Source organism: Bos mutus, chromosome 14, assembly GCF_027580195.1.
Source record: "Bos mutus isolate GX-2022 chromosome 14, NWIPB_WYAK_1.1, whole genome shotgun sequence".
NCBI classification, from domain to species: Eukaryota; Metazoa; Chordata; class Mammalia; order Artiodactyla; family Bovidae; genus Bos; species Bos mutus.
Window position 1 is genome coordinate 56,397,797 of NC_091630.1, and position 144,179 is coordinate 56,541,975.

Here is a 144,179-nt window from a genome sequence, read left to right on the forward strand (position 1 = left end):
TCTCCTCCTGCCCCCAATCCCTCCCAGAATCAGGGTCTTTTCCAATGAGTCAACTCTTCGCATGAAGTGGCCAAAGTACTGGAGTCTCAGCTTTAGCATCATCCCTTCCAAAGAAATCCCAGGGCTGATCTCTTTCAGAATGGACTGGTTAGGTCTCCTTGCAGTCCAAGGGACTCTCAAGAGTCTTCTCCAACACCACAGTTCAAAAGCATCAATTCTTCGGCGCTCAGCTTTCTTCACAGTCCAACTCTCACATCCATACATGACCACTGGAAAAACCATAGCCTTGACTAGACGGACCTTTGTTGGCAAAGTAATGTCTCTGCTTTTGAATATGCTATCTAGGTTGGTCATAACTTTTCTTCCAAGGAGTAAGCATCTTTTAATTTCATGGCTGCAGTCACCATCTGCAGTGATTTTGGAGCCCAGAAAAATAAAGTCTGACACTGTTTCCACTGTTTCCCCATCTATTTCCCATGAAGTGATGGGACCAGATGCCATGATCTTCATTTTCTGAATGTTGAGCTTTAAGCCAACTTTTTCACTCTCCTCTTTCACTTTCATCAAGATGCTTTTTAGTTCCTCTTCACTTTCTGCCCTAAGGGTGGTGTCATCTGCATATCTGAGGTTATTGATATTTCTCCCAGCAATCTTGATTCCAGCTTGTGTTTCTTCCAGTCCAGCGTTTCTCGTGATGTACTCTGCATAGAAGTTAAATAAGCAGGGTGACAATATACAGCCTTGACGTACTCCTTTTCCTATTTGGAACCAGTCTGTTGTTCCATGTCCAGTTCTAACTGTTGCTTCCTGACCTGCATATAGGTTTCTCAAGAGGCAGGCTATTTGGTATACTGCAAATTACTGCAATCCAATTATAACAGCATTTTAAATGTCATACTTATCACATCTAATTATTTATTTTTTGGTTACAGTACCTACACAACATGTCAAAATCAAGAAAGAAAAGTTGGGTTTGCGTGTTGTATTTTCAAGAAAGAGTGGAGGGTGAATTCTCTGTTACCCAATTAAGGGGCAAAGCATTGTGTTTGTTAGGCAGTGACACTGTAAGTGTGCTAAACTCATACTATATGCATTGATATTATTAGATTAAGCACTCATTATAATAATCCCACTCACAGAAAAGCAATTTTCAGAAAAATTAGACATCTTAAAATGGAATAGCTCATTGAGACAAAAATTTTTTAAAGAGTTAAAATATTGAAATAAAGCTGAAATTAAAGTAAATGCCTGTGTAGCTCATTTGTTAACCAAGCAAGGAAAACCATTTACCAATGTTGAGTTAATTTAATTGTGTTTGATTGTAGCAGATGAAGAAATGTGTCCAGAGAAAATGAACTCAATTATGACTATTAGCCTTTTAGTGAGAACAATTGCTGGAAGAAGTAAGGATATTGAGAGCAACAGATGGAATAAATATACTTTCCACTGTCCTCCCACTGAGTACATCTAAAATCCCTGGATATTATATATTGAAAGATATAAGAAGGCTCTGAAAAGTGGAGGGAAGAAGACAACCAAACAGGGAGATTAGCACCCAAGGAATGACACAGTTTGAGCTCTCTGACCTTTTCTTTCTGACTCATCTGTCCCACACTGGGTCTGGAGAGGCCAGCTTCTCAATAATGCCAGTGGGAACATTTGAAAAAAAAAAAAAAACCAAGAAAAGTATACTCTCTCTAGCCAAGACACTAAGAGAAGGGCTACGTAGCAAGACAGAAATGTTAGATAATAACTGTCCATCTCCAACCATGCACTCCAGAAGAAGCTGTGGCCAGCCCTCACTCCACCGTCAAAACTGGAGTGGAGAGTCTGGATGTGTCACAAGGTGCCCCAAATCCCCTGTATTTATAAAAAAAAAACAACTTCATTTATTTATTTATGTATTTTTGGCTGTGCTGGGTCTTCATTGCTGCACAGGTTTTTCTCTAGCTGCAGTGAGTAGGGGGCTACTCTCTAGTTGCAGAGCACAGACTCTAGGCTTCATGGGCTTCAGTAGCTGCAGCTCCCAGAATCTAGAGCACAGGCTCAATAGTTGTGGCACACAGGCCTAGTTGCTCTGCAACATATCCTTTCCCAGACCAGGGATCTAACCCAGGTCTCCTGCATTGGCAAGCTGACTCTCTACCACTGAGCCACCAGGGAAGTGTCCCCTGTATCTTGATTGTGTGGTAGTGGTTGCTTCAATTTACCCATGTAATAAGTTGACAAAAAAATTATACATACATATTAAATCCATCTGCCCTTGCTAAAGCTTCTCAGTAATCTCTTGGATAAAGTTCATCCTTCTGTTGAGTTTCTCAGATTAGGCTCATGAATAGAGTATTTCTTGAGATCCTGCAAGTTTATAACTACTTTTTTATAGCCTTAACATTTGAAGAATAGTTTGGCTTCCCTGGTGGCTCAGAGGTTAAAGTGTCTGCCTCCAATGCGGGAGACCTGGGTTCGATCCCTGGGTCCGATCCCTGGGTCAGGAAGACCCCCTGGAGAAGGAAATGGCAACCCACTCCAGTATTCTTGCCTGGAGAATCCCATGGACAGAGGATCCTGGTAGGCTACAGTCCACTGGGTCGCAAAGAGTCGGACACGACCTAGTGACTTCACTCACTTCACTTGGCTGAATATAACACCCTTGGATCCATGTTTGTTCTATTGAGTTTCTGAAAATGTTGTTCTATTCTTCTATGGCTTCACTGGCAGCTGTCAGGAAGTCCATGGTCAATAGACTGACTTTCCTTGGTAAGGAAGTCTTAGCTGGATATAAAGTTCATTGATTCTCACTTTGTTTTGCATAGTTTCTTTAAAGTTGGCTCACCATTTTCTTGCTTGTATTTGGTTGCTGAGAAGCTCATCAGCATTATTTTCTTCCCTTTTCTGAATGACTATCTTTTTTCCTTGGATCCCCTGAATGTTTTTTCTCAATTTTTAATTTTAAGTCTATAATAGATTTATCAGGACACACCAGTTTTCTAAGATATACAATGAGGACTTTCAATATATAGATGTAGGTCTCTTTTATTTCTAGGAAGTTTTTTTAGAATTAGAGTTTAAAATATTCTATTGATTTCTTCTTTTTTCCATGAATAGTTATATGAATGTATTCTACCTTCCTTGCCTACCTTCTATTTCTCTCACATCCTCTGTGATTCTTTCCACTTTTCAAAATATCTTCTTCATTCTTTTTTTTTTTCTTCATGTCTCTTATTAACTTTTCATTTGAATCTCTTCTGCCCTGGGCTTATTGCAATTTAGATTTAACTTCTCTTCATTTTGAATTCCTATAACTACTGCTATTATAACACAACTCAGACACATTTCAAGTATTTTCCACTAAGGATGGTACTTCCCTATTTGGAATGACTTTGTTTTCCATTATTCCTAGGCTTTATACTGCCATTCCCTCTTTTCTACACATTTTCCACTTGACTTTCACCACAACCCTTGTTTCTGAAGCTGTATCTTATAAATTTGGATGTTTATTTTTCTATTTACAGGTAATTTAAATGATATTAGAGTTGTCTCATTAATTTGATGATAGTATTTCCAAATGTGTTCCTCCATGGCTAGGTAACTCCCAAATAGTCTGTTTCAGATCACTGAGGGAGTAGAGCAGTTAAATGTCTTTCATTATTATAACAAGGCAGTAATTTTGACAGTAGCATTGGCACAGGGATAGACATATAAATAAACAGTCGAGACTGGGGATGCCAGAAATATATCACACATATAACTTCCATTGATTTATTACCAAGAATGCCAATGTATTCAATGGATAAAGAATATTACCTTTTAACAAGTGATATTGGGGCAATAAAATAAAGAACATTGACTCTTAGTTCATGACATATTTGAAAATTAACAAAATGTTCTAAATGTAACAGTTAAAATGGTAAAATTTCTAAAATAAAGTGTAGGAAAATTTTTCTCAGCCTTGAGATAGACAAAGACATTTTGACACAAAGGCATTAAAAAATGATAAATTTGACTATCAAAAAACTTGCTCATTGAATTATTAAGAAAACAAAAAGGGAAGCCATGGAATGGGAGAAAATGCATGCAATACATTTTGACCAGAGACTTGTAGCCTTATGTTATAGAATTCAATAGTAAAAAGAGCATAAACCTGACAATATAGAGCAAAATATTTGAATAGTTGTTTCAAAAACAATAAACTACAAATGGCCAGTGAGCACATAAAAAGATGCTCATCATTATTAACCATCAAAGAAATGCAACTCCAACTCCAAAGCAAAATGAGCTCCACTCTTTACAAACTAGAATGGCTAAATTTTTTAAATAAAATTATTAGCAATAAAAAGTGTTGGATTTTGGAACTTTCATCCATTTATGGTGCAACTGTAAAATAACACCCTCACTTTGGGAAACTGGCAGTTTCTTTCATGTTAACCATACATTTTCCATATGATCTAGCCATTCCACTTTGAGATATTTACCAAAGAGAATGAAAATATATATCTATGTAAAAACTTGTGTTTGAATGCTTGTAGTAGTTTTATTCATAATAGTCAAACATTGTAAGCATATCTATGAGCTGGCGAATAGATAAACAAACTGTGACAATATCCATGTCACAAGATATTACTCAGCAATAAAAAGGAACAAGCTATTAATCCATTTAATAATATGGATGGATCTCAAAAATAGCAAAAATGCAATGAAGAAAAGCCAGACACAAGAGTACACACTGAATAATTCTCTTTATATGAAACTCTGGAAATGACAAATCCAGTGGAGAGAGATGGAAAGCATGCCAGTGGTTGATGAAGGCTAGCGGTGAGCTGGATTAGCTGGAAAAGAGCACAGCGGAGTTATTCTGCATCTTATGGTGATAATGCCTATATTTGTCAAACTCATCATACTCTTCACTTAAAATGGATTCATTTTAAGTGAACTGTGCTGCAATGGAGTTGGTGAGTTATAAAAATGTTGCGAATATATCTTCCAATCATCTCTCTTCGGCTTGTAGTTGTCTGCCTTCTTGCTGTGTCCTCACATGGTATTTCCTGTGTGTACACATCCCTGCTATCTTCCTGTGTGTCCAGATTTCCTCTACTTATGACACCAGTTAGGAACTAACAGCCTTGTTTTAGTTTAATTACTACTTTAGAAGTCATATCTCCTAATGTGATCACATTCTGAGATATTAGGGTTTCGGGCTTCAGTGTATGAATTTGAGGTGGGGGATACAATTCAGTCCATAACACATGCTTTCTCATTCCCTTTCATGTGATTCTTTAGGCACATAAGACATCAGTAGACACCCCCTGGTAAAAACTGTGCCTCAACAGGATATTCTGGTAGACCCTCAAACAGTGTTCTGAGTGAAATCATCTTCCTCCTTGAGTTTTGCTTAAATTCAGAATGTGCATTGATGTCAGAGATTATTCACTTTGGCAATTCAGAAACAAGCCTTGTTTGTGCAAAGTTCAACCCACTTTGCTAACTCTGTGAATAATATCTGAGAGGAAATGACTACTATTTCACAAAGACTCATTACAGAGCTTGGACACAATCTTATTTAAGTAGCAATTGTGATATCGTCTGATCAGTCATCACATCTGGAACTTTCAAAGAGAATTCCAACTCTGCTGTAGCTGACTCTGGAATACGTGCCAAGTATTTTTTAAAAAGCATTCACCTTCTGCAATGTACGTTTTTGGAAGCATGTGGTTTACATTTGCATTGAATTTCTCATCCATCTGTCCATAAGAATGGATATGTTTTTATCGAGCATTTCCTGAGTTCACACTGGAAAAGTATTATTATCCCAAAACATTGACAACCAAAAGGCAAGAGTTAGAGTTGCACTTTTGTCAGCCGATGAGTCCTTGTTTTGAAGATGAACGTAGAGTTTCAGCTGCTTCTCATGTACATAGAAATCAAAATTGTGCCTTTTGGGGCTTCCATCTTCCTGCATTGTCAACTATGAGTCACCATCAAAATGAGTAAAGCTGTCTAGAATGTAAGTGACTGAACCCCCACAAGTTGAAGTTGAAAAGGAATTGTCATCATCACTCGAGTTACTACCTTGCTATTTACCAAACAAATTAAACAGGCAGAGGTGTTCTAAGATGGTTTACACAGTATTCCACAGTTGCCGAGGACAGTTGTGTAATTCTGCACCCTTTCTTTTGTAGCGGAAGTGTATCGCCAGCTCCCTGCTTGGAATGTATTGGCTTCTACCTCTTCCTGCTTTTCCCTACCTCTTTCTCTCCCTTTCAGCTTTGTTTCCTGTGGAGCAGTTGTCATGTGTAAAGTAGTGAGCACATTCAGAGGTCCAAACTGGTATCTTATACCTAAACTTAGCCTATAGGTGGGTTTTATTTGTGTCATATAGTCTTAATCTTTCAATTCATCCTCTACAAAATCAGAAGACTTCACAAAAATGTAGAAACTTGGGAGTTTTTTTTCCCACTAAAATTGCTACTGTTGGTGTTATGTCAGGAATCTAAGTCCTGGTTTAAAATATACACACATGTAAATATAACACCTATTCATTTAAAGATCTTTTACAAAGTTTTATGAAATTGGCAGTGATGTTACTATTATAGTAAGATGATGAATTTTGCAATAAGGAATAAAATCATTAAAAATATAAACAAATTGCTATGTTCTACTACATAAAATGGGTAAGAAACATTCGTAATTCACCTACCTTTATCAATGTGCTTCTGAAATCTTTGGTAATTCAAATGTTTAAACAAAAATATAGCATTATGAATTTTTGAAAGCTTTCCAAACTTTTCATTCACTCATTCAATCTTTTTTCTAAGTAGTCAGTAAGAAATAATTCTATATTATGTGAAAAAGACTATCCAAGCTGTGTTTTATGAAATAACTTTGGGAAGCAGTAGGAAAGCTTATAGGTATTATGTTGCCTGAATGTTGCTATGATTAGTAGAGAAAATGCTGCTTTGAAGGAATACAATATGCATGAGACACATCCAATACACATATACATACATGCATGCACATACTGTGTTCAGTCACTCAGTCACATCTGACTCTTTGCAACATCATGGACTGTAGCTCACCAGGCTTCTCTGTCCATGGGATTCCCAGGCAAGAATACTGGAGTCTGTTGTCATTTCCTCCTTCAGGGGATCTTCCTGACCCAGGGATCAAACCTACGTCCCCAGTATCTCCTGCATTGGCAGGTGAATTCTCTACCACTGAGCCACTTGGGAAGCCCACATGCACATACACATACCTCCAAAGAACAAGTATTTCCAGTAGGAATTGCTACCCAACATTACTTTGGGAAGTTTATATTTTCTGAATCCTGAGAAAAATTAGTCCCTAAAATGGGAAAATGGAAAAAAGTACGATAGTTTCCACGTGAGAATCTATAAAGAGATGTTACTGGTTGGAAGGAATCCACAGATGCCAAGCAGAAAGCAGGAGTGGGAGATGCCAACGCTGTGGAGTAGAAGGTCAAAGTTGACACTTCCAGGACCTGGCACAGCAGCAGGCAGAAGGGAGGTGGTCCATTCATCTCCCTACTGGTAGCTGGTGCTATGTCGTAACTACATTTGTGACCCTTGCTGGCTAACAATGAGTCATTGTGGTAAACCAAATACTAATAAGTTATTCACATACTTTATACAAACCCTGTTAGTGTTATCCCAAGAGGTCACAAGTTTTGGAAGCCAAATGCATCCTTCAACTGAAATTTTAGCACATGCCCTTAACAAAAGGTCTGAAAGTTGCATTATACAGATACTACCTAATAATGATTATTAGAGTTTTCTGTTATTTTAATATTTGCTACAGGTGACAGTTCTTTGCAAAAGCCATGCAACTTAACATTTCTTATTTCCAAAGCGATTGTGTAAAGATATCTATAATAATCATGAAAGAGAATGAAGAATGTTGGAAGCATTTTTGACTAACCTAATATTTCAGGAATTCATGATAGTTTTCAGGAATTCTGATTTTTGTTTCCAAATTCTGAAAATTAATATCTGTTGGAAATTTTGAAATATTATCAGCCACTAACTTCAGAGTTTCATGAAGTCAAAATTTCTAATTTTAAAGCCTGTTTTCAGTCACTTATTTGAAGTCACTAATTTGGCACATACGGAAATTTTATGATTATTTTTTCAGGAGCAAAACAGAAAAGTACTTTATGTTCAATCTTTTGAACATGTGTGTGTTTGTGTGTGTGTAGGATATTAAATGGATAAATTTTCACAAAACAGAAACAATGAGAATTGGCTAATAATTTTTAAAAAATAGGGTACACTTCCTATTTCCATATAAAATGAATTAATCTGCCCTTAATACAATGCATTACTTACTCACACTTTATTTAATAGTAAGTAAAGAAATTTTAAGAATTTTGCTTGACTTTTCTCTTCTATTCGGTTTACTTTGCCAAGGAAAGAAATGCTATGAATATTGAGATTTGCATCAAGTATTTCTAAAATCACCCACAAGTGTAGACATAAAGGACTTAAAAAACCTGATTGTTCACACACTTGTAATGATGACTCATGTCTTATAAAGCTGCCTTGAAAACCCACAGATCTTTCTGTACTTAAAAAATGTAAATGACTTTTTTGCCTATGGGGAGATTAATAAATTCACTAAGGTGAAAAAAAATGAATTCTGTCTTCCCCAGTAAGAAAATTGCTCAAAGATTAATTTAGCCTATTTAATTCAGCTCTCAAATGTTTCTCAGAGCTCTAAAATATTTTTCTACCTTCCTTGCACCTGGGGCATCAATTTGATTATTTTTACTCTTGATTTTAATGTGTCTACTTTCTTCTCTATCAAGCTATTTTCATTTTCATTCAGCACATTTTTACCCTTGGTTTCTGTCATTTTTTTGATGATTATTGCTATTCACATTTTGCTGATAATCTTCTCTTGCATTATTTTGGACTCAAAGCTGGAAGAAATTTGTAATAGATATAGCATTTTCCCCTCCTTTTTCCAGTCTCAGTCTTTTCCTCCTCTATATATAAATGCACATCATCAATGTTGATTAACTTGTGGTTTTGCTCAACACTAGAGCCACTGCTTTTTCAAGGAAACTAACATTTCAAGCTGAGGGAGCCTATAACAAATCTTAACAAACCTTTAGTAACAAGTCCAGGTTTCCAAGATCCTTAGGATCAAGATCCTAAGATCCCTATACTTAAAGGGAAAACTGAGTCAAATTTCACATATTTTATGCATGTTATTTTTATCAAAAACACAGTTGATTGTGATTTTTTTTTTTACCATCTGTTTTAAAGAGCATAGTAGTTGCTCTGTGGCTGTTATTACTCTTGAGGTCAATGTTTGGTGATTTATTTCTGATATTGTCATTTTTATACTGTGAAATGCAGTGAGCATTATGAAAATAAAATGATTCTCATATTGTTTATTTCATTTTCTTCTTCTGATATTACTCTGGTTAAATTTCCTTATAAAATATACCAGATTTTATTTTTAGTTTGTACTTGATATCAAAATCCATTTGTTTTCTTTATGTTCTTCCTTTTCATACTTACATTTTATAAATAATGAAAAAATTCATTTCGACTTGAAATAATAGACACTTTTGAAAACAATGAGACCGAGTACCTTTTCTGCTTTAAGGAATCAATTTTGATGGAAATATTTTGATGAGAGTAACACTAGAAAAGCATGGTTTTATTAATAAAACCAGTGTGGTGGTGTCTTGTCATTTTGCTTTCATCATTTTGCTTAAGAAAGTACACCAATATCTCTACAATTTTTAACTTTAAAGAATTTCTTAAAGTTGTGATAAAGTTTTGAAAACTCCACAATCTTGTAGCTAAGGGCGCTGTGTATGCTTCTTCGATGCTTTATTCAAGACACAAGAAAAGTCAAGTGGGACATTTAACCCAGATCCAGGAACTTACAAAACTGCTACGAAACAGGTAAAGGACCGCAATTAAGTTCCAGTTTGTTGCATCATTGCTTCAGGTCGTTTCTACTCTGCATCTTATATGCTTGATTAATTCCTGGGACAGAGGTGAGGGACTGATCATTAATGCCTACCAAAGTCCACACAGGAAGGCAGAGTGTCTGGCATATTCACCTCTCTTTAGTGGCCTCTGGCTGCTGTTCATTACTAGGGGCCAACACAGCACTGATGACACATGCTCAGGCCAGGTGCTTCTGTTTATTGGGCACAAAATCTGATGTTGCCTCCCCTAATGCGAAAAGAATTCAAAGAGCAAGAAGATAGCATTTCAATAAGACTAGGTAAAAGATGCAACCCATAAACTGTCCACGGACGACAGAGTAAGTGAAATGTTATGACAGGGAAAAATATGTGTTGGTAACATAGCTTGACTCATATTTCCAGAGCAAAATTGAAACCATACTTCTGGAGGGTACAGATGGTGACAATGGGAAAGGTGCTCTGAAACACTACTATTTCAGCATGTGACACACAGACCCTCCTCCACCCAATCACTTTCATGTGTAGGATAAATATATCTCAGGAGGTAAAAGCAATTTTGTTCTTAAGTTCTGGGGTGAAGGACTGTGAGGGGGAAGGGGGGAAGAAGGTAGCATATTAAAATAAAAGGAATACGTTCTTTAAAACAACGTGAATGTTGTATTAATAAAACATCACACACACAATAGGGCCAAAATTCAATAGTTCCTTGAAGAAGTGAGTATCATGAAGTTAATGTCTGGTTATTGGCCCGCAGGGTAGACTATATATGACTAAAGTAGTCTTAACTTTTACACCATATGGTACTTTATATACCTTAAGAGGCAGTAGATCATTTTGAATCAAAGGCAAGGTAAGTTTTTATCTTAATATCATGGTTAGACGAATTCCCAGAGAATTAAATATCTAAGCAAAAATGAGGGTCACAAATAATGTCTAATATAGATTTCTCCTTTAGCTTTGATTTTTAAATTTCCTTTTAAATTTTTTGCTTTTTATTACAGCTAAAAGTAATGGCTTAAAAAATCTAACAGTAATTGCTTTTTGGGCAAAAGTGCAATGATAATTTCTATGCACTGTGTGCAATGTTAAATTCTTACGATATTTTTTTGGTTAATGAAACTTGGATAAGCATTTAAATTCTCAGATGAAGAGTGAAGCTTGAGTGGACTCGGGGAGACGGTGCAACTCTGCACCCATGAGTTCAGAGTTTTATATTGAGTGAGTTTTATACAACTTTTAAAATTATTCTCGGAAGTGGGGCTGTGGAGGTTCTTTTTAATTCCACTGAACCAGAGAAACACAGCATCTCTTCTTCACCCTGAACTAGGAGTGCTCCAGGAGGCTCTTGTCCAGCGTGGTCCAAGGACACAGTGAGGGCAAGGACTTTCTGTGCTACACACCCTGCACCCCAGCTGCTGGCATGTGCTGCCTCATGCCCGGTGCACAAGGGCATTGCCAAATGAATGAATGAAACCCTTTCCGCAGTCCTTTTGTAAAACTTTCTTCTCTCACTGACTCCTGGTTTTCCATGTAACCCTGTCTGCTCCTTCTCAGTGCTGTGTGTGTGGGGCATGCACCCATTAACACCTGTTTTCTCTTTGTTCACTTGCCCATTCAATACATTTGTTATTCAGAGTCCAATTTTCTTCTCAGCTAGGTCTCTACTCCCTAAGCAGGGACTGTGTGACCCTTGAATGCATATGTGCAGAACTTTTTCCAGGATTCTAAATCCACATACCTATCTACCAAATGGATGATTTTCTCTTAAAATTTCATAGATGATAAATCATACCATTCATGATTCAGAAAAATATTTTCACTTTCCAAATTTGTTCTTCATTTTATATTCCCTTTCATTCACTCCTTGGAATCAAAATGGTTATCTCAGCATTTGAGATTATTTCTCTGCTCTTTGCCTAATTGGATGCCAAGTCCCTGAAATCTCTTTTCTCAATATTTTCCTATTTATCTGCTCCTTGTCTTTCTTACTGACACTCTACTGGTCCCCATCTTAATGACTTATGACTCATATTGGGATCCAATAGCATCTTTCTTGTCTCATCACCTCCATTCTCACCCTCCTCCCTACATCTTCCCCACTGCTGTTAGAGGCATCTTTTGAAAATCTAGCTTGATCATGTCACTCATCTACTCAAATCTCTGTTTTCCTCTAAGATTTCAAAGTAGGATTTAAACTCTTGAGTTTAGTATAAGGCCTTCCACAAACTGGCCTATCTCTACTTTTCTAGCTTCACCTTCCACACTTGTGCCCTAGGCTTCTGTAATGTATACCTAGCTACTTATAATTAGAGGTTCTATCTCTTTCATGCTTCCATGTTTTCACTCTTTATGCTACCTCTGCCTGAGATATCTGCTTGAATCCCTTCTCTTCCCCCTGCCTACCTCCCTACCATTTATTCCCTTAAAATATGTTCATCCCCTGGAGACTTCTCCTCAATTATACTTTGTGTGTGTGTGTGTGTGTGTGCCCTCAGTCATGTCTAACTTCTGTGACCCCATGGACTGTAGACTACCAGGCTCCTCTGTTCATGGAATTTTCCAGGTGAGACTACTGGAGTGGGTTGTCATTTCCTCCTCCAGGGCATCTTCCCAACCCTGGGACTGAACACACAGCTCTCGCATCCTCTGCATTGGCAGGCAGAATCTTTACCACTGCACCGCCTGGGAAGTCCCAGCTGTACTTTGATCTGCATGATTTACAAGGTCCTCATTTATCCTCCCGTCATTTTAAAAGCATCACTCATCACAACTGTATGATCACTTCTATCACCATTAGCTCTTTGAAGGCAAGTAACTCCTTATTCAACTTTGTATGTTCAGAAGATCTCATGGTGCCTGACACACAGTAGACACCCACTGATGTTTGCTAAGTGGATAAATACACAAGTTCATAGGCAGAAGTCTGGGATTTAATTATGGCTTGGACATAAAGAAAAACATGGTTCTGATAATGGATAATTGGGCTCTGACTTATTGTGAAATTTCATGCATCATTCCAGATATTTGGATTTCAACGATAAGATTAAAAGCGTGCTATTAATATAGCCATGACAGTTAGAGTAGGGTTATGAGCTTGGATTTAATGTATCAAGTTCAGTGATTGTTTTCATTAGTCTTTAGGTTTTATGTTCATGTGAAACTTGGACTAAACTGAGCTGCTTGAGTTTCATTATGAAACTAAAGCTTGTATCTCCTCATATTAAAACCTCAGTTTAATACTCAGCAGTTTCAGGGGATCATTTCATAAAAATGTCAATTCCTGCAGTTTTGGAATTGAGTGACAGCCAAAAGTTTTAGCAAAACATCTGAGCAGAATTATTCACCAGTACTTCACAAATGGTGAATAAAACATAGGAAGACTGAAAAGTAGATATTTTACAGTTACATTATTTTAGCTATAAATTAAATGTGTTTTGAACAAAAATCCTTATCTCAGGAAAATTTATTATAACCTTAAAATATTCACAGGGTCATTTAATATTTTTGAGTCACCTCTCATGTTCTTATTCTTCATTCCCTTCAAATTTTCAGAGAACCTGAAATCTTGACCTTAGGTTTCTGGAATATTCTCATCTATTTGCTATTTCTTTTCTTTCAAATCAACTGATTTGAAATTACTTGGAGCCATCTTACTACACGAAAAATAGGGAAATTACTTAACCTCCTGGTGTCTTATTTCTCCCTCACTGACACCCTGATAGTAGAGTTTATACACTCTTTATGGCGCAATTTTATGTAGGTTATTTCAAGCAGAAGAGTATATTGATTTTTTCAACAAAAGCATGCATGTAAAACGCAACTTCATCATTAGGCTAAATTCTTAATATCCAGCGTATTTCATTTGCCAAATTTCAATGTGAAATTTTTATAAGATCCCTATATTTGATCTCCCACTAAAACGTGTCTACAGCTTTAATGTCATTTACAAGATCTGTGTTACCATTACTTATAATTTACATGAAGAGATTTTAAACTGAATTAATTTTGTCTTCTGACACAGTTTGACTCATTCTAATACTTTCTTTTTGATTTCTCACAACCTTTTTCATATTCCATAGCAAGTATATAATTTAATATAAGGTCAATCTCCTTAACGGGCATGTTTTACAATGTGTCTTTAGTATTACTAGTCTCATTATTAACTTTTGTTGGCATGTGAACAAAAGTAGTGTTGATCAGCATAGCAGCCTAGAAAAGAAGAAATATTAAAGTTTTCAAAGAAGCACAATGTGTGCTATATTACACTTAAAAATCACTGTCTGCATTGTTTGTAATCTTTTATTTATAAATTTATTTGTTTCTATTTACTTCATGTCTTTTTATTTATAAATAAATTTGTTTATCTTTCCCTATAAAGAACACACATGGGCATCTAAAATAGATGTTGTTTAATTTTCATGAAATCACCTGCTTTAGTTGGGATATAGAAACTATACCAATAATTTGAAGTGATAAAATGTAATAAAAAGGAAGATTGATTTTCAACTTAACAGTGTGAGATGCTCTATGGACTTAATTCCCATTAGAACTGATGAAAATTAATTAAAAAAAGAACACAACTAAATCTTTAAAGGGGCTTCCTTGGTGGCTTAAATGCCAAAGAATCTGCCTACAGTGCAGGAGACCCAGGTTTGATCCCTGGATTGGGAAGATTATTTGGAGAAAGGAATGGTTACTCACTCCAGTATTCTTGCCTGGAGAATTCCATAAACAGAGAAGCCTGGTGTGCTACAGTCCATGGGGTCACAGAGTTGGACATGACTGAGCGACTAACATCTTCACACTTTAATTTGACAACCCTTCGAAGTCTCTGAAATGGTCTTCAGCGCATACGAATGAAGAAATATCCAGTCAAGAAAAATCCATTTAAGAAGGAAGATCACTCCCTCCCTCCTGTTTCCCAGTCTCCCATCAGTCAAGAACACAGGAATCCCTCTCTCTTTAGTTCCCAGTGGGAGGAGCTCCCAGTCGGAGAAGCACGGCGTCAACATTTCTCATCCTGCCTGTTCTGAGGCTAAGTTCCGGGCAGGTGCCCTTGACAGGTGAGGAACCAGCGTCTACATATTAAATAAAAACTCTACCTTCGGCAGGGAGCTGCTGAGATTTTTTGGACCAAGATTTTCCTTGCTCTAGCTTGCAAAACAATGGTTCCATACTAGAAAAAGTCAAGCCCAGAGGGCCTCAGGCTGCTGTCTATCACCCGCCACCAAGCACTCAGCTCCCAGAGTGAGAATGTCACTCCAAGAAAAGCTTACCGTTTTCCTGTCACATCTAGCTTCAAATTCTGGCTCAGATATTTTGTGTGGGTTGGGAATCAGGCTGTGAAACAGGGAGCACCTAAATGTTTTTCAAAGGAATTGATGTCATTTGCAGCATAACATAGAGAAGTTCAAGCTTAAGGGTGCCCTCAAAAACACTGGGGTTGTGTTGGGAGACTATTGGGAGAAGAGTCAAGACACAGGTTGAATTGAAAGCCAACCAGCTTGCAGGAGAGAGTTAGGGAAGGGGATGTTTAGAAAGGCCCTTCTGGGGCTGAGAACAAACACCAAACACTGAGCTTAGGAGCTGTCCCCTTCAAGGGAGGCCAGACTTAATCAGCTTAGTTTGTAGAATAATCTATGCCGTAGGGCACGGTTGAAACTGTGAAGCAGTAAACCTGCAATCAGTGTAATTTAGTAGCTAGGAGAGGTCAAGGGAAGAGAGGAAGGATCCTTGCTAAAACCACTGTCATTCCAGAGTAAATGTGGGCATACCCAAAGCTGTGCCTTCTGGGAAACCAACATCACAGGTTTAATACTATGGAAGAAAAATAAACTTCACTAAAAGAAACCACTGAGTCTCTGAACAAATAAAACAACAAATAATAACAATAATAACAAGCCCCAAGGTAAAAGGGAACAAGTACCCAGAGTTGCTACAATGTATTATCCAAAATGTCCAGTTTATAACCAAAAAAAAGACATGCAAATAGATAAGAAATTATAATCCACACACACACACACACACACACACACACCCACCCACAAATATTGTGGCAGCATAAACTGCCTGTGAGAATGACCAGATGTGGGGTTTCAAAGAAAAGGACTTTAAGAAAATATGTTTAAAAAGAAGTAAAGTATGTAAAGTAAAATATGATGACAATACTGCATGAAATAGACAGAATCCATAAAGAGATAGGAATTATAAAAAAGAAGCAAAAGAAAATTTTGGTGTTGAAAAATGCAATAACTGAAATGAAAAATTCACTATATATGCTCAATAGTAAATTTCATTTATCAGAATAAAGAATGATCAAAATTGAAGATAGATTGATCAATGCATCCTGCAAAATAAAGAGGAAAAAGAATGAAAGAAAGAAAAAAATCTTCATAGAAAAGTTGGTTACTACTTAATACATCAAATATGCATAATGAGAGTACCCAAAAGAGAGATGTGAATAAGAAGAGCAAAAATATTAGGACAAATAACTGCAAAGTCCCCACATTGACTAAAAAACTAATTCATGTACACATTCATAAGCTTCAACTTCCAAGTAGGATTAACACAAAGAGATTAAAAAACAGACACATCATAGTAAAAATGCTTTAAGTCAAAGATAAGGAGAAAATCTTGAAAGCAATAAGAAAACAACTGACTCGTCACTTACAAGGGAACTCCAATAGTGTAACAGCTGGCTTGTCAACAGAAAGGTAGTTGGAAGACATATTCAAAGTGCTCAAAGATAAAAAACTGTCAACCAAGATTACTATATTCAGCATAGCTATCTTTCAAAAGTGAAATGAAATAGAGGCCTCTCCAGATAAACAAAAATGGACAGAGTGTGTTACTTGCATACATGCCTTACAAGAGACCGAAGGAAGTGCTTTAGACTAAAAGCAGGTGCCCAAAAATGACAATTTGAATCTACACAAAGAAATAAAAAGCACTGGTAAAGTAATTATGTAATTATAAAAGATAGTAGAAATGCATATTTTTCTCATTTCTCTTCTGATTTTAAAAAATATATAAAATAATAGATATACCACAATAATATATATAATGTATTGCTGAGTTCATAACATATAGAAATGTAATATATTTGTCATATAGTTGCCAATAACAGCACAAAAGAAGTGTGTGGGAGCAAAGCTGTATTGGCCTAAGGAAATGACTACAGATGGTAAATTAATTATAACAAATCCAACACCCTTTCTTGATAAAAACACTAAGTAAAGTAGAAATGAAAGGGAGTTTCCTCAAGTTGGTAAAGAGCAGCTATGAAAAACCCACAGCTAGCATCATACTTAATGATGAAATACTGGATACTTTCCTTCTAAAATCAGGAAAAAGACAAGGATATCTGTTCTCTTTTCAATACTGTGCTGGAGATTCCAGCAAAGCAATAAAATTCATCCCAATTGTAAAGAATGAAGTAAAACTATCTGGAGTCACAGATGACACAGTCTTATATATTTAAAAAAAGCTTACAAAATCTTCTAAAAAACAAGAAGAACTAAAAGAGAGTTTAGTGAAGTTGCAGGACACAAGATCAATATACAAAAATCAATGGTATTTGTCTATACTCACAATGAAAAACTTGAAATAGAATAGACATGTAGATCAATGAAATAGATTAGGAGTCTAGAAATAAAACCAGATGTTTATGTCTAGCTAATTTTTGACAATGATGCCAGGACCATTCAATGGAGAAAGATTAGTCTTTTCAATAAATGGTGATGAAACAACTGAATAGCTACATGCAAAAGAATGAAGTCGGATACTCTATACAAAATTAACTTGAAATAAATTAAAGACCTAATTGTAGAATAAAAACTGTGAAACTCTTAGGAAAAGACAGAAATGACTCTTCATGACTTGGATATGACAAATCATTTTATATATTACACCAAAATCATAAGCAACCAAACAAAAAAATAGATAATTTGGACTTCAATAAAATTAAAAGCTTTTATGTTTCAGAGAACATCATCAAGAAAGTGAAAAGATAACTCACAGAGTTGGATAAGTTACTTGAAAATCAAATATTTTTAAGGGACTTATATCCAGAAACAGGAAGAGTTAATTAAACTTTTCCAGAGCCAGTAAATTAATATCCATGGTCACAAAGTAACTTTAGGCTTTATCATTTTAATGCCCCAATAATTTGAAGGAGCAGTAGTGTTCAGTTCCGTTCAGTTCAGTCGCTCAGTCATGTCTGACTCTTTGCGACCCCATGAATCGCAGCATGCCAGGCCTCCAGGTCCATCACCAACTCACGTCCATCGAGTCGGTCAACATTAATTACCTACTGTCTGGCAGTGTGCATGTTCTGATATAAATGAATAGGTCAGTAGTCTAGTTTATACATTAGCTACTTAGGACTTCATTGCCTGAAAATATAATGCATAGTCACAGAATGGGCCAAATATACATATGTAGTGTACAATCCTGGAATCTGGTGACCCCTAAGGTACTCTGCTGGGCTTTCCTGGTGCTCAGTGGTAAAGAATTCACCTGCAATGTAGGAGCTGCAGGTTTGATGGACTACACTCTGTAGTCGTGTCCGACTCTGTGTGACCCCATAGACCCCACCAGGCTCCCCCATCCCTGGGATTCTCCAGACAAGAACACTGGAGTGGGTTGCCATTTCCTTCTCCAATTCATGAAAGTGGAAAGTGAAAAGTGAAAGTAAAGTCACTCAGTCGTGTCTGACTCTTCCCAACCCCATGGACTGCAGCCCACCAGGCTCCTCCATCCATGGGATTTTCCAGGCAAGAGTACTGGAGTGGGGTGCCATTGCCTTCTCTCACACTCTACAGGGTCACAAAGAGTTGGACACTACTGAAAAAACATATGCAAGGTACTCTGCCAGAGCAAGCATCAACTTCTTTCTTGGCCATCACTGTTTAACTGCAAAAAGGATAAAGAGGCTGAATTTCTTTGATTAAGTAATATCGCATTTTAAAGACATCTTTAATAATGTATACAGATATATAATATTAACAACTCTTTGGTAAGTATTGAATATGTGCCAAGTGCCTACACAAATGAAGTTATTTACCCCATAAGTTCTATAGAAACCTCACAAAGTCTTCTGAAGTAAATGTTAAGATGGACAAAGGCAAAGCTATTATCGTCTCCATTCTAGTGATGAAGTAGAGGCAGATTAATTGCATCAATATCACAGTCTGTAAGTGGGAGGCCAGGTTCTTAACTATTAGAGGATGCAGTGTTTTTCTTTTTCTTTTTTTTTACATGTATGTAACTCTCATTGGTGGAGAAGGCAATGACACCCCACTCCAGTACTCTTGCCTGGAAAATCCCATGGATGGAGGAGCCTGGTAGGCTGCAGTCCATGGGGTTGCACAGAGTTGGACATGACTGAAGCGACTTAGCAGCAGCAGCAACTCTCATTGGAGAAGGAAATGGCAACACACTCTAGTATTCTTGCCTGGGAAAACCACAGACAGAGGAGCTCCCCCGCATGGGGTTGCAAAGAGTTGGACACTATTTAGTGACTAAATAACAACAAACTTTCTCAAACATATACTTAACTCTCACATCAAATCTACTTGCTCAAGACTTCCCTGGTGGTCCAGTGGTTAAGACTTCCCCTTCCAATGCAGAGGGTGTGGTAATCCTTGGTTGGGGAGCTTAGATCCCATATGCCTCATGGTCAAGAAACCAAAACCTAAAACAGAAGCAATATTGTAACAAATTCAATAAAGACTTTTAAAATGGTCCACAACAAAAAAGTAAAGAAAAACCCCAACTCTACATGAAATTAAAAGATGCTTACTCCTTGGAAGGAAAGTTATGACCAACCTAGATAGCATGTTGAAAAGGAGAGACATTACTTTGCCAACAAAGGTCTGTCTAGTCAAGGCTATGGTTTTTCCAGTGGTCATGTATGGATGTGAGAGTTGGAATGTGAAGAAAGCTGAGCGCCAAAGAATTGATGCTTTTGCACTGTGGTGCTGGAGAAGACTCTTGAGAGTCCCTTGGACTGCAGGAGATCCAACCAGTCCATTCTGAAAGAGATCAGCCCTGGGATTTCTTTGGAAGCAATTATGCTAAAGCTGAAACTCCAGTACTTTGGCCACCTCATGCAAAGAGTTGATTCATTGGAAAAGACTCTGATGCTGGGAGGGATTGGGGGCAGGAGAAGGGGACAACAGAGGATGAGATGGCTGGATGGCATCACTGACTCGACGACGTGAGTCTGAGTAAACTCCGGGAGTTGGTGATGGACAGACACGACTAAGTGACTGAACTGACTGAACTGAACTGACTTGCTTATCAACAATAAACAAGTACAAATATACCTATATAAATACAAAAATATAAACAAAATAAAAATTTTAAATATCAGTTTAAATAATTCAGCCAGCCAATATATATAGTGACAGTAGAATGGGATCAGTGGTTGTAGTTTCCTCAGTATGTCTGTATGTGCTTGTGCTTGTTGTGAGATGAACTCTCATCCTGCAATGATTATAGTGATTGATGATATGTATTTATCTTACAAATCACTCTGAAAAGAAGCTGACTCCTTTGACTCACACATATAAAGAACATGTTATTTGAACATGTAAGATTTGTACTTTATGTACTACCTACTTCTCAGACATATGTTGTGATTGTACATACACATATATTTGCAATGTAGAAATATACAAGTTAGATGATGTAAATTATATTACTTTGCATGTAGAGGTAAGTTGGTGGGCTGCGGTCTTGGGGTTGCACAGAGTCGGACACGACTGAGCGACTTCATTTTCAATTTCACTTTCATGCACTGGAGAAGGAAATGGCAACCCACTCCAGTGTTCTTGCCTGGAGAATCCCAGGGACGGGGGAGCCTGGTGGGCCGCCGTCTTGGGGTCGCACAGAGTCGGACACGACTGAAATGACTTAGCAGCAGCAGCAGCAGCAGCAGCAGCAGAGGTAAGTTGTATCTTCTATGGCTAATATATTCTGGAGAAAAAAACAATTAACAAAATCACAAACTTAAATTCTCTTTACTACCGATTATAAAAGGTAATTACCAGCTCAAATAAGACTTTATACCTTGATGGCAGATGATAATAGGTGAATATTGATCTAGTCTGAATCTCTACTCTGGAATGCCAGGAAGTGAAACTTAAACACTATTATGTATTGACAGGCTCTAATGAATATAATGCAGGCAGAAGATCTTAGTTAAAATAAAGCGCCTGTTGACAAAACAAATAATTCCTCTTGGTTGTGAACAGAACTGATGTTTAATCTTTAGCTACTGCCTATTTTACATTAGAAGTTTGCATTTTATTCCTACTGTGATTAAAATGAAAATAAACTATTTATATTAAAATTAATTTTACTTTAATGATAAAGATTTGCATTTTGTTTTTTAACAGCTATAGCAATTCTAGTACCGAACAATGACTTATAGTTGTTCACGCTCTCATCTTTAAATAAACGGTGATCAACATATTTAAAAACAAAACATTTTAGTGATCAGTAGTAGTAAAGAGACCAAAAACCCCTCGTAACAGTGAAATAGTAAACCGTAAAAGGGACAGAACTAATTATTTGTGAATTTTAAATGTATGCTAGAGACAGACACAGTCTTTTTATTCTTGACAACTGTCCTACCTGGGAATTGTTTACCAGATGCAAAACCTGATCCACAGAGAAATTTAGGAAACTGTTCAAGTTCACATAGTTAGTTAGAAGCAGAGTCTCAATTTGAATGCAAGTCTATCTGGACCCCAAATCTGTTTTCTCTTCTATAGTCCACTCCTTTGGAGAAGAACCCTTCATTTAACTCCATAAACAACATCATCATCATTTGGAGTCTTGTTTTCTGAAGCAAGTATTTTAAGAGGGAGGAAAATGTTATTAGGACATTGTGAAATTTAAGAAAAAAACATTTTGAATAAGCCTAATAGTAAAGATGTTTTAAAATTAACACTTGGTTTATATGTAGAAACAATGCTGCTGATGCTGTTAATAATGATGGTGATGATAACAAGTTTAAAATAGATAAAGATAGGAGTAGGGGATTAAGGGTGCAAACTGTAATATATAAAAGAAATAAACTACAAGGATATATTTCACAGTGCAGAAAGTATAGCCAATATTTTATAATAAGTATATGTTTATGTATAACCTTTAGAATTTGTGAATCAGTGTGCTATACACCTATAACTTACATAATATCAACTATGTGTGCATGTGTGCTAAGTCACTTTAATCATGTCTGACTCTTTGCAACCCTATGGACTGTAGCCCACCAGGCTCCTCTGTCCATGGGATTCTGTAGGCAAGAATACTGGAATGGGCTGCCATTCCCTCCTCCAGGGGATCTTCCTGATCCAGAGATCGAACCTGCATCTCTTATGTCTCCTGCAGTGGCAAGGCAGATTCTTTACCACTAGAACCACATGGGAAGACCCACATCAACTATACCTCAATTTAAAAAATAAATTTTAAAATTAAAAAAAATATATAGATAAGGGACTTCCTTGGTGGTCCAGTGGTTAAGAATCTGCCTTTAAATGCAGAGGATGCAGGTTAGGTTCCTGATAGGGGAACTAAGATCTCACATGCTGTGAGACAACTCAGCCACGCCACCACTACTGAGCCTGCTCACCCAGACAAAGATCTCAGTTTTGCAACTAAGACCCAATGCAGCCAAATAAATAAAGTAATTTATACATTAGCTACCTATATATTTTTTTGAAAAATAGGTAAAAGAGATACATTGAAAGCATAGGACATGATGCTATGTAAAAGGGTTGAAAAATACATATGAGGCAAATGGTAGCCAAAAGAAAGCTGATGCAGATATGGCAATGTCATACAAAATAGTCTTTAAGACAAAAGAAAAGGGATAAAGAAAGTAACTGCATACTTACACATAGTGAAATGCACCAAGACAATTGGATAATTCTGAACTTGTATGCATTTAACAAACCAAATTCAAAATACATAAACAATATTAATATCATGAAATTCAAGGGAAGACAAACTGTTCCAGATTAAAAGAAACTAAAGATACATGAAATGAACACAATACATGCTGCTGCTGCTGCTAAGTCGCTTCAGTCGTGTCCGACTCTGTGCGACCCCATAGACGGCAGCCCACCAGGCTCCCCTGTCCCTGGGATTCTCCAGGCAAGAACACTGGAGTGGGTTGCCATTTCCTTCTCCAATGCATGAAGGTGAAAAGTGAAAGTGAAGTCGCTCAGTCGTGTCCGACTCTGAGCGACCCCATGGACTGCAGCCTACCAGGCTGCTCCATCCATGGGATTTTCCAGGCAAGAGTACACAATACATGACCATGGGCTTAATCTTACGTCAAGAGGAAAAACAATATTGTTAAAAAGAGCATCACTGGACAATTGGTGAAATTCAAATATGGACTTTATATTATTTCCTGAATTTGATTAGATTTCTGGGTGCTGTAAAGTTTATTTTTGTTTCCAAGGAATACATGCTGAAATATTTAGAAGTGAAGAGGCATTATGTCCGTAAATAGTTTTTAAATGGGTTACCCATATACTTGGCAGGAAAGAGAGAAGACAGAGCGAGGAAGAGATAAGATTATGTAAATATGATAAAAGCTTCTTTAAAAAAATCATGTATCTAGATAGCAGGTTCTCCAAAATGATATGTATGTCCAAGTTCTCATTTCCAGTTCCTATGATTGTGACCTTATTTGGAAATAAAATCTTTGTAGATGGAGATGTAGTTAAGGACCTTGATATGAGACCATTCTGGCTTTAGGGTGGACCCATGAGAAGAAAAGCCTAGGGCTATGGATTATTAAGGGAGATTATTTCTCATCCACATTTCTGGTCCAGGAAGACACTTCTTCTGTATTGACCATGCTCTATGGATTCTTCAGCCCATCACTGCCTTAATTTAAAAGTTAATGTGAAAGACACACAATCACACACAGAGTTCCACACATAAATACAGCACAGGGTTATGTTTTAAGGAATTTATAACCAATTTGGAAGACAAGACTAATAATCATAAAAAAGTGTTTATAGCTAGATAATATAATCATTTATAGCATAAGTAATTTGTGTGGTGTTCATAGTGATATGACAGAGTGGGAAAACATTTAGTCAATGCAAGGGCTTTTAAATAACACTTTTTAATTTGAATAGCTATCTGTCTTAATCTGCTCAGACTGCTATGACAAAATACCACAAATTGCTTGACTTAAACAACAGATATTTATTTCTCATAGTTCTAGAGCCTGAGAAGCCCAAGATCAAAGTACCAGCATATTTGGTATCTGATGAGATCTGATTCCTGGCTTGTAGACACCTGCCTTCTTGCTGTGCACTTACTTGTGTCTGGTGGGAGAGAGAGGGAGGCCCTTGTCTCTCAACTCCTTACACAGGCACTAATCTCATCATGATGGCATCACCTCACCTAACTTAATTACCTCCCAACCTACCTCCAAACACTATTACCATGGGAATTCAAGCTTCAGCTTGCAAATCTGGTGGGGATGGGGATACACAAACATTCAGTGAATAACATTATCATCAATCGGAAGAGGAATGTCGTTAGAATAAACTGGCACAAGAAAAGAGAATTCCAGAAGAATGTATGTAGAGAGAATAAATGAGACTTCTTTTTCTCAGGGAAAGATAATGAACATGCCTTTTGACCAACTTTGGGAGACACATGACATAACTTCACCTCGAGTTTCTTTTTAACCGCACTCTGTGACATGTGGAATCTTAGTTCCCCTACCCAAGGATTGAATCTGCACCCTCTGCACTGGAAGCATGAAGTCTTAACCACTGGACTACCAGGAAGTCCCCTTAACCAGAATTTTTAAAAGTCAAGCATAGGAATTTAGAGTTAATGTGACAGTTGATGAAAATGATAATATCAGATATTATTGAGCATTCCTTTATCATGTTCTTAGCACTGTTTCAACAATTTTTATTCTAACAGTAATTCTATGAGTAGAAACTGCCGGGGTCCAGCCCGGGCTGGTCCAGGGTATTCGAAGGGGAGATAGCGTCGACGACTATTTATTTATTTATTCATCAAAGATATAAAGAATAATAGAATGAGGATAGCTCAGTAGGAAAATTCAGTGGAGAAAAGAAGCTGAGTAGCTTGGTTTATGCGGAAAATCAATATAACCCGTGACACCAGGTTAGCTCTGACCACGGAGGCCGCAGGCACCCTCTCGAATAGCGGAAGGTGCCCCACCTTAGACACCTTCTCGAGGGGGTCTTAGAAGCCCAGGCAGATAAATGGTCGCAGAGGATATCCATGCTCCAGATGGAGACTCAGCTGGAAATTGAGGAGAAAAATGACATGGGGAGACCAAGCGTTGGTGAGCAAGGCCCGTAGCTTTATTTTCAACAGGGGCTTATATACCCTAAGTTACACATAGAGGATAATAGGGGGTGCAAAGTCAGCAGTCTTTGATCCTTATCAAAAACCAGGGTTTCTTTCCTGCAAATTTATCGTATACAAATGGTTTAGGTGATTTACATCATCTTCTGGCCAGAAGGCTTATTAACATTTTATGACTCTTGACAAAGACTTATCAACAAAGACTTATTTTCTCTAAGAGTAATTATTTTAAGGTTTGGCGCCATCTTCCGAAGATAAAATTGCATTCCTATAGGGCGGATGTGTAATGGGTTTACAACAAAGGAAAGAATTTATTACCTTAAGCGTCTAAAGTTACTAACACCAAAGCCACTACTTATTTTTTCTACATACCAACTATATTAATTAATACACATTCAAGGATACAATTCAGGGGATGTGAAAACTTGGCAACAAGCATTGGTTCATCAATGAAATCTTTTACTAGTTTTATTCTGACAGTTTCTAACTCTCTGAGAGGCTCTAAGTTATTTGAATATCTTAAGCTTCCCGTGCCTCTCAAGCCTGGGAGACTGTAAACAATCATATACATAGATGTAGGAGTCCGGGTAAACTTGTCAGGTGAGTTAGAGAGCTATCTGAGGGGTTTGGATTTAAACACTCCTAATTGCCCAGGAACTTTTATTAATTGGAGCTATAAGTTAACTCTTTGTCAGAGAGAGCGAGATAGTGGTGGGTGACAGCCCCCAGTAAAGTCAGAGGTGAGAGCACAAAGCAATAAAGTAGGCAGACTCTGGTTTTTTGGCGGTAGATGCTCGAGAATATCCGGGAGGACTCCTGAGGCTCGATCCCGCCTTTGTGTATGCCGAGCCTCCTTCCTCATGACCTTTGTCACGAGTGGAATGCCTCACCGGCTCCCGGCAAGAAACTATTACTGTTTTTCAAAAGAGGGAACTGAGACATGGGGAAGTTATTTAACTTTTCCAGGTTGACAAATACAGATAGCAGAAACAAGATTCTTTGCCCACTGAAATGGGAATTAATTAGAATAAAGTGTCAGTTAGCTTCTATTTTAACATTCAAGATATACTGTAAAGTCACTTGTCCTACGTGGAACTAGGAAAAACAAAGCTTAAATGAAATAAAAGAAAAACAATCAATGGAAGATAACATTGAGATAAATCAGATATTGAAAGTATGTAAAAACTTAGAGAAACTTGACAGTACAGTGCTTGACAGTAGAGTGGAGATGAGAGAAGATAGAATCGGTAAACGTGAGGACAGATCAATAGAATTCACAATCTGAACAACAGAGGGAAACTAGACCAAAAAAGTGTGAATAGAGACTCAAGGATATGAGAACAAAAGATCTACTTTTCATAGCATCATAATTCAACTTCTGAAACCAAACACAAAGGAAAAATGTTAAAAGCGACCAGAGAGAAGTGACACATTGATTTCAGGGAGACTTCAATTTGAGTGGCAGTGCATTTCTCATCTAAAAGCATGGAGTAGAGAAGGAAGAGGCACATTTTTCAGGTGTTGAAAGTCAAAGACCATCAAAGCAAATTCTTTATTCAATAAAACTATCTTCCAGAAAAGAGAAACTAAAGATGTTCTCAGAGGTGGAAATTATGAGAATTACTCAAAATGGATAGAAAAGACAAGGAAAGCATAGCAAGTATTTGAGCCTATCAAACCATTTAGAAATATTTCAGCCAATGGTTTTGGCTTTGTTAATGTTAAGATGTCCTATTTAGACACTCTGCAATGGCAACCCACTCCAGTACTCTTGCCTGGAAAATCCCATGGTCAGAGGAGACTGGTAGGCTGCAGTCCATGGGGTCACTAAGAGTCGGGCACAACTGAGCGACTTCACTTTCACTTTTCACCTTCATGCATTGGAGAAGGAAATGGCAATCCACTCCAGTATTCTTGCCTGGAGAATCCCAGGGACAGAGGAGCCTAGTGGGCTACCGTCTATGGGGTCGCACAGAGTTGGACACGACTGAAGTGACTTAGCAGCAGCAGCAGAAAGTGTTAAATTAAATACCTTTTTGTTTCAGCACATTTGAAAAGTAACAGCTGTTATCTTTTATCTCATTGACAATCAATCCATTTGAGAAGATTGGAATCTAGCATATTTACCTCCATTTTAAAGGCAAGGAAATTCAGGTGCCATGTGGTTAAGGGACTTTTCCACAGGCACAAAGCTGGGTGATGAGATGACAGGACAGAGAATATCTAGATTGTGTCCCCTTCCCCTAGGCCACACTGACTTCCCCAAGTATCAACCACTCATTATGCCAAAACTTACATCAAATCTTCCCTAAAGCACATTTCCTTGGTTAGCCACAAAACCCACTCCTTGCTTTCTAGAGGTCAACTTCACAAAAGTAACTAAGGAAGTATGTTCCAACATGATTATGGAGAGTGTTGTGCTCCAGATAAGGAGGTTAGACATAATGTGATTGACAATATCACTGAAGGTAGTTGAATAAAGAATTATTTTAGCAAGATGTATCTGTTCTAAAACATAAAGAAATAAGATTGGCAGAATTTAGTTATGGAACTTCTGCAATAATACAATTGAGAATTGAAAAAATCTAACTAGCTTATGATTTTTCAATGATGGGAAGAAAGGAACACAGGAACAAATATTTATTGGGTAACTAACATAGATATTGGGCAATATAAAGAGATCTAAAACAGTGTTTGGCCATATGGGACAAATTTAATAGTGACTTTTGTTAACTGTAAAAATAAAAACTGGGTTTACCAATAAAACACAGCAGCAAATGTTTTATTGGTACCATAGTGGTTAAGGAATAGAATAACAAGGCTCTGCTTTGACAGAACATCTCCCCATGGAAAGAAGGTACAAAAAGAGTCTGAAAATTTTGTCTTTGAAATCTTCCAGAATTCAAACTAACTGAAGAGTTAATAGACTTATAAATATCCTAGCAGTGGGGCATGGGTGCTGTCATGTCTGACCCTGTAGCCCACCAGGTTCCTCCGTCCATGGGATTCTCCAGGCAAGAATACTAGAGTCGGTTGCCATTTCCTACTCCAGGGGGTCTTCCTGACTCAGGGATCAAACTCACATCTCTTGCATCTCTTGTATTGGCAGGTAGATTCTTTACCACTGTGCCACTTGGGAAGCCTTGATAAACATCCTATCAAGATTAAATGTTCCCTGCATGAATAAGATTTCTTTGCAAAACAATTTTTCACCTCTTCAAGCCCAAACTGGTTTCTGTTGGACACTTACCCATTGCTAAAATGATCAACAGCTCCAAAGAAATCCTGTCTCTGATGAACATTGTATAATAATGTTTATTACAAAGAGAGCAATACAATAAGAAGAACTGAGCCTGTGGAACTATGAAAAATAGAACTTAGGAGATGGGGGAAACTCATTCAAACCAGCTCTGCTATTTAAATGGACTCTGCTTTCCCTTAGCTGAGAATTGTCCACTCCTCAAGAACTGAAAATGAGAACTGTAATTCCCTGAAAGGTGCATACATTTATACTTATAGCTGATTCATGTTGTTGTATAGCAGAAATTAACATAACATTGTGAAGCAATTATTCTCCAAAAAGCCCTTCAAAATAACAAAATAAAATACTGGGATTTATGCTTAAAAATATAAGTACAGGCTGGAATCATAAGCACAAGTTGGATGAAGCTCAAACTGGAATGAAGCTTACTGGGAGAAATATCAATGTCCTCAGAGAAGCAGATGACACTACGCTTATGGTAGAAAGAGAAAAGGAACTAAAGAGCCTCTTGATGAAAGTGAAACAGGAGAGTGAAAAAGTTGGCTTAAAACTCAACATTCAAAACACTAAGATCATGGTATACAGTCCCATGAGTTCAGCTCAGTCAGTCGTGTCCGACTCTTTGCGACCCCGTGAACCACAGCACGCCAGGCCTCCCTGTCCATCACCAACTCCCGGAGTCCCCCCAAAACCATGTCCATTGAGTCTGTGATACCATCCAACCGTCTCATCCTCTGTCGTCCCCTTCTCCTCCTGCCCTCAATCTTTCCCAGCATCAGGGTCTTTTCAAATGAGTCAGCTCTTCGCATCAGGTGACCAAAGTATTGGAGTTTCAGTTTCAACATCAGTCCTTCCAATGAACAGCCAGGACTGATCTCCTTTAGGATGGACTGGTTGGATCTCCTGGCAGTCTAAGGGACTTTCAAGAGTCTTCTCCAGCACCACAGCTCGATTCTTTGGTGCTCAGCTTTCTTCACAGTCCAACTCTCACATCCATACATGACCACTGGAAAAAGCATAGCCTTGACTAGACAGACCTCTGTTGACGAAATGATGTCTCTGCTTTTTAATAATGCTGTCTAGGTTGGTCATAACTTTCCTTCCAAGGAGTAAGCATCTTTTAATTTCATGGCTGCAATCACCATCTGCAGTGATTTTGGAGCCCCCAAAATAAAGTCTGACACTGTTTACACTGTTTTCCCTTCTATTTGCCATGAAGTGATGGGACTGGATGTCATGATCTTAGTTTTCTGAATGTTGAGCTTTAAGCCAACTTTTTCACTCTCCTCTTTCACTTTCATCAAGAGGCTCTTTAGTTTGTCTTCACTTTCTGCCATAATGGTGGTGTCATCTGCACATTTGAGGTTATTGATATTTCTCCCAGCATTCTTGATTCTGGGTTGTGCTTCATCCAGCCCAGCTTTTCTCATGATGTACTCTGCAAAGAAGTTAAATAAGCAGGGTGACAATATTCAGCCTTGACGTACTCCTTTTCTTATTTGGAACCAGTCTGTTGTTCCATGTCCAGTTCTAACTGTCACTTCCCGACCTGCATACAGGTTTCTCAAGAGGCAGGTCAGGTACAAATAGATAGGGAAACAGTTGAAACAGTGACAGACTTTATTTTCTAGGGCTCCAAAATTACTGCAGATGGTGACTGCAGCCATGAAATTAAAGGACACTTGATCCTTGGAAGAAAAGCTATGACCAACCTAGACAGCATATTAAAAAGCAGATTCATTACTTGGCCAACAAAAGTCCATCTAGTCAAAGCTATGGTTTTTCCAGCAGTCATGTACGAATGTGAGAGTTAGACCATAAAGAAAGCTGAACGCTAAAGAATTGATGCTTTTGAGCTGTGGTGTTGGAGAAGACTCTTGAGAGTCCCTTGGACTGCAAGGAGATTAAACCAGGCAATCCTAAAGGAAATCAGTCCTGAATATTCATTGGAGTTACTGATGCTGAAGCTGAAACTTTAATACTTTGGCCACCTGATGTGAAGAACTGACTGATTGGAAAAGACCCAGATGCTGGGAAGGATTGAAGGTGGGAGGAGGGGCTGACAGGATGAGATGGTTGGATGGCATCACTGACTCAATGGACATGAGTTTGAGCAAGCTCCAGGAGTTGGTGAAGGACAGGGAAGCCTGGTGTGCTGCAGTCCATCGGGTCACAAAGAGTCAGACATGACTGAGCAACTGAACTGAACTGATGCTTAAAAATAAAAAAGTGCATATGAAAGAGATGGGAGGTATTATATTAGTCATTCTCATACTTTGTGTGTTTAAGAATCACGAGAGGAATTTGTTAAAATGCAGTTTCTTAACCTGAAAAAACAATCCTAACCTGAAAGATTCTGACTTAAGTCTGGAATGAGATGCAGAATTTTGCATTTTTATATGTATTGTACTCTAATCACTGCCCCCCTCCCCAAACCTGGGTAATTATAACGATTGCAAGGATCATCTGGAAGAACACATTATGAAACACAGGACTGAAATCTTCACATCACAGTCTTGCAGAAGAAGGAACAGAGACGCAGAAGCATTAGGTACCTCGTCCAGCATCATACAGTGAATTTGTCTGGTAGTATGTATACTGATTTGACACACACCTGCACGCTGTTCTGTTTCTGTTAGTTCATAAAACATGACCGTGGCATCCAGTGTGCTAGTATCTCCCTCTTTGTGATTTCTTTGTTGAGTTGTAGGCTCCTTGACATGGGTATGGTGGAAGCTGGGCTCTGATCTCACAAATGCCATGGTTTGGTATGAGGTCAATGTGAGCCCAAAGGAACATTAGGAGACAACTTTAAACCCTTTGCTTTCTTGTAAATATGCTTTGCAAGTCCATGAAATTGCTATCTTTGGGGTTATGTCTCCTGCTCTCTCTAGTTGTTTAAATCTTAGCAAATTGGGTGATGATAGTCTGATAAGAACATATATATCAGGGTCAGGCCCTTTCCTTTCTAGACACCCTTACTTTCCTACCTCTTCTCTTATTAGATTAAAATAACAAAAGCATTTGTTCGTGGCAAAAACACAGATGTCTCATGGCCAAAAAAAGAGAGAGAGAGAGAATATTACATTTTTCAAAAGCCTGTTTCTTATTAAGCCAGACTTGATTGGTTTTAGACCCAAGAGACATAGGCCAGTGCTTATTTCCATGGCCTCCTTAAAGTTATATTCCCCCAGAATCTTTCCTTTTTCTATTTTCTCTAGGAAAAGTCACCAAAGGAACACATTTTCAACCTTGATGCTATCTCCTAAGAGGTTAGAAGAATCAGTTAACTTTTTCCTGTATTTGGACTGTCAGGTCCAATATTCTCCCCGATATTACTTTATTTTTTTAATCACAGTCTCCAAGCAATAGCAAATTTTTATTCATGCACATGATGACTGTGATTTTCTAGATAGAGTTTTGTGCTTTGGAACTTGAATTGCAATGCAATTATCTTTCCTTTTTTACCCTTGCTTTCCAGGGAGATAACCCTACAAAGTTTGATTTTCTAGACATAGTGTGGTCTTCTTTGAATTGCAAATTTTTCTTTCCTTTATATTTTTAGGATGAAATTTTATATTGCAAAATGCATTCTTATGTATTTGTATGTGTGCACGTATATGACCTTATGCATTTGAACATATATGTTTAAAAATGTAAATACAGAGATGGGTAATACCTTTCTGCTCAGCATTATCTTGAAGGCTTGTCTAATTTTAACATTTTACGTACACGGAAACACAAGAAAATATCTCTCTTGGTTCTTTTCAATCTGTGACTTGTTAATTTACCATGTAAATGAGTGGCATTTTCACAATTTAAATGAATGCATTCTATCCTTTAAGATTAACGTAAAATTGGAATATTAGCCAGTATTTAAGAGTAGTTTTAGAAAGTGGTAAGGTAGAGAATAGAGGAATATTAGCTGTGATATTTCATAATATTAAACTAAGAATGTTAAAATAAGAAGGAGGCTTGGGAAACCCAGCTAAACTATTGACACTTTGTAAGAATCTGATGAGAGGTATGGCTTTTCTTTCCCCTCTCCAAAATATATGCATGGTTACACATTCACACACACACACACACAATTTCAATAAAAAGCTCAGTGGGTTTCCTGTGTACCTATAATTCTGGTTTAGAACACTTGAGTAATTATAAGATATATTAAAAATGAAGATAACATTGATTTCATTGTTACTGAATCTATCTCATCAAGTATAATGCTTGGTATATAATAAGCACTGAGTGCATAGATGTTTGATGAATGAATGAATAAATAAATGAGTAATTCCTATTTCCTCATAAAGACAGATAATTCTTTTCTTTCTTCTCTGAACCCCACGGTTATAATTGTTAGAACTAAATTGAAATTTACCTCCCTGTAAATCTGAACTCTCTATAAATTTCTACTTATTGTAAAACAAATAAAGCAAAGCATAAGTATGTTCCTGATTTAATTTAACTATGGAAATTGTTGAATACATTTACCAAGAATGCCTTCAATTTCCCAAACTAAAGATATTCTTGAAATATTCCACATACTAGATGGTTTCCAGAATCCCTCATCACCTTAATTACACACTTATACTCCCTTGCACACTATCTCCTCCTTACAGAGTGAATCAGAAGGGGAACAGCTCCCCGGGTGGTGCTATAGTCAGTGGAGTAGGACAGTGACCACTTTTAATCTAAAGACTTAAATTAAATTTACTTTTCATACACTGCTGTTCATAGAGATCTACAGCACAGTAATTTGAGAAAATCTATTGTCTATGGGACTTTCTTTCCTTTTCTGAAGGTACATGGATACTCAATATAAATCTATACAGAAGCTCTTTAAACTTGAGGAAATCAATGTCTTTTCAGTTCAGTGCTAAACAGATTTTGAGCATCTAATATTGTCTCAAAAATAGAAGTGATTTCTATGGATGAAATATGAGAATTTGGCTCAAAACCCTCAAGTCTTTTAATTCTTAGATAGATGATCCCCATCCTTATAATTATGGGTTAGAAGCATACTTGAGACTATATAAATAGCAAAGAAAGTTCTGGACACATCAAATAACAGCATCCCATTTGATCAACTCATTCCATCATTGTCGTCATTTAATTGCTAAATCATGCCTGACTCTTTGCAACTCCATGGACTGTAGCCCACGACGCTCCTGCATCCATGGAATTCTCTAGGCAAGATACTGGAGTGGGTTGCCATTTCCTTCTCCAAACTCAGTCCATAACAAATTCTTTCCGTGTTTATCTTTTGAGTTAATTAAGTCTCTAGCATGTGTAGATTCCTATCTTCTTATCAAATTTGAGAAGTTTTTGGCTACTAGATTTTGGAATAGATGGCCAATGGTATCTCCTTGTTTTAATTTGTATTTCTCTGTTGGAGAAGACTCTTGAGAGTCCCTTGGACTGCAAGGAGATCCAACCAGTCCATTCTGAAGGAGATCAGCCCTGGGATTTCTTTGGAAGGAATGATGCTAAAGCTGAAACTCCAGTACTTTGGCCACCTCATGCGAACAGTTGACTCATTGGAAAAGACTCTGATGCTGGGAGGGATTGTGGGCAGGAGGAGAAGGGGACGACAGAGGATGAGATGGCTGGATGGCATCACCAACTCGATGGACATGAGTTTGAGTGAAATCCAGGAGCTCATGATGGACAGGGAAGCCTGGTGTGCTGAGATTCATGGGGTCTCAAAGAGTTGGACACGACTGAGTGACTGAACTGAACTGAACTCATGCCATATAATCCCCATGGAAAAGAAATGCAAAAAAGCAAAATGGCTGTTTGAGGAGGCCTTACAAATAGCTGTGAAAAGAAGAGAAGCCAAAAGCAAAGGAGAAAAGGAAAGATATAAGCATCTGAATGCAGAGTTCCAAAGAATAGCAAGAAGAGATAAGAAAGCTTTCCTCAGCGATCAATGCAAAGAAATAGAGGAAAACAACAGAATGGGAAAGACTAGAGATCTCTTCAAGAAAATTAGAGATACCAAGAGAACATTTCATGCAAAGATGGGCTCGATAAAGGACAAAAACGGTATGGACCTAACAGAAGCAGAAGATATTAAGAAGAGGTGGCAAGAATATACAGAAGAACTGTACAAAAAAGATCTTCATGACCAAGATAAACATGATGGTGTGATCACTCACCTAGAGCCAGACATCTGGGAGTGTGAGGTCAAGTGGGCCTTAGAAAGCATCACTATGAACAAAGCTAGTGGAGGTGATGGAATTCCAGTTGAACTATTTCGAATCCAGAAAGATGATGCTGTGAAAGTGCTGCACTCAATATGCCAGCATATTTGGAAAACTCAGCAGCGGCCACAGGACTGGAAAAGATCAGTTTTCATTCCAATCCCAAAGAAAGGCAGTGCCAAAGAATGCTCAAACTACCACACAATTGCACTCATCTCACACGCTAGTAAAGTCATGCTCAAAATTCTCCAAGCCAGGCTTCAGCAGTACATGAACTGTGAACTTCCAGATGTTCAAGCTGGTTTTAAAAAGGCCGAGGAACCAGAGATCAAATTGCCAACATCCGCTGGATCATCGAAAAAGCAAGAGAGTTTCAGAAAAGCATCTCTTTCTGCTTTATTGACTATGCCAAAGCCTTTGACTGTGTGGATCACAGTAAACTGTGGAAAATTCTGAAAGAGATGGGAACACCAGACCACCTGACCTGCCTCTTGAGAAACCTATATGCAGGTCAGGAAGCAACGGTTAGAACTGGACATGGAACAACAGACTGGTTCCAAATAGGAAAAGGAGTATGTCAAGGCTGTATATTGTAACCCTGCTTATTTAACTTGTATGCAGAGTACATCATGAGAAATGCTGGGCTGGAAGAAGCACAAGCTGGAATCAAGATTGCTGGGAGAAATATCAATAACAGATAATAATATAATATGCAGATGACACCACCCTTATGGCAGAAAGTGAAGAGGAACTAAAAAGCCTCTTGATGAAAGTGAAAGAGGAGAGTGAAAAAGTTGGCTTAAAGCTCAACATTCAGAAAATGAAGATCATGGCATCTGGTCTCATCACTTCATGAGAAATAGATGGGGAAACAGTGGAAACAGTGTCAGACTTTATTTTTCTGGGCTCCAAAGCCACTGCAGATGGTGACTGCAGCCATGAAATTAAGACACTTCTCCTTGGAAGGAAAGTTATGACCAACCTAGATAGCATATTCAAAAGCAGAGACATTACTTTGCCAACAAAAGTCTGTCTAGTCAAGGGTGTGGTTTTTCCAGTGGTCATGTATGGATGTGAGAGTTGGACTGCGAAGAAGGCTGAGCACTGAAAAATTGATGCTTTTGAACTGTGGTGTTGGAGAAGACTTGAGAGTCCCTTGGACTGCAAGGAGATCCAACCAGTCCATTCTGAAGGAGATCAGCCCTGGGATTTCTTTGGAAGGAATGATGCTAAAGCTGAAACTCCAGTACTTTGGCCACCTCATGTGAAGAGTTGACTCATTGGAAAAGACTGTGATGCTGGGAGGGATTGGGGCCAGGAGGAGAAGGGGACGACAGAGGATGAGATGGCTGGATGGCATCACTGACTCAATGGTCATGAGTCTGAGTGAACTCCGGGAGTTAGTGATGGACAGGGAGGCCTGGCGTGCTGCGATTCATGGGGTTGCAAAGAGTTGGACACGACTGAGCGACTGAACTGAACTGAACTGATGCCATATAATGCTCAGCATTTGTTTCTAGTTTTCTAAGGTTTTATCATGAATGGGTATTGGATTTTGTCAAATCCTTTCATGTTTTTTTCTTTTTTGCCTGTTGATGTGATAGATGACATTAGTTGATTTTCAAATGTTGAACCAACATGGAATACCTGAGATAAATCTTGTTTGGTCATGGTTTCTAATTCTTTTTATATATTGTTGAAGATTTTTGCACTTGAGAGAGATATTGGCCTAGTTTTCTTAAATATCTCTGTCTGCTTTTAGTGTTAGTGTAATGCTGGACTCATAGAATGAGTTAGTATTCCCTCTACTTCTATCTTCTGAAAGAGAATAGAGAAGTGGTAGAATTTCTTTCTTATTATGAAATGTGGTATAAAATGAAGTCACTTATGTCAATGAGTTTGAAAATGGAGCTGAGAGAGCATTAATGAGTCCTTATCTGGTGGAACTAGGAGCTATTGAAACAAGCAAATCACAAATATTCCAAGAACTCTGCAAGAATACTTGCAATTTGCCTAAGTAATGGACTTCTACCTCCCTCTAGTACTAGTCTTAGCAATCAATCATGTTTAGCCAAGGCTAACCTCCATCTTTAACTCCAATTAAAATTCTTTTTAATGCACATTTCTCTTCTTTGCCGTTAAAAGCCCCCAACTTTTACTTCTATTGGGACACTGGGTTGCTACCCAAATCCGTGTGCCCCAAGTTAATTCTCTGATCCCAAACAGATGCTTTCTGCTTGATTGTTGGCCTGCTAGGTTTATTGAGGCTGACATTCTATATTTGACAGAATTCACCATAAAACCATCTGGGCCTTGTACTTTTTATTTTGGAAAAGTTTTAATTATCGATTCAATTTCTTTCTTCCTGTTTAGTTTGGCACACTGTGTCTTCCAAGGGATTAGCCCATTTCATGAGAGTTGTCAGGTCTGTAGGCCTAGAGATGTTCACAGTTTTTTTTATTATCTTCTTAATTTCTAAGAGCTCTGTAGTGATGTCCTCTTTTTCATTTCTGTTATCACTAATTTGTGTCCTTTCTCTTTTTTATCTTAGTCTAGCTATGGGTTTATTGATTTATTTCATCTTTTCAAGGAACCAGCTTTTTGTTTCATTGACATTCATTTTCTATTTTCAATTTCATTAATTTTTGCTCTCTTTTTCCTTATTACTTTTCTTCATACTTTGGACTTTATTTTCTCTTCTTTTTCTAGCTTCCTAGATGGAAGCTTAGACTGATTCTTGATCTTTCTTCTTATCTAATGTACATATTCAATACTATACATTTCTCTCTGAGCACTGTGTTTACTGGATCCCACAAATTTTGATAAGCTGTGTTTTCATTTTTGTTTAGTTCAGGATTTAAAAGAATTTCTCTTGAGGTTTCTTCTTTGACTTGTTTTGTTTTTGGAAGTATGTTGTATAATCTTCAAGTATTTGGGAATTCCAGCTATGTGTCTGTTCCTGATTTCTAGCTTAGTCTCATTGTGGTGTGAGAGCACACATCATATGATTTCTACTCTTTCAAATTTGTTAGGATATATTTTATGGCTCAGGCTTGCCAATATTTGAGTTTGGTTTTTGTAAACTTTTCAAAGAGATTTGGTTCAGATAACTTTTTAAAAAGATAAATATTTTGTTTTACAATCCATTTAGTTTTACTGAAAATTTATGAATATAACACAAAGAATTCCCATATGCTTTTCACTGGTTTCTCCTATCATTGACCTTTATGTTACTATGTTATACTTATCACATTAAGTGACACAACATCAATGCATTATTAACTAAAGCCCCCACTTTACTTGGATCCCTTCAATTTTTTACTTAACATTTTACTTTTCTAGAATTCCACCTGGGATATCACATTACACTTAGGTGTTTTGTCATGTTAAACTCTTCTTGGCTATGGAGTCTCTTAGACTTATCTTGTTTTTGATAACCTTCAGTTTTGAGGAGTACTGGTCTGGTATTTTGTAGAATATTTACCAGTTGGGATTTGTCCTGTGTTCTCTGGATTTTCGACTGAGTGATGGATTGCCAGAGGAAGATCATAAAGTGTCATTTCATCATATCGTACCAAAGTGACAGTGTTTCATACTGATTTATTATTTGGAATGCTAACCTTGATCACCTAGTTGAGATAATTTTTATTGAGTTTCTCTACTGTAAATATACTCTTTTACATCCTTTCTGTATTGCACATTTTAGGAGTCACTACACTCAGCCTACAGTTAAGGAGTTGAGAGCTATACTCCACTTTCTTGAGGCTGGAGTATGTAGTCAAAATATTTGGATTTATTTGCTCTCTAGTTAGCATTTTTGACTTTGCAAAGTTCTCTGGCTTATCTTTTGGTGTAATGTTAGAAAAAATAGAACTCCTTGCTTTCTGAGACTCCCTGGCTTTGTTTCTTTTCCCTACTTTCATTTAGACTTTTTATTTTATCTCTGTTTTTCTCCATTCTGTTCAATTTTGACTCCACTCCCAGCTATTCTCCTCTGTTTGTGTCTTTGACTGGTAAGGAAACATTACTGGTTTGTTTCCTGAGTTCGTGTGGGGTGGCTTGTATCCCCTACAGATCTCATTGCAGCTTTCTTATACTTACTCAGGGGGCAGAGATCCTTCCAACATCAGTTATTCTCTAATGCCCTTGAATGAGCTTACTGCATGTTGCAGTGAGTGTTTTTGTCTTTTTGGAGTTCTCATAATTCTTTTTTTGGTGTATGTGTATGTATATTTATAGCATGTGTATGTACTGTGTTGTGTGTGTGTGAAAACAGAGATAAAAAATTCTGTGTTCCCATTTTTACTATTGCTTCAGAATTTTACCCACTCCCCTCTCACATTTCTTGATTGGTTACTTTTTAACAACTTTATTGAGGTATAACTAATACACAAAGAAATGCACAAATTTAGTATGTACAACTTGATGTGTTCAGACATATGCATATATATACCTGTGGAGTATCTCTGCAAGCTAGGTAATATCTAAAAACTCTGAAATTTCCTGTTGGTATTGAAAATAGGAAAAAAACGAATACCTGGTAAGACCACACCTGTAAAATCATCAAAAGATATATTTGCTTGTACTCAGTTGTGTTCAACTTTAAGACCCCATGGATTGAAGTCTGCCAGGCTCCTCTGTCCGTGGGATTCTACAGGCAAGAATACTGGAGTGGGTTGCCATGTTCTCCTCCAGAGGATCTTCCCGACCAGGGATGGAACCCATGTCTCCTGCGTTATAGGCAGATTGTTTACCGCTGAGCCACCTGGGAAGCCCACGTTTATCCTTTCATAATTACTTCCCTACTTTGCTGAAGTTACCTATACTCTAAATTTGGATAATATGATCTAACCATATATATTTACATATTTGTACAAGCAGTATGTACAACATTTATACTGTCAAATACATTTTCACATGAATTCCCCCCCCACACACCCATTCAGGCACGATCACTCACATACACAAAATACTTATATATATAGACCTATGCATGCCCACAACATCTACCAATGAAGAACACATACATATAAATCTCATGAAATGTTTCATACATCTATTCGTAGGACCATAAATCAAGTATATATTTTTAATTCAATCCTGTCCTTTACCACCTTCAAAAGTCTACAAAAGAGTAGCTTCAACATACATTTATGGAATGAATGCAAGAATGAATAATTTACATTTTAGAAGAGCTAATGATGTCACCGAAAACTACTTCACATATGAGTTAGCCAAAAACAAATAGAAAATTTTAAATCAGTATCTCTCCCTAAACTACAGGCTGATCCATCATCTTATCTCTCAGATTATTTAGATGATCAATTTCTTCAATTATTTTTCTAACTAAATAAAATCCCATCAGATAAAATGCTATTTCCTATAATTCTGAATTGAATTTTTATGAGACATACAAAAAAATTTAATCAGTGATTATGGTTGGGGATTTAAATCCACTAATGTACCTTAATTTGCATGATAAACAGATACCTTTATGAATTCTCCCTGAAAAGGTAATCACATGCTGTATCTAAAGAGACTTGCATCTTTAGCTTAATCTAACTTAAAAAAGAAACATTTATGTTCTCATTAAATCTGTTCCTACAGTTTTATTTCATTGATTTAAGGTTCTTTTAAAAATGCACATAAACTGCCCACACTAGTAATTATTCTAATTTTAAAAACTGCAGTCACCATTCAATCATTAAGAAGGGAAGCTAAGCTTCAGTCCATTAGCAGTTGTTTATAATAGCACATCTCAATTGATTAAACTCTAGATTTTTTTTGTAGGTCTTGTTTTATAAATTGAGCTAGTCAAGTAAACATAACATTTGGTAATAGTCCTCATAGCAACTGTCAAAATGACTTATTGTTTTTACAGTCCTGCATTCCTTCAGAATTAATAATACCTTTGTGCCCTTTACAACACTTATTATTGATGCCATGAAGTTCTCTATATTTAATGAGTAGATGTTTCATTATAGTACATAGTTCTGTTGACAGATAGAAAATTTTTCTAATTTGTTTCTCTTTTCCTCTTGATTGAAGGATTGTAAATATGCAATTAGCAGTTGAAGTAGAAGTAAAAGAAAAAAATATCAGCTGTCAAGTATTTCTGTTGAAAGAGACAGGATGCTTTAAGCTAAGAACAGCATGACAAAAGATAAAAGCATTCTTGCCAATGAGGCTGAAAGTTGCAAAATGTTTAAACATTTGATTTGTCTTTTTCCTTCTATGAAATAATTGTTAATCCTTGTCTTGTATGAAACAGGAATTAATGAAAAGACACATTCTTTTCCAACAAAGCTGACTAAGGTCAAGCTTTCATTCTTCTCCACCAAATACTCAGCTTTTGATTTCTATACTTAATTGCTTTTTAGTATTTTTCAATAATGATGGGGTCACTAGCTTCTAAGAGAGAGAGAACATGGAAAATACAGCTATAGGAGTTTGCAATTTATAGAAGTGATATTGGCCAAAACAATAGTATATGGTAGCAATTCTTGGTCAATACCAGCTAGAATATTTATTACTCTTTTCAGTTTATCAACTTAATCTCAAAATGGCAGAGACTCATATTTTGGAATCTCAAATTACACTTTTCAATTCTCTATGATTTCTATTTTGATCTCATGATTTTGGAAATACTTCTCCCTTTTATAAGACAAACAGATTTTCAACACATTGCTGGAAACAAAACGATTCTTGTGACCTATAAATAATAAGCACGCTCCATCTTCATGGGGGAATATCTTCAGATATTTTGGAATGTGCAAATATATTAGAAATTTGACAATATGAAGTACAAATGATTTCTAAATATTTTATTATAGTTTATTATTTTATATTTATATATTATGCATTAAGTGTATAGTTAATAAATGATGGAGATATATTTATACTAATATAAATTATTTTATGTTATTTTTAAAAGATTTCAATGGAGTAAATAACTTCTCCCATCTCTGTATGATTTATAAAGAACAGTCCTTAATTTCGATGGACTCAAATTTACTTTTATCCCACTGAAAAGCAATTCCTTTCTTATTTTGAACAGACATGGAAATTCTGCATTTCTTCTGTTAACTTTAGCACCTTTTTGTTAATATCTAACTATGTGATGACTTATTTGTGTATTCTATGAGGTAGAGATACAATTTTACTTTTCTCTACATGGTGAACCATTTTCTCTTGCAATGATTATGAAACAATCTCAGTGATATGTAATGCCAATTCTTTTATTTACCAAGTTTGCATGAATGGATGATTGTTATCTGGCCTCTCTATGCTGCTTTATGACTATTGGTTTATTCATCTTCCTCTACTACATTTATTGCCATGATATTTTTGTAGGTTTTATACTATGGTAGGTGCTTCTTCTCAATTTGCTTTTATTTTTACTTTAAAAAAAATTGCCTTAGATACTCATAGAATTTTTTCATATGAGTTTTTTATACAGTTTTCTTTTTCTTTTTTAGATATTTAGGGCAGATGTATACAAGTGATTACTTTTATTAGATTGATCTTGTATTCAGCAGCCTTGATGAACTCAACTTTTTATTTCAAGCTTCTCCTAAAAATCTTAGTGTGAAGTGACTTGAATTTGAGGGTTAATTTTGTGAGGGTGCAGTAGGAATTGACTTCTTTGCGATCTTGAATTATCCCAATCAAGAATAAGATCTTTTCAAGAGAATTTATTTACATGTTCTTCTATGTCATTAAATGGAGTTTAACTCTTTTCTCAAGATTCCCTGTTTTTTAAAAAAAATATTTAATTTATATTTTACTTCTTAAATTTTATTTATAATTGTTTTTGAAGGAATTGAGAAAAGCAATTGAAAATTTAAGGTGGTCTTTTATCTGGCCAATCTTGCTTAAGTTTTCTGTAGTTTTGAAGGAATCAAACACTATCCAGGATTAGAGAGTGAAAATCAGTTCTCAGTGAAAAAGCAAAAAGCAGCCAGGCCATTAATCAGCATGGTAGGAAAGACACAGATAAAGTCAGCGGCAAAGTTAACAACCTTGTATCTACAAAGGTCATGCCACAGTTGTAAAATGACATCAAGAACCCACTTTGAGTGATCACTGCTTTCTTCCCAATGATGCACCTCATCTGTTTTGCTATTAAGTAGAGGGGATTCCAAATTATTTAGCCACCTTAATTTAAGAAAGCAGAAAATCCCTAGCTCATGCCTGCATCTTTCAAATTCTTCTTAAAAACAAGCCAGTTGAGATTCATCCTTACTTCCCTCAGACTTCCTCAGTGTCCTTCAGAGAGAATCCAAGCCTAGCCCAAGATGAATCCCTTCTACCTCTTATTTAACAGCATTCCATGTTCCTCTAGAATTTTTTTCCCAAATGGAAGCACAGAAACAACAACAATGAATTTTTATCAGATTACAGACTAATTAGGCTTTAAAAGTCTTATTAGCTTATCTGCTCATTCTGATTGGGTTTCTGTAAATATGCTCAAATATTCTTTTCCTTCATGCCTCATCACTTTTCTTTCCCAGTTACGTTGTCCAAGACCTAAACACTACTATGCTGAGCAAAAACAAAGATAGTGATCATCCTCAACTAGTTCCCTGTCTTATCAGTGGTTAGAAACCATATCCAACTACCTATTCTTAAAGATATTGTTTAAATATATCTGGCTCCTTGTCTTAAAGGAGATTATTATTTTTTCTTTCTTGGTTAAACATATTTGGTAAAAATTTTTGCAACTGGACCTTTATTAAGTTAAGAAATTCACTTCTTTTCCTTTTTTATCATTCATCACTTAATTTTTAAAATCATACATTGAAGTTAACAATTCATTTTTCTTTATCTACTGAAGTTTTCCTGTTATTTTTGAACATTTCCTGATGAGAAACCACTCTTGGGACCCTGGAATAATCCAAAATGTATAAAGATGTGGTATTTTTAAATACACTTTTTGTATCTCATTGTACTTTTAATTTGCAATTCCTTAATAACTAATGAATAGTGAGCATTTTAATGTGCTCTTTGGTCACTTATATATCTTCTTTTCAGTGGAGCGAAGAGTTAATTTTTACATTCTGGATAAGAAAGTTTCAAATGTATATCCTTCCAATCTATGACTTGCCTTTTAATTTTCTGATAGTGTTTTGAAGAGCAAAAGGTTTTAATTTTAATGCAGTCTAATTTATTAATAAAGTATTTAAATATTTAAAATATTAATATTTACCTATGGTTTGGTGGTTTTTGTGTCCTATTTGAGAAATCCTAGCCTAAACAGAGGTTTAATGATTTCTCTCCTATTTTAACTTATAGAAAATTTATAGTTTTTGGTTTCATGTTTCAGTCTATGATGCATGTTAAATGAATTTTCATGTGTGATGTGATGTAGAAATTAAAGTTTATTATTTTTCTTTAAAAATATTTAGTTGTTTCATCATCATTTGCTGAAAAGACTATCCTTTCCTCCTTTGAACCATTCTCACAAATTTCTCCAAAACTAAACATTTTATGTGGATCTGCTTCTGGACTCTAGTCTGTTCCATTGATATATACACATATTCTAATGTTAGTCCAACACTATTTTGATTTCTGTAGCCTTATAGTAAGTCTTAGTATAGTAATATGCAAATTTCATATTGTTCTTTAGATATTGTAAATTATATCAATATTCTATTTTAATTTACAATTGTTTGTTGCTACTTCATGCTATATATTCAAGATGGTGAAGTAGAAGGATGTGCACTCATCTTCTCCTACAAGAACTCCAAAAATACAACTCATTGCTGAACAACGATTGACAGGAGAATGTTGGATCCCACTACAAAAGATACCCCACATCCAAGGGCAAAGGAGAAGTCCCAGGAAGATTGTAGGAGGGGCAAAATTGCATTTAGAATCAAACCTCATACCCGCCAGAGACACAGGGAAGGCTCAAACGTAACCTTGTGCACACCAGGAAACCCCACAGAGACTAAGCCAGACCTGCCTCTGAGTGTTTGAGTGTGGAGGAACATATCAGCAGCAGCTTGCCACAAGGGTATGGAATAAGCCCTCTTGGAGGAGGTCGCTATTGACCCCACCCTAGAGCTGCTAGAACTTGCACAGGACTGGGGAAACAGACTCTTGGAGGGCACAAACAAAACCTTGTGAGCACCCAGGGGAAAGGAGAGGTGGCCCCACAAGAGACTGGCCCAGACTTTCCCTTGAGTGTCCAGGAATCTCCAGAGGAGGCATGGGTCGGTAGTGGCCTGCTCCAGGGTCAGGGACACTGAGTGCCGCAGTGCCTGCAGGGGAAGGAGGTTGCCATTATCTTCATTACTCCACCCCCACCCCCCATAGTTTGGCCTCAGGTCAAACAACAGGGAGAGAACACAGACCCGCCCATCAAAAAAAATTGGATTAAAGATTTGCTGAGCTAGGCCCTGCCCATCAGAACAAGACCCAGTTTCCCCCACCAGTCAGTCTCTCCCACCAGGAGGCTTCCATAAGCCTCTTATCTTTATCCATCAGAGGGAAGCATGAAAATCACAATCTCAAAAAACAAAAGAATGATCTCTGTTCATTTCCAAGGCAAACCATTCAATATCACAGTAATCCAAGTCTATGCCTCTACCAGTAATGCTAAAGAAGCTGAACAGTTTTATGAAAACCTACAAGACCTTCTAGAACTAACACCCCAAAAAAGATGTCCTTTTCATTATAGAATGCAAAAGTAGGAAGTCAAGAGATACCTGGAGTAACAGGCAAATTTGGCCTTGGTGTACAGAATGAAGCAGAGCAAAGGCTGACAGAGTTTTGCCAAGAGAATGCACTGGTCATAGCAAACACCCTCTTCCAACAACACAAGAGAAAACTCTACACATGGATATCACCAGATGGTCAATACTGAAATCAGATTGATTATATTCTTTGCAGCCAAATATGGAGAAGCTCAATATAGTCAGCATAAACAAGACCAGAGGCTGACTGTCGCTCAGATCATGATGAACTCCTTGTTGCAAAATTCAGACTTAAGTTGAAGACAGTAGGGAAAACCACTAGACCATTCAGGTATGACCTAAATTAAATCCCTGATGATTATACATTTGAAGTGACAGATTCAAGGGATTAGATCTGATAGACAGAGTGTCTGAAGAACTATGGATGGAAGTTCATTTGATTGTATAAGAGGCAGTGATCAAGACCATAACCAAGAAAATGAAATGCAAAAAGGCAAAATGGTTGTCTTAGGAGGCCTTACAGATAGCTGTGAAAACAAGAGAAGGGGAAGGCAAAGGAGAAAAGGAAAGCTATACCCATTAGAATGCAGAGTTCCAAAGAATAGCAAGGAGAAATAAGAAAGACTTCCTCAGTGATCAGTGCAAAGTAATAGAGGGAAACAATAGAGTGGGAAAGAGTAGAGATCTCTTCAAGAAAATTAGAGATACCAAGGAATCATTTCATGCAAAGATGGGCACAATAAAGGACAGAAATGGTATGGACCTAACAGATGCAAAAGATATTAAGAAAAGGTGGCAAGAACACGCAGAAGAACTATACAAAAAACATCTTCATGACCCAGATAATCACGATGGTGTGATCATTCACCTAGAGCCAGACATCCTGGAATGCGAAGTCAAGTGGGCATTAGGAAGCATCATTATGAACAAAGCTAGTGGAAGTGATGGAATTCCAGTTGAGCTATTTCAAATCTTAAAGATGATGCTATGAAAGTGCTGCACTCAATATGCCAGCAAATTTGGAAAACTCAGCAGTGGCCACAGGACTGGAAAAGGTCAGTTTTCATTCCAATCCCAAAGAAAGGCAATGCCAAAGAATGCTCAAACTACTGCACAATTGCACTCATGTCACACACTAGCAAAATAATGCTCAAAATTCTCCAAGCCAGGCTTCAGTAGTACGTGAACCGTGAACTTCCAGATGTTCAAGCTGGTTTTAGAAAAGGCAGAGGAACCAGAGATCAAATTGACAACATCTGTTGGATCATCAAACAAGCAAGAGAGTTCCAGAAAAACATCTTCTTCTGCTTTATTGACTATGCCAAAGCCTTTGACTGTGTGGATCACAATAAACTGTAGAAAATTCTGAAAGAGATGGGAATGCCAGACCACCTGACCTGCCTCCTGAGAAGTCTGTATGCAGGTCAGGAAGCAACAGTTAGAACTGGACATGGAACAACAGACTGATTCCAAATTGGGAAAGGAGTGTGTCAAGGCTGTATATTGCCACCCTGCTTATTTAACTTATTTGCAGACTACATCATGAGAAATGCTGGACTGGATGAAGCACAAGCTGGAATCAAGATTGCCGGGAAAACTATCAATAACCAATATGCAGGTGACACCACCCTTATGGCAGAAAGCAAAGAACTAAAGAACCTTTTGATGAAAATCAAAGAGGAGAGTGAAAAATCTGGCTTAAAACTCAGCATTCAAAAAACTAAGATCATGGCATCTGGTCTTATCACTTCATGGCAAATAGATGGGGAAACAGTGGTAACAGTGACAGACTTTATTTTGGGGGGCTCCAAAATCACTTCAGATGGTGACTGCTGCCATGAATTTAGAAGGCACTTGCTCCTTGGAAGAAAAGCTATGTTACTTTGCCAACAAAAGGCCATCTAGTCAAAGCTATGGTTTTTCCAGTAGTCATGTATGGATATGAGAGCTGGACTATAAAGAAAGCTGAGCACCAAAGAATTGATGCTTTTGAACTATGGTGTTGGAGAAGATTTTTGAGAGTCCCTTGGATTGCAAGGAGATCCACCAGTCTATCCTAAATGAAATAAGTCCTGAATATTCATTGGAAGGACTGATGCTGAAGCTGAAACTCCAATATTTGGCCACCTGATGCAAAGAACTGACTCTTTGGTAAAGACCCTAATGCTGGAAAAGATTGAAGGCAAGAGAAGAAGGGACAACAGAAGATGAGATGGTTGGATGGCATCACCAACTCGATGGACATGAGTTTGAGCAAGCTCTGGGAGATGGTAATGAATAGGGAAGCCTGGTATGATGCAGTGCATGGGGTCGCAAAGAGTTGGACATGACTGAGTGATTGAACTGAACTGCATGCAAATATAATTGTTGTACATTGAGCTTGCATCTCAGAAACTTCATAAACTAAAACTCTTTTGTAAATTTTTAAAAATGCTTTACTTATACAATAATGTGGTCTAAAAATACATTTTTCCTTATTCCTTTTCAATATTTTGACTTTAATTTTTTATCTCCTTATTGAAGTGGGTAAGACTTCTAGTAGAGATCTGCATACATTTAGTTCTATTCAAAATATTCAATAAGACATTCAATCCAAATATTCGTAAAATTTTGTCCTATCAAAAACATCCATGAGCATATTTATCCAGGCCAAATGGTTCTTGATGTTTGGTAGTAAGATCCATGTTTAGAAAAAGTGCCTGGGTTCAAAAAGCACTTAATGCTTATGCTTTTGGCTTACAGGATTAATACATATAAAATAGTATAAAGTTTCACTGATGCAATAATTGTGTTGTGGCTTTTTTGCTAATAATAACCATTTTTGCTTGGGTGAAGCTAGTGGTAAAGAACTTGCTTGCCAGTGCAGGAGACATAAGAGATGCAGGTTCAGTCCCTGGCTCCAGAAGATCCCCTGGAAGAGAAATGGCAACCCACTCCAGTATCTTTGCCTGGAGAATCCGAAGGACAAAGGAGCTTAGCGGGCTACAGTCCATGGAGTCACAAAGAGTAGGACACGACTGAGGGAATTAGCACTCACACAAAGCTACCTGTTAATGGCAAATAGAGTTAGGTATATGGGTCAATATTGAACTCTTGCAGAAGAATGGTATTTATATTAAATATGTGTACAAAGAAAGAGTCCTATAGTTAAAGAAATGCACAGAAAAGGGGGCTTCCCAGGTGGCGCTGGTGGTAAAGAACTCTCCTGTCAAAGCAGGAGACAAGAGATGCAGGTTCAACCCCTGGTTTGGAAAGATAAAGCTCCAATACTTTGACCACCTGATGCGAAGAACTGACTCATTGGAAAAGACACTGATGCTTGGAAAGACTGAGGGCAGGAGGAGAAGGGGGCAACCAGGGAGTAGGTGGTTGGATAGTATCACTGACTCAATGGACATGAGTTTGAGCGATCTCTGCGACATGATACAGGACAGGGAAGGCTGGCATGCTGCAGTCCATGGGGTCACAAAGAGTTGGGCATGACTGAGTGACTGAACAACAACAACATAAAGAAAAATTAATGCAGTGGAAGGTTGGTATAGCAAATTTCAAGACTTGGTGAAGTGAAAATAGTTATGCTTCATCCTTCAATTTGGAGATTTATTGAAGTATTTTACAAACTGAACAGCAAAGCAATGAACAAATTATCACTCAGGGCCTTGATAGTCACACTCAAACACAGCCAACAACTTCAAGATACTTGTTAAGTTAAATTTGCATAACCAAAATTCTTAATAGGTATAATGAATATAAAGCCAATAATCAGGTCAATATATGTGTGTGTGTGCTCAGTCGTGTCTGTTTCTTTGCAACTCCATGGACTATAACCCACTGGAAGAGGGTGGCTCCTCTGCCCTCCAGGTTCCTCTGTTCATGGAATTTTCAAGGCAAGAATACTGGAGTGGGTTCCCATTTTCTACTCCAAGGGATCTTCCTGATCACTGGCCTTAAGAGTAACCATGCTGAACTTCATGATGAAGAAGAACAAAAATAAATCTGAAACCCAGAATTCATAATGAATTACAATAAAAAGACTATAAATAAACATTAATAAAGTTAAAGGTTTATGTTATTTAGCAAATCATTGACCAAATGTTTCAAAGGACATTTAGAACAAGACCAAATTTAAAAGATCTTTTTGGCATAAACCAAACATCTTAATGGAAGTTTTGGCTAGAACCAAGCATCTCAATGGACGTTTTGGACAGGACCAAATTTCCAGAACTTTTTTGTCATAGACCAAATGTCTCAATGGATATTTTGTTTTTCTTTCTCAAGATTGTTTTGGCTATTCCCCATTGTTTGTGGTTTCATACAGATTTTGGATTATTTGTTTTAGTTCTATGAAATGTGCTATTGGAATTTTAATATGGATTGTATTGAATTGGTAAATTGCTTTGGGTAATATGAACATTTTAACAACATTATTCTTCCAATCCAGGAGCATGAACTATCTTTGTTTATTTGTAACTTCTTCTTCAATTTCCTTTACCAGAATCATAGTTTTCAATGTATTTGTCTTTCACCTCCTTAGTTAAATTAATTCCTAGTTATTTTATTCTTTTTGATATCATGGATTTCTGGTTTTGTTTCCCGCAATGAAATTCATTCATTAGTTCTAATAGTTTTTTTTTTTTTTTTTAGTAGCGTCTTTAGGATTCTTTCTATATAATATCATGTCATCTGCAAATAGTGATAGTTTAAATTTATCCTTTCTAATTTGGCTGCATTTGCAAGCCTAGCCTTGTGTAACTGCAGTGGATAAGCTTTCCAATACTGTGTTGGAAAAAAAAAGGCCAAGAATGGGCATTCTTGTCTTACTCTTGATCTTAGAGGAGAAGTTTCAGTTCTTATCAGAGTATGGTGTCAACTGTGAATTTGTCATATATGGCCTGTATTAGATTGAAGTACCTTTCCTCTCTACCCATGTTAAGAAAAGCTTTATCATAAATGGTTCTTAAATTTTGTCAAATGCTTTTATTTTGCATCTATTGAAGTGATCCTATAATTTTTTATCTTTTTATTTTTTTATTATAGTATGATGTTTCATGTTGATTAATTTGCAGATGTTGAGCCATCCTTGCATCCCTGGAAAAAAGCCCCACTTAATGATACTGTGTGATCTTTACACATATTGTTGGATTTGGTTTACTGGTATTTTGTTGAAGATTTTTGCATCTATTATGCATCAAGAATATTGGTTTGTAGCCCCTGTGTGTGTGTGTGTGTGTGCACGCACTATCCTTGTGTGGTTTTGGAGTCAGGGTAATCCTGGCTTCATAACATGTATTTGGAAGGTATTCTTCCTTTTAATAGTTTTGGAAGAGTTTGAGAATAAGTATTAAACCTTATTTGAATGTTTTGTAGAGTACTTCAGTTAAACCATCTGGTACCTGGGCTTTTGTTTGTTAGGAGATTTTTGATTACTGTTTCATTCTCCTAACTAGTATTCAGTCTATTCAGATTTTTAATTTCTTCATGATACATCTTGGAAGATTTGTTTCTAGGACTTCATCCATTTCTTCTCAGTTATCCTGTTCGTTACCATGTAATTCTTCATCTCTTATGATCATTTATATTTCTGTAGTATCAGAGTAACTTCTCCTCTTTTATCTCAGATATTGAGTCTTTTTTATTCTTGGTTAATCTAGCTAAAGATTTGTCAATTTTGTTTATCTTTCAAAGAACTAGTTCTAACGTTTATTAATTTTTATTTTATTTTTTTTTTTTTTAGTTTATTTTACTTACTTCCACTCTGATTTATTTGTTTCTCCCAATAACTAATTTTGGAATTTGTTCTTCCTTTTCTCATTCCTTTAGGTACAAAGTTAATATGTTTATTTTTTATTTTTCTCATTTCTTGAGGTAGATTTTGGTACATCATATTTATGGTTTTGTTTCAAGGCATTTTAAATTTCTCTTTTGATTTCTTTAGTGATCCACTGATTGCTCAGTATCACATTGTTTTTTCTTGTGATCGATTTCTAGTTTCGTACCATTGTGATCAGAGAAGATGCCTGTTATGATTTTCTTTATTGAGTATTGCTTTGTGACCTAACGTGTGATTTATCCTAGATAATGTTCCATGTGCACTTGAGAAGAATGTGTATTCTGATGCTTTTAGATAGGATGTTCTGTAGATTATCTATGAAGTACACTTGGTCTAGTGATTTCTTAAGTACAGTATTTCCTTACTGATTTTCTGTCTAGATGATCTATCTACTGGTATAAGTAGGGTGTTAAAGTCCCCCACTATTACTGATTTGCTTTCAAATTCTCCTTTTAAGTCCTTTAGTGCTTTATGTATCTTGCCATCCTCTGATGGATGCATATACATTTTTAAAGGTTGTATTTTTGGTTCTCTGTATATAATACTTTGTTCTTTGATTGCTTTTTAAGTCTTTCCCTTTAGTATAATTTGAAATATCATTGGCCTAATTTTATACAAAAAAGATCTTCAAGACCCAGATAATCATGATGGTGTGATCACTCACCTAGAACCAGACATCCTGGAATGTGAGGTCAAGTGGGCCTTAGGAAGCATCATTACGAACAAAGCTAGTGGAAGTGATGGAATTCCAGTTGAGCTATTTCAAATCCTAAAAGATGATGCTGTGAAAGTACTGCACTCAATATGCCAGTGAATTTGGAAAACTCAGCAGCGGCCACAGGACTGGAAAAGGTCAGTTTTCATTCCAATCCCAAAGAAAGGCAATGCCAAAGAATGTTTAAACTACTGCACAATTGCACTCATGTCACACACTAGCAAAGTAATGCTCAAAATTCTCCAAGCCAGGCTTCAATGGTACATGAACTGTGAACTTCCAGATGTTCAAGCTGGATTTAGAAAAGGCAGAGGAACTAGAGATCAAACTGACAACATCTGTTGGATCATCGAAAAAGCAAGAGAGTTCCAAAAAAACATGCTTTATTGACCGTACCAAAGCCTTTGACTGTGTGGATCACAATAAACTGTGGAAAATTCTGAAAGAGATGGGAATGCCAGACCACCTGACCTGCCTCCTGAGAAGTCTGTATGCAGGTCAGGAAGCAACAGTTAGAACTGGACATGGAACAACACACTGGTTCCAAATTGGGGAAGGAGTATGTCAAGGCTGTATATTGTCACCCTGCTTATTTAACTTATATGCAGAGTACATCATGAGAAACACTGGGCTGGAAGAAGCACAAGCTGGAATCAAGATTGCCAGGAGAAATATCAATAACTTCAGATATGCACATGACACCACCCTTAGGACAGAAAACAAAGAAAAACTAAAGAGCCTCTTGATGAAAATGAAAGAGAGAGTGAAAAAGTTGGCTTAAAACTCAACATTCAGAAAACTAAGATCATGGCATCCAGTCCCATCACTTCATGGCAAATAGATGGGGAAACAGTGGAAACAATGACAGACTTTATTCTGGGGGGCTCCAAAATCACCACAGATAGTGACTGCAGCCATGAGATTAAAAGAGGCTTGCTCCTTGGAAGAAAAGTTAAGACCAACTTAGACAGCATATTAAAAAGCATAGACATTACTTTGCCAACAAAAGTCTGTCTAGCCAAAGCTATGGTTTTTCCATTAGCGATGTGGATGTGAGAGTTGGACTGTAAAGAAAGATGAGCACCAAAGAATTGATGCTTTTGAAGTGTGGTATTTGAAGAGACTCTTGAAAGTCCCTGGGACTGCAAGAAGATCCAACCATTCCATCCTAAATGAAATCAGTCCTGAATATTCATTGGAAGGACTGATGCTGAAGCTGAAACTCCAATACTTTGGCCACGTGATGTGAAGAACTGACTCATTGGAAAAGACCCTGATGCTGGGAAGGATTGAAGGTGAGAAAAGAAGGGGACGACAGAGGATAAGATGGTTGGATGGCATCACTGACTTGATGGACATGGATTTGAGTAAACTCCGGGAGTTGGTGATGGACAGGGGGGCCAGGTGTGCTGCAATCCATGAAGTCAAAAAGATTTGGACACGGCTTAGCGACTGAATTGAACTGAAAGGGATGCACTGGGATTTCTGAGCTTCTTGGTTCTGTGGATTGATAGCTTTCTCCAAATTTGAAAAATTTCAGCCACTATTTCTTGATTTTTTTCTCTTATTCCTACTCTCGTTCTAAATTTGGTCATATACTATGTTGACTGCTTGACATTGTTTCATAGGGAAACACTGATTTTAATTTTATTTTTCACTTTGTGCCTCTCTTTTATAGATTTTTATTGCTCTGTCTTTAGTTCACTTATCTTTCCTTTTGTAGTGTCTAATGTACTGCAGTATCTAATTTTAGATATTTTATTTTTCACTTTTAGAAGTTCCATTCCATTTTTGTTTTGTATATCTTCTTTTTCCTCTCTTTATCCTGTTTGTGTATGTTTAACTTCCTTGTTCACAAGGAGCAACTTTATAAATGTCAGTGTTCTTTTCTGCTAACTCCATCATCTCTCTCTTATTTCTGTGTTTTATTAGTTGATATTAATCTCAGTTATGAATCATATTTGGGTTTCTTAGGTGATGCCAGTGGTAAAGAACCCATCTACTATTGCAGGAGATGGAAGAGACATTGGTTTGATCTCTGGCAAGGGAAGATCCCCTGAAATAGAAACTGGCAACCCACTCCAGTATTCTTGCCTGGAAAATTCCATGGACAGAGAACCCTGGCAGGCTGTAGTCCATGTAGGCACATGGAGTCGCAAAGAGTCGGACACGACTGAATACATACACACACACACCCTACACACAAGTCACAGTATTCTGCTTTTTTGAATGCCTAACAATTTTTGTTTGTATTCTAGATGATCTCATTTACACTGGACATATTTCTTTAAAGAATATTCAGCTTGAACTGTTTGAATTTTTCAAGGTTTTCTTTAATATTTTTTTACTGTTAATCCAGGGCAGCCTTTTTTCCTCTAGTGTTCAATTAATTTTACTATTAAGGAAAAAGTTTTAATGCACAAGAACTCTAACACCCCATTCTTATGAGGTCTGTTCACTATGGCTGATGACGGCACAGACTATTCACAACCTTGTGTGAAGCCCTATAAACTGTTCAGCCTACTGGTTTCTGGTGATTCTATTATGAAAGAATGTTTCACATATTAGTGGAAATCGCAAAGGGATTCCTCTGTAGACCTGCAGAACTATTTCTCTGTGCAGATCCCTCCTCTCAAGATGCCCCCTGCCCCAAGTATATATTTCAAGGCTCCTTGGTTTGCTAAACTCCAATTACTATCTACTCAACAAAGGGAGGCTATTGAGCTTTGTTTGCATTTCCATCCTCTATAATGCAGGCTGGGAACTACCTCTAGGAGGTATATTTGGTGAATCATAAAGCTGACTTTATTTTCCCCTTTTCTTGGAGATTATAATCCTGCTCTGTTTTCATGTATTTTGCCTTGTTTTGTAGTTTTGCAGAGAGAGCAATTCCCACGGTATTAATAGTGATCCTTAATGGGCAAAAGTAGAATTTGAAATGTATTTTCAACTTGTGTATTCTTCAATTATAATGTCCTTGTTTTTAAAATAAGTAATTTTGATAGCCTCATTAAATGAGATGTATCGCTTTCCTGTTTTTAAATATTTTTTGTAACAACCTGTATTTATGGTCATTACTAACAACCTATATTTATGGTCATTAATAACTCATTAAAATTAGTTCTCAAATGGTGTCGGCCTTTTTTTTAACCACAATTTTAACTTTTACTTAATAGATATTTGTACATTAAAGTTTTTATTTTTCTAATAATTTGACATATTATATTATCCCCAAGATCTTAACATGTCATCTCATTTTCCAAATTTACTAATGCATAGTTTATAAGAAAAAATCACTATTATATACCTATTTGGTTTTCTTATTTTGAATTTATTTATAGCTTATTTATGTTATATTTATTATATATTGCAAAAGTTTCATTGATTTTAGATGCTTTTTTCCCCCAAAGAAATGCTGTATCTTTTAAGTTTTACTGTGGTCATTTATCTCTATTTCATGAGTCCTGTATTATTTATATATTATTTATTTCCAGCCTTCTTATTTTGGGCCTGCTATGTTTTTTTAGCTCCCCCCCACCATATTTCTTATTTTCTAATAAAAGTATTTCTAAATGCTTAAGAATAAAAAAAGGAAGCAGAAAAATTAAAAACAACTATGGATAGCCAGTTCACACAAAGTTAAAACCACATGATTTTAGAGATCTATGTAGAAATCAGAAATCTAGAAACTTTCTAGAAATCAGAGAAATAATCTGTCATTTAAATCAGAGAAATAGTATGTCATTTTATTTCTATCAGTTTGCCTAACATTAGACATGCATAATTCCCTGTATCAACTAAATTTGGATAAGGGTAACAACAGTATTTATATATTATTCATGTTTTAACTTGGTGAAATTATTTTGGAGTGGATTCTGTCAATGAAATTAAGTAGTGAAATTAGGACTATATGTACTGCAAAATCCAGCAGGCCCTTTCTTGGATATATTCTCTGGAGAAAACCCACTAGAGCATAAGCTTCTTATAGCCCAGGCTCCTAGCTTCTTTTTTTCATTAATGCATCCTACATGATGAGAACAGTGCATGACAATTATTAGTTACTTAATATGTATTTGTTGAATAAATAACTCTCTTACACAAGTGTTACAAATGGTGATGGGTGAGAATGTTCACTGGAGTTAAGATTTCCAGCAGCAAAGAAGCCTTCATTGTATTCATTGCTAAGGGAACAGAGAAGCAAAGTGTAATAACAGCATTCAAAGTAATACTGTTACAGTGAGAAGTACTAAGTACACAATAATGTGACTAGATTGATGTGAATAGTAAGCATCAAACAATATCAAAGCAGTATATCAATTTAAATTTTTAAAAATATACGTAAAATAGAACTTCATATTTTGAAGGAGGCACTTAAAGATGGGAATTAAAAGCAATTACAGTAGGTAGGATAATGGATGTAGAAGTGAAAATAGAAAATTACAATTAAAAAAGAAAATAAATATAGCCACAAGGCACCTGGCATGGACAAATAGTGAGATGCTATAGCTCAATCTGCATTATGCCTTTGAAGTTCAAGAATAAAAAGTGTGTGCATATGCCATTTTAACATGTTTTGTCTTTCTGAACATACAATTCAATTCACTAATGATAGTTTCTCAAGAAGGTTTTACATTACAAAATTACTCCTCCTTAAGTGAATTGATTTTATGCCCCAAACCAGGTATTTCCTTGTGGTTAGTTAACAAAGAACAATCTGACTTGCTAACTTGTGGCAGACAGACCACCTGTTTATTTTGGTTTTACAAATCCAGGACTGTAAACAGTAGCATCATTTTACAAAACAACTGAGGGACTGAGTAGGCCTGAAAATACACAAAGACAATAAAAACTACCAATTTTATGTAACTCATTGTCAGATTGGTATGTAGAGACTGAAAGTTTTTATATGGCAATCACTTTTGTTTTTGACCTATTAGCACATATGTGAAATGACTGTGGGCCAGGCCCGTTTTGTTATAAATATTAGGTGTCTTCTCCACTGCACAACTGGCACCTCTGTGGCTGAGATGGCATGATGAATGTCATGCTCTCACAGCAAGCACAGTTTATCAATGTTAACATCACACCGAATGGCCATTGAAGAACAAACATTTTTTTTTTTTCTTTTACTGAGCAAACTATGTTCTCCATGGTCTTATCAGAAATGGGTAACATGAGTAACAGAAGGGAAAAATGAAGTAGAAAATGTCAGTTGAACACTGCAGCATTCTAGGAAAAGCACAGAGCTGGCTGTAAGGAGAGCAGAGATACACAAAGAGGAACTGAATGGCTCCTCTTGTGCTTGAAATCCTCCACGAGTTGAAGAAAAGAGACCAAAATGTGAAGCACGGGGGGAAAAGGAAGATTACAAAAGAGCCTTTATCTAAAAGTCCCTATTCAAAGATGTAGCTTTCTTTTCAGGCAAGCACAACAGTTACAAGGAGTGGGCTTGTCCCTTTACCTATACACGGCATGCTGTCCATGTGGTCATTTCAGAGAGTGGCATTTTAAAAGGACTCTCATTTTGTTGGCAATAATTAGGGGCAAATGAGTTTGGAAAATAAGTACAATATGCCTGTTGTTTAATGTAAGGAGTTTGGTTCTACCTACAATTGGTACTATCTGATTATATGAATGTATTATTTATATCCACGTGAATCTAAGAAGGATTTGAAGTGATTATGTCTTTGTGGACTATCTGCCAGGTTAATGTGTTAAATTATTAAATATTCTTTCTTATGATATTTGTCTTGCTCTGACTTACTTCACTTATGATGATAATTTCTAGGTTCATCTACATTTGCTGCAAATGGTATTATTTCATTCAAACATCATATGATACCACATATGTGGTATCTAAAAAAAAATGATACAAATGAATTTATTTACAATCAGAAATAGATTCACAGACATGAAAAACAAACTTATGGTTACCAAAGGAGACAGTGGGAAGGAGATAAATTCAGAGTTAGGGTTTAACATATACACACCACTATATATAAAAGAGGTAACCAAAAGGCCCTACTGTGTAGCACAGGGAACTGTATTCAATAGCTCAGAATAACCTATAGTGGAAAAGAATCTGAAAAGAATGTATATATGTCTGTTGCTGTTTAGTCTCTCCGTCATGTCTGACTTTGCAACCCCATGGACGGTAGCCTCCCAAGCTTCTCTGTCCATGAGATTTTCCAGGGAAGATTACTGGAGTGGGCCACCATTTCCTACTCCAGTGGATCTTCCTGACCCAGGGATCAAACCCACGTCCCTGCATTGGCAGGTGGATTCTTTACTGCTGAGCCACTAGGGAAGCTTGCATATATGTATAGCCAGTATATATGGACATATATGTGGCAAAGTGATTCAATTATATATATGTAATTGAAGCACTTTTCTGTACACCTGGAACATTGTCAATCAAGTATACTTCAATTCAAAAAATTAACAAAAAGGCTTTCTAATGACTATTTCTAATACTTCAATAAAACCTGGAACAAAAATCTTACACTCATAAAAATGAGTGAATCTTACAAATCCTTTAGTCTAAGCACGATATTTTCTTGAAGAAGGCTGAGCGCTGAAAAATTGATGCTTTTGAACTGTGGTGTTGGAGAAGACTCTTGAGAGTCCCTTGGACTGCAAGGAGATCCAACCAGCCCATTCTGAAGGAGATCAGCCCTGGGATTTCTTTGGAAGGAATGATGCTAAAGCTGAAACTCCAGTACTTTGGCCACCTCATGTGAAGAGTTGACTCATTGGAAAAGACCCTGATGCTGGGAGGGATTGGGGGCAGGAGGAGAAGGGGACGACAGAGGATGAGATGGCTGGATGGCATCACTGACTCGATGAACGTGAGTCTCAGTGAACTCCGGGAGTTGGTGATGGACAGGGAGGCCTGGTGTGCTGCGATTCACGGGTCTCAAAGAGTCAGACACGACTGAGTGACTGATCTGATCTGATCTGAAAGTAATTTTAATTGTAGAGTATATGAATGTATTTTCCTAGTAAAAATTCAAACACAAAAGGTAAGCCCAATAGATCTTTGTGAGAGAAAACTTTTTATGGCAAATGGCTAAAAAGTTAACCCAGCTGGCACGAACACCAGCATGATGTGTTGATTGCATGATGGAAGCCCTTGTCTTCCCAGGGTTTCAATGATAGCAGGACCCTGACTCTCTCTTTGTCTATATCTTGATTCAATCTCTTCCCGGCAACCAACGAAGATGGCCCTGTTCTCAGACTCTTGCTCTAAGATTGCAGGAGGAGTGCCGTGGCTTCAGTCTTCCTTCTTCTGGTTTCATATTTTATAATAGATTTTTTCAAGTTTCCACAACTAAGTTTCGTTTGTTTTGAATTAGAGTCTTGAGCTGGTCACTGGTTTGTATGGTTCTGAAAAGCACTTATTGTTTTGGGTCTTATTTACGTTTCAGTCCAAGATGAAGAGTGTTCAGTTTCAACCAAGCATATTGGTTGACACGGGAGGTTTATCCAAACACAAAATCAGTGCCTTAAGGAGCAGGACCAGGTACTGGGGGATAAAATAGGACATCTTCATGATCCTCCCCTGTGAAGACCCCTTCCAGGTGTTTTTCCATTACTCCCAGTAGATAATTGCTGTCACCAATTTTTCTGTGGCTATTCATCCACACATTTTTTTTTCTATGAATTTACATAAAATATTTGTATATTTTGTTGTGTGTGGTTTTATTTCTTACCTTTCATCTGCATTTTTACATGAAATGAAGTAGCATTTTCTTCCACTTACTTTTTTTACATTTGATCTTGAAGAGTTAACCATGTCAGTAGGAGTGGATCAGGGTTTCACAGGTGGCGCTAGTGGTAAAGAACCCTCTGCCAGTGCAGGAGATGTAAGAGACACAGGTTTGAACCCTGGGTTGGAAAGATCCCCTAGAGGAGGACATGGCAACCCACCGCAGTCTTGCCTGGAGAATCCCATGGACAGAGGAATCTGGCCTGCTACAATACATAGGGTCACAAAGAGTCAGACATGACTGAAGCGACTTAGCACACATGCACGCAGGAGTGGATAAACCTCTGTAACATAAGTACATAAAGAGCTACCTTAAGAAAGATAGTATCTATACTCCAGTACTCTTGCCTGAAAAATCCCACAGACGGAGGAGCCTGGTGGGCTGCAGTCCATGTGGTCGCTAAGAGTTGGACACGACTGAGCGACTTCACTTTCACTTTTCACTTTCCACTTTCATGAATTGGAGAAGGAAATGGCAACCCACTCCAGTGTTCTTGCCTGGAGAATCCCAGGGATGGGGGAGCCTGGTGGGCTGCCGTCTATGGGGTCGCACAGAGTCAGACATGACTGAAGCGACTTAGCAGCAGCATCATAGGTCTACTCTGACAACCACTGCATATTTTCATATAGTATACATTGTACCATGGTATATTTAACCACAGTGTACTTAGCTACAAGTCAATTAAGATTTTCTCTTTCTTCCTCTCCCTTCCACCTCTGCTTTTAGTATTAACAATGTCATAATGAACATTCTTGTGCAAGTCTATTTGTACATATGATATTATTTATTGAGGGTAAATATTATTCTCAGAAGTGGCATTATTAGGTAATGGCATAGTTCATTCAACTTATCTGTGCCAATTTATACCCAGTGATGATTCCGACTCATTGAAAAAACCCCTAATGCTGGGAAAGATTGAAGACAAGAGGAGAAGGGAGTTACAAAGGAGGAGATGGTTGTATGGCATTACCAACTCAACGGACATAAGCTTGAGCAAACTCAGGGAGAGAGTGAAGGACAAGCAATCTTGGTATGCTGCAGTCCATGGGGTCTCAGAGTCAGACATGACTGTGTGACTGAACAATAACAACAAAGGAACATTCTTATGCAAGTCTATTTGTACATATGATAGACTGTACCAATATATACTCATAGAAATTTACCACTACTTTATAGCTGTGATATGCAACCGCTGACAATCTTAGCTACACTTGCTATAATCAACCTGTAATTTTTGCTAATCTAAAGGATGAAAAATTGGCATCAGAATTTTTGTTTTATTTTTGAATTTCCTTGTTGATTATTGAGGGTATCACCTTTTACAGCTATATTGGTATTTTGCATTTTATTTTCTATAAATTTCCTGGGGGGAGGTGGGAGAGAAGCTCAAGAAGGAGGAGAATATATGTATACTTACTGCTGATTCACTTTGTTGTAAAGCAGAAACCAACACAACATTGTAAAGCAATTATCCTCCATTAAAAACAAATAAAAAATTTTAAAATATGGATTTCCTGAACATATGCTCTGCTAAGTCAGTATTTTTTGTTTAACTATTAGTAGAATTTTCTTATGCATGCTGAATACCAATTCTTTGTCTTATTATCTAAGTGATAAATACTCATACCCTGTTCCCTATTTGTGTTTTAAAATTTATCAATTTATTCATTCACTACTTTTTATTTTTAGTTATTTAAAACTGAAATATAATTGACATATAACATTGTGTTATATGTAACAACTTCTTTGTGGAAGACATTAGTCTTCCAGTGTAATGATTCAATGTATGCATATTTTGGAAATGATCACCACACTGTTTAGTTAACATTTATCACCACACATTATTACAAATTCTCTTTTCTTTTTGTAATGAGAATTCTTAAGATTACTCTCCTAGAGACTTTCAAATATACAACAGAGTGTTGTTAACTATATTCACCAAGTTGTACATTACATCCCAGGACTTACCTGATAATGGGACCTACAACTTTTGGCCACCTTCACCCATTTCATGTCTCCCTCTTCACCATCCACCCCCACCACCTCTGGCAACCACCAATGTGTTCCCTGTATCATTGAGTTATGTTTGTGTGTGTGTGTGTCTATTTTTTTAATTCCACATGGAATTGAGATCATATGGTATTTATCTTTATCTGTCTGACTTATTTCACTTAGTATAATGCCCTCAAGTTCGAAAAGCTTTCATGGATTTTTAAACTTTTGTTATATGATCATAAACATATGTTCATATTTTTCTTTTTATACCTATATAGCTTTACTTCTTACATTCTTACATTTGAGACATTAATTCATTTGGAATTCATATTTGTATGATATGAGTAAGGATCTTTCTTTCATTTTGCTTTAAATTTTCTCAACATGACTAAACTGAAAGTGTGTCTTTTCCTTATTGATGTGAGATGCACACTAAATTTTAATGATTCTGTAGTCAAAATCTAGGGTCTAAAATTTTTTCTCTGCTACTTGATAAAATAAAATTTCTTGTTCCATTTTGTTAAAGTTGTCTTGGCTATTTTGATTCCATAAAAATTAAGAATTCAACTTGGCAATGGCAGTAAGAAACATTTTTTTGTGCAGTGGGTTGTGATAGATTGAATTTACAGACAAATAAAGGGAAACAGACAGTATTACAGTACTCAGAATTCCCAAACATTAACGTGTTACAGCTCTCCATTTATTTCAGTTTTCTTTTATGTTACTAAGTAAAGTTTAATCGATTTTTTCCTCCAAAAAGGTCTGAAAACATTTTTCTAGGAACTTAGTAACTTTTCATTTTTGTTTTAATATAACTGCTCTATAAGAAACTATTAATTAAAAATTTATTGACATAAAGCAGATGTAAAGCAAACACACATACTTCAAATATACAGCTTGATGAATTTTCACAAACTATGCTTACCCATGTAAACAGCACACAGATTAAGGTATTGATTATTGCCACCATTTTAGAAGCCATATTTCCTCTAGTCAATATCACATCCTTTGTGAATAATCACTACTCTCGTTCTTACAGCATAGATTAATTTGCTGTGTTTTTATAATTTATATAAATGGAAGCATATTGAATATACCCTTATATGCCTGACTACTTAAACTAAGGATTACGTATGTGAGCTTTATTCGTTGTATGTGGTTGTAGAAATTTCAATCCAGGCTAGGGTCGGGAGTTAAAGTGAGAGTTCGGCTGTCTTCCAGTGCCTGGCCACGGCGGCGGCCCTGGGAGCAGAGGTGGAGCATCCCCATTGCGTCAAAGATGAAAGGCTGGGGTTGGCTGGCCCTGCTTCTGGAGGCCCACAAAATAAAAAAAAGAAATTTCAGTCCATATGCTTGTTGTATAATATTCAACTTAATTAACATGTAGCAATATATCAATTCTACTGTTGATATTTGGGTAATATATTTTTAGTCAATTATTAATAGTTTCGTGTTGAATATTTTACTCAATGAATTTCAGTGAATAATTGTGTGCGTTTATCTTGGGTATACATCTAGGAGGAGACTTTGCTGGGTCATAGAAAAATGCTTATGTTTGGCTTTCAAAAACATTGCCACAGTTTTCAAGAATGCTTCTGCCAATTTACACTGTCATCAGCAATGTAAGAGGATTCTGTTTATTTTACATCCTAGCTGACAATTGACATTTCCAATCTGATCATTTTGTGGTAGTATTTCTTTGTGGTTTTAATTTACATTCATTTAATTTCTAATAAAGTTGATCTTTTTTCATATTTTTATTTCCATGTTGACAGTATCTTTTGTGAAATATTTGCTCAAGTCTCCTACCATTTAAAAAATTGCTTTGTCTGCTTTTTGATTAGTGATTTAGAATTCCTTGATGTTTTCTTAATATGATACATTGGATCTATTGTGTTAAGGTTCTGTGGTTACTTTTCATTCTCATAATAAAATTTTTGATGAACTGAAGATCTTTATTTTAATAAAGTTACACAGTTTTTTTTATTGTTACTATTTTTAAAGTTCTGTTGAAGGACATTTGCCTATTCCCTCGATTATATCTTCTCCTATATTTTCCTCTGAAAACTTTACTATTTCACTTTTCACATTTAGATCTTCAATCCATTTGGAATAGATTTTTTTTTTTTTCCGTAAAGGGTGAGATACAGGGTCAAGATTCATTTTTTTTACCAAATGAATATCCACTCCATCTGGCATTATTTATGAATAAGACTATACTTTCTCTTATTACACTGTCTCATATTTGTCATAAAGAAACAGTGGTTGAATATATTGGTTCTGTTTCTAGATTATATTATGTTGCAGAGATCTCTTTGTCTATCTTTGGGTTAATACACCATATTGTCTCAGTTAGTATACTTTCAGAATATGTCTGGGTATCAAGTATTGTCAGTCCACCAGTTTTATTCTACTTCCTCAAAAATGCCTTAGCTATTTTAATCTTTTGCATATCAATTTTAAAACCAGCTGGTCAATCAAAAGTATTGCTGAAATATTGACAGAAATTACCAGGTGGCACAGTGATAAAGAATCCTCCTGCCAATGCAAGAGACACAAGAGACTCGGGTTCAATCCCTGGATCATGAAGAGCCCCTGGAGTAGGAAATGGCAACTCGTTCCAATATACTTGCCTGGAAAATTACATGGACGGAGGAGCTTGGTGGACATGGTCCAAGAGGGTCCATGGGGTCGCAGAGTCAGATGCAACTTAGCGACTGAGTGACTGAGCACAGCACAACACCTTGAATCTACAGTTTAATTTGGAGAGAATTGACACCATTATAACATTGAGTCTTTCAAGTCACAAACATAGTATCAGTTCAGATCAGTCGCTCAGTCATGTCTGACTCTTTGAGACCGAATGGACTGGAGCACACCAGGCTTCCCTGCCATCACCAACTCCTGGAGTTTACTCAAACTCACGTCCATTGAGTTGGTGATGCTATCCAACCATCTCATCCTCTGTTGTCCCTTTCTCCTCCCACCTTCAATCTTTCCCTGAATCAGGGTCCTTTGGAGTTTCAGCTTCAGCATCAGTCCTTCCAATGAATATTCAGGACTGATTTTCTTTAGGATGGACTGGTTGGATCTCCTTGCAGTCTAAGGGACTCTCAAGAGTCTTCTCCAACACCACAGTTCAAAAGCATCAATTCTTGGCCTCTCAGCTTTCTTTATAGTCCAACTCTCAGATCCATACATGACTACTGGAAAAACCATAGCTTTGACTAGACAGACTTCTGTTGGCAAAGTAATGTCTCTGCTTTTTAATATGCTGTCTAGGTTGGTCATAACTTTTCTTCCGAGGAGTAAGTGTCTTTTAATTTCATGGCTGCAATCACCATCTGCAGTGATTTTGGAGCCCCAAAAATAAAGTCTGTCACTGTTTCCACTGTTTCCCCATCTATTTGCCATGAACTGATGGGACTAGATACCATGATCTTAGTTTTCTGAATGCTGAGTTTTAGGCCAACTTTTTCACTCTCCTGTTTCACTTTCATCAAGAGGCTTTTTAGTTCTTCTTCACTTTCTGCCATAAAGGTGGTATCATTTGCATATCTGAGGTTATTGACATTTCTTCTGGCAATCTTGACTCCAGCTTGTGCTTCATCCAGCCCAGCATTTCTCATGATGTACTCTGCACATAAGTTAAATAAGCAGGGTGACAATATATAGCCTAGTATATAACTCCATAGTATATCCCTCCATTTGTTTAGGTCTTTTAAGTTTTCTCTTAAAATTGTTTTATAATTTTTAGTAAAAGGATATGCATATCTTTTATCAGATATTTCCAAGGTATTTTATGTCACTGAATACCATCATAAAATGTATGTTTTTCTTTTTCTTTTGGTAGCTGTTATATAGAAATATAATTCTAATTAACATTGAACTGTGTCCTTATAATAACATTATCAATTCTAATTGTTTATCTATGGATTATTTTAAATTTTCTAGGTAAAGAAACATGACTTCTATAAACCAAGGCTTTTTATTTCTTTCTTTACAAACCTTATAACTTTTTTTTTTCTTATTTCACTGGCTAGTACTTCTGGTACAACATTGTATATTGTTATTACAATATTACAATATATTACAATATTGTAAAATCTATAGTTTTTTTAGATATTAATATTAAGAACATTTCCTTTCATTACTGCCTTGCTAAGATATTTTATTGTGAATGGGTGTTAGATTTTATGAAATGCTTTCTATATATCTATTGAAATAATTATGTGTGATTTTTCTCCTATTTTATTTATATTAATGTAGTAAATTACACTGTTTTCTAATCTTGAATCATACTTGCATTCCTAAAATAAACATTCTTTGGCTGAAACATATTGGACTTTGCGTATATCACTGGAATCATTTTTTGTATACCTCTTGTAATAATCAGTTGATAGCCTATATATTATAAGTTCAGAAAGAGCATTTTGTAATTTAACTGAGCTTAAGTCATCATATTATTTGTTGTTTGTATTTATTGTTATGGATATTGCATATTGATGGTATTTCTCAAATATGAATGATACACAATTAGGTATTTGAGGATTTTTGCTTCTGATACACTTCCCATAGATAGCCTATAGAAGGTCTGGCAACCACTTGTAGGGTTATGGTCCACACTGTTTTAGGGGGAGGGTGATGGAATATGCAACAAATCACTGTGCATGTGTGTGTGCTCAGTCGTGTCCGACTCTTTGCAACCCATTGGACTGTAGCCTGCCAGGCTTCTTTGTCCATGGGATTTCCCAGGCAAAAATACTGGAGTGGTTTGCCATTTCCTACTTCAGGGAATCTTCCAAACCCAGGGACTGAACCCACGTCTCTTGTGTCTTCTGCACTGGCAGGCAGATTCTTTACCACTGCACCACTTGGGAAGCCCAACTAGATCACTGCCTTGTCTCTATTCCTCACACTCCCACAATGCATATTCCTGCTCTGAGTAAGATACCCTGTAGCTTACTACTTGGTCCTGGGCTAAGGGAATACTATAGAGAAATCTCTATTTCTGGTTACTCCTAATTTGTTTTTCCAGCTGATCACCCTGCTTATATTTCTGGAAGTCTGCTGTTCATTGATTCTACCATCGTGGTCATGTTCTAATAGGCTTTAATCTTCTGTGTCAGCATTACCCTAGAGCCTAAGGTGGGCTCAGGTGTGCAGATCAGGCTGTGAGGCACACCCAGCTGTTTTGTTTTTCAGTCTTGTACAGATTTCTCTCATGCTCAACCATGATGATAATTCAACTCGGTTTTAAGCAATACTATAGTCATTAGTATAAATGTATAGGATTTGGTGCAGGAGGTGAGACTCTTGATAGTGAATGTGATTGGTCATCTCTCTTAAAACCAAGCGTCTTTAGCACAGACATTTAGAGACTTGATGGTTCAGTTATTCCTTTTTGAAAATCAGACTCTTCTGCTAAATCTTGCATTTTATATTGACCATTATAGTTTGAGATCTTTGTTCCAAAAGCTATTAAGGATTCAATTAAAATTCTCTCATACTGTATGAATATTATATAACACTATACATCACTTGGACTCTCTATAATAACACGGCTATCCTTCCCTTTAGAAATATATAGCTCATCTTTAATTTCTAGATCATATCAGACTGGTGACTGAAATATAATGTCATTTGTGGTTGATTACTCAGTTTTTTAAATTGATAGAACTTCAAATTCTCACCTATTCTTAAATTATCTTTTTTTCTTTTAACTGGACAGCTAATGGGCTCTTAGTTCCCCAACCAGGGATCAAACCCACATCCCCTGGAGTGCAAGCACAGAGTTGTAACCACTGGACCACTAGGAAAGTCCTTTTGGTTAAAAAAAAAATTCAAATTTTACTTATTCTTGAAGAAAATGAATCTTGAGAATGGTTTGGGAGATTGTTCTTATTTATGTCCTACTATCAGCTGTTTTTGGAGAAGGTGATGGCAACCCACTCTAGTACTCTTGCCTGGGAAATCCCACAGATGGAGGAGCCTGGTGGGCTACAGTCCACGGGGTCACGAAGAGTCGGACATGACTGAGTGACTTCATTTTCACTTTTCACTTTCATTCACTGGAGAAGGAAATGGCAACCCACTCCAGTGTTCTTGCCTGGAGAATCCCAGGGACAGGGGAGCCTGGTGGGCCGCTGTCTGTGGGGTCGCACAGAGTTGAACACGACTGACATGACTTAGCAGCAGCAGCATCAGCTGTTTTGGAGAAAAATATAATAATCCTGTTTTCTATTAATAATTTTGGCCTTCATTATAGATATGTCTTCATTAGTGCACTCAACTCTTCCACTTCCTAAACTTGTCTTATTTTCTACAAAAATAAATCAATTCACTTTTCTCAATTTTTTCTTTTTTAAAAGGTACTCTTACAACGGTTCTGTTCTGTTATCTTCCTTCTCAGTCCTTATCTCTAGAGCTTTTAAAAGGTTGGCATTGAAAGACAGTATATGTACAGACTAGAAAAACATGCATCTCATGTCTAACTTTGACCAAAGCATTGACAATTGTGGTAGATGCAGTTGTATTAAATTTAGTCAGGTACAGATATGCATTGAGTTGTAAAAGACCCAGCTGTATTTAATTTAAATATAACCTACAAAAGAGTGAAGAATTTTCTAATGGAATGACTGCTTAAAAGCAGAGGATTAGAAAAAGCACGATTAGAATTGACCATCAGGCAAACAAGACAGAAAAACAAAAGAAAGTGCAGAGAAAGAATGAAATACAGAAAGCAGAAAATTTCTCTTGCAAAATCTGACAGCTTCAGAGCAGTGATGCTCTTAAATTACAAATTAAAGTGATTTTAATCAAAAGTTTAAATTTAGACATACAGACTGTGTCTCTGTATAGCTACATGTAGATAACATGTGGCTTCTCCAGTGGCGCTAGTGGTAAAGAATCCACCTGCTAATTTGGGAGACATAGGAAACATGGCTTCTATCCCTGGGTCAGGAAAATCTCCTGGAGAGGATATGGCAACCCACTCCAGTATTCTTGCATGAGAAATACCATGGGCAGAGAAGCCTGGCAGGCTACAGCCTGTGGGTTCACAAAGAGTCAGATAGGACTTAGCGACTGAGCATGCATGCATATATGTAATTACATCGTGTGCTATGAAATGTGACTAATCACATTATCACTCAGTCATGTCCGACTCTTTGCGATTCCATGGACTGTAGCCTGCCAGGCTCCTATGCCCATGGGGATTCTCCAGGCAGGAATATTGGAGTGGGTTGTCTTGCCTTCCTCCAAAGGTCTTCCTGACCCAGGGATCGAACAGGGGTCTCCTGTATTTCAGGCAGATTCTTTACCAGCTGAGCTACCAGAGAAGCCCTGTAATCATATTATATATACCTAAAAGTCTTTGTAACAACAAAGATATAAAAATACATTTCTTTATATGACCAAAAAACACTGGGTGTTAAAAAAGGAAATGAGAAAAATAGTACAGGTGGAGGTTAGAAATGGGTAGCAAAGTAACTCCTTCTGCACTTTCCCACAAAGACATCTACATCAAAGACTGTCAGCCCCACCCTCACTTCACTGGGACCCTTGTGTCTCTATAATGCTGTTTTGCTCCATCTTTTCAGCTGATATGTAGATAGCAATGTCATGTGTGTGTGTTCGTGTGTGTGCTCACATAGATGCAAATAGAAAATACAGATACACAATTTTTTTTTTCTCTTTAGTGTAGTCTCATCTCTTTCTGGCCCTATGCTAAAGCAGTGTGTTGAGGTCTCCTTCAAAAAGGGTTAGGGAAGGTTAAAATTCTTTGAGCTTCTGTTAATTCCAGGCAGCTATCTTTAAGAAGACACCGGAATCACAGAAGGTTGTTAAATAAGCAAATGTCATGGACATTTGTCAGGTCCCGGACTTCCACAGCAGAGCTACCAAGTTGCATTTGCCTTAGTTTCGTTGTTTTGTTTTCATTTTTTCTCATTTCCCAGTGATATAAAGCAAAGAAAGTGAAAAAAGGAAAGATGCATATTTTTCTCTGCCCATCATATTCTTTCCCTACACATGAAAAGGTACAATTCTGCCAGCAATTTAGCCTCCAAACTAGGATGTATCTACATTACACATCATTGAAACGGTATGGTTAATGAATTCTAATTTAACAACATGAAATGAGGATTAGCTGATGCTTTGTTTGGGACAACCCAGCATTAGCCCAACTGGGAAAATGCCAGGCTTCCCCCAGTGTTCTGACTTTTAATTATTTTAACTTACTGTGTCCCATTGACAGCACTTCCATCTTTCCTGCAGCAGTTTCTTGGCCAGGCCTAGTCTCAATGGCCTTTCTATTCAAGCACCTGCTCACTTTCCTTTGAAGAGACTAGGAAACAATTAGGATTTCCAAAACCATGTAAACTTTAGATCTCCAGTCCCTAAGGCATATATTCTGAATAATTTTATTTCTATGGGATTTTTAATATTTTTGTGCTTTTAAGATAGCATATTCAAAAGCAGAGACATTACACTGCCAACAAAGGTCTGTCTAGTCAAAGCTATGGTTTTTCCAGTAGTCATGTATGGCTATGAGAGTTGGACTGTGAAGAAAGCTGAGTGCCGAAGAATTGATGCTTTTGAACTGTGGTGTTGGAGAAGACTCTTGAGAGTCCCTTGGACTTCAAGGAGATCCAACCAGTCCATTTAAAGGAAATCAATCCTGGGATTTCTTTGGAAGGACTGATGCTAAAGCTGAAACTCCAGTACTTTGGCCACCTCATGCGAAGAGTTGACTCATTGGAAAAGACTCTGATGCTGGGAGGGATTGTGGGCAGGAGGAGAAGGGGACGACAGAGGATGAGATGGCTGGATGGTATCACTGACTCGATGGACGTGAGTTTGAGAGAACTCCAGGAGTTGGTGATGGACAGGGAGGCCTGGTGTGCTACAATTCATGGGGTCGCAGAGTTGGACACGACTGAGCGACTGAACTGAACTGAACTGAACTGTGCTTTTATCTTAATGATACTCTTAAACAGTTATCCATATATTCTGAACTATTTGAAGGTGACTTTAAAATTTTGTTTTTATTGGAGTATAGTTGCCTTACAATGTTGTGTTTGTTTCTACTGGACAGCAGCTTGTAGAGACGCAGATGGAGCTAGAAGATGACTTGATAACAGAATAGTGATATATGACTTCATTGTTTCCATTTGTGTTACTGTCACGCCCTTGCTTGTGCTGAAGGAAGGCCATACAATGTCATGGTGTCATAAAAAAGTTAAATTTTTTCAATGACTTGAGCAGAGAGAATAGTGGGAGGATTCAACCAGCACAGGATGCTGAACAGAAAACAGCGTGCTTTGTAGTAAAGACTGTGTTCACATTTAAGTAGATGAGAATAGTGGCAAATATACAATGACTTGTACGTGCATGTTAAGTTGCTTCAGTCATGTTCCACTCTTTGCGACCCTATAGACTGTAGCCCCTCAGGCTCCTCAGTCAAGAATACTGGAGTGGGTTGCCATGCTCTCCTCCAGGGAATTTTTTCCCGACCCAGGGATCCAACCCGCAACTCTTATGTCTCTGGCATTGGTAGGTGGGTTCTTTACCACTCGTACCATTGGTTACCAATTGTTTAAAACATTTTCACTATAGTATTTCAGAGTCAGTATGAAATTTATTAGCCTATAAAGTAGCTGAACAATGGTTAAAAACTGCCTTCCTGTTAAAACAACAATAATTGAAATGGTTTATGGAGTTGTCCACTGGGCTAAAAGGCAAAAGAATCAAGATGATAAAAAATAAAGCATCAGCTGTGTAAACCTTAACTCTCTGTTATTAAACCTAAGATAGGTGATGGATTTTCATTGGTAAAACATCATCCACTTTTTACTTTGGAACATACTGACTTTGCAGTTTTGTTTGTGTTGATTCATTTTGATATTTGGCAAAACTAATACAATTATGTAAAGTTTAAAAATAAAATAAAATTTAAAAAATTGAAAAAAGAAAAAATAAAATAAAATATGTAACATATATAAGCACTAAATTTTTATAAATTTGTATATAAGTGAGAGCTGCACTTGAAAACAAATATTTTAAGCATACACTGAGGATATGTCATAATTAATTTTAGATGAAGGGGAGCTACATATCATACCAGCCATGTAACTGTTCTATAAAGTAGCTGAAATAAATAAAAAGTAAGACTTTATTTTTTTCTTACCCAAATAAAGAGTAAGACTTCTCTTGAGAGAGGGTAACGGGGCAAATACATGGTTAATAGACCATGAATGAAGAAGAGTGGGAAATTGGAGAAAGAAACTTTATTTCCTGTTTTCTAAAATCTGTACTTATGATGAAATTGGACTTCCCCTGTGGCTCAGGTGGTAAAGAACCCACCTGCAATGTAGGAGACTTGGATTTGATCCCTGAGTTGGGAGGGTCTCCTGGAGAAAGAAATGGCAACCTGCTCCGGTATTCTAGCCTGGAGATTTCCATGGACAGAGGAGCTTGGCGGACTATAGTCTATGGGGTTGCAAAGTATCCGACAGGGCTGAGTTACTAACACGATGATGAAATCTGTTTAGTACCCACAGATATAAATTGACATCGTGTGGAATCTTATGTGATTCTAACAAAAGAGTTTCAGAAAACTACACATACAGCAAAAATTAACCAAAAACTTTCTTTGGTAGTAAATCAGATGAAATTTTACAGTCTTATGTAATAAACACTTCAGGTCAAAGACAACATCTATTTTTCTCATTTCTGATATACTTTCACATTTTAGTTACATGTGGAAACCAGGTGGCATAATAATGGAGCTAAGATGACTTTGTGATACTTCATTTGGGGGGAAATGTTAACTTACAAACACAAGCCAGCACATCCCATGAAGCCTTTATATTTAAGTGAGAAAATTGATGAGACTTTTAATTTTTTTAAAAAACAAGAACTTGATTTAGTTTTTCCTCTTTGGTGAGTGAAATACCCCTTTTTAGAAAATGCTTGGGGAGAGTTTTCAAAATTATGTGAAAAAGTAGTCTAGATAAATTTCCAAAATAAATGAATAATAAAGTATACCCAGTTTGTGTTACAGGTTATGTTTTTAATGGGTCATAAGTAAGTCAAAATTATATTATAGAATGCAGTACCATTTCAGTAAAGACAGTTTCTAATCCTGTTTTAGTCATTGGGAGGTAATTTGATGTACTGAAATTTCCTTTCTGAAATCAAATTTCAGCTATAATCCAAACTTAGTGTCAGTTGTTTAGAAAAAAATCTGCTGAGTTTTTTGTTCACTTGATGAAAGCTGACTTGACTTCAGCTAAACATTGCTTGAGCTCAGGCCTTTTGAATTTATTATTTGGAAAAATTATTGGATATAGGTGATGATAAGGTTTCAGGAAAAATTATCATTAATTTCTTTTGAAACAGTCCTTTATTACCAAATAATAGACACATTAAATTACATGAAAGACAAATTATTTTTAAAAGAAATGAACTTTAATTCACATTCCTGCAAAGTAAGAAAATATTTCCTTTGAAACGAGACAAGTCTCTGAGGAATGTAGTTCTATAGAAAGTAGTTCAAGGTGTAAATGTAATCTAATAGCTGGCAGATCTGGATCATTTAAAATTAAAATATTTAACATATATATTGGGCGAAAATAACTGATGCCTCAGAACTCAGTGACAGTTACTGGAAAGAGAAGCATTTCAGATTAGCAAAGAAAAGAAGTAAGGTCAAATTGGTGATGTGAAAAAAGAAGCAAGAGAAAAATACTTCATAATGAGCCTGTGATCTTTGGTTTCATAGTAACTGGACTTGCTCAGAGTTGGAACTAAACATTGTAGCCAGCTGTGGATTAAAAGGAGCTTCCCCAGTGGCTCAACAAAAAATAATCCAATGCAGGAGTGATAGGAGACATGGGTTCCATCTCTGGGTCAGGAAGATCCCCTGGAGGAGGGTATAGCAAACCACTTCAGTATTCTTGCCTGGAAAATCCATGGACAAGGAGCCTGGTGGGCTACAGTCCATAGGTGGCAAACAGTCAGACACAACCGAAGCAAGTTAGCACTGCATGGATTAAGAACTGATCAAATTTCCCTAGATTCAAGAAAAAAAAAGTGTTTCTTCAGGAAGATCTAATCAGTCAGTGTGACGCTCACATCAACAGTCACAATCACAGAGGACTTGGGCACTATAAACAAACCTATTTCTTCAATTAACATGGTGAGAGAGAGAAAATGGTGCACCAGCCTCTGCCCACCACAGATGTGCCTTGAGTTTCATTCCTTGGCTGCTCAACATAAATGACATTTCACTCAATGTAATCTTTTCAGAGACTTGGAGTTTAACAAAACCTTTCAGTACAGTGAATTATTTTATTTGGGACATCAAGAGCAATGCATACAAAAGTACTGATTTTATTCTCATTTCTATAGAAAAGAAGAAAAATCAATTTCCTCACCAGTATCATAGTTAACACACCCACCTGGATTCTTGCTCCCATCTGTTTTCAAAGAGGCTGAAGAAAATCACACTGTAATAGTTGAAACACAAACTGAAATTGCATTGGTAGACTTGGAAAATCGCATTCCCTCCATTTTTTGAATATCTTTATGAATTACAGATACAAGTTTTTCTTTTCTTCAAGACAGAAGTAGTCTGCTGCACTCTGGATAAATAAATCTTATTACATTCTTTAGACATGAAGTGTTAAAAATCCTTCCTAAACTTTCATGTTAAATCAAATATGCTTTTGAAGCACTTAACAGAATCTGTTATAAAGTAGATTCAATAAATGTATATTATAATAATTTGAGTCTAAATTTATTTTTCTTTTAAGTTTTACACACTTTATGTGAATATACAGTTTTGATGATTATCTCCATATCTCTGAATAACATGCTGACATTGCTTATATAAAAATTTTTATTTTTCAATATTTAACATTGTGTAAGCAGTGTCTGTTCCATTATAGGAAAATGTAAATTTTGCCTTCTTTCATTCTTTTGACTCTATTAAATACACAAACTCTTCCCTTTACCTATTCTGTCTCTCTCTCTTTCTCATATATATATACACACATAATATAGTATGTCATTATACATAATATAATAAATAAATATAATGTGTACTTAATGGCATATAAATACTTAAACATTAATATATATACAGAGTTGGTTAAGTTATTATTTCATTTTTATTTTATGAGACCCATGGGGCTTCCCTGGTGGCTCAGATGGCAAAGAAGTTGCTCAGTTGTGTCCGACTCTCTGCGACTCCATGGACTATAGCCTACCAGGTTCCTCCATCCATGGGATTTTCCAGGCAAGAACTCTGGAGTGGGTTGCCATTTCCTTCTCCAGGAGATCTTCCCAACCCAGGGATTGCACCCGGGTATCCCGCATTGTAGGTAGACGCTTTACCATCTGAGCCACCAGGGAAGATGGCAAAGTATCTGCCAGCAATGCAGGAGACATGATCTCTGGGTCGGATAGATCTAGAGAAGGGAATTCCAGCTCACGCCAGTATTCTTGCCTAGAGAATCCCATGAACAGAGTAGCCTAGCAGGCTACATACAGTCCATGGAGTTGCAAAGAGTCAGATGCGACTGAGTGACTAAGCACAGCACATTGCAGAAGATAGTCTCAGGGGCAAGACATAGTACATATATAAGAAATATAATGATTAACTAATGATTTACTAGTGAACGAATGAAATGAGAGTTTGCTTTGCTATAATATTGCCAGCAAGTCATAGTGTTTACATGTTAAAATAGCATTGTAGGGAAAGAAACAACTTTTTTCCTCTAGGTTATTTAATGAATAAAAAGTTGACTGTTTAGAGCTAGTTAATCAATAACATACTGAAACATGGGGTTTAAAAATGTCCTTGGTAAAGTTGAGAAAAATTGAAAGCTTAAATTCTTAATCCGTAAGCTTATTGCTCATTTGTATGAATGATAAATATTGCACAATAAATAATTTCATAATAAGACTAATTTTAAATCATCTTATTGAAAATTAGATTTTATACCATATCCAGGACCATGAATATGCACTTGTTTATAATATCATCATAATACATATCATCTTATTACATAAATCCTTTCCCTCTCTAACACTTAAAATATTTGGAGAGAAAAACACATGTAAGGGTGAATAAAATATTATAACTATAAATACTCACTTTCTGCATATATGGCTTAAGCTAAATGCTGTCTTTCTGGAATTGTTCTAACAAGTTGTTTTTCATGTTAGAATCTGCGTGTAAACTTGGCATATAGAAATAAAATCTTATCAGTTCAGCTCAGTTCAGTCGCTCAGTCATGTCCGACTCTTTGTGACCCCATGAATCGCAGCACGCCAGGCCTCCCTGTCCATCACCAACTCCTGGAGTTCACCCAAATTCATGTTCATCGAGTTGGTGATGCTATCCAGCCATCACATCTTCTGTCATCCCCTTCTGCTCCTGTCCCCAATCCCTCCCAGCATCCCAATGAGTCAACTCTTTGCATGAGGTGGCCAAAGTATTGGAGTTTCAGCCTCAGCATCAGTCCTTCCATTGAAGACTCAGGACTGGTCTCCTTTAGAATGGACTGGTTGGATCTCCTTGCAGTCCAAGAGACCCTCAAGAGTCTTCTCCAAAACCACAGTTCAAAACCATCAATTCTTCGGTGCTCAGCTTTCTTCACAGTCCAACTCTCACATCCATACATGACCACAGGAAAAACCATAGCCTTGGCTAGATGGACCTTTGTTGGCAAAGTAATATCTCTGCTTTTTAATATGCTATCTAGGTTGGTCATAACTTTCCTTCCAAGGAGTAAGCGTCGTTTAATTTAGTGGCTGCAATCACCATCTGCAGTGATTTTGGAGCCCAGAAAAATAAAGTCTGACACTGTTTCCACTGTTTCCCTATCTATTTCCCATGAAGTGATAGGACCAGATGCCATGATCTTCATTTTCTGAATGTTGAGCTTTAAGCCAACTTTTTCACTCTCCACTTTCACTTTCATCAAGAGGCTTTTTAGTTCCTCTTCACTTTCTGCCATAAGAGTGGTGTCATCTGCATATCTGAGGTTATTGATGTTTCTCCCGGCAATCTTGATTCCAGCTTGTGCTTCTTCCAGCCCAGCGTTTCTCATGATGTACTCTGCATATAAGTTAAATAAGCAGGGTGACAATATACAGCCTTGACGTAACTCCTTTTCCTATTTGGAACCAGTCTGTTGTTCCATGTCCAGTTCTAACTGTTGCTTTCTCACCTGCATATAGGTTTCTCAAGAGGCAGGTCAGGTGGTCTGGTATTCCCATTTCTTTCAGAATTTTCCACAGTTTTTTGTGATCCACACAGTCAAAGGCTTTGGCATAGTCAATAAAGCAGAAATAGATGTTTTTCTGGAACTCTCTTGCTTTTTCCATGATCCAGCGGATGTTGGCAATTTGATCTCTGGTTCCTCTGCCTTTTCTAAAACCAGCTTGAACATCAGGAAGTTCACAGTTCACATATTGCTGAAGCCTGGCTTAGAGAATTTTGAGCATGACTTTACTAGCGTGTGAGATGAGTGCAATTGTGCGGTAGTTTGAGCATTGTTTGGCATTGCCTTTCTTTGGGATTGGAATGAAAACTGACCTTTTCCAGTCCTGGGGCCACTGCTGAGTTTTCCAAATTTGCTGGCATATTGAGTGCAGCACTTTCACAGCATCATCTTTCAGGATTTGGAACAGCTCAACTGGAATTCTATCACCTCCACTAGCTTTGTTCATAGTGATGCTTTATAAGGCCCACTTGACTTCACATTCCAAGATGTCTGGCTCTAGGTCAGTGGTCACACCATCGTGATTATCTGGGTCATGAAGATCTTTTTTGTACAGTTCTTCTGTGTATTCTTATAGCTGTGATTATTTTTCTCAACACTCTATGTTACAAATTTCTAAAATGGAAACCATAGGACTTACATAAAAAAAATGACTTGGTAGAAATATGACCACAGGTAAATGTTAGTAGCTTCAGTTTATGCAGTTTTCCCTAGAGGTAACACTTATTTCATAATGAAAAAGCATTAAAATATCTGTAATGTCCTAAGAGGTAGGTAAACCAACATCTTTACATTGCTGGAGAGAGCTAATTTATTTTCAACATAAAGCATTTCAAATATATTCTCTCAGTCAACATCTACTTTAGACATCAATTTAAGAAAAAAATTCAAAATAAAAATCAATGAAGTTTAAGCACTATTTGAGATACTTTAAAAAGCCAAATTGTAACTAATGTATTAAATTATACTATTCATTGTTCTTTATCCATAGTAGATGTTTACATCTCTCTATAAAAAATATTGGGCTCTCTTCTTCTCTTTTCTCTTACTCTTATTTCACTTATCAGTTACTGAACACATAAACAAATTTCATATTAATAAACCAAAAAAAACTCTAATGTTTCTTTTACACAGCAGACTCTTAAGAAATGTTTTAAGTTACTGAATGACTGTACTAAGTTGCTTCAGTTGTGTCTGACTCTGTGCAACCCTATGGACTATTGCATGCTAGGCTTTTCTGTTCATGGAATTCTCCAGGCAAGAATACTGGAGTAGAGTGCCATTTCCTCCCTCTGGGATCTTCCTGACCCAGGGATCAAATCTGCATCTCTTATGTCTCCTGCATTGATAGATGGGTTCTTTACCATTAGCTCCAACTGGGAAGCTTGATTGAATGAATAATTAACATTAATGATATATCTCATATGTGGTTTGTTATGTTACAAGTGCTGCTGCTGATTTTTTTGTACAAATAATCAAGAGATTATAGACTCATAGTCAAGTTACAGTATAGCATGTAACCCTCAGGTTACTCTCCCTAACCTGAAGAGTGTAGAACATAAATATTGAAATTTAAAGGGATGAGTTAACTGTAATATTAAATGGCATATTGCAAAATCAGCCAAGAGTTTATTAAAGGACTAAAGTGACCAATGTACAAGATTTCTACAGTGTAACAAGGAGGCTAATTGGTTAATCTATGCTCTGCTGTGAATTCTCAGTTCCTAAATTCCTCATTCAACTGTGTGTGCCTTTAATCTTTGTTTCCTTTTCACCTGCATAAATTTTTCACCTGTATAAATTTTTTAGTAGAACAAGTTACATACTTCTCTGGCCTTGCTTTTACCTATTCTATTTGAATTCTAACATGACTTCCTATATTCAAATTGTCTCCTCTTCCAACCTTACTCTGAAAAGGCCTTCTGCCACTGCTGAGGGACAAAGACACTTCTATATTGCTAAGACCTACCAGGGACACCCCTATGGCACCTACTCTGGGTTCCCAGGTGGCACGGTGGTAAAGAATCTGCCTGCCAAAGCAGGAGATGCAAGAGACGTGGGTTCGATCCCTGGACCGGGAAGATCTCTTAGAGTAGGAAATGGCACCCCACTCCAGTATTCCTGCCTGGAGAATCCCAAGGACAGAGGAGCCTGGTGGGCTACATACAGTCCAAAGAATCACAAAGAGTCGGAACAACTGAGCACATGGTACCTCCTGGGGCCCATCACCATTTTTCTCAAGACCAGGAGCTGGATGATAAGAATTCTTATGTCTGTGCCTAACAAGGATGTTAATACACTGAATTGATGTGGATATTCCTGCTGTTACAGATTTACAAAGTCCCTGTCGTTTTCAGTAAAAGTAACACTTCTGATCACTACAATATGATGACTTCTCTCATTTTTTCTTGTGCATTTTAGTGAAAGCAATTGATTTTCAGGTTCTCCTTGTCTGTTCATTAAATTCCCTTACACTCAGACATAAATCCTAAAAATTCGATCAGAGAGTGGTATGGAACAAACTACTATGCCGTATTTCAGAATTGCTGACTTCTTCTTCTTGGACCAAGGTTGATCACTCTGACTATATTTTTCTAGAATGTGTTCCTATTCAGGCAACACTTCATACCCCTGTACAGATAGAGTGCTAGCTGACCCACAAGATAGATTCTTGAGACAACCCAGTGGGTCTTCAGTCTTTAGAGGGAACGGATGTGGCGCTTAATCCAAGTATCTAAAATGTTTTCCAAAACCCAAATCAAATTAAGAAATCTTTCATTGCCATTATTCCCTTTCATTATTGGAAATGGACTGAAAACATAGTTATAATTTTAAGCAATGGCTAAGTGGTAATGTAGTTTAACTTTGCAATTTTGCTCACTTTTATTCATAATTGATCTTTTATAGCTTTCTTCTCCCACCCACCAAGCTGTTAACGGCTAAAAACAAACACGGGCTAATATCTGTAGCAGGAAAGACTAATTAAAAATACTTAATTAGGCTTTGGTGAGCATTTATTTTATCAAGGTGGATCTTTTGAACTGAAACTTTTCTGTCTCTATTTAGCCCTTCATCTCATAGTGTTTGAAAACCTAGCTGTTAAATTCACATGTGAACTTCATTTTGACATAGATAATGGATTCAGATAATATTTCCATTTCCATTCATGCTGGATACATATTAGTACTATTTACTGCTTCAGAGTAACTGTTTCCTCTTCTCACCACTGTTTGAGTGCAGGCTGACTACATGATTATATAAAAGAGTATATGGCTTTATATTATGGCTTATCTAAGGTCCCCCTGTGGAGGTTAGCAAATTAGGAGACTATGCGGGAAATTGAAGGGAAGGAAGAGAGTGAGGTCAGAATACTTTATTCCTCTGGCTGACTGTGGGTGTGGTTGTTTCTGTGGGGTATGTCTTCAAACTGAACGGATGCTTCTCTCAGGACGCTATTACATGCATGCATTTCTCTCTTCTTGTGGGTTCTAGTAACTGCCTCTTCCTTGTTCCTTTGAGCTTGTGGGTGATAACTGACTCTGTTTCTTGCCCTCAGTGACTGTACTATCCTTTGTAGCTCTTCTGTACTCCAGCAACATTTTGTAAATTGTCCCTTTGTAAATGAACTCTTCTTGAATTATTATCCTAGGTTGAAGGCAAAATTTTTTTCTTATTGGGATCCTGATGAATACACTAAGCTAAGACGTAGAGTCTTAACCCTGATTGTTGTTCAGTCACTAAATCATGTCTGACTCTGCAACCCCATGGACTGAAGCCAGGCTCCTCTGTCCTCCACTATTTCCTGGAGTTTGCTCAAATTCATGTCCATTGCGTTGGTGATGCCATCCAATCATCTCACCCGCTGGTAACACTAATACCAGATTATTAATCTTATATTAGAACTGTAAACACCATGATTGACAAACACATCCTTGATGCACACATTGGTCTCTGTGGCATTTTTAACCTCCCAGTGTATACTAGACTTTGATGATGAAGGTTGAACTTATGTTAGAAGGTGGTCATTGGAAAAGAAATGCATTTACAAATTTGTTTTCTTCAAATTGATCAAAGTTTTCTGGTCAATGATAATCATGTAAGGAATTTATGCATCTATTTGATTTGTAACCTTGTTACAAGAGAATTCAAATTAAGATAATCATTAATAGTCAAGATAGTGCTTTTTGAAAGAAATCTCTGTCATCAACATCTACACTCCTCACAGGTTTCTTGTTACTCCTCCTTGTTGCAGCGACAGATGCTTGGCATCATCGTGTGTTCCTTCCTCTTTCTCACCATGGAAATCCAGTCAACTGCAAGATCCTATTGATTTTCATCTCCTGTTCTGGAACTTACTCTCCAACTCCTCTGCTAGCCACCTAGCTCTGTTCATCCAGAATAAATTTTGAAATTGTAAATCTGATCAACTTACTTTCTTAATGCTGTCAATAACTTTTTTGCCCTTAGGATAAAAGCCAAAAGTCATTAAGTTGATTATAAGGCCTTCCATGATTTAGTTTGTACCTAAGACTTCCCTGGTGGCTCAGACAGTAAAGCATCTGCCTATAGTGTGGGAGACCTGGGTTTAGTCCCTGGGTGGGAAAGATCTCCTGGAGAAGGAAATGGCAACCCACTCCAGTATTCTTGCCTGGAAAATCCCATGGACGGAGGAGCCTGGTAGGCTACAGTCCATGGGGTCGCAAAGAGTTGGACAAGACTGAGCGACTTCACTTTCACTTTATATCTCAACCTCATTTCTTAAAACACATTTGAAGTTTCAACCACACTGAATTGCTTTCAGCTTGCCCCTTTGACCATAATACGTTTTCTCTTTAACGTGGGCCTTCACATTTGTCTGCAAGACACCTTCCCACTCTTGATTTCAATGCTAAATCCTGAAATATCTTGCCATGTTGGCAAGAATTTAGTTGCACTGAATACTCAACTAATACTGAAAACTGAAAGTGAAAGTCGTTCAGTCATGTCTGACTCTTTGCAACTCCATGGTCTATGCCATTAAGGATTTTATTGATTGTTAAAATATCCCAAGGTCAGCAGTTTCAGTTAAAGTTTCTGCCTCAAACAAGACCCGCAACTCTTTCTTTTCACATCAGCAGCATCCTGTATTCTGTCTGGAATTTTTTTGCCCTGTGTTCACATTTGATATGCTCTAGTTCCTGACATCAAAACAATGAACAGACATGTTCAAAAGCAGGAAGGACAGTATGAGAAAGAGAACATTCTCTATTCACTTTCCACACCTCTCTAGTATCAAGGAGAAAGCCTTAAGTCTTCTGCTGACATTCTTGTGTGGCTAGTTAACCAGACTTGATATTTCAACCAGGAGATTGATGTGATTGGCTCACGTCATGACTCGCCCTCTAGGACACAGCACAGGTAGTCCTGAATAAACATGGGATTCCTTAACAAGGAGGAAGTGTGTCTGAGATAAGCAGCCAATGATGTCTTCAGTCCCTTGGACAGCAAGGAGATCAAACCAGTCAATCCTAAAGGAAATCAGTCCTGAATATTCATTGGAAGGACTGATGCTGAAGCTGAAGCCCCAATACTTTGGCCACCTGATGCAAAGAACTGGCTCATTGGTAAAGGCCCTGATGCTGTGAAAGATTGAAGGTGGAAGGAGAAGGGGACAACAGAAGATGAGATGGCTGGATGGCATCACCAACTCGATGGATGTGAGTTTGAACAAGCTCTGGGAGTTGGTGATGGACAGGGAAGCCTGGTGTGCTGCAGTCCATGGAGTTGTAAAGAACTGGTCACAGCTGAGCAAGTGAACTGAACTGATGTCTGCAGAACCATGTTTATCTGCACAGCTCTCCTCCCGCGAAAATTTCCCCCGTGGTCCCCGTGCTCTTAGCCTCCTTCTACTACACTCTATATTCTAGTTATACTGAAATTCTTTCAGATTCTACAATGTTCTATGTGCTCTCCACACACATAGTCCTTTCCTGGAGAAGGAACTGGCAACCCACTCCAGTATTCTTGCCTGGGGAATCCCGTGGACAGAGGAGCCTGGTGGGTTACAGTCCAGCAAAGAGTCTGACACGACTGACCACGTGTACGCACACACACACCCTGTGCTCTTAGCATCCATGCTTCGCTGTGCCTATGCCTAGTACAGACTTTCTCTTTGCCCAGTTAGCGTTTATGAGCATTCAGATCTCAGCTCCAACTTTGGCTGCTCAGTCATTTCATTGTCTGTTCAAACTAGTGATTCTCCCAATCACAGATCCTGCTAGATTACATCTTCTAGGTAAACACATTGGTGTAACTGATAAGTCCTCCTTCCTCTCTCATACTTCCTTAGAGTCCGTGATGTCCTTCGGTTTTTGTCAATAAGAAGTGTGTTTCAGGGAAAGGATGTTACAGCAGAGAAAAGGCTTTTGAATTCCAAGAGCTGGGGCACAGGGGAACTAAGAAGATGGAGTGTTGGAGCAAGGCTTCTGGTAGCTCTCAACTCCTGTCCAGAAATGATTCCTTGGAGAATCTCCCTGGAGAATCGTGGGAGGAGTTTCAGGGGAAGCCAGGCATGGTGTGTGCTCCTACAAATGGAATTACAGGTCCCACCAGCAGAGAGGACAACAGACACTTCACGTGGGTCTGAGAGAAGAGAGTCCTTGTCTGTTCGAGCTGACACAGGTGACAAAGTCTCAGTTTTCCTACCTGTGGGTGTGAGAATAGAGGACTAGAAATGCCTGTCTGATGTGCCAAAGCAGAGCAACCCGGGCATCTCACACACGAGAGGATTCGAGTGTCAGAGACCAGCCTGCAGAGGACGAAAAGGCTCTGATAGCTCCACTGAGTGACATGGGAGCAATGATGTACTACATCCTGAGGGGGATAGTAAAGGAGCAGAGTCAGACAGGGCGTAGTGCCTGGAACAAGGTCATTAGAGTGACACATAAGGAAGGAGGAAGGAACACTTGACAGAAAAATGACATCTCAGGCCATGCTCCAGTGTATAGGGGACAGCCCAGTCTGGAGTCGCTCAGCAATCCCTGGATATTGTATGAACCAGAGAACACAGACGTGATCCAGGACAAAGCAAGGAGAGTCATAGGGAGTAGCTGTCAAATGGATTAAATTGCTATGAACTAATAGAATGGGGACTTGAAAGATAAATTAAATTATTATGGGAAAAATTTTTACTTCTTGCTTATTGAAATTTCTTCCTTCAATATCTTAGCACCTGCATAAGCCCTAGATTCCTTGGGCAGCAGCCGGTGTCACTTGTTACTACTGTCAAACCAAGACCTGGCAAAGTCCATGGCAGACTAATGCTTGAGAAGTATAATGTGGACCAATCAGTAATAAGGCAGCACGGGGTGGATTACACTTTGTAATATTTCATAGAGATCAGAGAGGATTAGATGGAAATAAATAAAATGATGGGTTAAAAATCTAATTTAGAAATAAAATGCAGATCCTTATTATTGTAACTCATGACACATTAAAATACCTCACAGGATAAAAAGGCACTTAAACGGCAAATGTGTTTGTGCTTTTCTGTGTAATTCATATTGCCCATTTCAAAGAATATGCAAAATTTCTCAAACTAAAGATGTCTGTATTGTGATGGGGACTGCACACAAATTTTTAATACAGGTATATGTTTATATGGATTTTAGAAAAGCATACGTAATATTGGAAATGAAACAATCATGCAATATGTATTCATTCTTTACTGAATTTTGGGCTAGAGACATAATTTGAGTAGAAGATTAAGCTCTGGCTGAAATATCATCATGTTTCTAATAAAAACTGAACAGATTTCATAGTTTGAAAAGGGTTGACTATTACAGAAAACCAGCAACCTAATAACTCAGAGCATGCAGGATTCCAATAGAATCATTCCTTGTTCTAATCATTATGTACCTAGCTCTGTGGTTACTCTTACTTTATCTTTTACATGCGGGGTGGGTGGGGAGGACAAAAGTTATAACTTACCCATTCAAAGTATTCGGAAATAAAAATAACCCGGCAGCTTCTAACAGACTTGTTTCCAACCCGAAGACATTATATATTTATATTGTTCTTCACAAAAATGAAGAAAGATAACTCAGAAATAGAAGAGGAAAAGCAAACAAATAAAAGAGAGGAAGTAATCACACAACATATTACAACTTCCCATATGACGTTAGATTATTGTGGGAGAGCCAGCTGGTGAAATTATTGGGCTTTCACTGTTTCTCTGCTAGTTTCAAATTTGGTTTGAACCTCTAGGGAAATGAGTTTGAATGTCTCATCTCATTCCTAGAAGCAACAAATCTCAGAAAAAAAATAACAGTTCAGTTTGAGGAAGGAATCTGCACTGAATGTGAACCTGAGAAGGGCTTGCAGTGTATTCAAGGGTTGATCCACCTCTTCCTTTGAGGTCTGGGAGGCCCATGTCTGTGAGTCTTTCCTAAAGAACTAGTTACTCATCAGAATCTCTGCCTCTCCACGTAGGTTCGTGAAGGTTTTCCCTTCAGCTATGCTGGTATGTGTCAGTTTGGTGGTGTGCTTTCCCCAGAGAGAGTTAGTGCTGCTTGGTAAAATAAAATATAATTGAGGATAGGCAACAAGAAAGAATGAGAAATTATGAAGACATGGGTGGACCTAGAGAGTGCCATACAGAGTGAACTAAGTCAGAAGGAGAAAAACACATGTCATATATTAATGCATCTATGTGGAATCTAGAAAAGTGGTACAGATGGTCTTATTTACAAAGCAGAAATAGAGACACAGAAATAGGAAAAAAACATATGGCTATCAAGGGGGAAAGTTGGGGGATGGGTGGGATGAATTGGGAGATTGGGATTGACATATTTACACTATTGATGCTATGTATACCTGTGGTGGATTCATTTTGATATTTGGCAAAACTAATACAATTATGTAAAGTTTAAAAATAAAATAAAATAAAATAAAGTAGATAACTAGTGAGCATAGCACAGGTATAGCACAGGGAGTTCTATTCAGTGCTCTGTTAGGACCTAAATGGGAAGGCAATCCAAAAAATGTATATGTATAGCTGGTTCACTTTGCTGTACAATAGAAATTAACACAACACTGTAAGGCAAATATAGTCCAATAAAAATTTAAAATAAAGAAGGAAAGGAGGCTGGCAATGAAAACCTTGTCTCTGCTGTCCTTCAGTGCATGAAGAGGTAGAAAAGTAAGTGGTAGAAAATTACCAATTCTTCTGTCCATGTGTCTAGCCATATTTTAAATGTTTCATACCTGTAATTGCATTTAAATCTATGCAAAGTATCCCCACAAAATAAGAGACTTCTGCCCACCCCTGCTTCATTTTTCAGCTTAGAGAAAAAGTAACTTTTCCTAGTTCATGCAGAGTTAGATAAGAACTGGCCTGCTCATTCCCAGGCCAGCTCTCTTTCCTGATCCATGTCGTAACCTTGAATCACCAAAGAGGTCAAAAATATACATGATTAATTAAAACCAAGAATAAGTTGTCTACTGGAATATATTGTAGTAACGTCTTACAAGTGCTAATGCTAATAAAAGGAATGAGATGAGTGTGTGTTTGTGTTTGTTTGGAAGCTTTTTTCCCAGGTCTAGGTTTCTAGCATTGACTTGGAATTAGAGAGTGCTGCCCAGATAGGAACTCAGGAACACCCAAGGATGGCTGTACTCTTGATACAATTATAAAACAAGACATAAAACCACTTAGAGATGATATTTCTTTCTCCAAATTATGAAACTGAATTGTGTTTGAACACTAGCTCCCCAAACCTGGGCTTTTGAATAAGAAAAAGCACAGAGAAACACATTTTTGTTAAAAGAACAAATATTTCACCTAAATTTATGAAGTAAACCTGAGCTTTTGAAATGCACAAAATATGTGAAACATTTCATCAAGCCTCTAGTGCGTCTTTGAGCCTTGTCACCATGCACCATATCCTTTTGTTGCCTATAAACTATTGGTCCATCCTAATAAGGAAATGATTCTGGGTATAATAATATGTTTTTCCACCCTCTTAGTAATGAGTCTATTAGTCTGATACCAAAGAAAAGTCTGTTTTATATTCTTTTTCTGGCATGAAACTATAAACAAGTATTCCAGTACAATTTAGAAAGTAAAGAACTTAGCAAAACTTTTGTGTTTTGGAATGCGCAACATTTCTGAGTCATTACATTCCACTGAACTTTTGCAGAACAGCTCAAGCAGCATATTTTAGACCTGTAGCATATTTCAACAGCATAAGTCTACTCAGCCAGTCATGACCTTGAGTCACCCCCAGAGACTTTTGTTTCCTTTCCGTGTCTGATAAACACTGGCAGGAAGGTTGTGAAAGATTCAAAGGGGCCACTGTCCCCTGGAAGTGCCCCACTCACTTCCCATTAACCCTAGTATTCTCTGAGCCAAAATATCTTCCAAGTGATTACGACTTTTTGGTGATAGTAGTTAAAGGGTTCTAGGGTCACGTATGGAAGGAAACTTTTACTATAACCTGTTCACAAATATAGAAATAATGCAATGCCCAGGGCACATGCATTTTCATTTCTTATCATTTTTGTTAATGTCTCTTATCATTACCTCAGACTCTCTAGAGTTGTAGCAGGCAGTTTAGGATGGGCCAATGGCAACACCATTCTGCCAAAGGTTCACAGAGGCATTTCTCTTCTCTTGGTTTCAGTAAAATAATAGAATTGAATTGGTTAGCAAATCTGTGAGCACCAAGAAATACATCCAGAATTGAAACTCCTGTCAGTAAAAGTGTTAGTCACTCAGTCGTGTCTGACTCTTTGTGACCCCATGGACTGTAGCCCGCCAGGCTATTTTGTCAGTGGAATTCTCCAGGCAAGAATACTGGAGTGGGTTGCCATTCCCTTCTCCAGGAGATCTTCCTGGATTGAAGCTGGGTCTCTTGCATTGCAGGCAGATTCTTTACCATCTGAGCCATCAGGGAAGCCCTCAGACTCCTTGAGAGATGTATGTAATATAATCACACTATTTTCTCCTTTGAAGCAGAGCTGAGGATGAAGAAGTCAAATGAACAAGGTTCCCCCACCTTGTCCCCTTTTGTTGAGTGGAACACTGTGAATTCCATTGTGAATGGAGCATTTTGTTTCTTGAATTCTTGTAGAGTTGTTATGTAATGGATTATTAAGAAACTAGTTGCGTGGTGGGTTTTGCCTATCCAAACTCATAAAGCAATGCTAATTGATGCTCAAAGGCAACGAAATGTTAAAATTTAGTGCAGGGGTCAGATTTACTTGGCTACTAAAGCCAAGCTCCTTATGGCAGAAAGTAAAGAAGAACTAAAGAGCCTCTTGAGTCAGTTCTAATGAGGTGGATGAAACTGGAGCTTATTATACAGAGTGAAGTAAGCCAGAAAGAAAACCACCAATACAGTATACTAACACATATATATGGAATTTAGAAAGATGGTAACAATAACCCTGTGTACGAGACAGCAAAAGAGACACTGATGTATAGAACAGTCTTATGGACTCTGTGGGAGAGGGAGAGGGTGGGAAGATTTGGGAGAATGGCATTGAAGCATGTATAATATCATGTATGAAACGAGTCGCCAGTCCAGGTTCGATGCACGATACTGGATGCTTGGGGCTGGTGCACTGGGACGACCCAGAGGGATGGTATGGGGAGGGAGGAGGGAGGAGGGTTCAGGATGGGGAACACATATATACCTGTGGTGAATTCATTTTGATATTTGGCAAAACTAACACAATATTGTAAAGTTAAAAAATAAAATTAAAAAAAAATAAAGAACCTCTTGATGAAAGTGAAAGAAGAGAGTGAAAAAGTTGGCTTAAAGCTCAATATTCAGAAAATGAAGATCATGGCATCTGGTCCCATCACTTCATGGCAAATAGATAGGGAAACAGTGGAAACAGTAAGAGACTATTTTTTGGGGCTCCAAAATCACTGCAGATGGTGACTGCAGTCATGATATTAAAAGATGCTTGCTCCTTGGAAGGAAAGTTATGACCAACCTAGACAGTATATTAAAAAGCAGAGCCATTACTTTGTCAACAAAAGGCCATCTAGTCAAAGCTATGGTTTTTCTAGTAGTCATGTATGGATGTGAGAGTTGGACTATAAAGAAAGCTGAGTGCCAAAGAATTGATGCTTTTGAATTGTGGTGTTGGAGAAGACTCTTGAGAGTCCCTTGGACAGCAAGGAGATCAAAGCAGTCAATCCTAAAGGAAATCAGTCCTGAATATTCATTGGAAGGACTGATGCTGAAACTGAAACTCCAATACTTTGGCCACCTGGATGTGAAGAACTGACTCCTTGTAAAAGACTGTGATGCTAGGAATGATTGAAGGTGGGAGGAGAAGGGGATGACAGAGGATGAGATTGTTGGATGACATCATTGACTTGATGGGCATGAGTTTGAGTATGCTCCAGGAGTTGGTGATGGACAGGGAAGCCTGGTGTGCTGCAGTCAGTCCATGGGGTCACAAAGAGTCAGACATGACTGAGCGACTGAACTGAACTGAACTGAAAGCCAAGCTCTTGTTGAGACCCTGGGCAGCAACATGTGTCCAGCATGAAGCAGGTATTTGTACATGATTACTGAATGAATGAAAGCTGGACAGTGAGTGAAACATGGTAAAAGCTATTATATTTTAGATGAAAAACAAAAGTGACTTAGGGCCTTAGGTTAGGAGGAACTCTTACAATGTTTAATACATACTCATTGATTGCTCTTCAGTTGTTACTGCCATTGGATGATGTCTTTATTATCAATTTAATTCTATGCCTTTGTTTACACTTATTCATTTGATGAGTATTTTAAAAATATTAAGCAATTAGGAACAGTTCTTTTGTGGTTCAAATGATCTATTTAGTCATCTTGCTATTTATTCCTATACACAGTATAGGAATATAAAAATCTCAATAAAGTATCCCATTAATTAACGTAACATTCATGCAATTACATTCTTCCTCATTCTAGCTATATATATATATAGTGTTTAAAGAGTTATAGAATTTAATAGCTGGAAACAGTATCTTGAATAATGAAGATGATGTTCAAAAGAACATTATTCTTCAAAAGAATAATATTCCTTTCCTCAGATCTAAATCTTTATTATTATTATTCAATTGCTTATATTAAGGCAGAAAATAAGACTGGGTAGAAAGGGAAAATAATATGGTTTTCAACACAGTTGAATACACTGTTGAGGGTAGGCTGGGAGACCAACCACAGAAAACTATTCAGGTAAGAACTGACTCAGAAAGCACCCTTCTCTTCAAATGTATTCAAAGGTAACCAATGATTCCAATAGAGCAAAATCCTTAGGAGGCTGTGACACATCCCCTCAAATAATCCCTCTTCCCACTGGAAGTACGGTAGAAAGCTTTCTCTGACAGCAGCAATGCCAAGATAAAGAGAGTAAATGAAACTTTTTTTTAATGTGTTTTGGTATTGTAAACATACATGCATTATATTCAAACACTCAGGATAACTTACTTACTGCCCAAGCCAATTAGATCATCTCCAATCACATGTGGAAAGAGCTCAGGCTAATCTAATCGATTCAGGGATGCTCCATTTATTTCTGTGTTTCTGATGCCTTTATAATATTACAAACTGACCCATAAACATGCTCTCCAGTGAGGAGAGCTCCTGCTCCTGGAACTAGAAATTCAGCAGAATACAGTTTGGGGAAATAGCAACCTTCATGTGACTCTCAATTTGAAATAAAAAATCAGTTTTTTGAAGTATGATTGATATACAAAAGCCTTTACCTAATTAATGTGTACAACTTAATGAGTCTGGAGATAAGTATACCCCCTATGAAATCATTGCCACAATCCATGCCACCTCTAAGAATTTCTTTCCATCTTATTATTTACTATTATTAGCATTATCATTATTATCATTTTGTGATGAGAACACAAAATCTATCCTTATAAGTTTTTAAGTACACAATATAGTACTCTTAGGGCTTGCTTGGTGGCTCAGTGGTAAAGGACTTGCCTGCCAATTCAAGAGACATGGGTTTGATCCCTGGGTCAGGAAGATCTCCAGGAGAAGGAAATGGCAACCCACTCCAGTATTCTTGACTGGGGAATTCCATGGACAGAGGAGTCTGGTGGGTGACAGTCTGTGGGGTTGCAAAAGTTAGACATGACTCAGTGACTAAACAATAAAAACTGCATATGTAACTAGAAATGGGGATTCTAGATCACTTGGAAATTCTATTTTTAATTTTTTGAGGAACCTCTATACTATTTTCCAGAGTGACTGCACCAGTTTACATTTCCACCAACGGTGTACAGGGCTCCCTTTTCTTGCCAATTCTTGCCAATACTTACCTTCTGTTTCTTTTTGTTTTGTTTTAATACTAACCACCATAACAGTGTGAGGTGATCTTCATCGTAGTTTTGATTTGCATTTCCCTGGCAACAACAGCAAAAATCGATGTGTAGAATTACATCAAACTAAAATGCTTCTGCAGAGCAAAGGAAACAATCCACAAAATGAAAGTATTTGCAAACTGTATATTTGAAAAAGAATTAATATCCAAATATATAAGAACTCCTATAATTCAATAGCAAATAAACAAAATGCAATTTTAAAATGGGAAAAGAAACTGAATAGACTTTTCTGCAAAGAATACATATGAATGGCCAACAAGTATGTGAAAAGATATGCAACATCACGAATCATTAGAGAAACAATATGTTAAAGAATATATTATAGAAACTTTGTAGAATTGTTAAAGACCTATTAAAAAGCAACTAATTTTCTAGGCAAATGGCTGGACCAGATGCCATTTGAAGGTCCTTCTGATACCAGTGTCAGGATGGTAAATAGGAAGGAACCATGTCCTCACAGTAGAGCTCATAATGACACTGAGCATTTGCTTAAATTCATTCATTCAGGAAAGCAGTAATACTCCAAGTTTAAATAGTATATTACTTATTAAATTCACAGTCTCACTTGGAAGGAAGCTATGACACACCTAGACAGCATATTACAAAGCAGAGACATTATTTTGCTGACAAAGGTCTCCGTATAGTCAAAGCTATGGTTTTTCCAGTAGTCATGTATGGATGTGAAAGTTGGGCCATAAAGAAGGCTGAGCACCAAAGAAATGATGCTTTCAAACTGTGGTGTCATAGAAGACTCTTGAGAGTCCCTTGGAGAGCAAGGAGATCAAACTAGTCAATCCTAGAGGAAATCAACCTTGAATAATCATTGGAAGGACTGATGCTGAAGCTGAAGCTCCAATATTTAGCCACCTGATGCAAAGAGCCAACTCATTGGAAAATACCCTGATGTTGGGAAAGATTGAGGGCAAGAGGAGAAGGGGCTAACAGAGGATGAGATGATTGGAAGGCATCACTGACTCCATGGATATGAATTTGAGCAAACTCCAGGAGATAGTGAAGGACAGGGGAGCCTGGCTTTTATGTTGAGGTATTTTTCTTTTCATTTTTTATATTTAAACCTGTCTTTTTTCTAATGCTGTTCTTACCAAAAGTTTCCCTCTCTTACTTAAAGCATCACTCAGATTCTTATATCCCTGTATTAAACATTCAGAAAAATGAACAGAAAATATTTTAATTTGATGATAAAAATTATGCCAATGAGTTCTCCTTAATTCAGTCAATGAGCTGATTGCATATATTTATAGAGTATTTTCAGTGAGCAAGATACTGTCCTAGGTGAAATGAGTGTTTTGTACTGAGTGTTTGTGTTCCTTGCAGATTCATATGTTGAAGCCTTCACATGATGTTTGGAGATTAGGACTTTGGCAAAGAAGTTCAGATGAGGGTGTGATGATGGGACCCTTATGATGGGATTGATGACTTTGTAAGTAGAGATCCTACAGAGGAAATTCACTCCCCTCCCCACCTTTTCTTTCTCTTGGTGTCTCTCCATCCTAGCACAAAGAAGTCACGTGAGCCCACGATAAGATGGGGACCATCTACAAGACAGGAAGAGCATGCTCACCAGACACCAACTCTGGTGTCCTGGTCATGGACTTCTAGCCTCTAGAACTCAGACAAATAAGCCTCCATTGTTCACGCAACTCAGTCTATGGTGTTTTCTTACAGAAGCCAAGGCAAATGAGGAATTCATCGAACAGAAGACTAGTCTCTGGCTCCAGTGTATGTAAAATAACTAACAATATAAATAATACAAGGTAGAATAACTAATAACACAGATATTATTGCCCACAAATATAGTAGTAATTTAGGAAAGAGAAATCATTTTAGCCTAAACCAAAGCCAAATGAAATTGAAAGATAAAATTTTATTTCTCATATATTGTGTTATCATCCAGCAGATGACAAGGAGATATAAAGCTTAAATTTATTCCACAACTGAGGGCTTTGCCCCCTAAAATCCATAACCCTCTCTTATTTTTTATTTATTTTTTCTTTTCATTTCATTTCTCTTCTGACCCTTTTGTACTCACCAACACATTTCAGCATGCTTCTGAGATGTGACTGATACTGTGATGGAAGAAAGATCCACTAAGAACAACTGTGCTTACTTTTTTTATTTTAATGACGAATCTGGATAGCGTCCCAGATGAAACATTTATTATACTAAACATATTCTGCTGAGGAGGAAATTGACCAGGGAAGCACTGGGCAACTACCTATATTTACAGTGCGTTGACCTCCCTTTTCCCCATTTCTGTGAAACCTCTGTGAGTGATCTTGCCAACATTTTTGGCCTATGACTGGTTATTTGAAATCTGGCATTTGAATTTCAGATATGTGCATTTATATTTATGTAGCCAGTGAGCCACCCTTACAAGACACTTTGAAATCAAAATGCCAGTTGCCTTGTTTAATGGAGATTGACAGAAAGCTAGGTTTTGGTTTATTTGTTTGGTTTCGGGGGTTATATATTTAAATCATACCACCTCATGCAAATTATTTAAATTTTATAAGAATAATAGTAGTGATGAATTTTATACTTATCAGTCATGCAGAAGAGAACTTGTGCTCATTATACTGTTAGGCATTAGTGGAGGGTTCTTGGGCATTTCCCCTGGGGCTCTAAGTTGGTAGATGGATTAGGATAAAAGAGCATTTCATTATCCCATGGAGGGTCTATGATCTGAGAAGAATGAGGGAGAAAATAATACTGGACAGATAAGTTACTACTGAAGGAAGATTTTGAGATAATTCATTATATTCCAACCAAAGAGATTTTATATGGAGTTTACAGTACTGGAGCCTCATGAGTCAATCAGAAAGACAGGCTGACATTACCTTAACCAGTCATAGGTGTTTCTAAGGCCAGGTCAATTTTCCACCAACCTGGGTTCCAGATTTCTTTATTGGCTGGATAGAAGTAATTATATGACACATTAATTAGTTGCCCTGTCAAATTGGACTTTCGGCTACCCAAAGAAAGGAAAGCATAACTCATATGACTGCCAACTATGCAGTTTGGTGTTGTGCTGGTTACTCCTGAGGAAAATAATGTGCTTTGGGGATCATTTGATATCAGATGTACCTAGAACTGAGTCCTGGGTGTCACATGTGACCTTACACAGAGACCTGACTTCTTGAAGCTAAAATTTCTTTTGATAAAATGTGGTAGGGCTAGGATATGCCTGATCCAATTACTGTGAGAATAAATTATTATTAGGATAAATAAATTAAGGTGTCTGACACCACACTTATGGCAGAAAATAAAGAAGAACTAAAGAGTCTTTTGATGAAAGGGAAAAAGAGAGTGAAAAAGTTGGCTTAAAACTCAACATTCAGAAAACTAAGATCATGGCATATGGTCCCATCACTCCATGGCAAATAGATGGGGAAACAGTGGAAACAGTGAGAGACTTGGTTTTCTTGGGCTCCAAAATCACCACAGATGGTGACAGCAGCCATGAAATTAAAAGATGCTTGCTACTTGGAAGAAAAGTTAGGACCAACCTAGACAGCATATTAAAAAGCAGAGACATTACTTTGCCAACAGAGGTCCATCTAGTTAAAGCTATGGTTTTACCAGTAGTCATGTATGTATGTGAGAATTGGACTATAAAGAAAGCTGAGCACCAAAGAATTGATGCTTCTAAAGTGTGGTATTGGAGAAGACTCTTACTAGTCCCCTGGACTGCAAGGAGATTCAACTAGTCAGTCCTAAAGGAAATCAGTCCTGAATATTCATTGAAAGGATTGATGCTGAAGCTGAAACTTCAATACTGGCCACCAGATGTGAAGAATTGACTCCTTAGAAAAGACTCTGATGCTGGGAAAGATTGAAGGAGGGAGGACAAAGGGATGACAGAGGATGAGATGGTTGGATGGCATCTTTGACTCAGTAGACATGAGTTTGAGTAAATTCTGGGAGCTGGTGATGGACAGAGAGGCCTGGCGAGCTGCAGTCCATGAGGTTGGAAAGAGTCGTACATGACTGAGCGACTAAACTTGAACTGAACTGAATTGTGGTGTTAGAGAAGACTCTTGAGAGTCCCTTGGACTGCAAGGAGATCAAACCAGTCAATCCTAAAGGAAATCAACCCTGAATATTCATTGGAAGGACTGATGCTGAAATTGAAGCTCCAATACTTTGACCACCTGATGTCAAGAGCTGACTCATTGAAAAAGACCCTGATGCTGGCAAAGATTGAAAGCAAAAGGAGAAGGGGACAGCAGAGGATGAGATGGTTGGATAGCATCACAGACTCAGTGGACATGAGTTTGAGCAGACTCTGAGAGATGATGAAGGACAGGGAAGCCTGGAGTGCTGCAGTCCATGGGGTCACAAAGAGTTGAACTCAATTTAGCAACAGAACAACAAGCACATAAATAATTGCCTAGCATAAACCATACTTGGGCAAGTGGAGATGTAAAGGTTATTTGCCTATGGCCTTTGTTGCATGCATATGTGTGTTAACTGCAGTTGTGTAAAGCTGTCTAAACAGTCAGTTGCATCTACCACAAAATAGCAGTGATAATAACATGAATAAGCTACCCTGCTCTTCTGGCAAAATGTTTTTTTTAATTCCTATTTTTCAAAAGGTGATGCAGTCTTTTGCTTGGTGAGGTTCACTTCAGCGTGAGCCTCTTTTATGCAGGGCCTTAGAGCAACAGTTGGAAACTGCATTAAAAATTTTCAATAAAATACCTCATCTCCCTGAAGTGCCTGAAGTAAAGCATAACACTCAAGATCTATGCGGCTCCTTAGCTGAAATGTAATGATCTGGACTTACAGTATGTTAAAAACTTTTGTCATTGAATAAATTCCACGGTAGGCAAGGTATACTGTATGTCACAGGACATTAAAATGATCCTTCAACCAAAAGAAAATAATAACGTGGCTAGACCATAAATCTCAGGCATCCTCAGTGACTATTAAATATCTGCCAAAATTCGCTGTCTAATGATGTGTATTTCAATCAACCCAATTTGTTAACCTTATGGGCTGATTAAAACTATATTACTCCATTAAGATTAATTTCTGACTTCTGGGAATTAGAATTTTGTGAAGTAAAACACCAGATTGAGAGATTCAGATCTGTTAACTACAGATTATTAATAGAAATGACTCTTAAAACATCTAACAGAGTTAGGAATATGAGTGTATATTTTTATGTTTGTGTGTTCAAAATATCCTGTTAAGTATCTTCCATGGTTTAAAAAGCATGCATGTCTCTTGAAACCAGTTACTTATACATTATCCACTTTTCAGAAAGGATACAATTCAGTCCAGAAATATCATATCAAATCCCCTCACCATGTCTGTAGTCTTAGAGGCCCTTCAGGTATGTGATCAGGAGGTGTCTACTTACATACTGGGGGATGGGGGAAGGAGGTCCATTAATCACAAAAAAAGCATTCTTTATGTAGCAAAAGGGGCTCACTCCACACTTTTCCACATAAAGACGTGACATTCAAGTAGAAATGGATGGAATTTGTTTTTATGAATAGGGTCCTTGCTGACTAATTCTTTTTCTGGGGAGGGGAATGGGCAAATGCTATCCAGATGCATTCCTCTGGAACGATTCCCAGTTTGGGAAAGTGAAAACTACTGTACTTGCAGTATAATAAAGGGCAGTCAGAGAAACACGATAGCTCCATAAATAGTGCAGTTCTGTTCCTCCCCGCCCGCCCGGTGTCATGGAGCCCGAGCTGTTGCAGAGATCTTTCATGTCACACAGAGGACTGAGAGTCATCCACCATCATTTTTTTCTTTCGGAACTCTTGCAGTCATAGCAAAACTGGAATCAAAATGGGATCAAAATCATCTAAATTTGGTCAAAGCTCCCAAACAAAAAGCAGTGAATGAATATGTATTTGTGTGTTTTCCCAATTAAATTGTTGGGCAAAGGAAGAAATATTATCCCTTTTCCCCTTAGAAAGTTTTTTCCCTCAGATCACAAATTCTTACCCAGGTCTACCCCTCCTCCCCTTGGTCTTCTTTTCTGTCTGAAACCCATTACTTTACTTTACTATTAGATTGAGTGCAGCCCAGGACTCCATTCACAGTCCTCATCCCATTCTGTACTTCTACCTGGCCGTCATTTTCATACTTATGCTTGCAATTGAACCTTTCTTCTCACCTTCTTTTTGCCAAGAAGTACATGTAGCTTTGGGTTCTTTCAATAAATATTATTTTATATCCATATACTATATTAATAATAATCATATTATTTATTATTATACCAACAATTGTATATTGTTATATAATTATACAAATAATTAAATATATATCGTGAGTTTGAGTGAACTCTGGGAGTTGGTGATGGACTGGAAGGCCTGGCATGCTGCAATTCACGGGGTCTCAAAGAGTCGGACATGACTGAGAGACTGAACTTAACTGAATTATATGTTTATATTATAAATAATGCCACAGGACTGGAAAATGTCAGTTTTCATTCCAATCCCAAAGAAAGGCATTGCTAAAGAATGTTCAAGCTACTGCACAATTACACTCATCTCACATGCTAGAAAACAGTGCTCAACATTCTCCAAGCAAAGCTTCAACAGTACGTGAACCAAGAAATTCCAGATGTTCAAGCTGGATTTAGAAAAGGCAGAGGAACCAGAGATCAAATTGACAACATCTGTTGGATCATCAAAGAAGCAAGAGAGTTCCAGAAAAACATCTACTTTTGCTTTATTGACTATGCCAAAGCCTTTGACTGTGTGGATCACAATAAACTGTGGAAAATTCTGAAAGAGATGGGAATACTAGACTACCTTACCTGCCTCCTGAGAAATCTGTATACAGGTCAAGAAGCAACAGTTGGAACTGGACATGGAAGGATGGACTGCTTCCAAATTGGGAAAGGAGTATGTCAAGGCTGTATATTGCCACTCTGCTTATTTAATTATATGCAGAGTACATCATGCAAAATGCTGGGCTGGATGAAGCATAAGTTGGAATCAAGATTGCTGGGAGAAATATCAATAACCTCAGATATACAGATGACACCACACTTATGGCAGAAAGTGAAGAGGAACTGAAGAGCTTCTTGATGAAAGTGAAAGAGAAAAGTGAAAAAGCTGGATTAAAATTCAACATTCAAAGAACTAAGATCATGGAATCCAGTCCCATCACTTCATGGCAAATTGATGGGGAAAAATGGAAACAGTGAGAGACTTTGTTTTCTTGGGCTCCTAAATCACTGCAGATCATAACTGCAACTATGAAATTAAAAGACGCTTGCAGCTTGGAGGATAAGTTCTGACCAACCTAGACAGCATATTAAAAAGCAGAGACATTACTTTGCCAACAAAGGTCCATCTAGCCAAAGCTATGGTTTTTCCATTAGTCATGTATGGATGTGAGAATTGGACTATAAAGAAAGCTCAGCACCAAAGAATTGATGCTTCTTAAGTGTGGTATTGGAGAAGACTCTTGAGAGTCCCTTGGACTGCAAGGAAATCCAACCAGTTAATCCTAAAGGAAATCAGTCCTGAATATTCATTGGAGGGACTGATGCTGAAGCTAAAACTCCAATGCTTTGGCCACCTGATGCAAAAAACTGACTCATTGGAAAAGACCGTGATGCTGAGAAAGATTGAAGGCGGGAAGAGAAGGGGATGACAGGGGATGAGATGGTTGAATGGCATCACCAACTCGATGGACATGAGTTTGAGCAATCTCCAGGAGTTGGTGATGGACAGGGAGGCCTGGCATGCTGCAGTCCATGGGGTGGCAAAAAAATCGGACACAACAGAGTGACTGAACTGAACTGATTATAAATAATAATATATTAGATAAATAAGTACATATTATTTGTAATTATATACTAATATATTGCTTTTTAAAAATAATATGGATTTAAAGATTTAAACAATGTGTTTAAACAAAGTGTTCTCTCCATTTATTAAAATATTCTTTGATTTTTTTGATCAAAAGTTTTTCTTCTGTATAATTTGCTCATAATATTTATATAAAATTTGTTAGATTTATACCTAGGTATTTCAGGTTTTGAGTGATAATATAAATGGTATTGTGTTTTTAATTTCAAATTCCAAATGTTCATTGCTAGTATAGAGGAAGCAATTGACTTTTATATATCAACCATGTGTCCTACAACCTTGCTATAATTACCTGCTAGTCCCAGGAGTTTTCCTTTGATTCTTTAGGATTTTCTACATAGAAGCACAAAACATCTAAGAACAAAGACAGTTTTATTTCTTACGTACCAATGTGTGTATCTTTTATTTCTCTGTTCTTTCTCATCACATTAGGTAGGACTTCCACTATGATGTTTCATAGTAGTGATAAGAAGAAACATGCTTGCCTTGTTTTTGATCATAACAAGAAAACATGTTTCTTAGCATTGAATTATAATGGTAGCTGTAGGTTTTTGGTAGATAGTCTTTATCAGATTGATTAAGTTCTCCTCTATTTCTAGTTTGTGGACTGTGACTTAAAAATCATAAATCAGTATTGAATTTTGTGAAATGTTTCTGCTGGACTATAGATACAATATCACGTGATTTTCCTTCTTTAGCCTCTTGATGTAATGGATTAATTACTTTTCAAATTATATTATGGTAACATTATAGTACTATAATTATATAATTAATTAATATTAATTAATTAGTTTCAAATGTTGAAATAGCCTTGCTTGCATACCTGAGATAAATCCCACTTGATTGTGGTATATAATTATTTTTATACATTTAAAAATTCAATGTGCTAGTATTTCTTTGTGGATTTTTGCATCTGTCTACATCTATTGGTCTACAGCTTTCGTCTTATGTAAGCTCTTTGCTACTTTAGATATTAGGGTAATGTAGTCCCGAGTGGATAAGTTAGGAGTTTTCCCTCTGCTTCTGTTTCTGACGTTGTAGAGAACTGGTATACTTTCTTTCTTAAATATTTGGTAGAGCCCACCAGCAAACCCATCTAGGCCTGGGACTTTCTATTTTGGAAAGCTGTTGGTCATTGACTCAGTTTGTCCAATAAATACAGATTTGCTCACATTGTATACTTCTTCTCATTGAATTTGGATAGTTTGTGTCTTCCAGTGTGTTGATTTGATCTAGGTCATCAAATTTGTGAGCATTGAGCTGTTTATGGTATTTCTTTGCTATCCCTTTAATGTCTATCAGATCTGTAGTAATTCCTGTTTTATTTATGATTATTAACTTGTATGGTTTTTCGTTAGCTAAGTTAGATGTTTATAGTTTTATTGGTCTTTTGAAGAATTAGCTTCTGGTTTTACTAATTTTCTCTATTGATTTTGACTTTTATTGACTTCGGTTCTAAGTAACTTTTACATTTGCTTTCTTTGGATCCAATTTTATCTACTTTTTTTTTTTCACGTTTCTACACATATATTCTTGATTTTACACTTCAATTGTTCGCTAGTAACTGCATTCAGTGTTATATAGATTTGTTTTTTCTACTTCCACAAATTTTGATAAAATGTGTTTTTATTTTCATTTATTTATTTCAAAACATTTTTAAATTTTGTCTTTTTTTTGAACCATTTATATTTAGAAGGGTTTTGTTTAATCTTCAAGCATTTGGGTCTTTTTACAACTAAATTTCTGTCACTGATTTCTGGTTTTATTCCATTGCAGTCTGAAACCATATATTGTATAATTTTATTATTTTAAATTTGTTAAGATGTGTTTTATGACCCAGCTTTGCCCTCTCTTGGTGAGTATTCCATGTGTGCTTGAGAAGATCATGTTTTCTGCTGTTGTTGGATGGAATATTCTATAAATGTTAATTTGATGTGGTTGACTGATGTTGCTGTTCAGTTCAACTAAGTCCTTTGTGATTTTCTGCCTGCTGGATCTTTTACTTACTGATAGAAGGGTGTTGAAATCTACGACTATAATAGTGGACTTGTCTATTTCTCAGTTCTATACGTTTTTGCCTCATGTCTTAATGCTCTGTTGTTAGGCACAAACACAGTAAATATTGTTACGTCTTCTGGGAGAATTGGCTCCTTTGTTATTATGATTACATGCCCTCTTTATCTCTGATAATTTTCTCGCTCTTGAGTCGGCTTTGTCTGAAATTATAGCCATGTCAGCTTTCATTTGATTAGAATTTGCATGGTACATCTTTCTCTATTCCTTTAGTTTCTTCATATCTTTATATTTAAAGTGGGCTTTTTATTGCCAATACATAGTTGGGTTCTGTTTTTTTAACCACTCTATCAGGCTGTGTCTATAACTAGTTATTTAGACTGTAGATATTGACATTTAAAGATAGTATTGTTGATAAAGTTGATCTGTACTTAAATTTGGAGCATATGTATATATAATATGACGTTTAAATATCTTTCAATTATGTTTGTATTTTTCAGCATACACATTTTTCACTTTTGTTAAATTTATTCTTAAGTATTTTATTCTTTTGGATGCAACTGTAAATGAAATTATTAATTTCAGTTTCAGATTCTTCTATCCTAGGTATAGAAATGCAACTTACTTTGTATATTGATCCTGCACTATCAATGTTCTGCAGTCTAAATAGATAATTTCTGCATCAGGTACTATACATCAAGACATCGAGAATAAAAGCTTTTTGTGAGCTGAGCCAATTCTGAATGATCATCCTCAATGCTCCTAATTTTAGAGTAAGAAGTGTGATTAGGTAAAGACCATATGATACTAGAAAGAGCATGTTATTCTCTACAAGCATCATTTTTAAAAGCAGAATTATCAGCTAAAATCCTCCATAAATGTCTATGAAGCAGCCAGATAGCTGTTTCTTTGCCTGTGCCACACTTTTATTTCCCCAAAATGAGGTGTCCACATGTTCAGCCAATCAAATAAACTGTCTGGCTGAACATTCTAAGGTGCTTTAAAATTCAGTAAATAGTACTAATCACTTCCATTTCAGTATTGATATTAAAGGCCCTATTCATACCATTAAAAAAAGTGGAATGCAGCTGTACTGTGCTTTCCTTTAGAATTTGTATGTGGAGGGCTGCTTGCATAATGAGAAATATGCCTGTATTCTGTGTTCATTTGTACTTAAGAGGCTTAGAGAAGGTATGGATGAAGACATGCTGCCTGCATGCTGTCACTTCAGTTGTGTTTGACTCTCTGAAACTCCATGGACTATAGCCCAACAGGCTCCTCTGTCCATGAGATTCTCCAAGTAAGAATACTGGAGTGGGTTGCTGTGCCCTCCTCCTGGGGATCTTCCCAAGCTGGGGATGGAACCAGTGTCTTGTGTCTCATGTCTCCTGCACTGGCAGGCGGGTTCTTTACCACTAGCGCCACCTAGGAATCCTATGTTAGTCACTCAGTCCTGTCCTACTCTTTGTGATCCCATTGTCTGTAGTCCACCAGGCTCCTCTGTCCATGAAATTCTCCAGGCAAGAATACAGGAGTGGGTTGTCATTTCCTTCTCCAGGGGATCTTCCTGACCCAGGGATTGAACCTGGGTCTACTGCATTGCTGGCAGACACTCTACCCACTGAGCCAGCAGGGAAGCCCCTAAAGACATGTTAATAACACAGAAACTTAAAGAAAATACCTCTTTTGGCTCCCAGGGTGGTATGGGGGAGGGGCTATGGTGTAATCTGAAGCAGTTTCCATTTTTATGAGAATATTGATACTTTGAAAATGTAATTGATGTTGTTAAATGCCTCTTTGTAAAAATTTCACAAATGTTCCAATTTACTAAGCTTAAGTATTTAACACAGCAAAGGGCTTCCAGATATGTTGGACATATTTTTAACCTACATTTTCAATTTAATATCCATATTGATCCACGGCAATGGTAGTAAAAGTACATCCCTTGTTTTAGAGATTTCTATTTAGAAATGTGCTTAATCTTTTAAAAATTACACCTCTGTCTTTTTTCTACACATACATTACCTAAATTGTACTTCTCCTTGGTTGCAATTGATTTTAAAACTCCAGCTTTAATTACAAATTACAACCGTCATATCGGTTGACTTTGGTGTTTTAAATAAAAGAGCACAATTTCCTACAAATACGACTATCTGTCAAAAATCAAATTTCTATTTTGTGGAGCCCTACTATCAAGGTCATAGGTGTGGAGCTTTATACCAAGGTCACAGGATAAAATTCTCTAGAATTAACCAAACCCCATAGCAACCGTTGCCATAAGCCTCCCGATATCCCTCACCTCATGTTGGGTAAAATACCTACCCTATTACTCACCCTATAGCATCCTAACCAATCACCTAATGTCACCCTTCCAGTAGTAATCTTCTCTGGCTTGAGGCTATAACAATTGGCTACTAGCACATGAAAGGGGTCAGCTCTCCCTGAGCTGGCCCGCTGTTCTAACAGCAACTCCCACTCTAAATAAATTACTCTATTCTCCTCTCATTCCACCTCTTGTCTGGAAATTCTTTTCCAATCTGCACACAGACCAGCGCACATTTCTCTGAATTTTGTTTACTGATAGTCAAGAATCCTTTATTTAAATTTCCTTGGAAAAGCACAAGCCACATATTAATTTGATTTTGTTAGAACAAAGATTAGATTACAATATGAATGAATTAAAGCTTTTTACCTATTATTTTTGGATTTTACACACATTTTGCTCTTTGGGGTGGTGAGCAGCTGGGGAAGTATCCCAAGTTCACTTGCCTTTTATGAATTCTTTATATAGTGACCAAGTCCTTTCTTCATCTTAGATGGAAAAAAAATTCAATTCTATGAAAAAAACAGTTCTGACAAAATTTGCTAAAGATACTTTTGATAAATTAGCAAGGAGGTACAGCACAAATTGGGGCTTCCCATGTGACATTAGTGATAAAGAACTTGCCTTTCAATGTAGGAGACATAAGAGACATGGGTTTGATCCCCATGTTGGGAAGATCCTCTGGAGAAGAGAATGGCAACCCACTCCTGTACTCATGCCTGGAGAATCCTATGGACAGAGGAGCCTGGAAAGCTATAGTTTATAGGGTTGCAGCAAAGAGTTGGCTGCAACTGAAGTGACAGCATACGCAGCACAAATTACATTTAACCTTTTCTTCTGCTCTCTACACATGAATCTCAAACACTCTGTTTCTCTCCTAGTCTCCTGTCTACTACTGTCTCCCTCCATTCACCAACCCCACCAGTCACCAACTCCCCTGCACCGCCCCCCACCTCAACTATGTCCTACACAAACACATCCCTTCCTGCTATGTACTGCAAGTATTCGAGCAACTAGCAAATGGCATTTTAAACTCACTCTTCTTCCATCTTTAACATGTTGAGCCCACCCTTTAATATCCAAACAAAAAGCTCAAGCTTCCACCATATGCACCAGAGAAAGCCCAGCATATTTCCAAATGCTCTGAGGGTGATTTATGTCCTGCTTTCAATTTTCACTTCTCATTCAATTATCAAACCCATTTGCTATCTCACCTCCTGAAACTGTGATCTTGATGACCTCACTCACATTGTCCCAAGGGTGGACACATGCGTTTCTGTTCATTCCTCAAGTCACCACAGATACAAAGTTGTTTGGATAAAAGATTTTTTACTACAGGTTTAAAAATAAACAAAGATTATTCTAGAACAGAGTAGCAAACAATTTTCAGTTGAATATTTGGCACCACCTCTCCTAACAACTCATCCCACAAAGTGAAAGTGAAAGTTGCTCAATTGTGTCTGACTCTTTGCGACCCCATGGACTATACAGTCCTTGGAATTCTCTAGGCCAGAATACTGGAGTGGGTAGCCGTTTCCTTCTCCAGGGGATCTTCCCAACCCAGGGATTGAACCCAGGTCTCCCACATTGCAGGTGGATTCTTTACCAGCTGAGCCACAAGGGAAGCCCCATCCCACAAGTAAACTTTTATTAAACCCTTCAGATCCAATATTCCATACATAACTGAGGTTTGCTTCTCTACCCTGGCACTTTTCTCATCTCCCAGGGTCAAAAACACTTCAGAATTCCTGTTGTATTATTTTCTTCATCAAAGAAATTACTCTGCCAACAAATGTCTGTATTGTCAAAGCTATGGTTTTTCCAGTAGTCAGGTACAGATGTGAGAGCTGGAGCATAAAAAAAGGTGAGTGCTGAAGAACTGATGCTTTTGAACTATAGTGTTGGAGAAGATCCTCGAGAGTCCTTTGGATGGCAAGGAGATCAAACCAGTCAATCCTAAAGGAAATTAACCCTGAATATTCATTGGGAGGACTGATCCTGAAGCTGAAACTTCACTACTTTGGCCACCTGATATGAAGAGTCAACTTATTGGAAAAGACCCTGATGCTGGAAAAGATTGAAGGCAGGAGGAGAAGGGGGCAACAGAGGATAAGATAGTTGGATGGCATCACTGACTCAATGGACATGCATTTGAGCAAACTCTGGGAGATAATGAAGGAAAGAGGAGCCTGGTGTCCTTCAGTCCATGGGGTCACAAAAAGTTGGGCACAACTTAGCTTCTGAACAACAACAACAACAACAAATTAACTAGGAGCTTTGCTAAACAGTTTGTCTCTTAGGGTCGTTTACATTAGCTTTGCCTTATGCAGCCTGTTAGCTTCCAGGAGGGGAGATGTCTGATCTTTCCATTTTCCTTTATATGACACATGGCAGAGCCCTGTGGATAAGGATATTAAAGAAAGCTTTAAATAATGTATTTTTGCCAACTGAAAGTCTCTTGTTTTAAAATTCAGACACCTTATTTTTAGAACGAATAGGTTAAGTAAGTCGCTCGGTCATGTCTGACTCTTTGCAGAATTCTCCACGCCAGAATACTGGAGTGGGTAGCCTTTCCCTTCTTCAGGGGATCTTCCCAACCCAGGGACCGAACCTAGGTCTCCCACAGTGCAGGTGGATTCTTTACCCCCTGAGCCACAAGGGTAGCCCACTGGAGAAGGGAACAGCAAACCACTTCAGTATTCTTGCCTTGAGAACCCTGTGAACAGTATGAAAAGATAAAAAGATATGACATTGAAAAATGAACTCCCCGGGTTGGTAGGTGCCCAATATCATACTGGAGAAGAGTAGAGAAATAACTCCAGAAAGAATGAAGAGATGGAGCCAAAGCAAAAACAATGCTCAGTTGTGGATGGGACTGGTGATGGGAGTAAAGTCTGATGCTGTAAAGAGCAATATTGCATAGGAACCTGGAATGTTAGGTCCATGAATCAAGGTAAATTGGAAGTGGTCAAACAGGAGATGGCAAGAGTGAACATCAACATTTGAAGAATCAGTAAACTAAAATGGACTAGAATGGGTCAATTTAACTTAGATAACCATTGTATCTACTGCTGTGGGCAAGAATCCCTTAGAAGAAATGTAGTAGCCCTCATAGTCCACAAAAGAGTCCAAAATGCAGTTCTTGGGTGCAATCTCAAAAAACAACAGAATGATCTCTGTTCGTTTCCAAGGCAAACCATTCAATATCACAGTAATCCAATTATATGCCCCTACCAGTAATACTGAAGAAGCTGAAGTTGAACGGTTCTATGAAGACCAACAAGACCTTCTAGAACTAACACTCAAAAAAGATGTATTTTTCAAAATAGGGGACTGGAATGCAAAAGTAGGAAGTCAAGAGATACCTGGAGTAACAGGCAAATTTGGCCTTAAAGTACAGAATGAAGCAGGGCAAAGGCTGACAGAGTTTTGCCAGGAGAATGCATTGGACATAGCAAACACCCTTTTCCAACAGCACAAGAGAAGACTCTACAAATGGACATCACCAGATGGTCAATGCTGAAATCAGATTGATTCTATTTTTTGCAGCCAAATATGGAGAAGCTCTATACAGTCAGCAAAAACAAGACCAGAGGCTGACTGTGGCTCAGATCTTGAACTTCTTATTGCCAAATTCAGACTTAAATTGAAGAAAGTAGGGGAAACCACTAGAATATTCAGGTATGACCTAAATCAAATCCCTTATGACTATAAGCAGAAGTGACAAACAGATTCAAGGGATTAGATCTGACAGACAGATCTAATTAGATCAGATTAGATCTGAGTGCCTAAAGAGCTATGGAAGGAGGTTTGTGACATTGTACAAGAGGCAGTGATCAAGACCATCCCCAAGAAAATGAAATGCAAAAAGGCAAAAGATTGTCTGAGGAGGCCTTCCAAATAGCTATGAAAAGAATAGAAGTGAAAGGCAAAGGAGAAAAGGAAAGATGTACCATCTGAATGCAGAGTTCCAAAGAATAGCAAGGAGACATAAGAAAGCCTTCCTCAGTAATCAATGAAAAGAAATAGAGAAAAACAATAGAATGGGGAAAACTAGAGATCTCTTCAAGAAAATGAGAGATACCAAGGGAACATTTAATGCAAAGATGGGCACAATAAAGGACAGAAATAGTATAGACCTAACAGAAGCAGAAGATACTAAGAGGTGGCAAGAATACCCAGAAGTATATTAAAAAGATCTTCATGACCCAGATAATTACAATGGTATGCTCACTCACCTAGAGCCACACATCCTGAATGAGAAGTCAAGTGGGCCTTAGGAAGCATCACTACAAACAAAACTAGTGGAGGTGATGGAATTCCAGTTGAGCTATTTCAAATTCTAAAAGATCATGCTGTGTAAGTGTTGCACTCAATATGCCAGCAAATTTGGAAAACTCAACAGTGGCCACTGGGCTGGAAAAGGTCAATTTTCATTTCAATCCCAAAGAAAAGCAATCTAAAGAATGTTCAAACTACCACACAATTGCATTCATCTCACATGCTAGTCGAGTAGTGCTCAAAATCCTCCAAGCCAGGCTGAAACACTACATGAACCATGAACTTCCAGATGTTCTACCTGGATTTAGAAAAGGCAGAGGAACCAGAGATCAAATTGCCAACATCTGTTGAATCACTGAAAAAACAAGAGAGCTCCAGAAAAACATCTACTTCTGCTTTATTGGCTATTCCAAAGCCTTTGACTGTGTGGATCACAGCAAACTGGAAAATTCTTCAAGAGATGGGAATGCCAGACCACCTGACCTGCCTCCTGAGAAATCTGTATATAGATCAAAAAGCAACAATTAGAACTGGACATGGAACAGCAGACTGGTTCCAAATAGGAAAAGGAGTATGTCAAGGCAGTATATTGCCACTCTGATTATTTAACTTATATGCAGAGTACATTATGAGAAACGCTGGGCTGGAAGAAGAACAAGCTGGAATCAAGATTGCCAGGAGAAATATCAATAACCTCAGATATGCAGATGACACCACCCTTATGGCAGAAGGTGAAGAAAAACTAATGAGCTTCTTGATGAAAGTGAAAAAGGAGAATGAAAAAGTTGGCTTAAAGCTCAACATTCAGAAAACTAAGATCATGGCATCTGGTCCCATCACTTCATGACAAATAGAGGGCGAAACAATGGAAACAGTGAGAGACTTTATTTTCTTGGGCTCCAAAATCACTGCAGATGGTGACTGCAGCCATGAAATTAAAAGATGCTTGGTCCTTGGAAGAAAATCTATGACCAACCTAGACAGCATATTCAAAAGCAGAAACATTACTTTGCCAACAAAGTTCTGTCTATTCAAAGTGATGGTTTTTCCAGTAATCGTGTATGGATGTGAGTTGGACTATAAAGAAAGCTGAGCACCAAAGGATTGATGCTTTTGAACTGTGGTGTTGGAGAAGACTCTTGAGAGTCCCTTTGACTGCAAGGACATCCAACCAGTCAATCCTAAAGGAAGGACTTGATGCTGAAGCTGAAACTTTAATACTTTGGCCACCTGATGTGAAGAACTGACTCACTGGTAAGATCCTGATGCTGGGAAAGATTGAAGGCAGCAGGAGAAGGGGACGACAGAGAATGAGATGGTTGGATGGCTTCACTGACTCGATGGACATGAGCTTGAGCAATCTCTGGGAGCTGGTGATGGACAGGGAAGCCTGGCATGCTACAGTCCATAATGTCACAAACAATCAGACACAACTGAGCAACTGTACTGAACAGTTAAGTAATAGCAATTTTGTCATCTACCAATGCATAGAAAAATTAAAATGGTTTCTCATGTATGTTATAAGGGATATGTAATTTGATACCAACACATGTAAATATAGAAATTTTCCTCTAGCATGATTAGAGAAAGAAGCTTTAAATGCATAGAAAATGTAAAGTAATATATCACCTGTATTGACTTTTTGTGAGCATACATTTTTTTCATTCTGTAAGTCTTTCTAACTTAATATATTGTATATCTGAGATTGTAGAAACTTAGCATATACTATTTTCTGTATATTGCAATAATAATCTCAGGTTATCTTCATTCATTGAATTGTTAGAACCCTTTAAGTGGACAAGTCTACAAGGGTTAATCCAGTTACTAATTTAGCAGGAATCAAGAACTGTGATTACACTATACATAGAAATGAGTTGTCCCATTTGCAGAAATAAGAGAATTGACTTTGAATCCTCACAAGCAACTGGTTGATGCTTTCAGGAAAACATCTCATATACATAAAGTTTTTATAGACATTGTCATTAAAACCTTTAGTTCAGCAATTGGAACTATTTGCTTCATTGAAATGGACTTCACTTTGTGTGTTTTATCCTGTTCTGACATCTTAAAACTTTCAGTACGCCAACCTTTTGATCGACTTTTAAGACCCAGCAGAGAAAAATTAGGGCATTTTAGGAAAACTGTAAGCTTCCAAATGTTTCTTTCTGTTAAAATAACTATAAATGTTTTATAAAACAAAATGTTTTAGAAACCCTTTGTAAGAGCTACTGGGTATCTATATGTTTTCCATGTCTTCACTCCAAAAGAAAAAGAAAAATCAATGAAATACACAAAAATAACTTGACAAAGATTTATAAGAAAATTGACTTTAATTTAGTATCTTCTAAGTTCTCCTAAAGAAAGAAAATCAAATCTGAATAATTTTATATGAGAATAAACGGAACAAAAGTATCAATTCAGTCATTTCTGAAGATGGCGGAGGAGTAGGACGGGGAGAACACTTTCTCCCCCACAAATTCATCAAAAGAGCATTTAAAAGCCGAGTAAATTCCACAAAACAACTTCTGAATGCCGGCAGAGGACATCAGGCACCCAGAAAAGCAACCCAAGTCTTCGAAAGGAAGTAGGAAAAAATATAAAATACAAAAAAAGAGACGAGGGAGGGAGGGAGTTCCATCCCGGGAAGGGAGTCTTAAAAAGAGAGAAGTTTCCAAACATCAGGAAACCTTCTCACTGCCGAATCTGTGCCGAGCTTTGGAAGCACGGAGGGCAACATAACAGGGAGAAAAAATAAATAAACAATTAAAACTCGCAGATTGCGAGCCCTATGGTAACTCCCCCAGTGGAGAAGCAGCACAGATGCCTGCACACGCCATTAGCAAGCGGGGGCTGGGCAGGGAGGCACAGCGCGGGCTGCATCGCTTAGAGTAAGGACCCGGCCTGAATACCCTGAGCACTATCTGAGCGAAATAATCTGGGCTAGCAAACCAGACTGTGGGATATCTATCATGCGAAAAGCCATCCCTAACCTAAGACACCGCCAGGCCCGCGCACGGAACAAAGGACTGAACAGAGATAGCCGGCTGCAGACCTTCCCCCTACGGTGACACGCAGCCAGAGCCAGAAGGGGGCAATCGCAGCCCCAGAGAGACATTATCTATAAAACTGTAAGCAGGCTTCTTTGCTAACTAAAACTTCTTGGGGGTCTGGACGGTCAACATCTGCCTGAGAAGGTGTGCCGGTTTTATACCCAGATAACTAAGCGGCGGGGAGGCGATAAGTCGCAGCAATCGCGCTCACTAAATACGTCATCACCTGAGCTGCTCGGACCTGGGAAGGGCACAAAACGCAGGCCCAACCGAGTCTGCGCCTCTGAGGACTACTCGAGTGCCTGAACCTGAGTGGCTTGGACCTGGGAGGTGCAGGCAGCCCAGGGCCGGCCACGGATGGTTCCCGGCAGAACAACCTAGAGCCTGAGCAGTGTGGACAGGGAGGCTACACGCTCAGTGAGCGGGGGCAGACCCAGTGTGGCTGAGGCACTGCAAGGACACGCCAGTGTTACTTGTTTACAGCATCCCTCCCTCCCTCCCCACAGCGCGACTGAACAAGTGAGCCTAAAAAAAAAAAAAAAAAAGTGTCCTCCACCGTCCCCTTTGTGTCAGGGCAGAAACCAGACACTGAAGAGCCCAGCAAACAGAAGAAGCTATAACAGAGGGAACCGCCTTGGAAGCTACAGGCAATAGATTAAAACCCTGTGGTTACTACCAACTACATAGGAAGGGGCCTATAGATCTTGAGAAATAAAAGTCGGACCAAGGAATTAGCCAAAAATGAGCTGAACCCACAATACTCACAACAAAACCAGAGGAAGTCCTTGATATATTTTTACTATTTTTACGATCATTCTTTCTTTCTTTTTTTTTTAATTAAAAAAAATTTTAAGTCCTCTATTATTCCTTTAATTTTCACTTTCATAACCTATTACTTTGCAAAAACAAAAAAAAGACCCTATTTTTTTTTCTTCAGCAAACTTCACATATATATTTTTTATAATTTTTTGACCTTGTTTTTTTTTTTTTTTTCTTCTTTTCTTTAACATTGTATTTTTGAAATTCCAAACTCTACTCTAGATTTTTAATTTTAGCTTTTTGGTATTTGTTATCAATTTTGTACCTATAGTTTTTTTATAATTTCTGTGACTTTTTTTTTTTCTCTGTTTCTTTCTCTTCTTTTATATAACATTGTATATCTGAAATTCCAAACTCTACTCTAGATTTTTAATTTATGCTTTTTGGTATTTGATATCAATTTTGTACCTGTATTTTCTTTATAATTTTTGCGACATTGTTTGTTGTTGTTTTTTTTCTCTCTCTCTTTCTTTTTCTCCTTCTTTTTTTTAACATTGTATTTTTGAAATTCCAAACTCTACTCTAGATTTTTAACTTTTGCTTTTTGGTATTAGTTATCAATTTTGTACCTATATTTTCTTTATAATTTTCATGACCTTGTTTTTGTTTGTTCGTTTTTTCTCTTTCTTTTCCTTCTTCTTTTCTTTAACATCGTATTTTTAAAATTCCAAACTCTACTCTAGATTTTTAATTTTTGCTTTTATGTATTTGTTACCAATTTTGTACCTTTAAGAACCCAATCTTCAGTATCCATTTTTCACTAGGGAACGAGATTACTGGCTTAACTGCTCTCTCTCCCTTTGGACTCTCCTTTTTCTCCACCAGGTCGCCTGTGTCTCCTCCCTAACCCCTCTCTACTCTACCCAACTCTGTGAATTTCTGTGTGTTCCAGACGGTGGAGAACACTTAGGGAACTGATTACCGGCTGGATCTGTCTCCCTCCTTTTCATTCCCCCCTTTTATCCTTCTGGCCACCTCTGTCTTCTCTTCTTTGTATAACTCTGGGAACATCTCTGAGCAGTCCAGTTGTGGAGTGCACATAAGGAAGTGATTATTGGCTAGCCCACTCTCTCCACTATTGATTCCACCTCATCTCATTCGGGTCACCTCTAACTCCCTCCTCCCTCTTCTCTTCTCCATGTAACGCTGTGAACCTCTCTGGGTGACCCTCATGGTAGAGAAACTTTTCATCTTTAACGTAAATGTTTTATCAATGGTGCTGTATAGAAGGAGAAGTTTTGAAACTACTGTAAAAATAAGACCAATAACTGGAAGCAGAAGGCTTAAATCCAAACCCTGACTCCAGGGAACTCCTGACTCCAAGGAACATTAATTGACAGGAGCTTATCAAACGCCTCCATACCGACACTGAAACCAAGCACCACACAAGGGCCAACAAGTTCCAGGGCAAGACATACCAAGCAAATTCTCCAGCAACAAAGGAACACAGCCCTGAGCTTCAAGATACAAGCTGCCCAAAGTCACCCCAAAACCATAGACATCTCATAACTCATTACTGGACACTTCATTGCACTCCAGAGAGAAGAAATACAGCTCCACCCACCAGAACACCAACACAAGCTTCCCTAACCAGGAAACCTTGACAAGCCACCTGTACAAACCCACACACAGCGAGGAAACACCACAATAAAGAGAACTCCACAAACTGCCAGAATACAGAAAGGACACCCCAAAATCAGCAATTTAAACAAGATGAAGAGACAGAGGAATACCCAGCAGATAAAGTAACAGGATAAATGCCCACCAAACCAAACAAAAGAGGAAGAGATAGGGAATCTACCTGATAAAGAATTCCAAATAATGATAGTGAAATTGATCCAAAATCTTGAAATAAAAAATGGAATCACAGATAAATAGCCTGGAGACAAGGACTGAGAAGATGCAAGAAAGGTTTAACAAGGACCTAGAAGAAATAAAAAAGAGTTGATATATAATGAATAATGCAATAAATGAAATTAAAAACACTCTGAGGCAACAAATAGTAGAATAACAGAGGCAGAAGATAGGATTAGTGAAAGATATAATGGCAAAAATAAATGAATCAGAGAGGATAAAAGAAAAATGAATTAAAAGAAATGAGGACAATCTCAGAGACCTCCAGGACTATATTAAACGCTACAATATTCAAATCATAGGGGTCCCAGAAGAAGAAGACAAAAAGAAAGACCATGAGAAAATACTTGAGGAGATAATAGTTGAAAACTTCCCTAAAATGGGGAAGGAAATAATCACCCAAGTCCAAGAAACCCAGAGAGTCCCAAACAGGATAAACCCAAGGCAAAACACCCCAAGACACATATTAATCAAATTAACAAAGATCAAACACAAAGAACAAATATTAAAAGTAGCAAGGGAAAAACAACAAATAACACACAAGGGAATTGCCATAAGGATAACAGCTGATCTTTCAATAGAAACTCTTCAAGCCAGGAGGGAATGGCAAGACATACTTAAAATGATGAAAGAAAATAACCTACAGCCCAGATTATTGTACCCAGCAAGGATCTCATTCAAATATGAAGGAGAAATCAAAAGCTTTTCAGACAAGCAAAAGCTGAGAGAATTCTGCACCACCAAACCAGCTCTCCAACAAATACTAAAGGATATTCTCTAGACAGGAAACACAAAAACGTTGTATAAATTCAAACCCAAAACAATAAAGTAAATGGCAACGGGATCATACTTATCAGTAATTACCTTAAACGTAAATGGGTTGAATGCCCCAACCAAAAGACAAAGACTGGCTGAATGGATACAAAAATAAGACCCCTACATATGTTGTCTACAAGAGACCCACCTCAAAACAAGGGACACATACAGACTGAAAGTGAAGGGCTGGAAAAAGATTTTCCATGCAAATAGGGACCAAAAGAAAGCAGGAGTAGCAATACTCATATCAGATAAAATAGACTTTAAAACAAAGGCTGTGAAAAGAGACAAAGATGGTCACTACTTAATGATCAAAGGATCAATCCAAGAAGAAGATATAACAATTATAAATATATATGCACCCAACACGGGAGCACCACCATATGTAAGACAAATGCTAACAAGTATGAAAGGAGAAATTAACAATAACACAATAATAGTGGGAGACTTTAATACCACACTCACACCTATGGATAGATCAACTAAACAGAAAATTAACAAGGAAACACAAACTTTAAATGATACAATAGACCAGTTAGACCTAATTGATATCTATAGGACATTTCATCCCAAAACAATGAATTTCACCTTTTTCTCAGGCACACATGGAACCTTCTCCAAGATAGATCACATCCTGGGCCATAAATCTAGCCTTGGTAAATTCAAAAAAATAGAAATCATTCCAAGCATCTTTTCTGACCACAATGCAGTAAGATTAGATCTCAATTACAGCAGAAAAACTATTAAAAATTCCAACATATGGAGCCTGAACAACACGCTGCTGAATAACCAACAAATCACAGAAGAAATCAAAAAAGAAATCAAAATTTGCATAGAAACGAATGAAAATACGACAACCCCAAACCTGTGGGACACTGTAAAAGCAGTCCTAAGGGGAAAATTCATAGCAATATAGGCATACCTCAAGAAATAAGAAAAAAGTCAAATAAATAACCTACACCTAAAGCAACTAGAAAAGGAAGAAATGAAGAACCCCAGGGTTAGTAGAAGGAAAGAAATCTTAAAAATTAGGGCAGAAATAAATGCAAAAGAAACAAAAGAGACCATAGCAAAAATCAACAAAACCAAAAGCTGGTTCTTTGAAAGGATAAATAAAATTGACAAACCATTAGCCAGACTCATCAAGAAACAAAGGGAGAAAAATCAAATCAATAAAATTAGAAATGAAAATGGAGAGATCACAACAGACAACACAGAAATACAAAGGATCATAAGAGACTACTATCAACAATTATATGCCAATAAAATGGACAACGTGGAAGAAATGGACAAATTCTTAGAAAAGTACAACTTTCCAAAACTTGACCAGGAAGAAATAGAAAATCTTAACAGACCCATCACAAGCATGGAAATTGAAACTGTAATCAAAAATCTTCCAGCAAACAAAAGCCCAGGTCCAGACGGCTTCACAGCTGACTTCTACCAAAAATTTAGAGAAGAGCTAACACCTATCCTGCTCAAACTCTTCCAGAAAATTGCAGAGGAAGGTAAACTTCCAAACTCATTCTATGAGGCCACCATCACCCTAATACCAAAACCTGACAAAGATCCCATAAAAAAAGAAAACTACAGGCCAATATCACTGATGAACATAGATGCAAAAATCCTTAACAAAATTCTAGCAATCAGAATCCAACAACACATTAAAAAGATCATACACCATGACCAAGTGGGCTTTATCCCAGGGATGCAAGGATTCTTCAATATCCGCAAACAAATCAATGTAATACACCACATTAACAAATTGAAACATAAAAACCATATGATTATCTCAATAGATGCAGAGAAAGCCTTTGACAAAATTCAACATCCATTTATGATAAGAACTCTCCAGAAAGCAGGAATAGAAGGAACATACCTCAACATAATAAAAGCTATATATGACAAACCCACAGCAAACATTAACCTCAATGGTGAAAAATTGAAAGCATTCCCTCTAAAGTCAGGAACAAGACAAGGATGCCCACTTTCCCCATTACTACTCAACATAGTTTTGGAAGTTTTGGCCACAGCAATCAGAGCAGAAAAAGAAATAAAAGGAATCCAAATTGGAAAAGAAGAAGTAAAACTCTCACTATTTGCAGATGACATGATCCTCTACATAGAAAACCCTAAAGACTCCACCAGAAAATTACTCGAACTAATCAATGATTATAGTAAAATTGCAGGATATAAAATCAAGACACAGAAATCCCTTGCATTCCTATACACTAATAATGAGAAAACAGAAAGAGAAATTAAGGAAACAATTCCATTCACCATTGCAACAGAAAGAATAAAATACTTAGGAATATATCTACCTAGAGAAACTAAAGACGTATACATAGAAAACTATAAAACACTGGTGAAAGAAATCAAAGAGGACACTAATAGATGGAGAAATATACCATGTTCATGGATTGGAAGAATCAATATAGGGAAAATGAGTATACTACCCAAAGCAATTTATAGATTCAATGCAATCCCTATCAAGCTACCAATGGTATTCTTCACAGAACTAGAACAAATAATTTCACAATTTATATGGAAATACAAAAAACCTCGAATAGCCAAAGCTATCTTGAGAAAGAAGAATGGAACTGGAGGAATCAACCTATCTGACTTCAGGCTCTACTACAAAGCCACAGTTATCAAGACAGTATGGTACTGGCACAAAGACAGAAATATAGATCAATGGAACAAAATAGAAAGCCCAGAGATAAATCCACACACATATGGACACCTTATCTTTGACAAAGGAGGCAAGAATATACAGTGGATTAAAGACAATCTCTTTAACAAGTGGTGCTGGGAAATCTGGTCAACCACTTGTAAAAGAATGAAACTAGAACACTTTCTAACACCATACACAAAAATAAACTCAAAATGGATTAAAGATCTCAATGTAAGACCAGAAACTATAAAACTCCTAGAGGAGAACATAGGCAAAACACTCTCCGACATACATCACAGCAGGATCCTCTATGACCCACCTCCCAGAATATTGGAAATAAAAGCAAAAATAAACAAATGGGACCTAATTAACCTTAAAAGCTTCTGCACATCAAAGGAAACTATTAGCAAGGTGAAAAGACAGCCTTCAGAATGGGAGAAAATAATAGCAAATGAAGCAACCGACAAACAACTAATCTCAAAAATATACAAGCAACTCCTACAGCTCAACTCCAGAAAAATAAATGACCCAATCAAAAAATGGGCCAAAGAACTAAATAGACATTTCTCCAAAGAAGACATACAGATGGCTAACAAACACATGAAAAGATGCTCAACATCACTCATTATCAGAGAAATGCAAATCAAAACCACTATGAGGTACCATTTCACACCAGTCAGAATGGCTGTATTCCAAAAATCTACAAGCAATAAATGCTGGAGAGGGTGTGGAGAAAAGGGAACCCTCTTACACTGTTGGTGGGAATGCAAACTAGTACAGCCACTATGGAGAACAGTGTGGAGATTCCTTCAAAAACTGGAAATAGAACTGCCTTATGATCCAGCAATCCCACTGCTGGGCATACACACTGAGGAAACCAGAATTGAAAGAGACACGTGTACCCCAATGTTCATCGCAGCACTGTTTATAATAGCCAAGACATGGAAGCAACCTAGATGTCCATCAGCAGATGAATGGATAAGAAAGCTGTGGTACATATACACAATGGAGTATTACTCAGCCATTAAAAAGAATACATTTGAATCAGTTCTAATGAGGTGGATGAAACTGGAACCTATTATACAGAGTGAAGTAAGCCAGAAAGAAAAACACCAATACAGTATACTAACGCATATATATGGAATTTAGAAAGATGCTAACAATAACCCTGTGTACGAGACAGCAAAAGAGACACTGATGTATAGAACAGTCTTATGGACTCTGTTGCAGAGGGAGAGGGTGGGAAGATTTGGGAGAAAGGCATTGAAACATGTATAATATCATGTATGAAACGAGTTGCCAGTCCAGGTTCAATGCACGATACTGGATGCTTGGGGCTAGTGCACTGGGATGACCCAGAGGGATGGTATGGGGGGGGAGGAGGAGGAGGAGGGTTCAGGATGGGGAACACATGTATACCTGTGGCGGATTCATTTTGATATTTGGCAAAACTAATACAATTTGTAAAGTTTAAAAATAAAATAAAAATTTTAAAAAAGTATCAATTCAGCTAATGTATTTTAATCTTGGTCTTCACCTAAAATAATAAGTTTTGCATTGTATCTGTGTAATTCTAACTCTCAATTTCATCCTTTTATAAGAGATCCAGAGGATTCATCTATAGAACCATATATATATATATATATATATATATATATATGATATTCTAGCGATACAGATTAGCTTTTTAAAGCAACCAAAAGGAGTATTCAAATGTTTAGAAGAACATTTGGAAATCATGAGATATTTATTATTTCTTCAAAATTAATCATCAAATTTCAATGACCCAGCATTGAACAGGACTTGTAGTTCACAGTGTGTAACTTACTAAAAGTTACTAGAAAGGCACAACTTATTGTGACTCCTGACAAGGGACATCCATTATTGAGGCCTGAGAACCTTTGTGTGTGGTAGTAAATTTTTAAAGGTGACATAACTTGGCAAATATAAAGCAGACATATTATGAACTATCTCTTCTATAGAGTCATAGGAAATTGAAAAGTAAAGAAAAAAAATACACATAAAAGATAGGCCTGTCTTTAAAAACAGTGGCCTTGTAGCACAGTGAAGAGATAAATATATCTAAAAGAGATAAAGAGAGGCAAGAACAGGAAGGAAGACAGAAGAAGAAAAAGAAATTGAAGTCTGCTCTACTGACTGTTATTGAGCGCCTATACCAACCTAGTTATGGTGCTGAGTGCTAGCAGAAAGCACAAATAAGGCGTGCTTCCTGCCCTCAAGGAGCTTATAGGGAAGCAGTAAATGCCAACATGTAAATAAGTAATTACAATGCAATGAAAATAAATACTGTAATAAGATTATACCATAAATACTACCTGAATATTCATTGGAAGGACTGAAGCTGAAGCTGAAACTCCAATACTTTGGCCACCTGATGGAAGAACTGACTCTTTGGAAAAGACCCTGATGCTGGGAAACATTGAAGGCAGGAGAAGGGGACGACAGAGGATGTGATGGTTGGATGGCATCACCGACTTGATGGACATGAGTTTGAGCAAGCTCAGGGAGTTGGTGATGGACAGGAAGCTTGGCATGATGGAGTCCATGGGATCACAAAGAGTTGGTCACGACTGAGCAACTGAACTGAACTGATAAATACTACAGAAACACCAGGAAGAAAGCAACTGGTAATTATCATCCTTACAGGGGTGCTCAGTTGTATCTGACTCTTTATGACTGCATGAGTTGTAGCCCACCAGGCTCCTCTGTCCATGGGATTCTCCAGGCAAGAATACTGGAGTGGGTTGCCATTTCCTTCTCCTGATGATCTTCCCAACCTGGGGATTGAACTGGCATCTCCTGAGTTTAGTGCTTTGGTAGGCGGTTTCTTTACCACTGAGGCACCTGCAAAGCCCATTTATCATCCAGTTCAACAAAAGTCACAAGGGAGGATTCTAGAAAAGACACATAAGGTTTTTTCAGTTTTGAGTCTTTATATTTCCTCTTTTTAAAACTATTTCTATAGCAAGGGAAGAAAGGTATAGCAAAATGTAGTTTAAATGCAAAAGCAGAGGAAAATAAAAGCAATCTTATAAAAATATTTTGCTTTAGTTTCACCTGAAGTAAAGCTATGGCATAAATATACATCAGTATTAACACCATAGCAGAATGAAAAGAGGCTAAGAATACAGAGTGATAAAAACCCACTTAATTTTATAGGCCTTAACCTTTGCCAATTAAATCAGATTCATTCATTTTAGGACACTTCTTAATGCTAAGTAATAATTTAAAGAATGTAAAAGCCAAAGAAGTTTAACATTTAGTCATGCATTTAATTTCCCGTTCATGGGAAATTTATTTCTATTATTTGCAAGGTAGGTAAGAGGTTTAAAAAAATGGAAACAGGTAAGAAGAAAAATAGAAATGTAAAAAAAAGAGAGAGATATTCTTATAGCAAAGGCTGACACACCCAAAGTTCTAAGAATTTGTGAGAAGCAATGAAAAGTAATAAAAAGATTAATTCTGGAGCCATGCTGAGGTTGTTGTGGTTCTGGATAGCCAAGGGATTGTCAGTGGATAAGCAGTGCTGCTCATCCTTAGCTTCTTTTTCTCTTTTTCAGTCTTTCTCTAGAATATTGCCTTGTGTTTTATTAAGACTACCATTGAGATTCATTAAATACTTGGTATATTACTGGATATTGAGTGTAAAATTGCCCACTGACTGCCTGTTCCCTGTAGTTTGCCTTCACTGCCAAGATTATAAAAACTCTAAAGTACATTTAACTTCATTTTTGTCATTATTAACAGTGACCTTTTAGACATTTTGCTCTATTGATGTCCAAGCTTTCAGTTGAGGCCCTTTCTGGAGGCAGTATTTGTGCTCAGTGAACAATTAGCAAAGTGACTGGTGTAGGTGAAAACGACAGTTATTGCACATAGGAAGATCCACGTTTCTTTTTTCTCCAAATCTCCCATGTTATAGTTGTCAAAGACTTAACAGGAGTAAGGAAGGCTAAGCATGTGTCTGTAGCCAAATACTCTCACACACACACACACACACACACACACACATTAACACACACTAGGCATTACGTCCCATCCTTGGACTCCCCAGTGCTTGTTTATCACTTGTGTGTACTAGTATTGATTACTACAGTATCGGTTTGGTTATTTTGTGATTTTTTTTAAAGAAGTAAATTTTAATTTCCATGTTAATAAAAGTACTCATTAGTACCCTCTGAAATTATTTTATTTACTTAATTAATTGCTTGCAATCTGCAGTGAAAAACATTGCTTTAAGATTTATTCATTAGTCTTAAAAGCTGGAAATTTAGCATCTGCCTGCAACATTTTTAGAAGTTAAGATTTTAGAGAATGTTCTCATGAGGTGCAAAAATCCTATCTGTTCAATGTTGTATTTGACACTTGTGTATCCTCTGTAGTAAACGTCTGCTCATGACTTTTGTCCATTTTGTAATTGTATTTTTTCTTTCACTGTTGAACACTGAAAGGTGTTTATATATTCTAGATGCTAGTCTTTTGTGAGGTATATGATTTAGAAATATTATGTTCCAGTGTGTAGCTTTTTTTTTCATTCTTTTATCAGGGTATTATCAAAAACAAAATTTTTTAATTTTGATAAAGTCTAATTTATGAAATATCCCTTTTATGACTCATGCTTTTGCTGTGGAGTCTGAGAATACTTTACTTGGCCCTAGATCACAAAGATTTCTATTTTTTTCTGAATATTTTTTACTTCTACATTTTACATTTAAGTCTTTAATGAATTTTGAATTAATTTTTGTAAAAGATGTGAGGTGTATTTCGAGATTTATTTTTTAGGCTATAATTGTCCAATAGCTCCAGAACCATTTGTTGAAATCTGTCCTTCCTCCACTAAAATGCTTTTTCACTTTTGTGAAAAATCAGCTGGAAATATTTGTAAAGGTCTATTTCTTGGGTCTCCAGAACCATTGACCTGTGTGTATTCATAGGCCCTTATCAAACTGTATTGATAACTATAGCTATAGATGTTTAATATTGGCTAGAATGATGTCTCCCTTTTTCTCCCCAAGACTATTTTATCTATTCTCAGTCCTATTCATTTCCCCATAAATTTCAAAATAAAATTGTCTGTATCTACCAAAACTTTGCTGTAATTTTGATAGGAATTGAATTAAACCTATAGGCAAATTTGGGGAGGGAATTAGCATCTTCATTATTGCATCTTTGAAATATGACCATGATGTGTTTCTCCATTAAATTAGGTCTTTGATTTCTTGTGTCTCTGGTTTGTAATTGTCAACATACAGATTTTGTATGTGTTTTGTTAAGTTTGTATCTGAATATTTTCTTTTCTTTCAAATGATTGAAATGGTACTGACTTTTAAATTTTGGTTTACATATGCTTATTTTTAGTATTTGTGCATGCTCAGTTGCTAAGTTGTGTCCAGATCTTTGCGATTCCATGGCCTGTAGCCACCAGGCTCCTCTGTCCACAGAATTGCCCAGGCAATTCCTTCTCCAGTGGATCTTCTTGACCCAGGGATCGTCTCCTACATTCCCTGCATTGGCAGGTGGGTTCTTTACCATATTGTTAGTATATAGAAATCCAATTGATTTTCACATATTGAGCCTACATTCTGCAATCTTGCTGAGCTAAGATGTTATTTCTATGAGGATAGAAATACATTTTTTGGGTAGATTCTTTGAGATTTTCTATGTAGATAATCATGTTAATGGAAAACAGTAACAATGTTTTTTCCTAACTCTTTAATTTATATGTCTTTCATTAACATTCCTTCTTTTATTGAACTGGTTTGAACTTCCAGCAGCATGTTAAATAATATTGGTAAGAGTGTACATTCTTACCTTGTTCCATCATAGAGCAAAAAGATCTAATCTTTGAATAGTACCATATTAATTGTAGGTATCTCAAATGCATAATAAAATAGCTTAATGGTCAATAATTATTTGCTGAATTACTGAGACTGTGATTTTGGAGACAGAAAGCTAGATAATACAATGTTTTATTACTTTACTTTTTCATCAAATAAATGCTTTCTATTTTTTTACACTTGAATCTTGCTGGTATAACTCTTCACAGAGGTCTTTCTTAATGATCTTTAATTTTTTTCTATTTTATGTTTTGAAGCAATGGCTTATCTAGCAGCAACAAAACAACTGTAATAAATGACAAAGGAGCACTTATTGGAATACAGAATTCTTATTTGATAATATAGATGAGGGTTTACACTTGGGGATTTTTCTGTTGTGAAATATGATCTGGATACCAGTGATTTTTTTTTTTTTTTTGGTTTATTATTGTATATTTGTATGAGCTATTTTAAAGTTAAGCATCTATAGTGTCACCAATACAACTTTCTATATTTTCTTATTCTTGTGTGTTTTTTTTTTCCCCCATAGAATGGGAGCAGGATTTTACTGAAAGAAAATGAATTTCAACTCTCTAAGACTGGAATCAAGTTAAAACCTTGAAGAATAAACCTGTATAACTGATCAAAGACTAACCTTGTCCTTTCAAGTATTTGATTTCAGTTTCTTTAAATGAGTAATTTTAAAATAAGCTCTTTTGTATGCTTTGTTTTTCCCACTCCTCATTATACACTATCTCAGTAAACATACCTCTCTTTGTTTCTTTGTCACTATTTTCATTTCAGAAAATAGCAATCCCTTTATTTAACCTATAGTCATTGTGTTGATAAGCCTAAGTAAATTATGGTTAATATAGCAAACCTGTATTATTGTAGGCATTAATACAACTTAAAAATTTATTAATGTTAGGAACGAACACAGTTCCTCTCATCATCACATTATCAATACTTACACTGCATTTAGATTTGTTATTTTCCATTTATATTTTCACCCAGGTAATCAAATGAAGGCATTTTTAATAATCTATTTTACGGAGCAGGCTGATTGATTATAGCAAATGTAATTTCCCATCCTATTTGAAGGTCCATTTTCATATTAAACAAAGCATTTGAACATTGAGTTACTACAAGATAGTCATAGCGTGAAGACTGTGTTTTTCTATAGGACAAAAAGGATGCAAGCTTTTTTCTGTTGTTCTGCAGAGGTCACATATGAGTCTTTATATTACCAACCTTTCCCAACAATGCCACAGTGCCATTACAAACTACTTTCTATCTAGTTTTGCTTTTTAATGGGCAAAGAAAATTGGATACTTGTGTTAGTTTGCAAGGACTGTTGTAATGAAGGACCACAAACTGGGTGGTTTAAACAACAGAAACTTATTGTATCATAGTTCTGCAGGTGAGGGGTCTCAGATCAAGGAGCTACAAGCTGAATTTCCTTCAAGGGCTGTGATGGAAAATTCTATTCCAGTCCTCTCTCTTTGGTTTGGAGATGTCCATTTTCTCTCTGGTGTTCACTTTATCTTCCATCTGTGCTTGTCTGTATCCCATTTTTCCTTCTCACAAGAACACCAATCATAGTAGACTGGGTCCCACTTTAATGATTTTATCTTAACTTGGTTACCTCTGTAAAAACCCTATCTCCAAACAAGGTCATATTCTGAGATGCTAGGGGTTTGGACAGATCTGTAAGTTGGAGGCTAAGGGAACAAATACAACCCTTAGCTTTTGCTCTATTTTGTCTTGTCTCCTTGTAAGTAGGTGGTAGTCCTAGTGTGATAAATTTGTCCAAAGGATCAGCAATTCAATGCAATTAATTTACTGAGCATTTACTCAAGAATAGAGTAAATTTCTAGTTTCTAGAATCAAATGATTTCTAGTTTCTAGAATCAAATGACTGTATAACAAGAAAAAAATATTTGCACATCTCAAATGTAGTTACAGAGACAAACAAAACTTGTTAAAATATAAAATAATAAGTACCATGGAGTGGGAGGTCATTCACTTCTCTAGGGAATCTTCCCAACCCAGGAATTGAACCCAGGTCTCCTGCATTGCAAACACATTCTTTACCACTGAGCCACTAGGGAAGTCCAACATATAGGTACTCTGGTCAAAGAGAGGAGAAAATGTATGCCAGTTTTTGGAGATGCTCACAGGGTCAGGAGGAGCCTCACAAAGGAGGTAACAGACAGAATGAAGTGGGAGTAGTAAGAAAATGTTTGCAGGAGATATTAATATGGTGGTCCTCTGTGACTCCAACAAGCTTGAAGTTTTGAACATTTAAGACACTTGGTAACCTCTTTTCTAGGGTCTAGAAGAATGTTGCTTGATAGAAAACATTTGTTGAGTTCTTTATGAGTGAGAAGGGTTGCGTTAGATGCTGTGGAGCTGCAAAGATGCACATAATGCTGTTCCTGCTCTGCGCAAGCTGTTCTGCATCCACTCCAAGCATTCTCTGATATTCACACCTCTATGGACTTCCCTGGTAAAGCTCCTTGGTAAAACCACCTGCCAATGCAGGAGACGCAGGTTCAATCCCTAGGCTGGAAAGATCCCTTGGAGAAGGAAATGGCAACCCACTCCAGTATTCTTGCCTGGAGAATTCCCTGGACAAAGGGTTGCAGAGTCAGACCCAACTAAGCGACTAAATAGTAACAACAAAATGGACTGTTAAGTCTGCTTAGCAGTGCTAAGCAGTTTGCTATATATGTCTACTTCACTGCCTCTGGAATAGTATAAATGAGCTTTTATTTTTTGCTCTGAAAAAAACAAATTTCTAACTTTCCTCTCCTCTCCTGTATAGATATTAATCTGTCAAGCTTCAATGTTAAAAGGAAAATATTTGTTTACTGGATCAGTGAACACTGATACAAATTACTGATATTATTAGATTTTGATATCCATTGTCAAGTTTTCCAAAGGCATAATTTGCTCTCCTATGCTAAATTTGCTCTCCTATGCTAAAACGCGGATCATAGGGTTTTAAAAATCACTAGAGTTTCTCTGACAAAATCTGTTAGATTGTAGAAAAGATCTTTTTAGAATACGAGAAGAGGTTAGTAGCTTGGCTGGATGATAAAATGGCCTTTTTTTGTCAAACAAAGTTGGTTTCACTTATGACTCAATGTGAAAAGACAAGTTCCTAAAGAAAGTTTTTAGATTTTCATACTGATCATAAATATTTTAACTTGATTTTACTTAGTGCCCAAGTGAATAACCATGAAAGAAATGATTTTCAAGCATTCATTGTCACAGATTTTAAACCCTCTGGAAGAGTCACCGAATGTAGTGTTATTATGAATCATAAGGAATCTTAGCAAGATGCATTCCCATTGTCATCGAAGTAGTTAAAGCCAGTGAGGCAGGACTAAATTGTTGTGACATTTTCCCAGCCCCACTATTACCTGTCAAATTGGAAAAAAATCAAGGCATGAGGACAAGCTCACGTATTGATGTGCTCAGTCTTGTTATTAATTGAAGTAAATGGATAAGCTTGTCCATCAACAGTAACAAACACATATGCTCATGGTAAAAAAAAAAAAAAAATCTCCTTAACCTTCTGTTTCTCACAGGTCCCTGGGATTTGAAAAGTGCTTCGTTCTCTATTCAAGAACCATGATGACTATTGTGTTTGTTCTACACTTTTTTTTAATTTGCTGACAAAGTGAAATATGGAATACTGTATTCGCTTATTTCATGTTTGGCTCACAACGGATTGAGTTATATAAAGTAGGACATGGACAAATTACAAAAACCAGAACAAGCAGGGTCCCTAATAGTCTTATATAACTGCAAACACTCTACATCTGCTTTAATCCATCATCTTCCTTGCTTCTCAAATATAATAGTGTGTTTTTCTCTCTGTGATTTTTAAGTACAAATAGAAAGTTTTCCATACTGTAAAACCGAAAAACTTTTGATGAGAAGCAACTCAAAAAAAAAAAAAAATGCAAAGGGTGAAATGTCTTGAGTTATTTCATTTATGTGAGTCTATTAACTCCAAAAGTACATTGCAAACACTGATAAAGCAAAGCTATTCTAAATCTTCTTTTGCCCGAACAAAGTATTTGTGACTGTATTTCCTCAGCATGAAAATAAAGAATTCATCCTCAATGCATTGAGATGCGCAAAAATTTTCTTCTAAGCTGGTATTGAAAAGGATAACAGCAAGCTGGGCAACAAATTTTTTAAAAATACAGCAAAATTACTTAATGATGTGCATATGACATTTTTAGCCTAAGCAAGAATGTGATGTTCACTAGAACTGGAATAAAGAACACACCAGGTGTCAATGGTATCTTTTTCTTTGTTGTGATATTAATGAGTACAACAGTTTTTCTCCTGCCTTCTGACAGTATCTAGGATTTTTATTGAAGGGTAGGGATTAATTCTTAAGCATTTCAGTGTTTGCAAAATATTTGCTACCATACATTCTAAAACCACAGAAAGTGAAAATGCAATTACGATTTACTAATGCAATATGTCTTGTTTTATACAAGAAAATGAGACAGTTGAAAGAAAAGTAGTCACCCCCTAGAGAGGATGGGGAAATTTTTACATATAAAAATGAAAGCAGCGATGGTTTAGCAGTTTCTCCATATGGTTTTATGCATTATGTTACTGAAGAGTTCTTCCAAGTTTGACTAAACTCAAAGTCCTACTGATGCCTGAGCAGACATGAATACTGATGAAGAGAGCAGAGATGACAGATTAAATCCTGTCTTTCTTCATCCCATGTTCCCTTCTGTGTAATCTATATTGGCGTTTTTCCTGTTCCTGAAGAGTCTCCCGAGCTTCTCAGGGCTCTGCCTGGAACTCCAGATTGTGGCCTTTGTAAATAACGTACATCGAGAAGGGCTGTTAAACTCTTGTTGAGTTATTTTTGTTTTGCACTTTGCACCTTCAGTGCATATGAGAACTACTCCCACACCATTTCCTGACAAACCAAATCTTGCTGTGAAGGCTGAAAACATTAGTCAGTGGCACCCTATTTTTAGGACTTGTAATGAAGAGAAAATGTAGTGTTATAACACCCATCCAAATGCTGGCGCCCCAGTAGATGTCGGCAGAGTTTTAAGAGCTAATGTAGACAATTTATACAAAAAAAAGAGAGGCAAAATTGTGACCAGTTCTGCAAATAAACAAGCAACAGATCACTAGTTGTGACGTGATCTAGCCGTGGATTGGAACACCAAGCTTGGTGCTATTGACGATCACAGATGGCCCCAGAATAGCAACAGCAGTTACCCAGGAACTGGACTTGGAAGGATGCTAATTTTAGTATTAAAAGAGGAGAGTGGAAATAAATCCAAAACTCACTGCTACTGCTTTGGAAATCACATTTAAAAATGCCTTTTACTTTCCAAATAATAACAGCAAACTTCTATTGAGTGGTTGCTGTGTGCCAAGTGCTCTTCTACAGGTTTTACATATACTAACTCTTTTCATCTTTATGACAGTACTGTGAGGGTGCGACCATTATTATTTCTATTTTGCAACTGAATAAATTCCACCAGAGAGGGGCTGATAACAAGGTCAGGTCTCACAGCTTGTGAAAGTAGAAATGTAGACCCAGGTGGTCCACTCCACTGCTTGGCTTCCTTTTGACCTTCCTGTTGTCGTGGAGATAACTTTCAAAAGCTTCCTTTCACTTTCGTGGTGAAAGCTCCTTCCTATCACTTTCTGGCACACCTTCTAAGGAGAAAACAGACAGGTGTGGGCGAAAATGGAGAGAGTGAAGCGTGCCCCAGTTACTAATGTCAAAGGCTGGTGGGATTTCTACAAATCTAGGTGCATGTGCTTGCTCACACAAGTTACGCTACTGATGAGCCCCAAACATGGCCATTATCTTGTTGAATCCACCAATTAGTTTGGATGGAGTAGATTATATTTAGTGGCTGGTCATCACTTCTACATTTGTCTGGCTAAGCATTTAAGTGGGAATAACTTCTGATGGTATTTTAACCGCCGCTTTCATGGAATCACATGGCTTCATCAGGAAAGTGCAGGACCAGAGGTCATATCCTCAAGTGAATGTGTGCTGTGGAGCCCAGCACAGGGGTATATGACTAGTAGAAAAGAGGAAGAATCCAAGTGTACAGAGTTACAATCTAGATTCTTCATTTCCTGGATGTTGGGATATTTGTGGTGTGTGCGTGCATGCTAAGTCACTTCAGTCATGTCTGACTCTTTGCAGCCCTCTGGAGTGTAGCCCACCAGGCTCCTCTGTCCATGGGATTCTCCACGCAAGAATACTGGAGTGGATTGCCATACCCTCCTCCAAAGGATCTTCCCAGCCCAGGGATTGAAGCCAAGTCTCCTGCATCTCCTGCATTACAGGTGGATTCTTCACCTACTGAGCCACCTGGGAAGCTGGATATTTGTGGTACTTATAAGCTTTCTCCAATTCATAATTTGTTGTGATTCATTTTCTAGGTAAATACTTACCTTCATGTCAAAAATTTTCATCAAAATTTTAAATTCTTTTTCTTAAAGGACCTTCCCCAACAAATCATGTAAATCAAGACAAAAATTAAACTTATATATGCTTCTGCTCACAAAAGACTCATGTATAAATCCAGAAAAGTAAATGATTGACTTATAGTTCTCAACATAAATGCTGAATGAAGACTTACATTGACCTGTTTAGCATATTTTTTTTCCTTCTAGGCAAGATATATTCTTCAAGTTCACAGAGAACAAAGGATAAACACATTGAAAGATATTCATTTTTCATTTGGTTTAAATGTTTAATGGCAGCAGTTTCTGCTGGCTGAATGCAATGCTTTCTCAAGTGCAGTTTAGGACCAAGAGCATCCACATCACCTGGGAAATGGTTGAAAATATGTTTTCTCTGGCCTCACTTCACACCCACCAACTCAGGAACTCTAAGTAATTGGGCCCAATAATCTATATTTTAACAACTTTTGCATATGATTTTGATGAACGCTAAATTTTGAAAAACGTTAGTCAAATGTGTATGTTTTTGCAATAGTGAAAGCAAATGTCAGACAGGCAGGTCACTCTCCCAAGAAATGGTTTGGCTAAGTGTTATCCGTATTTGCTCATTTGATTCTTGATTTTCTATGGTTTCATTGAAGATCTCCTTTTCTTGTTATTGAACTCTATGTGCTAGATTGACTACTTGTTTCTCTTGCAATCTTTTAGGCTAGGAGCAATGTCACTCTCAGAAAGCAACTTGCTTTCTTCATTTGCAGGTTTTTGAGAGGTACCTTTTTGTTATCTCCAGATAGAGCAGATCTCTGGAATCTGTAAGAAATATGCTCAGAGACATTTGTAAGTCCTCAAATAACAGGCTAACACAAAACACTTGTGAAATTGGTACACAAAGTACTACCATGACTAAAACTTTTCAACTGAAGTATTCTATAGTGACCTGGCATTTGTGTAACAGGAACATAAGCCTGACTTAATCCGTCAACTTCCTACTTTGTTACAAACCTGAAGACTTGGTCTACCTTTTTCAATTCTCCTTAGACACATATGACTGTGAAAGTACTTTCTTCCCGTAAAGGCAGATCCCATCTGTGTCCAAAGCTTTTTCTTACCTAGCTGTAGGTAAGAAAATAAAATTCTGAAAATAAAAATGCATCTTAAAAACATTAAAATGAAAGTTGGCTCAGTGGTCATACTGGTGTCTATTGCTTTATGTAAATTTTGAACGGTTACCTAACATCTCATGCAATACATTTTCTGCCAAAGGTCATACTTTTTAGTATAGCTTTATGCCATAATTTAACCATTTCTTTAATTTTCAAAAAAATATTCCTGTTACTTCCTAATCAGTTTTCACACTGACTGAAATACAACCTTTTCCCAATACCAGGAGCCCACTGAGGTTAAGGTAATTGAATGACCATTTATAATGTCACTCAAAGCTAAGAAGAGAGAGGACACTTTACGAGCATCATAATGTACAGGAGACACACAGCAGCCAAATTTGCTTCTTCATGATTTAGTCATGGTAGATTGTATATTTCTAAGAAGATATGCCTTCTGGGTAACTTTACATATTTCTGCTGCCCAGTTTGGTGGCATATGATTTTTCATAGCAGGATTCTATAGTCCTTTTTATTCCTGCGCCATTGGTTGTAATGTTTCCTTTTCTCTCCACGTGGGATCTAATCCTTCAGCCCATTCTCTGTGCATCAGCTTAATAAACAGGAGTGACTGAGGACTGACAACCTACCCTGAAGAATAAGTCCCAGCAACTGTCTGGAAGATGGCAGGGGAGAATCTGTTATTTTGGAGGTGGGTTGGGAAAGGGTTACTTTCTTCACCTTCAAGTGGTGGCAACAGAATTGCCTGAGAGCCTGTGCCAGTAGAAGGGGAAAGGGGGCAGGCTGAGGAAACGAGAGCACAACCACAGGGCTCAGTCACTGTGGACTTCTGTCAAACTGGACTGTAGCACTTGAGTGTGAAGTAAAGACCATGCCCCCCATCTTCCCGAAGAAGGGGCGTGTTCACTCACTCCTGCACGAATATAGATTTTCCAATCCATACCTAGCCCTCATTACACATTCCATAAGGAGCTCGATGAGAGTGCTGAAAGAAAGAGCGGCGAACAATATGTTTCATAGAGAATGTGATATATATAGTAAATCTTTGAAATTTAGAAGTTTTGAAATTATAATTTTGCCTTTCTTGACTTCCAAGGACTTGAATGCTTTCCTCTCATGATCAATTCTTCTCTTCATCCAGGACCAGAACTAAGGATGTTATGCTCTGGCCACATCATGGGTTAAATATGGCCTTTTGTAAGCAAACTTGAAAACTAAACCACCAGTGATCATATTATTTCCTCATAAAATATATTCCACATTTCAAACAATTAACTGAGATACTAAATTTTGAACCGATCAGATCAGATCAGATCAGTCGCTCAGTCGTGTACGATTCTTTGTGACCCCATGAATCGCAGCGCGCCAGGCCTTCCTGTCCATCACAAATTCCCGAAGTTCACTGAGACTCACATCCATCGAGTCAGTGATGCCATCCAGCCATCTCATCCTCTGTCTTCCCCTTCTCCTCCTGCCCCCAATCCCTCCCAGCATCAGAGTCTTTTCCAATGAGTCAATTCTTCACATGAGGTGGCCAAAGTACTGGAGTTTCAGCTTTAGCATCATTCCTTCCAAAGAAATCCCATGGCTGATCTCCTTCAGAATGGACTGGTTGGATCTCCTTGCAGTCCAAGGGACTCTCAAGAGTCTTCTCCAACACCACAGTTCAAAAGCATCAATTCTTGGCGCTCAGCCTTCTTCACAGTCCAACTCTCACAGCCATACATGACCACTGGAAAAACCATAGCCTTGACTAGACGAACCTTTGTTGGCAAAGTAATGTCTCTGCTTTTGAATATGCTATCTAGGTTGGTCATAACTTTCCTTCCAAGGAGTAAGCGTCTTTTAATTTCATGGCTGCAGTCACCATCTGCAGTGATTTTGGAGCCCAGAAAAATAAAGTTTGACACTGTTTCCACTGTTTCCCCATCTATTTCCCATGAAGTGATGGGACCAGATGCCATGATCTTTGTTTTCTGAATGTTGAGCTTTAAGCCAACTTTTTCACTCTCCACTTTCACTTTCTTCAAGAGGCTTTTGAGTTCCTCTTCACTTTCTGCCATAAGGGTGGTGTCATCCGCATATCTGAGGTTATTGATATTTCTCCCCGCAGTCTTGATTCCAGCTTGTGTTTCTTCCAGTCCAGCGTTTCTCATGATGTACTCTGCATAGAAGTTGAATAAACAGGGTGACAATATACAGCCTTGACGAACTCCTTTTCCTATTTGGAACCAGTCTGTTGTTCCATGTCCAGTTCTAACTGTTGCTTCCTAATCTGCATACAAATTTCTCAAGAGGCAGAACAGGTGGTCTGGTATTCCCATCTCTTTCAGAATTTTCCACAGTTTATTGTGATCCACACAGTCAAAGGCTTTGGCATAGTCAATAAAGCAGAAATAGATGTTTTTCTGGAACTCTCTTGCTTTTCCCATGATCCACCGGATGTTGCCAATTTGATCTCTGGTTCCTCTGCCTTTTCTAAAACCAGCTTGAACATCAGGAAGTTCACAGTTCACATATTGCTGAAGCCTGGCTTGGATAATTTTGAGCATGACTTTACTAGCGTGTGAGATGAGTGCAATTGTGTGTAGTTTGAGCATTCTTTGGCATTACCTTTCTTTGGGATTGGAATGAAAACTGACCTTTTCCAGTCCTGTGGCCACTGCTGAGTTTTCCAAATTTGCTGGCATATTGAGTGCAGCACTTTCACAGCATCATCTTTCAGGATTTGGAATAGCTCAACTGGAATTCTATCACCTCCACTAGCTTTGTTCATAGTGATGCTTTCTAAGGCCCACTTGACTTCACATTCCAAGATGTCTGGCTCTAGGTCAGTGATCACACCATCGTGATTATCTGGGTCATGAAGATCTTTTTTGTACAGTTCTTCTGTGTATTCTTGCTATCTCTTCTTAATATCTTCTGCTTCTGTTAGGTCCATACCATTTCTGTCCTTTATCGAGCCCATCTTTGCATGAAATGTTCCTTTGGTATCTCTGATTTTCTTGAAGAGATCCCTAGTCTTTCCCATTCTGTTGTTTTCCTCTATTTCTTTGCATTGATCGCTGAAGAAGGCTCTCTTATCTCTTCTTGCTATTCTTTGGAACTCTGCATTCAGATTTTATATCTTTCCTTTTCTCCTTTGCTTAATCATTATATATATTAGAAATGTTTTTGTGAAGTGATAACATGTATATGTATTCAAAATTCATGTTCATGAAATAACTTTGGTCAAAAAAAGTCCATGGTTTATCAAGTTAGTCATCGTAAGGGAAAAAGATAAATAAAATACAGAGATAATTGTTAAGTTTAAAATTTTTCAGTATATCTGCTACTTGCTCTATAAAGCATCCTAAGAATAGCTCTCTCTTAAGAATATTGATACACTTAAAGTTTGAGTTCTTTTTTTTTTTTAACTCTCCTTAACTTAGGGGAGTTTTGTTAAGGAAGAGAATGGCTAAAAAGTGAGTTGGAGAGAATATGAGAAGGTTGTACTAAGTTCCCTGGAACCTGTAAAATTAGATTAGTAATAGAATTACATTGAGGTGTTTTAGAGAGAGTACTGAGCTAGCATTGTGCTATTACTGTAAGCCAGGCCCCCATTAGTCTAGAAAATTCTTAAGTCACTTACTCAGTGGTCCTCAGAATGTTGATTTCATGAACTAATAAATGTTTTTTAAAAGGAATAATGTGACAAGCAGGTAATTATTTTATGTGTTGCTTAATGGCACAGTGGTAAAGAATCCACCTGTCAATGCAGGAGATACAGAAGATGCAACTTAGTAGGAAATGGCAAAACCCACTCCAGTATTCTTGCCTGGAGAATCCCATGGACAAAGGAGCCTGGTGGGCTACAGTCCATAGGGTCACAGAGTCAGACACAACTGAAGCTTCTTAGCATGCATGCATGCAATTATGATGAAGAGTGGTGAGAGGCTTACCAGAATAAAGCGTATGAGTCAATTACAATGTGATCATCTCATATCTCTAGGAATTATGTGAATATATATAAATATACATATATATACATATATATATATATATATTTAAAACAAGAGAAAAAAAGAAAATCTCCAAGGATCAAAAGTAGTGAAGATGCTGTACAATGCTAAGTTGTGATCTTACCAGTTTCTTGACTATTTAGTATTTTACTCTTCCAATCCCTTAGTCCAACTTTACAGATTTCCAGTGTTTACCTGGGGAGGCAGCTAGCCAGCCCCCAAGCACAAAATAACATTCCTAATTCTCACACATTCCTGAAAGCAGTTATAAGAGTCTACCATTCCCACCACTCAGTGTAAACAAGACCCTCACTTGAAGAGTTAGTATACCTCTAAACAATTCATAAGGTTTATGACAAGACCTGACCCTTGGAAACAGTTGTCTATTCTCTGTGCTGTTTTGTTTTTTGTTTTAAATGTTATTCTAGGAAAACACACTCTAGGAAACAGTGTGTGAAAGACAAATCCTTGATTTGAAGCATTTTAATGGATAGTATGACCAGGTAGCCACATACCTCATGTCTGGTAGTTACAAATGAATTCTATTAGAGTTACAATAGCAAGAGCATTTTCAACTAGGTACTCAAATTCTATTCCATCCAGCTCCTTCATGTTAAGTGGCTAAATGTATGAAATTATTAAGAAAATATAAATATCTATTAAAACCATAGCCTGCCGTTTATTATCTAGGTCATACCATGGATTCTATTCAACAATGTCATCAACATGGCCAATAAAATTAGAAGAAATATACTATAATAGTTTTAAGATCACCAAAATGTTTCCTATAGAGCTTAACTGCACACATTTTGAAAACCACATTTACATCTGTGAGCAGAAAAATTGAATGACACTGGTGTCTTTGGTGTCCTTTCTTCTTAATCATGAAAAGTCCTGTAGAAGTGTTTGTTATCTGCCTCATTCATTGAAACTATCAGTGTCATGTGTAAAATCTAGGATTGTAGGGTGGTGCAGGGGCCAAGATTTGTCTCTGGGTACCTGGTAGCTCAGCTGGTAAAGAATCTGCCTGCAATGCAGGAGACCCTGGTTTGATTCCTCAGTCAGGAAGATCTGCTGGAGAAGGGATAGGCTACCCACTACAGAATTCTTGGGCTTCCCTGGTGGCTCAGCTGGTTAGGAATCCTCCTGCAATGCAGGAGACCTGGGTTGGGAAGATCTGCTGGAGAAGGAAAAGGCTACCAACTCCAGTGTTCTGACCTGAAGAATTCCATTGACTGTATAGTCCATGGGCTCATGAAGAATCGGATGTGACTTTCACTTTCACCAGCAGAAGTGTACCCCCGCCAAAGTACAGATCTGAAATCAAACCAAAGGAAGGAGATTTTATTGAAATCATCCAAGCTGTGTTTGGCTGGCTCTAGAAAAATTAGAACTAAGAAGAGATTAGATTGTGGCCCTAAGAGCTGAAGTTTCCAATCTTCCTGTGACTCAGGAGAGTTTGTAAGAGGTGAAACCAGAGGATTTAAGATCTACTAATGCTCAGCTTCCTGAAAACTTTGCTTCCCTTAGTCTTAATTGAGAACAGCAATAGAATCCCTGTGAATATTCACCACCAAGGAACCAATGTATAAAGGTAAAAGTTGGGATCTTTTAAGAGTAGAGAGAAAGAAGTAAATAATTCAAAAGATGAAACAAGCATTAAAAGAGAATACTCACGACTAAGAAATATAAACCAAATATACATCATTTTCATATGTTGGTAACAATTTACTTGAAGGATGAATTTCTCAGTTGCCAAGAAAACCACAAAAATGCTTAAAAATATTTTAATAGATCTGGCATGCATATAAACATACTTATGGGCTTCCCAGGTGGCAGTAGTGCTAAAGAACCCACCTGCCAGTGTAGGAGACACAAGAGATGTGGGTTTGATCCCCGGGTCTAGAAGATCCCCTGGAGAAGGGCATGGCAATCCACTCCAGTATTCTTTCCTGGACAGAGGAGCCAGGCGGGTTACAGTCTACAGGGACATGAAGAGTTGGGCATGACTAAAGTGACTTAGCATGTGTACATGTTTCTTTTATGCTTTCCATAAGACTTTACCCCTAAGATAAATACTAGTCTGAAATAGCACTTACTTGGCTCAGATTTTTATGGTCATTAGGTATTTATTGAGTTGCCTTCATTAATTTTGAAAACTGGAAGCCTGGTACTACTTTTAGGTAACTTGAAATGTGATTTGATAACAAAATGGAGTTTCTCAACTTAACTACTGTCTATTTTTTTTTAATTTAATGGCTTATTTTATTAATAACTTCCTGGTATAAGCAACTTCAATTGTTTTAAAAAAATCACAAGTTCCTAATTGGACAGTTAATCCTATTTTTTGCATGGCTAGTCAATTTAGTACAGTAGGAATCAGAGGAGCACTCACTGAGTGACTTAGTTGAGGTATTTGCCTTTTGTCTCCTTTGTGCCCATCATGTCTAGCTGAAAGGTCCCAATATGTATGTTGTCAGGACAACCTTACAGTTCAGAATAATGGACAATGATTTTAGGAGCACATGGAAAGTTGATTTTCCCAAAAGCATAATGATAGTCATATATAGTAACTTCATTAGAGATACATTTAGTGCTGGTCACTCAGTTATGTCTGACTCTTTACGACACCATGGACTGTAGCCCACAAGGCTCCTCTGTTCATGGGATTTCCCAGGCAAGAATACTGGAATAGGTAGCCATTCCCTTCTCCAGGACATCTTCCCAGCCCAAGGATAGAACCCAGGACTCCTACACTGCAGGCAGATTCTTTAGCTTGAGCCATTCCCACTTCTTGTAGTGGTTTCTGAAAAAGCAAGTTCTTTTTATAAATTCTATAAATTATCATGTATACCTATGTGTGAGTTAGAGGTTTAGATGGCATCATAAGAAAGTAGTTTTTGCTGGTAAGATTGCAAAAAGTAGGGCTGTAAAGGAAGACTGGAAAGCACAAGAGCTTTCACTGCTGGCTTTCAGACCTCAGTATCAGTCAGTCTCTCAGAAGCAAAACTCTCCAAATGGAGATCTTCTAGAAGCTTCTTGCACTGGAGCAGTGACAAAGCGAAGCAATCAGTTGTGCTCTTAAGGAGTACATACTTGGACATTAAGGACTTACAACGGGATGGATCATTTGAACTTTCATTCACCTCCCTTATGAAGTCTTCTGTTGCATTAAAATTTCAAAAGTGGCTCTCAAGCTCCAGAAAGAACGACGCATGTCAGATTGCCAGCCTCCTGTCTTCCTCTCCGAAGAGGCAGCTTTTAACCCGAGTTGAGCTTGAGGCTGCAGGTCTATATGGTGGTGGCTTCACTTGAGCATCCAGTGATTTAATATTACCCTTGAAATAACACGGAACACAGGGAATTACTAGAAATTTGTTCGTTCTCTTGAGTTAACTGAGAGTGATCTTAATAGCTAGAAATGTGCCCAGAGCTGGTAGAATGCCTTAACCTCCTGCCATTTGGCTGAGGTGTGACTGAGGTGGGTGGCCAAGTGCCACTTTAGAAAAAGGAAGCCCACCAAGCTCATGGGGCTGGGATTGACCAAGGACAGATAAGGCCATGTGTATCATTTTTGTTCCTCACGGAGAACCTTCTCATGTCTGTCTTACAAGAAGAAAATCAAAGTTCTCAGGTGGTGTAAATGTGCCCTGATGTGCATCTTTTAGCGTCTGTTCAGTTTTCTGCTTTTGAGTCAATGTGGAGATCAGTAACATGCAAAGTGCAGACCCTGGAAATTCCACTGTGGCCCAGGAACTGCTTATTCTCAGTCCAGGAGAGGGGAGGACCCTGTGCCAGAGCATCTGACTAAGCCACAGAGTACTCCACTTAATTCTGTGGTCATTTCCTTTGTGGATGAAGAAAGCAGTGTGTTGACCTACCCTTTGGCAAAAGGTTCATTACAATGTTGAATGAGCTGATTAGACAATTATAAATTCATCAAACATCACTGTGAAAAGCACACCATGTAGTATCTTTCAAAATACATCTCACTCTATGGACAACAAAGTAGCTAACACTTATTGAATACGCACTAAACACCAGGGACTGCTGTATTTATAATTTAACAGGAGAGGAAACTGAGCTACACAGATGCATTCAGCCTTCCCACATGTACAGCCGGTAAGGGTACAAGCACAGGCAATTCGCCATTACATCGTGCTGGATATTCCCATAACAGATTGCATATGATAAATCATATTTTATATTTGAGTTGGAAAGGCCAAAATCTGAGAGCTATCTGACCCTCTCCTCTTTTTCCTTATAAAGTCCATTTGTTCTAGCTCTCTGTTCTCATTATAATTATCCAAGAACAGATTTTATTACTCCTCTTCTGACTCCTAGATGGTGTTCTCACCACCTCACAGTGCTTGGTGCTTGTGATACATAAAAAAATATTGACTGTGGCACTTTTATCTCTTTATAGGCAAAGCATATCTCATCTAATATGCTGGGGTCTAAACTGTATCTTATGTACATCAGGCACTCAACGTATATTTGGTGAATTTACAGGTAAATCTTTTTTATTAAAAAGTTCTTAAGTTGCAAGCTAGAGATAAAAAATAGCTGATCTTACTGTTATGGGTTAAAGTACAGTTGCTTTCACTCCACAACAAAGAACACTAACTCAGTAAATATAAAAAGACAACTCCCAGAAAGGAAACACTGCAAACTAAACTTGTTTCCCAGGTTCAAAATCAACACCTAACACAAAGTTGGACCATAAAGAAGGCTAAGCACTGAAGAATTGATGCTTTTGAACTGTGGTGCTGGAGAAGACTCTTGAGAGTCTCTTGGAGAGCAAGGAGATCAAACCAGTCAATCCTAAAAGAAATCAACCTTGAATATTCATTGGAAGGACTGATGCTGAAGCTGAAGCTCCAATACTTTGGCCACCTGATGCAAAGAGTTGATGCATTGAAAAAGACCCTGATGCTGGGAAAGATTGAGGGCAAACGTAGAAGGGAATGACAGATAGTGAGATGGCTGGATGGCATCACCAACTCAATGGACATGAATTTGAACAAACTCCAAGAGATAGTGCAGGACAGGGAAGCCTGGTGTGCTGCAGTCCATGGGGTTGCAGAGTAAAGAGTTGGACACGACTGAGTGACTGAACAACAACAACAACCCCCTTTCTTGTTACTCCATCAGTGACTATCCAGAGGAAAGTTTCTCTGTCCACCACAACTCAGCTTCAATTCACAGAACTTTGAGGAAGATGCTTCAAGCTGTCAAAAAAAAAAAAAAAAAAAAAAGTACAGATTTTTGATATCTGCCCAGTAAACAACTGGGATTAAAAAAAACAAATTGTAGAGATGGCTATGCAGAGTAGATACACGGCAGTGACAGACAAATTCCACAGATTATCATATAAATACTACCTCAGTTTTTTAGACTGACCCCCCTTACTGTGTTTCTCCTAACACAAATCTTCTGAATAAGATGCTGGGCAAAATCTCATTGCCCTAACCTGATATTTGTATGCCTTTTAGGGGTGGCAGCAAATATTCCAAAATGCTATGTCCATACACAGAGCTTCAAGAAGCTTCTAGTAAGCTTCCTAGAATATGCTTAAGGCAGTTACTCTTTAGATCAAAGTACAAATTAAAAGTTAAATAGACATTCACAGCAAATAAACTGGATCAGTCCCTGGGGAAAAAATATTATTTTTGCTTAATGAGTAGAATAGTTGAAGAGGAAAGGAAGGAGGGAGGGAGGAGGAAGAGGGACAGAAAAAGACATGAGAAAGAGGATGAAAAAAGAAAGAGACAGACCTAGAACCATTCAAACTAATACTTTGGTTTTGATGTGAGAGTTTTTTAAAAAATCATTTTCTCATATCATAGATAGCTAAAGAAATTCCACCTAAACCACATCTGTCAAGAGAAGATCTGCATGTGCTAAGTAGTTTCTGGTGAGATGGATCTAATGGTGAATAAGAAGACAGTGAGAAGGATCTGACCCTTGAAAGGTCTTTGACAGCTGTGGCTGATTGCTGATAGTGTTAGAATAGACTTATTATCAGCTTCTATGCACCTTATCAGAACGAACATGCCTCTTTGAAAATTAAAGTATATGAAAAAGGACATCTTGTATTTCGTTTTTGATAGTTTTCCCTAAAACACACATTTAAAAGATATAGGATGAAACTCCTTATCATTTAAAGTACTTTTTCAACTTGATTGATTAAGTTCTCTTTTCTCCTTTATGCAAGGGGGAATGAAAACCCAGGAACTAGCCGGGGGTGGAGGAAAAGCACGTTGTTGGTATTATTCAATACTAGAGAAGGGAAATCAGACTGGAGTATTTTAGATTTGAAGCAAGGAGTTTCATAAACCAAAAGGAAAACACAAACAGCAGGGATTTTTAAAGCTTTCTTTGTTTGTTCCTTTGTTAATATCTTGCTCTGCTAGGTTTACAAATCCTAAATAAATAGAAATTAGTGCTCCTTCCTTTGCAGTCCATTTGCTTTAGATGTTTGCCTTGAGGGACATTTGTGTATTCTGCTAATGGCTGCAGCAGAGTGCTGTCTCATTTTCATTCTGGCAAAAAAAGGCCGTCACCATGGTTACAGTTTCATTTGCTAGAGAGAAACTGATGGCTGTTAGTGATCCCATCATAAGCAACTTCTGTCAGATTTCTTATCAAGTAGACATATTTTGACAAAGTGAAAGATAACACCGTAATAAGAGAACTGAGTTGCTACTCTATGTAATGAACCATTTAGCATTAAATGAAATGTGAAACCACATTTTAAAAACTGAAGGTGGTGAGAAAAAGTAATATTTATAATTTATACACACATATACACAAAAGGAATATTCCATCGTGGAGTAATGATAGCCTCTTTCTTTTTGTTGTCACAGTAACTCCAGTGGGATAACATTGATTTATATTGGGGGTCTCAACACTCTATCCCGCAGTCACTCAGAGCTTGCAAGGGAAGATATTAAGATTTCCTTTGCCCATTTACCTCAGTGGAACTCAAGGCTATGCCTGGAGACAAATGCTAAAGTAGTAGATCAAAACATTCTGATAAAAGATCTAGCAAAACAGTTTTTCCCATAACAGACTATAAATCTGTCTTGTACAGAAAAGGAATAATCTAATCCCAAAGTAGATCATTGAGATCTATGGATGCACATTCCTTGTCCACGTTAATGAGCCCTGTGATATTTCCAAAGGCTGGCCAAGATGACACTTGTTGATAGGACCTTGGAGAGAAAAAAAATCTAGCCTGAAGATGCCCTTCAGCAGCGGCACCCAGAATTAATCCACACAAGAAGAGTGAAGGTAATGAGTCCAGATTAGAGAAAAATTAATCTCAGGCCATCAGACAAAACTGCTGGCAGTGTCATCTATTGGATTGTGAACCAGGTACCTGATGGAGACTACCGATGTTATTTCATTTGAGGACAAATGAAGATAGAGACTAACTCAACAGGAAAGTCCCCTAAGGAAAAGCCCTAAATGTCTTTTCTTTTTCTGACTTTTACAGTGTGACTCTGTCTTGGCTTCAAACCCATGTAATGATCATGTAGATATTTTATTTTGAGAGGAAAAGAATGACGTCCTCTTTCCTTTTAGATAACGAAACAGGTTCCCTATGATTGACAGCTCTTCCTTCAGGTGCGGAGGTACAGGACTGCTCATTAAAATGCTATCTGAAAGAATTCTCATAGACTTTAGGGATAAGGAAGATAAGATGTAGATATAGTTCTATCGCTTTTCTGCTTGTTGTTTATGCAAGGTTTTTCCTAAAAATGAAAACATAAAGGGCAAAATGCAGTTTTGAAATATGTTTAGTTCCTTTTCCAGTTTTAAAGGATTGCATTGCTTTATTTCATCTTGTTTTACTCTATATTTTATCTTACCAATGAGGGCAGTAAGGTGTTACGGAGTGCAAACTTTGCCCAGAAGTAATCTGGATGGGATCTCTTTCTTCCTGAGCTTCTGATTTTCCAATTTCAAGTGTCTCTGCCTGTGATATCTACATAGGTGTGTATATCAAATGTGAAGGAAACCATGAAAACCAGCAGTTGCTAGAGTGACGAGGAGAATCATCAAATCAACAACCAGAAAAACAACCTATCTTGGCTAAAGCCATCTCCTGTCAACCAGTTCCTTTAGGAAGCAATGTGTTTTTGGACAATTTTGAAATTATCAGTCCTTATACCCTTTTCTAAAGTATGGTATTTCAAGAAGTTTAACAAGCCACGCATTATTTGTATCTTTTAAAATCCATTTGCAAACATATATAACTAATACTGCAGAGTGACAGAGTGTTTTAATGAACATAAATAAAAGTCCTTATTTGCCTTGCTGAGGGGACCCTAAAACTGATGCTTGCATTGGAAGTTTGAAGGAATGTTTCTCTTAATCAGTCTAATTTAAAAGAGTTGTGTTATTATTTACTCAGTGGCCAATCAGGAACAAGAAATCCTGGTTTCTAAGTTTGTGTTATAGCAGGTGGTCTATTAACCAGAAAAATATACAATTTTATTTTAATCCAGTGAATATAGCGTCTTATATTTATAAAGCATGAACGAATGCAAATGACTTTGTGAATATCATCTTATCAACAGTTCATCTTTATTTAACCAAAAACATGTGAAAAAATCCAGGATATACAACTTCCAGTACAGTTCCTCTTCAATTACAAAATACAATTATCCTTGAAAAGTTGACCTTGCATCCCAACTTTTCCTTTTTTTACCTTTTTACTTCATATTGGAGTTCAGTTCAGTTCAGTTCAGTTGCTCAGTTGTGTCTGACTCTTTGTAACCCCATGGACTGCAGGACTCCACGCCTCCCTGTCCATCACCAGCTCCCGGAGATTGCTCAAACTCATGTCCATTGAGTTGGTGATTATATCCAACCGTCTAATCCTGGGCTGTCTGCTTCTCCTCCCACCTTCAATCTTTCCCAGCATCAGGGTCTTTTCCAATGAGTCAGTTTGTCACATCAGGTGGCCAAAGTACTGGAGTTTCAGCTTCAACATCAGTCCTTCCAATGAACACTCAGGACTAATCTCCTTTAGAATAGACTGGTTGGATCTCCTGGCAGTCCAAGGGACTCTCAAGAGTCTTCTCCACCACCGCAGTCCAAAAGCATCAATTCTTGGCGCTCAGCTTTCTTTATAGTCCAACTCTCACATCCATACATGACTACTGGAAAACCATAGCCTTGACTAGACAAAATGATACTTTAAAAAAAGAGACATGAACCTACAATTTTTCCTAAAAATTTTTATTTCCACTTAAATTGATCAACCTAAGTCTTTTTGTCCACATGTAATATATAATAATATAGGGTTCATACAATTTTTGAGTAGTTTAGGCATTTTGCTAAGTTCATAATAATTTGCTGTAAATAGATGTCACAGGTTAATTTTTTAGTTAGATCATTTCGTATTGTTGCTATTGTAGATTTCTCTGCAATGACCATCTTCTGGAATTTTATTTCAGCTTGATAATTTCTATTGGAAGAGCCCCCTAAAGTGATATTACTAGGAAAAAGTGAATGAGTTTTCTTTTGAATTTCT